The 144,179-nt window shown below is 36.4% G+C and overlaps 1 protein-coding gene and 1 pseudogene across 2 annotated transcripts; one reads left to right on the top strand and one right to left on the bottom strand.

Moving 5' to 3' along the window:
- Nucleotides 1-57,575: 57,575 nt before the first annotated feature.
- On the top strand, nt 57,576-58,792 carry LOC123237832 (annotated as a pseudogene).
- A 19,864-nt stretch (nt 58,793-78,656) lies between these two features.
- On the bottom strand, nt 78,657-133,231 carry TTC8 (tetratricopeptide repeat domain 8). Of its 2 annotated transcripts, XM_044662123.1 has the most exons (15): nt 133,115-133,231; nt 120,468-120,497; nt 116,194-116,314; nt 115,488-115,551; nt 115,223-115,382; nt 114,922-115,011; nt 106,703-106,747; nt 99,664-99,749; nt 97,402-97,489; nt 95,774-95,884; nt 88,186-88,325; nt 86,571-86,745; nt 85,800-85,922; nt 81,373-81,456; nt 78,657-79,212 (listed from the first exon to the last, which is right to left on the bottom strand). In XM_044662123.1, exons 1-15 carry the CDS (start codon nt 133,229-133,231, stop codon nt 79,096-79,098), a joined length of 1,551 nt encoding a protein of 516 aa, XP_044518058.1. In that variant the 3' UTR covers nt 78,657-79,095. The 2 variants fall into 2 exon arrangements, with proteins under 2 accessions (XP_044518058.1, XP_044518059.1); XM_044662124.1 differs by lacking the exon at nt 120,468-120,497.
- Nucleotides 133,232-144,179: the final 10,948 nt, after the last annotated feature.

The raw sequence follows: 144,179 nt of genomic DNA, 5'->3' as shown, positions 1-144,179 counted from the left end.
AAGTGTCTGAGGCCGGATTTGAACCTAGGACCTTCCGTCTCTAGGCCTGGCTCTCAATCCACTGAGCTACCCAGCTGCCCCCCAAACGACTACTCTTTATATCCTCTATTAGTCTAGTGAAGCCAGCTTTCTTAGTGTTCTTCACACATTCCATTTCCAGGACAATTTGTGTCATTTTATTGGTTGTCCCTCATGCCTGGAACGCACTCCCTCCTCAGGAAGGGCACTGAAAATCCTTTGTTTCCTTTGACACTTAGCTTGTGTCACCTTCTACAAAATAACTTTCCTGATTCCTCCCAGCTGCTCATTCCCTTTTCCCCAAATCACCTATATCAATTCATCTACATACATTTATTAAGTGCCTACTATGTGCCAGACTCTGTGCTAAGCACCAGGAATACAAGAAAGGGTACCAGACAGTCCCTGTGCTCAAAAATCTTTAAATCTAAAGGGGGATGCAACATGCAAGTATATACATACATACATATTTAGGTTTTCCTGTCCTATAAATATATGTACAATCTATATAATACACATTATATATAATAACTAAACATCAAAGGGAATTAAGAGGGATTGGAGGAGATGGAAGGCTTCCTGTAGAAGGTAGGGTTTTAGTTGGAAGGAAGCTTGGGAGGTCAGTGCCATGAATAGAGTTGACCTCAAAATTAGGGAGGCCTGAATTCCTCCTCCCTGCAGACATATTCTGACTGTGTATTTATGGGAACCTCTTGGTGCTCTGGGCAAATTTCAAAGACTCTTAATTTGCAGAGAAAATTGATGCTGTATATTGAAAGAGGGAATTTCTTCTCCAGGGACCTTCCTAAACAACCAATGAAATTATAGTTCCAGTTCCTTTCTTACCTCCATCTGTTTATTTATAAATATCTGTGTATATATATGTATATATCTCTGTGTGTGTGTATACATATATACACACCTAGGTGTATGTACCCACACATACACATATACATTCACATATATATGTGCTTATATAAATATATAAATTCATGTCGCATGGGAATCTGGGACTGAAATAATGTATTGTGTGGGCAAAAAAAGACTTGGTGGAGAAATGGTAACTTGTTTTCAAGTATTTGAAAGGCATTACATTTTTTCTGCTTGACCCTGGAAAGGTATTAACATGACACAATGGTCAGAAGTTCCAGGAAGGTAAATTTAGATGAAACAAGGGAAACATCTGACATTTGGTTATCCAAAAGTTAAATGGGGATGGCATGAAATTATTGGGTTCTCCTTCACTAGAGGTCTTCAAGCAAAGGATAATTATTTGATATAAGGAATTCCTGTCAAGTGAAAGTGAGGTGAGTTGGCTTCTGAAGTCCCTTTCAACTTCTAGTTTGTGATTTGTTCCCATAAATTTGGGGAAAATTTTGGAAATGGCATGAATGTCACATAAATTAGCCATCATAGTTGGAAGAGTAAGAGCTCCTTTTTAAAGAGTTTCACTTATTAATACACACACATTTTATTATTTCACTTTTTAAAAAAACTCTTACCTTCCATATTAGAATCAATACTGTGTATTGGTTCCAAGGTAGAAGAGTGGTAAGGGCTAGGTAATGAGAGGGTTAAGTGACTTTCCCAGGGTCACACAGCCATGAAATGTCTGAGAACAGATTTGAACCCAACACCTCCCATCTCTAGGCCTGTCTCTCAATCCACTGAGCTATCTAGCTGCCCGTATTATTTCCCTTTTCAAATGACCAAGTTTTCCCCTCCTCCTTGTTCCTTGACTTTTGAGAATTACAGAAATCCTCTTTTCATGTAGACATACAAACATTTTGAATTTAATGAGTTCCTTAAATGTTTTCTTTCTTATTTACCTTTTTGGGCTTCTCTTGGGTCTCGTGATTAGACTTCAAATTTTTTGTTTAGGTCTGGCTTGTTCCTCAGGAATGCTTGGAAATCTTCTATCTTATTGAATGACAATTTCCCCCCTAAAAGAATATAATCAGTTTTGCTGGATAGGTGACTCTGGGTTGTAAACCCAAATCTTTTGCCTTCCTGAATATCATATTCCATGCCTTTTGATTCTTTAATGTAGAAGCCTGTAGATCCTGTGTGATTCTGATTGTAGCTCAATGGTATTCAAATGGTTTCTTTCTGGCTATTTGAAGTATTTTCTCCTTGACTTGGTGGCTTTTCAATTTGGCGATTATATTCCTCAAAGTTGTCATTTGAGGATTTCTTTCTGGAGGTGATCTGTGAATTCTTTCAATCTCTGGGCAGTTATCTTTGATAATTTCTTGTAATATTATGTCCAAGGTTTTTTCTTCGTCATGGCTTTCAGGTAGTCCAATAATTCTCAAATTGTCTCTCCTAGATCTATTTTCTAGGTCAGTTGCTTTTTTCAATAAGATATTTCATGTTTTCCTCTGTTTTTTTTTGTTCCTTTGATTCTGCTTTATTGCTTTTTATTTTTCATGAAATCATTAGTTTCTAGGTGGTCAATTCTGATCTCTAAGCCTTGGTTTTCCTCTGTCAGTTTTTGGTTCTTCTTTTTCAATTGGCCAATTTCTTCTTGCATCACTTTCATTTATCTTCCCCACTTTTCCTCTGCCTCTCTTAATTGTTTTTTGAAGTCTTTTTTTACTTGTGTCTAATCCATATTTTTATTTTGGACTTTGAGTGTGTTTCTTTTGCTTTTGCTGTTTCCTTCTGTGTCTGTTCTTTACTCTTTGTTTCCATAAAAACTTTAGAGTTAGGTGCTTTTGTTGTTGTTTGCTTAATTTTTCTCTCTAATTATAGGTAGGCTCTGTTTTTCTGGGAAGTTTGGGTACCCTCTTAAACTTCAGTCCTTCCTTGATGTTATTTTCAGCTTTTTTCTAGGTTGTTACTAGTTTACCAGATGATTTACCAGATGTTACTAGTTTACTAAGGACTGAGAGCTCTGAGAGTCCCTTCCTCCTGCTGATTCAATTGACCCTTGAGATGATGATAGCTTAAAGACTTTCCTCAGACTTGGGTTTAAGCTTTAGATCTCATTCTGAACTTGATTAGGTCAAGGGCTAATCAAATTCTAGCCCCAGCTTAGGCTCAAGTTTTTGGTCTCATTGTTTTCTTGATCCAATCAGGCACACCATTGATTACCCTGTCCTGGAACTCTGCCCTAAGTTTTGGGCAAAAAGATCTGGGGGTGGTGGAGATTCTCCCTGTGAACTGTGTCCTCACCCCAAACTGTAAATTATGTCCTCATCTCAAGCCTAGACTAGGGTTCCTGGCTTTGCTCTGGGTCCACATGGATCAGCCTCCTTCAGCTCAGATTGAACTGGTCTGGGACTCTGGATTTCTCCAACAATTTATAATTTTAAGGGGTATGAGTTCACTTGGATCACTATTTGGTCAGGCAGACTTTCAGGATCTGAATGTCATCTTGGGCTTAAGTTTGGAGCCTGTGACAGCAGATGGTGGGAGAGGGTGTGTGTGTGTAGGGTGAGGGTTTACTCCTTGCTACTGCCTCTTGGGGGCTCTGTTCTCCTCTAATTCCAGTGCCTCCAGTGGTTCACTACTACATTTGGGGCTTTTCTTTTCTTGAAAGTTGTTTCATTCTATCTTCTTGTTGGTTCTTTCACTCCTGTATCCATTTTGTGATGATATTTTAATCTTGGTCATAGAGGATTCTTGTGGTGAAATGGATCTGCTGCTCTAGTTACTCCTCCATCTTGGCTCCACCCCCAGAAATGGTCCCTGCCTTTTCATTTCTCTTAATAAGACATTCCAAGATGATACAGCATCTTATCCTGGGCATGAATTCCTAGGAATTAACTCTTATCTTTCAAGAAGACAAGCATAAATTTTATGGGAATTTACTCCATTTCTCAAACATCTCTATAAGAAGGAGTAGATACACAACAGCACTACTTTCAAATTCTAAGTTCTGCTAGGAAAACAAAAAGAGAAGTGGGAGAAGAGAGGAAGTAGAAAAAGGAAGGAAAAGGGGAGAAAAGGGGGGGAGAAAATACATCTGGGCATTTGTTAGGGAATGGCATAATACCACTAGCATTATAAGATGCTGGTAGGTCAACCACAGATTTCCTTCTCCAGTTTACCACCTCATTTCCCTGGACAGTAATAATAATAACAATTTCCCTTTCTTTAGAACTCTAAGGTTTCCTCTGAGGTAGATAATGAAAATTTTATTATTCTCAATTTATGGATGAGGCTACTAAGACCCATGAAGTAATCAGCCTATGGCAAAATAATAAGTTAATAATAATAATGATAATAATAACTAGCATTTATATAGTGATTTAAAGCTTGCAAAGTCCTTTGCAAATGTTACATTATTTTATTTTCACAATTATGCTGGGAGGTTGTTATCCCTATTATATAATAAACTGACAAATTAATGTTAACATAATATTAATTAGAAAGTCAATATAATATTTATAGTTTGTTATATAATATACTATTATGATATTATTAATTATTATATAATTATGTGATCTAGAATTTTATTTTGTAATACTATTATAATCCTGACTAGAGTAATCCTAGAAAGACTGAAGGAGGCCTTGGACAAGAAACTGAGAACAGAACAAGCAGGGTTTCGCCAGCACAGATCGTGCACTGACCACATCGTTACCTTATGAATCATCATCGAACAGTCCATCGAATGGCAGTCCCCCCTCTACATGACTTTCGTGGATTTTGAGAAGGTATTTGACAGCGTGGACAGGAACATCATCTGGAGATTGATGCAGCATTACAGGATTCCCCTGAAGTTCATCAACATCATTCAGCGGTTATACGAAGACTCTACCTGCCAGGTCATCCACAATGGGAAACTGACGGCTCCCTTCACAGTGAAGACCAGAGTGAAGCAAGGCTGCATGCTTTCGCCCCTTATCTTCTTGATGGTCATAGACTGGATCATGAGAAGAACTAACATTGACAGCAATGCGGGCATCCAATGGACTCATACCAAGCAGCTTGAGGACCTTGACTTCGCAGATGACATCTGTCTCCTTTCTCACAAGCAGCAGGATGCGCAAACCAAACTTGCACGACTCTCTGGAGAAGCGGAGAAGACAGGTCTGAAGATCAACAAGAAGAAGACCAGGTGATCACAGTCAACAGCAGACAGGACCTGCCAATCCAACTACAGGGAGAAAACATCAAGGAGACGGACCACTTCACCTATTTGGGTAGCATAGTCAGTAAGGATGGCGGTGCAGACGAGGACATCAGAAACTGAATCAACAAAGCCAGACAGGCATTTAACACCCTGCGGTCTGTCTGGATCTCCAAAGCACTGTCCCTCGTCACTAAGCTCCGAATCTTCAACACCAACGTAAAGGCCGTCCTCCTATATGGATCAGAAAGCTGGAGAGTGACGAGCGCTAACACCAATAAACTCCAGGTCTTTGTTAACAGATGCCTACGTCACATCTTGAACATCAGATGGCCTGAAAAGATCTCCAGTACCAGACTCTGGGAAAGAACAATCCAGTATCCCATCAGTCAGGATGTAAAGAAATGAAAGTGGAGATGGATAGGACATACGCTACAAAAACCAGAGGACAACGTTGCCAGACAAGCATTGAGCTGGAACCCACCAGGGAGGAGGAAAGTCAGAAGGCCAAAATAGACCTGGCGAAGATCTGCTGAAAATGAAACAAAAACAGTCGGAATGACTTGGGCCCAGCTGGGGGAAGTTGCCCAGAACAGAGTCCGTTGGCGTGAGATGGTTGCGGCCCTATGCTCCTAGGGAGTCAACAGGAATAACTAACTAACTAACTAATACTATTATATAATAATGATAGCTAGCATTTTTTAGCCAGGTTTGCAAAGTACTTTGCAGGGATAGCAAGGATGATTCAGTGGATAAAGCACTGGACCTAGAGTCAGGAAGACCTGAGTTCAAACCAGACCTCAGATACTTCCTAGCAGTATGACTTTGGGCACATCATCTAACCTCAGTATGCCTAAGAGGCAGCTAAGTGGATAGAGTGCTGGGTCTGAAGTCAGGAAGACCTGAGTTCAAATATAGCCTCAAACACGTATTAGTTTTGTGACTCTGAGTAAGTCACTTAATCTTTCTTTGTCTTAATCCTCTGAGAAATAAATGACAAATTATTCCAGTATCTTTGCCTCAAAAACCATTGTCTATAGGGAATTGGACAAGACTGAACAACCATACACAAAAAAAAGCTCTTTGCAAATGTTTTTTCAATTCATTCTCAAAACAACCCTGGAAGGTTGCTGCTATTGTTATCCTTATTATATAATAAACCTTAATAATTATTATAATTTATTATATTATGAATATAATTTATTATTAAACTATAAATTATCTGTTTATTATATAATGCCACATTATATAGAATACTGTTAATTATTATAGAATTATGTTACATAATACTATTATATTATTGTAATAGCTAGCATTTATATAATATTTTAAACTTTACACAGTATTTTGCAAATATTAGGTCATGAAAATTATTTTGGCAGCAGGATATAGTATTGACTGGAGTGGACAAAGGCATAGACTGAGACTCGTGACCTCTGACAACTAGGGTTTCTTTATTCCTCTCTTAGGCCTACGTAAGATCATAGGGGAGGACTTAGAAAATACTTTCAAAGCCCCAGGAATCACTGCTCATATGATATTGACTGTCCAGCTCCTTGGTATATTCTGCGCAAAATAATGATCAGCTTACAGTTCAAACAACCATGCAGAATGTTAACTGGTGTCATATACAACCTGCATGAACACAAAAGGAAAACCATCCAAGTAAATGGACTTCCTTGAACTTCATTGCTGACTCAAAGAGGTTCCAACTAGGTTCTCTTGCTCTATCTCTCCAATGGGCCAGCCAAAACAGAAATCTTAATGTTCTTCCTGATTTTATAAAAACCAGTCTATTATAGGAACTATATGAGATACACACATATTCTCAAGTATCACCAGGGCAGGGCCCCTCCAGTATAAGAGCTTTCTGATTAATGACCTAGTTTTTTTGTTTTTCTTTTAATATAATTTTATTCAAAGATATTTTATTTTTCCAATTGCACATAATAATAATTTTCAGCATACATTTTTCAAAATTCTAAAATTCAAATTGTTTCCCTTCCTTCCTTTCCTTCCCCCTCTCAGAGATGGTAAGCAATTTGATCTGGGTTATGTATGTATTATCATACAGAACATACTTCCATATTTGTCATTGGTCTAAGAGAAAACTCACATAAAACCCAAATCCCAAAATAAAACCATAAACAAACAAATGTGAAAGTATACTTTGATCTGACTCCAACAATTCTTTCTCTGGAGGTGAATAACATTCTTTGTCCTAAGTCATTCAAAATTGTCCCAGATTGCTGAGAATAGTTAAGTCTTTCCCAGCTGATCATCATATAACATTGCTGTTACTGTGTTCAATATTATTGTGGTTCTGCTTCTTTTACTCTGTATTAGTTAATGTAGATCTTTCCAGCTTTTTCTGAAATCATCCTGGCTATCATTTCTTATAGCACAGTACTATTCCATCGCCGATGCCAGCACAATTTGTTTAGCCATTCCCCAATTGATGGACATCCTCTTGATTTCCAATTATGACCTAGTTTTGAAGCACATTGTGGACATGTGCTCAAACCAATAACTCATGAACCCCTCTCATGTGACTGATGATTTTCACTAGTCAACCAGAGGAAGCATTAGTTCAAGCATAGAATCAGAACTAGAACTCATAGGAACTAAATCCAATCTTTTCATTTTTAAGCGTAGGAAACTGAGGCCCAAGAATTAAAATACCTGAAAGGCATTATAATCTAGTATAAGGATCTGAGATAATACACAGGTGAATATGATACAAATTACTGTAGAGAAAACAGTGGCCTTGATTGCTGGTATGAAGCAAGGCAAAAGACACAAGACTTATTCAATCTTCTCCATCTAGTCCAGGCTTTAGTTGTTTGCATGGACTCCTAAGTGAGACTGAGAAAGAGTATCCTTGCCGTGTATTTACCCAATTCCTTTGTAATATGGCTAAGTAGAGACCCTTGGAATTATTTGTCTTAATAAAGGATATGGGAGAAATTGAAATAAATTCACTTGGATGAAATTTAGAATGAGAGGGACTAAAAAACTGGGAAGAAGAATTAGTCAACAAGACAGATTTAAAGGACTTGGTCAGTTGCCATTTGGGTGTGACTGGTTGAGGTTTACATCACAGGACAATTAAAAGTGGGTCATGATACTACCCAATCAAAAACTGACTATCTTCTCTTCTGTGGGGAAAGAGGCTGCACAGTTGACAAAGACCAGCGTATGGTATTAAGAAGCAGAAATAACAACAGAGGTGCCCAGGGAGAAGCAGCAGATTCAGTTTAGTAGAAGCTCCCTGCGGTGAGCAATGTGGTAGAGAACACAAGGGATCTCAGTCAAGGAGAAAGCAAGACATCACCAAAATACTTTAGTGGATCCGCAGTGATCTCAGTTTCAGAGATATGAATTGGCCTGATCCCAAGTATTTTCTGATTTTGTGCCTTGCTATGTGTGCTTCCTGATCACATTCTTCCTGCATATATATCCTCTCCAGTGCTAATTTGGGAACCTTTGGAAAAGCATACCTTTTTGTGTGGGAGGAAATCTTTCTTGTTCTTTATCATGTTATACAGTGTAATTTAAATGGCTTTTGTTGGGGAGGCATTGTGGTGTAGTAAAAAGATGTGGGTTTAAATCCTACCTCTCATTGGTATTGCCCATGTGACTTTGGATAAGAAACTTAAGCTCCTTAGACCTCAGTTTTTTCATCTTTAAAATGAGGAAATTTGATGTAGTCCTTTGTAGCTTTAAATCTGACTCTCTATTTGACCTAATGTATCTTCTGGTTGACTGGTAAAAGAACCACATTAGTGGGGGCTCATGATTGTCTTGAGTATATGCTGATCCATGCCCACAATGTGCCTCAAATCTAGGTCAGAATTCAGAGGGCCCATGTATTGGAGGGTCCCTGCTCTGGGTGCTACATTAGAATATAAGTGCATGAGAAGAATATAAAGTGTTATGAGATCAGATGAGGGAGAAATAGTTCACCAATGTAACCTTTTGCATAGTAATTGTACTCTTCCATCTAACAGTGTTTTAAGATATTCAGAGGGGGGGGGAAGCAAAACTTTAAGAAGTAGACATAATGTAGCAGGAACTGAGAGGGCTAGGTTCACTAAATGATAATTTTTTTACATTCTATATAATAGCAAGTTTTGCATAATTGACCAGATACCATGCTATGTTCCTGTTCAGTTGTTAATACCTAAGGAAAATCGTACAGACCATATCTCATAACGCCACATACACTTAGTGGCAGTTACCTTAATTATAGGTAGAATGTCTCAAAGACCTAACTATTCTCATTCTAGCCTTATCCAATCAAACTTATAGAAAGGAGACCTATACTGGGCTTAAATGATGACTTCTAGCACCCTCTTCCTCTTCCAAGTACTCTTTCTCCTCAGTACCACCATCGTCCTTTAAAAAAAAAAAACAAAAAAGGGAATCCCTAAAGATATACGATTTTTGAAACCGAAATTATCAGGTATTTTTAGTTAGAGTTTTAAACACAAAGGTTTCATACATATCAGCTTTCCAGTTCTGAGTTTATTGGGACAAAAATTTACTGAGACAAAGAAACCCTATCTTTTAGCCCTGTTTTCATAGTCTACAAGGCAAGTTTGTTCTGCCAGATGTCTCCAAGATCCAGTTGACATTTCATAAGCACTAGGAGGAAAGGGAGGGGAAAAAAGATGTCAAAATTTGTACTAAGGGTGTTTGGGAGTATGATCTTGATACGAATACTTGTAAGGGTAGAAGAATAAGTAAAGAATGTAATTAAATTGGATTACAGGAGGTTAAACTCAAACAAGAACAAAATAATTGCAACTTGCAAGGTAGTAATTAAAGCTTTTAAAATAGAAAGAATCAACATCACCTAAACTGTTTATTCCTTGAGGCCGATATCAAATATTAGAGTAAAAGCTTTTTAGGAAATAGTTCTCTCAACAATTAATGGCATATACTCTGAGATCAATACAGCTCCAGGTCTTCAGCAGTGAGCTCTGTGCATATTAACAAGAGTTGAGACAATAACAAGCAGGCTACATAAAGCAGGCCTACATGCTACATCTTTCAATTAAATTAGTGCTTATAAGATGACAAGTAAGGGCTGTGTCTACTCATTAAAGCATCATAGTAGAGTGAAAAGAGCACTGAAAGTTTGAAAGCCTTGGGGGTTTCCATCTTGGCTTTGCCACTAACTCACTAGCTTTCTGATGTTGGGCAAATTATTTAACTGTTTTGAGCCTGTTTCTTTAGTTTAGGGAATATAGATAATATAATACTTGGACTATGACTTCATAGAACATTCAGTCAATAAGCATATATTAAGTGCCTACTATGTGTCAGGCAGAGAGAGCAGTTAAGTGGCTCAGTGGATAGAGTACCGGGTCTAGGATTAAGAAGACATCTTCCTGAGTTCAAATCTGGCCTCAGATACTAGTTGTGTGACTCTGGACAAGTCACTTAGCCTTGTTTACCTCTGTTTCCTCTTCTATAAAATGAGCTGGAGAAGGAAATGGCAAACTATTCCAGTGTCTTTGCCAAGAAAACCTCAATGGGCTCATGAAGAGTACACTATAACTGAACCAAGTGAACGACAATATGTGCCAGGCACCATATAAACGCTTAAATTTTTTTTTGCATAGGGCAGGAACTCAATAAGTTGACAGTAAATACAGAGTATCCCATAAAGTCTTAGTGGAATTTTAAGCTTAAAACATTTCTAAAACTTTTGGGACATCCTGTATAGCAACACAGCTATATAAACATCAATTGGGGTAAAATCTCAAAGATACTGTAATTATAACAAAAATTTTTTTAATTCTTGTTTTATTTAATTTAAATTTTAAAATATTAAATTTCTAAAAATCTAAGGAGAAAGTAGGCTAGAACCCCTTCTTGGAATGTGACTAACACTTAGGTTAAAGTTCACACTAGGTTTTTGCTCAGTGGCAAAGAAAGAATGTAATTAAATTGAATTAGACGAGGTTAAACTCAAACAAGTGCACTCTCCACTGTACCACCTAGCCACCAAATTCAAGTACTATCTCCTAATCTATCTAACTGCTAGTTCCTCTCTCCAAATTACTTCATGTTTATGTTATATACACTTATATGTGTGAATTTTGTTTCTCCTATAAAATGTAGGTTGCTTAAGGGGATAGGCTGATTGATTTTTGTCTTGATATCCTCAGTGCATATAGTAAGCCCTTAATAAATGCTTATTGAGTGATGCTACTTACTATCCTTGTGACCTTGAACAAGTCACAATCTCTCTGAGCCTCTGTTGTTTTTGTTGTTTAGGGGCAGCTAGGTAGCACAGTGGCTTGAGTGCTAGGCTTGGAGTCAAGAAGGATCACCTTCTTGAGTTCAAATCTGGCATCAGACATCTACTAGCTGTGTGACTTTGGGCAAATCATTTAATCATGTTTACCTGCATCTCCGTATCTATAAAATGAGCTGGAGAAGAAAAAAGACAAAAATCACTCCAGCACCTTTGCCAAGAAAATTTCAAATGGGGTCACAAAGAGTCGATTACTTACTTCATCTGTAAAATGAGATTATGAGACTAGATTACTTCCCAAAGCCCCTTTCAGCTTTAACTATATGATCCCATAATTTCCCAATAATAAATCTGTTATTAAGAGATTTTAGAAGCAATAAAAAACAAAGTTTAGGGTCCATAATGAAAAATATTTAATTAGAAATCCAAACCTACTCACCAAGGCTCATCTCTGGACCTTGAAAGTAGAAGCATCTTTTTCCACCTGACAATATGCAGGGCTAGAAAGGATCCTCATCATTGGCATGATGACAGGATCTCTTGGCTACTAAGAGAGTCAGAAGTTGATTATAACTTGTGGCCCAGAGCTATTTGCATTTATAGAATCACTACTCTATAGGATTATACGATCTAGGGCTGGAAAGGACCTCATAAGCAGTCTAGTCCAACAACTACATTTTATACAAGAGGAAATTGAGGTCTGGGAAGGGTAAAAATCAGTTATGGCGAACCTATGGCACAGATGCCAAAGATGGCACACAGACTAGGCACACTCTGTAGGCACATGGCCACTCCCTCTCCCCCAGTTTGTTACTAGAAAGGCAGAGGGACTCAGGTGGAGCTGCTCCCTTCCCCCTTTCCACTGTATCTGATGACATTTTTTTCACATCACCTGCCCCTCTGCCCAGTAGCCCAATGAGAGCATACAGGGGTTAGGTAGGTGGCTCACAGGTGGCAGAGCTGGAGTGGACCACAGTGCTCAGGGCACTCACTCCCCATCAATTCTCAACACTCGCAGAGGACATTCCTCACTTCACCCACTCCTCTGCCCAGCAGCCCAATGGGAACACTTCTCCCCTGTGTGGGTAATGGATGGGGTGGGGCATGACATCCAGTCTAGGGGTGGGTGGGCATGGGAGTCAGCCTGGGGGGGATCACCCAGCACTCTGTCTCTAAAAGGTTCACCATCACTGGTAAAGTGTCTTTCCAACATCACCCAGGTTGGTAGGATTTGAACTGACAAGGGCAGCAAAATGGCACAGTGGATAGAATGCTGGGCCTGGAGTCAAGAAGATCTGAATTCAAATCTGACCTCAAACATTTACTAGTTGTATGATCCTGGGCAAGTCACTTAACTCTGATTCAGCTTCTTCATCCATAAAATGACCTGGAGAAGGAAATGGCAAGCCACTTCAGTATCTTTGCTAAAAAAAACCCCAAATGGGATCACAAAGAGTTGGAAATGATTGAAATGACTGAACAACAACCTCTGACCAGAGCCAGTGCCCTTTCTATGATGACACAATAATCTGGGAACTATGAAAAATGTCCAACCTGCAGGGTCAGGAAGGCACAAAGAGCCTGAAAGCTTGTCTTCTGAGGCTTTGGAGGAGACAAAGAACATGCCATATTATTCTAGCATTTGCTTATAAAAACAGGTCATTAAGCCTGTTTTTTAAAAACTGGTGGCAGGTTTTCTTGCCTCCAATCTGCCTACCCAAAAAGGAAAATACCCCTGAGATGTCTCAGTAAGGTTATGCCAACAAAATTTAATTAATATCCCCATTTCCCTGGGACTAGAATGAGGATTAACAAGGTAATACTTGTTCATTGCATTAGAAAGGTAGGGCTCCATGAAGGGGAAATAAATTCTCTTTCACAAATGGTAGAATAATAATAATGATAATAATAATAATAACACTTACTATGTGCCAAACATAAAGTGCTAAACACTTTATAATTATCTCATTTGATTCTGCAACTCTGTCAGATAGATGTTATTACATTCCCCATTTTACAGATGAGGAAACTGAAGCAAATGAGGGTTAAGTGACTTGCTTAGAGTTACACAGCTGATAAATGTCTGAAGTCAAATTTGAGCTCACATCTTCCTGATTCCAGGGCTAGGGTTCTAACCACTGCACTCTAGCTGTCTGCAGGGTAATGTCAGGATGCAAGATTTCTTGCTGAGAAGCAACAGAGAATATAGGATCATAGATTTGAAGCTGGAAAGGACTCTCCTTACCTCATTTAATAGATAAGGAAACTGAGTTTCAAAGGAAAAGTGACTTGGTGAAGGTCACAGAGGCAGAAAGTGTCAGGTTCAGAATTTGAACCCAGAACCCCTAACTCCAAGTCCAGCATTCCTTTCCCATACCCAGATTTGGGCAGTTTATCCAAAGGCAATCGAATCTGCTTTTCTTTTCCTATATAATTCTATTGCCCTACTACTTGTCCATTTCTACAATTCAACCTAGATATTTATACTGATGTACAGGCTCTATTTTGTCAGTCTAATTACATGTCATAATTCAGGCAATAGACATTCTTCAGGCATTTGCTTTTCCTTGCATGGATAATTAGGCTAATCTCTCTTGAATAGTTATACTTTATCTCTTCCAGGAGTCTCTGTAATGTTTAAAACTGGATGCCAGTTGTAAACAAGAATATCTGGAAGACTTCACCATCCATAGGAAATTCATCTTCAACTTGGACTCCATGTTGGATGTCCTTCATTACAACGGTGAATATCTTTGGTAAGCAGACATTTCCCAGTTATTTGCCTCACCTGATATTCATGATTGGACAGTCATTGCACAAAGTCATCTATGTTAATAGATTGTGCAAGGAATCTTTAATCATTTTGATAATTAATAAATATGGACTGGAAACCCTTTGCTGGAATAATGCCTAGAAGGCAGTATTGTGCTTTATTGGAATAAATGGTGGTGGTGTTTTTTACAACCAATAATAAAGAAGTACAATGGGATCTTGTGTTCCTCACATTGTTTAGCCAACCGTGTGGTAATAAATCTGTAATAGAATATAGTCTGTTGCTGCCACTTGCTACTAATACCTTCATTGAGGATGTTCTCAATGGATTTGTTTATTCTCATAAAAATTTTATATAGATGCGGCATATATATATACATATATTTATATATGTACACATGCAGATATATGTAATTAAATGTGTTGTTCAGTTATTTCAGTCATGTCTGACTCCTCATGACCACATTTAGGGTTTTCTTGCCATTTCCTTCTCCAACTCATTTTATAGATGAGGAACTGAGGCAAAGTTAAATGACTTGTCCAGGTTCACACAGCTAATGTCTGAGGCCAGATTTAAACTCAGGAAGATGAGTCTTATGTAGTAGTTGATTTTTTCAATGGCTCTTTTCTGTCATTTATAAGTTCGAAACTTCCCCCATCCCTTTGATGTATTATTCTCTTTTAAATGTCTTATGAATTTACCTTTAGGCTCATGATTTTGTCACCTCTAGTACAACTCTCCTTTGTGCACATTTGGTTTAATTAAGCTGTTTTTCCCTTTCTTGTACCTTTTTAGCACTATTTCTGCCCCTGCTTTTTCTCCCTTCCCTCTATCCTCATTAGCACCTACAGGACTATGATGTTAGTCTGAGAGTTGTGGCTCTGCTGTCCTTGATGATAAAAACATTTTGTTAGGAAAAACTTGATTCCTAGAGCCCTGGGAATAATTATATCCCCTAGACTACTGGCCTTGATTCAAGCCACACCTCCTAATCAAAATGAACCACCATTATGGAGATGTGATTTGGCAACACTGTGGATGCTGCAGTCACTCACTCCTCAGTACCCATAGCTACCTGAAAAAGAAAGTCCTTGTCACTAAAGTCCTTGACACTAACATGGTTCAACAATTTTATTTCTCTTGATAGGTTTTATCAGTGGAGATAATATTTAACAAGATGTACCATCATTTGTTTTGCCACTGCATCCTAGGGACCATGGGACCTTTCCACCTGATCTGCAGTTGAAACTTTCCTCTATGTATTGTCTACCCCTATTAGACCATATGCTCCTTGAAGACAGGAACTGTCTTGCTTTTCTATTTATATCCCTAACATTTAGTACATAGTAAGCACTTTGCAAATGAGTTTTCATTCATTCAGCTTATGTTTCCTTTATTTTTATCCTTAAATGCCCTTGGGATGCCTTGGAATAATTGGGTCTCCTGCCAAACGTTTCTTAAACTGTTCTTATCCTCTACTGCTTATCTCTGTTTTAAGAGATGATACTACTCAGAATCATTCATCATCCTTCATAAGCTTTAACAAGTAAGTTTATGCCCTGAATAAAGAAAGTCCCATGTTTGCAGACTAAAGGCTTTTTAAAAACTCTTTTGTCTTCTTTGTTATGGTATTGGATCTATCTCAGTTAAATGTATGTGAAATTCTTATAGTCTGTTATTGATGTCCTTTCTCCATCAATTACCCATATTTTATTATCAATAATTTGTTTGAATAGGTCACAATGCAATTGTTTGAAATGCATGTCTTATCTTTTCTTATTTTTATTCTTCTATTAATAACTGGCATTGATATATAGTTTGAGGTTTGTAAAACATGTTATAATTATTATTTCATCAATAAAACTGTTATTAAGTGCTACCATGTGCCAGGCACTGTGCTAAGCACTATTTCTTAATTACAGCCTTGAGAGGTAAATGCTATTAGTATTCCCATTTTTCAGATGAAGAAATTGAGGCATAAGAGATTAAAGAACTTGCCCAAGGTACCCAGACATTAAGAGGTGGAGGTTAGATTTGAATTTGGGTCTTCTTGACTCAAAGCCTATATTCTATCCACTGTGGTACCTGGCAGCCTCTAGTTTTGTGCTAACTTTGATTTTTGTTCTAACATGTCAGTGGTCTGATTCCTATTCAGACATTAGATCCTACACCAGCATTTTATCACTTCCTTTCATATAAGATATTATTTAAGACATTTTTGTGATATTTGGTGGTTAGTATGCTCAATAACTACCAATTCTTTTTCTCTTTTAAAGAAAATACTTATAAAGGTATAAGACTTCTATAGAGTCAAATGGTCTCATTTCTTATTTTTGATGTTCCCCCCCACATATTTCTCATGATCCTCCCTTATTCCCACCATTCAATTGAGATTACCTAATATAAAACATGTTCATTTAATTCGGAAGATCTTACCAAACCGTTGGTAGAACTTTTCCACCTTTAAGATGTTCTGCAGTAGATATTGGTACACAAGTTGCAAACATTTCCATTTATTCTAGGCAGCTGCATGGTGGTACAAGGAGAGAGAGCCTGAGACTTAAAGCCTGGAAGACCTGATTTCAAATCCTGCCTCAGAAACTTGCTGAGAGACTCCTCTGTAAAATGGGGATAAAACAAGTGGCTATTTCACAAGGTTGTTTCAAGGATCAAATGAGTTGACATGAAAAATCTTTTTCAAATTTTAATACATTCTATACATTTTAGCTATGATTATGGTACTCTTTTGGCAAAGACTTATCAAAACCATTGCAATGTCTGAGATGACCAAATACCCTATGAAACTGTGTAACTTTTAGTGCAAAATAAAACCCATTATCCTTGCTTCTTCATTTGTCTCTTACAGTTGGACCTATATGTCAATTTTCCATTTAGCTGCAACAAACTTCTCATTTCCAGTTTTGTTTATAGTGACACTGTGAAGATTGATAAGAATCGGTTCCTCCATTATTCTATTTATTGGCCCTGGACAATGTTCCCAAACTTAGAATACCAATATCCAAGTTGAACTTGATATATAGACTAAACATGATTCTTAATAGCCTCTGCCCTCCTTTTCTTCCTCTTGGCCCCTATCACTACAGATTCATTTTGTATTTTTCTTTGTTTCCTGATTTGCAGTGGCCAAATAATTCCTATCAAGTAGCCAGTCTACTAGTCATTGGCTTTTCTATCCATAGCTGCCTGGGTCTTTACAAAGCAGATTTGTTTTCAGGACTGAAACATGAAGTCTTTTTATCAGGGTAGGAACAGTCACAACTTGTACTCTACCAGCATAACCTTAGAGAGTCCAGCATCACTTTCATCCAAAGTAGGATTTGAACTTATGTCCTCAGGCAATAATGAAGTATTAGAGTCCTTTGTGAAGGGCTCACACCATCACATAAGGAGAATTGAACACTCAAGTAAGATCTTGAGCATCTTATATGTTGCCAGAAACAGAAGAATCTACAGAGACATTAAGGACCACTGAAGGAGCATCATGAGCCAGAGAAGAAACTGGGGGACCAGTCAAAGAATGGATGAATAGGTACCAGGAAATAAATGTGCAGAAAAGACTTTAGAGGAAGTCAGGCAGAGAGGAGAAGGGTAGTCCCAAGACAATTAAAGGTCAGGGATCAAGTCCATAGGAATTGAAGGGTCAGGGTAGCACTTAGACACAGCACATACAAAATCCCTGAAACAATTTCCTGCCCTTTTGGGGACATGAACCCTTTTTGGGGACATAACCCCTCAATGTTACTTAAAGCTCTACAGATAAAAACAGGCAGCTTTGTGGCAAGTGGAAGAAACAGGGGCACAGGTTCAGTAGTTGTTCCTAGGAAGCAAATGGAGTTGACTATTTCCATCCTGATCTGGAGGCCATGATGCTACCCTTCCCAGAATGCTGGATTTGAAATCAAAGGATTTTGAAATAAAAAGATGCCTCAATCTGCCACTGTTTGTGACCTTGGGTGAGTTGTTTGACCTCTCTGTGCCTCAGTTTCCTAACTTATAAAATGAGGATGTTGGATTAGATGAACTTTAAGGTCCTAGTAGGTACAGATCCTACTAAATCTACAATTCACTGAGTTTAACACTGTGTCTGGTACATAGTAGTTGCTTAATAAATATTTGTGCTAGGGCCTTCTTCTTCTCTTCTGGATCTCAAGCCACTCATTAGGGAGATTCATTTCTAATAGGATCAGGGACCAGCTTTACCAAACTATAATATTTGGTATGAAGGCATTCTTCAGTTTCTTCTCCTAGATTGAAACCTTCTTATTACTGGGCTTCAGCAAAGTACTTTCACTGCCTGCATTAATTTACATTCCCCTCATATCATTTGGATTAAGAAAAAGCAGACCAGAACATTTCCTTTTACCTTCACTAAGTAACTGTGATTTCCTAAGATTGTGTTTGTGTGTGTAGGAAAGACATTCTCCTGGAAACTTGAAGACTAAAAGACATCAAGCATAAAGAGAGGCCATGTCTCCTGCTGTAGTTAGAGAAACATATCAAGATAAGGACCTGTGTTTTGCAAGGGCAAAATGTCTGAGGAAGAAAATATAGGACTGCCCCATCAGTGGGCTCTAGCAAAGAGAATTCTTGAACATATCTGTTAACCTAGCATGGCTTGTATTTCACCTATATTGGTAAAGGTAACCTCTGTTACTCTGTAGCTCAAACATGATGAAAGAAATGTGTCCATAGGAAATTAGATCTTTTTTTTTTTACCCTTAACTTCTATCTATTGGTTCATAGGTGGAAGATTGGTAAGGGTGGGCAATGGGGGTCAAGTGACTTGCCCAGGGTCACACAGCTGGGAAGTGTCTGAGGCCGGATTTGAACCTAGGACCTTCCGTCTCTAGGCCTGGCTCTCAATCCACTTAGCTACCCAGCTGCCCCCAGGAAATTAGATCTTAAAGGAGATACCTAAACCTCTTCCTCTTCCTCCACTTCTTCCTTTTCCTCCTCTTCTTTCTCTTTTCCCCTCCCCCATTTCTCTTTCCCCTTCCCCTCCTCTTCCCTCCCCTCCTTCCTTTTATTTTCCCTTCCCCTCTTTCTCTTTCCCTCCCTCTTCTCTTTCCTCCTCCTTTCTTTTCTTTCCCTTACACTTCTTTCTCTTTTTCCTCCCTTCTTTCTTCCTTTTCTTTCTCCTCCCCTCCTCCTTTCCCCTCTCCTTTCTCTTCTTTTCCTCCCCTCTTTTCTTTTCTCCACCTCTTCTTCCTCTTTCCCTTTTTCCTCCCCTCCTCCTTTCCCACCTCTTCTTCTTTTTCTTTACCCTCCCCTTTTCTCTTATCCCTCTTCTATTTCCCTTTCCCCTTCTTCTCCTCTTTCCTCTCCATCTTCCTCCTCTTCTTCCACTTTTCACTTATCCCTTATGACCTTCCAGAAAGAAATAAGATGCAGCTGACTTTTATGATGTGGCTGCCACCTTCAAAAATCATGGTAACCTGCAGAGGTCATCTTTAGAATGCATTTATGTGAGTCACTATGGGTCACAGCTTTGTCTAGAACAAAGGGCAGCCAGAGTAACCTCAGCATAAGAAATGATTCCTCTTTGACAGCAAAGCCAGCCTGATCTGTCGAACCCCTCACCTGATCTGTGAATAAGAAAAACATCCTTATTGTGAAACAGAGACAGAAACAGAGATCAGATACTGAAGATGTGTGAGATAAGCAAGAGAAAAGGTACAAACTATATAAGACTCAGGTTGCCTAAATAATAAAAAAGCTGTCTCATGGTTCTACCTCCATTCAGTCTAATAATAATTATGACAATAGCAAGCATTTATATAGTATTTGAAAGTTTGTAATACTCTTTACAAATATTTTCTTATTTTATCTTTATGACCCTGAAAAATTAGCACTTTTATTACACCCATTTTATAAATGAGGAAATGAGACACAATGAAGCTAAGTGACTTGCTTAGAGTCACACAGGTGGCAAGTGCCTGAGTCTGGATTTGAATTCAGGTTTGACTGACTTCAGGTTTTGAGTTGTCCCTTGTGCCACCTAGCTGCCTGAAAAACAATGAAAAAACATAATTAATATCAATACCTTTGTGACCATGAGCAAATCACTTCATTTCTTTAGGCTCAGTTTTCTTATTTGTAAAATAAGAGTTGGGCTAGATTACCTCAAAGGTCACTTGAAGCTCTGCCTATGAATCTATGAGTCTAATAAATCAACAAAACAATATAAATGATTACAACTCAGAGAATTTTAAGGTGTATAAAATAAATTTTTCTCAAGGAAATAACAACTCTGTTTGAGTGTGTATATGTGTGTTCTAAGCAGCCTTGTACTTCTTATTTTGTAGGGGACACAAATCTTAGTCCTTGGGACAGAGTTGCCCCTTCTTCTTTTGAGTCAGATGCTGGTGCTTCTAGCAGCCATTGAGTTCATTCCTCTCTACCCCACCTCCAATTATGGAGCTCTTTCTAGAAACAGTCCAGGATAATTGTATGATATAGCCCAGCTGTTCCAGAGGAAAATGAGAAATAGATAAATGAAGAGAGTGGGAGTGCCCCTTCTGTACCCCAAGACTCAGTAGGAGGTGCTGATGCAATTGAAAAGCACACCACCCAGGCACTGGAAGAGGGAGGAGACAACTAGGACTGACTCATCATAGCTAATCTAGAGTGGAAAACAAAGACACAATACATTTCTTAACCTAGAATGACTTCTGTTCTTTCTGAAATGGTAAAGAGATTCTTCCTTGTTACTATCTCTTTTCAACAGCTAAATGTTAAAAAAATTGTTCAAAAGAGATCAAACTGAGCAGATGGTATTATAGGAAGGAAAATACTGTGCTGGGAGTCAGAAGATCTGAATTCAAATTTCATCTCTGTTACTTTCTATCAGGGAAATTATTTTCTCATCTAAAAAAATGAAAGTGATACACTCAATGACTTCTGTGGTTCCTTCAGACTCTAAGTCTATGATCCTAAGATTCAAGTCTCTTCTTCATTCAAGTTGTCTAAAAAGGAGGTATTGTATTTCCAGAGCCACCTGAAGAAGCATGTGTGTGTGTGTGTGTGTGTGTGTGTGTGTGTGTGTGTGTGTGTATCAAAAGGCAGGAGGTATTCTGACCTGGTGTCATGAATTATAAAACTGTCGGTTGAGGCACCTGGTTAATTTCTTAATGTCTTAATCACTCCATTACTTAAGAGCTGGTCTTCTGGTTGTTGTTGTTTGTCCTTAGTCCTGTTTTTTGAGGAGGACTAAATGACTTTATGAGATGATGTCTTGACTTGCTTATGAATTGGATTTAAGTGAGGCAAAGTTACACAAAGCCATCAGCCTCACTCTCTCTTCCAGAATCATTGAAGTCCAATGGCAAGACAAAAATCAAGATCACTGTGATGGCAATGCAGTGGTTGACCTTGGGGTTTCTGATGTCTGACCAAGCTCTAAACACTCCAGTGCCCACTTCAGCTGCCTTTGTGGCAGCTGGAACAAATTAAAGAGCTAGTCCTTTGGTATGGAGGTAACAAATACTGCTAAATTGGGAGAAGCAGAAGCATAGAGCTGAGTGAAATTAGGAAGAGAGGACCTAAAGAGACCAGAGGATCAAAGATCTAAAGATAGAAAGAATATTACAGGTTATTAAATTCACCCCCTGGAATTTTCTTGCTTTTATGTTTATATCCCCAGGAGTGTCTGGTACATAGCAGATGATTTAATGAATGGTTGTTGATTTATTGGTGGATTGATTATTGGTAGGACTTTAGAGTCTAGCTGGGAAGACAAGAAATGGATATCTAATGTACAAGCATTTAGGTGTTTACATCTTTAGGTCTAGTTTAGATGTTGTTTAGATATTTATACATATAGGGATTGTGCATGGAGGAAGTAAGATGGTAATACATTGAAGACAAGGGGCAAAGACTTAAAGCAGCAAACAGAATGTGTGTGGGGATCAGCTAAGTTCAATTATTTTTCAGTTGTGTCCAACTCTTGGTGATCCCTTCGGGGGTTTCTTGGCAAAGATACTGGAGTAGCTTGCCATTCTTTTCTCCAGCTCATTTTATAGATAAAGAAACTGAGGCAAACAGAGTGGATTGACTTGCCCAGAGACACACAGCTACTAAGTGTCTGAGGCTGGATTTAAACTCATGAAAATGAGTCTTCCTGACTGTAGGCCTGGCACCTTATCCACTCTTCAACCTAGGCAGATTAGTTTAACTGGAAGTGAGAATGTGTGAATAGGGGCAATATGAAATAAGATTGGAAAGGCAAGTGGGTTCTAGATTGTGGAAGAGCCATGGAGATTTTTTTTACTGTGTGGAGGTAGACAACATACTTAGATTTTTTTTAGGACTATCAAGTTAGCAGCTATGTGGAGGATGGATTATGGAAGGAAAAGACTGGAGGTAGGAAAGTCAATTGTGAATCTCTTGCTGAGTAGGGACTATGGGAGAGGAGAGGAGGAAACAGATCAGAGAGATGTTTTAGAGGTAGAACTGACAAGATTTGGTAACTAGGTGAGGAAGAAGGACAGCCAAGAATGACTCCAAGATTAAGAACTTTAGTGACTAGAAATTTGTTGGAGCATATCCATTTTGAATATGTTGTTGAAAATAAAATATGCAACCCTTCCAAAATTTGTATGTACTTTGCAGAAGTTATGTTAAGAAGATAAAATAGGGAAAGATGTGGTCAGTCAACAAATACTTATTGAATCTCTACTGTGTTGCTAGGCATCAAAAAGGATAACAAGGAGTAAAAAGACATGGTAAAAGGTGTTTTTTTAAAGGTAAAAGAAAGGACATGACAACCTTTTGTTTTATGGCTCTGCTCACAATTCTTATGATTGCCTACTCTCTTCTGAAGCCATAACCTCCTTTATAAATGTTGTAGCTCTCTATTAGGGCAGAGACATTTGGTACTATCTCATGACTTATCCTAACTATTATTTATTAATTCTTTTATTTAGTTTTCTATGTGTTTTGTGTTGTGTTTGTGTCTGTGTCTGTGTCTGTGTCTGTGTTTGTGTGTGTGTGTGTGTGTGTGTGTGTGTGTGTGTGTGTGTGTGATAGTAGGGAACTCCATACTCTTAGAAACACCTTGTTGAAACTTTATTGCTTATAAACAATAAGTCTCAAGGAGACACTGAGCTATAAAAAAATCCTACATGCCTTAGTCTAAGTTATTCCTAGAAAGGAATCTTCCTCTTAGTAGAAAGTTAAGGATATATCTCAGAAAAAGTGTATGTACTTTGCAGAAGTTACCCAGAGGTGGATTCTGAATTTGCATGGAGGGGAGATTGGAATCCCTGGTTATGAGAACTAGATCAGAATTATGTGATATATTCAAAGTGTACTTGACAGTGTTGTTCAGTAATGAAAGGTCTTTCTGTTTGGGAAGGATGAAGAACTGAGATGCTAAATATAAAGAGATTTTCATATAAGGAGGAAAGGATTTTAAATTAGAAGACTTTGGTTTTGAGGGCCAACTCTAACATTTATGCAGTGTGACTAAAGATAAATTGTTAAGTTCTCTGAGCCTTGGTTTCTTCATCTGTTAAATTGGATGATCATTCTTCCATTACCTACCTTACAATTTGATTGTAAGGAGAGCAATTTATAACCCATAAATTGTTATATATATATATATATATGTATATATATATATGCATAAGCTATTATTCTGAGGAAACCTTGGGTTCCATTTTGGCAGAAATTAGGGAACATTGTCCCTTATGCCAGCTGCAGGTTTTGTTTTTGAATTCTGCCAAGGTTTTACTGGCATGTGGACAACTGATTCTTTATTCCTGCATCAGGCACTCTTTACTCTATTTGGCTCACTAGCATTTATGCTACGTAGCTTTCTGGTTGTATATTCTTACCTAGGGAGTCCACTTAATAAAATTTTTACTGTACTCATCTCAGGGTTTTGGAAAAGCATATGCCAACACATATATTCTATGAGCTCAAGATGATAGAGTCATAGACACAGCTAATTTGCAAAGAGCTTACTCACATTCATTTCCCAGACAATACATTAATGGTGAAAATAAGAAAATAAGAAATTGGAACCACCAATAATAACAGAAAAGGAGAAGAGCTAAGTGCAATTTGGCACCATAATATATATATGTGTGTGTGTGTGTGTGTGTGTTTTATATACATGTAACCAGAACTATACATATAAACACACATACATATGTCCATTCCCATATCATATGCTCATATGAGTAAATAATGTAGTTAGGATTACATAAGCATAAAACATGTATACATCACACACCCTTGAGTCCAAATATTATCTTTAATGCATGTTGGTTATTTAACTCTGGCTAAGTCATTTCATTTCTAGATGCCAAAGTCATCTCCCTAAAACTCTAAATTGCACCACAGGTGCAAATCTGTTTTGGAAGAGGATGTTTCCTAACTGGGAGTTCCTTATGCTAATGAAATCATAGTGATCAACTTAACTTCTTAGAGAGCTGTCTATGGTACTGAAAATCTCGATGGTGACTTGCTAGAGATTATAGAACTGGTAGTATATGCCAAAAGTGGGACTAGTACCCTGGACTTCCTGACTCTGAGGCTAGCTTTCTTTATGTGTGTGTGTGTGTACTTATATGTACATATGTATATATGCACACATGTGTATGGGTGCTTATATACTCACATTTATATAGAGATGTGTATATTTATTTAAAAAAACCACATGTTTATCTTTATATCAGAGATAGGTAACATAGTGGATATAGCACTGAGTCCAAATAAGTCTCAGATACTTATTAGCTTTTTGACCCTGGACAAGTCATTTTACTGCTATCTGTCTGAGTTCCCTCATCTATAAAATATCTCCCACAGTATGTTTATTTTATTTTATTTTGAAATTTTTATTTAATTAATTTAGAACATTTTCCCATGGTTACAGGATTCATGTTCTTTCCCTTTCCTCCCCCCAACCCCTTCCCATAGCTGATGCACAATTCCATTGGGTTTAACATGTGTCATTGATCAAGAACTATTTTTATATTATTGATATTTGTACTAGGGTGATTTTTTAGCATCTACATCCCCAATAATATCGCCATCAACCCATATGTTTAAGCAGTTGTTTTCTTCTGTGTTTCGATTCCCCCAGTTCTTCCTCTGAATGTGGATAGCTTTCTTTTTCATAAGTCCCTCAGCATTGTTCTGGATTCTTGCATTGCTGCTAGTAGAGAAGTCCATTATGTTCGATTGTACCACAGTGTATCCATCTCTGTGTACAATGTTTTCCTGGTTCTGCTCCTTTCACTTTGCATCAGTTCCTGGAGGTTGTTCCAGTTCACATGGAATTCCTCCAGTTTGTTATTCCTTTGAGCAATTATTCCATCACCAACAGATACCACAATTTTTTCAGCCATTTCCCAATCGAAGGTGTAATAAAGGGAATAAAGTAGCTAATAATATTAAGCTGGTGATACAAGTGAGTCACCAGGGGCCTGGGAGCCTGAAACTAAAGTAGCAGGAGATTAGGAGCTTTCAGTAATGAGCAGCCTCAGCTGTGGTGTCTCAGTCAATCTCCACTGCTAGTTGTGGGCTCCTTTAAGGTGATGAGTGAAGGGCCCCTCCCTGTTTGAGTAACTGCCTTCCTATTGGGTGAAAGTAGAACTCAACAGGAAGTGGAGCTCAAACTTTCTGGATACAATGGAGGCTTAGGATACTACTTTTTTTTTAACTCAACTAATTGATATTCTCTCCTCTCCTCAGTCCCTTTAGCCTAAGGTGATGATATAATAATTACAGGAACTCTCAGATTAGGCTAAGGGATTTATTTCAACAGGAAAGGGAAAACTGAGGTAAGAGGGTTTAGGGTATTGAGAAGCTGTTGCTAGGGGCGACTGGCAAGTCTTGGCAATGGACCTAAAAGGTAAGGTCAGGCTGAGGGAACCAGCCCTCATCCAGAGATAATCTGCCACTGCCCTGATATTATTTGGTCCACCAGCTAAACAGTTATAGTTGTTAAATTGATTTAAGGGTGTCTAATCCAGGCTACTCTAAGCTAAAATCCTGCCCACGTTCCACACCCACCTCTCTTTGATCCCTCCAGGGTCCCCTAGGGGAAATCAGGGGTACCTGGGTATCTGGGTGAGGTAAAGGAAATCAGAAGCAAGGTTGGGTTTGCAGAGGTTTATATAGTCACACCCCAACTGTCAGCTCCCAGGACTGGCACCTGTCGGGCCAGAGTTCCATTCTGCTAACTGACAGGATTACCTAGGGTAATATTACAAATGCAAGAAATCTTGCATAATTCTTGCATTACAAAGGACATTCCCTCATTTTCCAATTTTTTGCCACCACAAAGAGCACAGCTATAAATATTTTTATACAAGTTTTTTTTCCTTATGATCTCTTTGGGGTATAAACCCAGCATCCCACAGCATGTTTAAAATTAGATATTTGTGAAGAGTTTTGCAAACATTAAAGTGCTCTAGAAATACTGTTATTAGGTACATATATATAAAATGTAAAATATATACTTTAATTAAATAATTCATTTTTACTAAGGGGCCATAAGAGTTTGCCAAAATGACCATAAACTGTAAAGAGCAACTCATTATATGTTGTGATTATTAATAACAGTAATAATAACTACTTCAACATTTCAAGGACTTGTGACTTCATCAGCATAAATATTCCCATCACCAACATAAATCATAACTCTATCACTTCATATATGGCCTTTGAGAATTGATGTGGCTAAAACTATATCTCTCTGGGATAAGTCTGGTGATGAACCACCCAGAAGTTAAATAGGCTGGTCTTTGGCCAATAGTCAATAGTCTGTTGCTTGGACTATTCAAGAAGCCTTTCTTGCTTGAAAAGAACTGTGGGAGCTTGCTTGTTCTTTTTTTAAAAACCCTTACCTTCTTTCTTAGAATCAATACTGGCTATTGGTTCCAAGGCAGAGGAGTGGTAAGGGCTAGGCAATTGGGATCAAGTGACTTGCCCAGGGTCACAGAGCTGGGAAGTGTCTGAGCCCCGATATGAACCTAGGGCTTCCCATCTCTAGGCCTGATTCTCAATCCACTAGCTATCCAGCTTCCCCCAGCCTGCTTGTTCTTGATGTTAGCCTGCAAGGACCCAGAACCATCTTGACATCAGTATGATTAATTGGAGTAGAACTTCTGAGTAGTAATAATTATAACAGCTCACATTTGAATAGCACTTCACAGTTTAAAAAGACCTCTTACAATAACACTTTAAGAAGGGGAAATAAAATTTATTATCTCTATTTTACAAATAAGGAAACCAAGGCACAGCAATTTTTCTCAGGATTACATGGCTAATAAATGTCAGAGCTAAGATTCAAACTTAGGATTCCTAACTTCAAATTCAGTGCTTTTTTCTAATATGCTTGACTACTTTTGAGAAAAAGAAAATGAAGAAGGAATAATGAGAGGACAGGTAAGCTTGAAGGGCACAGAATGGTAGAGGAAGAGAAGAGAATAAGGGAGAAAAATAAAATAGGTAATAGGAAAGGGGGTGTGTGTGTAAAAAAAGTATTTAGAAGAATTTGTAGACCATATAGTGGCAGATAAGTGGAATAATCGATAGAATTCTGATCATGGAGTCAGAAAGATCCAAGCTCAAATTTAGCCTTAAATACTTATGAGTTATGTGACCCTGGGTAATTCAGTTAACTGCTCTCAGCCTCAGTTTCCTCATCTGGAAATGGGGATCATAACAGCACCTACTTTTATAGGTAAGGAGGATCAGACGAAGTACTTTATTTTTTTTTCCTTTTTAAAAAATTTTTATTTGAATATTTCCCATAGTTCCATGTTTCATGTTCTTTCCTTCTCCCCCAAAACCCCGCAGGCCCCATAGCTGATGCACAATTCCACTGGGTTTTATATGTATCATTTATTAAGACCTAATTCCATATTATATATAGTTGGACTAGAGTTATTGTTTAGTGTCTACACTCCCAATAATATCTCCACCAGCCCATGTATTCAAGTAGTTGTTTTTCTTCTGTGTTTCTACTCCCATAGTTCTTCCTCTGAATGTGGCTAGTTTTCTTTCTCATAAGTCCCTCAGCCTTGCTCTGGATCCTTGCATTGCTGCTAGTAGAGAAGTCCATTATGTTCAATTGTAGCAGAGTGTATCAGTCTCTGTGTACAATGTTCTCCTAGATCTGTTCTTTTCACTCTACATCAATTCCTGGAGGTCATTCCAGTTCACATGGAATTCCTCCAGTTAATTATTCCTTTGAGCACAATAGTATTCCATCACCAAGAGATACCACAATTTGTTCAGCCATTCCCCAATTGAAGGACATTCCCCTATTTTCTAATTTTTTTCACCACAAAGAGTGCGGCTATAAATATTTTTGTACAAATCTTTTTCCGTATTATCTCTTTGGGGTATAAACCAAGCAGTGCTATGGCTGGATCAAAAGGCAGATAGTCTTTTAGTGCCCTTTGGGCATAGTTCCAAATTGCCATCCAGAATGGTTGGATCAATTCACAACTCCACCAGTCATGCATTAATGTCCCATTTTTGCCACATCCCCTCCAACATTCACCACTTTCCTTTGCTGTCATGTTAGCTAATCTGCTAGGTGTGAGATGGTACCTCAGAGTTGTTTTAATTTGCATTTCTTTAATTATAAGAGATTTAGAACACTTTTTCATGTATTTATTGATAGTTTTGAATTCTTTATCTGAAAATTACCTATTTATGTCCCTTGCCCATTTATCAATTGGAGAATGGCTTAATTTTTTGTACAGTTGATTTAGCTCCTTATATATTTGAATAATTAGACCTTTGTCAGAGTTTTTTGTTATAAATATTTTTTCCCAATTTGTTGCTTCCCTTCTAATTTTGGTAGCATTGGTTTTGTTTGTACAAAAACCTTTTAGTTTAATGTAATCAAAATTATTTATTTAACATTTTGTAATTTCTTTCTGACTCTTGTTTGGTTTTAAAATCTTTCCTTTCCCAGAGATCTGACAAGTATACTATTCTATGCTCACCTAATTTACTTATAATTTCCTTCTTTATATTCAAGTTATTCGCACATTCTGAATTTATCTTGGGTGAGATGTTGATCTACACTCAATCTCTCCCATATTGTTTTCCAATTTTCCCAGCAGTTTTTGTCAAATAGTGGGTTTTTATCCCAAAAGCTGGTTCTTTGGGTTTGTCATAGACTGTCTTGCTGAGGTCACTTACCCCAAGTCTATTCCACTGATCATCCCTTCTGTCTCTTCTCCAGCACCATATTGTTTTGATGACTGCTGCTTTATAGTACAGTTTAAGATCTGGTACTACTAGGACACCTTCTATCATATTTTTTTCCATTATTTCCCTTGATATTCTTGGTCTTTCGTTCTTCCAAATGAACTTTCTTATAGTTTTTTCTATTTCACTAAAAAAAGTGTTTTTGGTATTTTGATAGGTATAGCATTAAATAAGTAAATTAATTTGAGTAGGATGGTCATTTTTATTATGTTAGGTCATCCTACCCATGAGCATTCAATGTTTTTCTAATTGTTTAGATCTAGCTTTAATTGTGTGGAAAGGGTTTGGTAGTTGTGTTCATATAATTCCTGTGTTTGTCTTGGCAGATTCCTAAGTATTTCATATTGTCTAGGGTGATTTTAAATTGAATCTCTCTCTTTAACTCTTGCTGCTGCAATGTTTTGGAAACATATAGAAATGCTGATGATTTATGTGGGTTTATTTTGTATCCTGCAACTTTGCTAAAGTTGTTGATTATTTCCACTAGCTTTTTAGTTAATTCTCTGGGATTCTTTAAGTAGACCATCATATCATCTGCAAAGAGTGATAGCTTGGTCTCCTCATTGCCTATTTTAATACCTTCAACTTCTTTTTCTTTTCTAATTGCTACTGCTAGTGTTTCTAGTACAATGTTAAATAATAATAGAGGTGATAATGGGCATCCTTGCTTCACTACTGATCTTATTGGGAATGGTTCTAATTTATCCCCATTGCATATGATGCTTGCTGATGGTTTTAGATATATGCTGTTTATTATTTTTAGGAAAGGCCCTTCTATTCCTATACTTTTTTGTGTTTTCAGTAGGAATGGGTGTTGTATTTTGGCAAAGACTTTTTCTGCATGTATTGAGATAATCATGTGATTTTTGTTGGTTTGCTTGTTGATATGGTCAATTATGTGAATGGTTTTCCTAATATTGAACCATCCTTTCATTCCTGGTATAAATCCCACCTGATCATAATGAACAACCCTCGTGATCACTTGCTGGAGTCTTTTTGCTAGTATTCTATTTAAGATTTTTGCATCTATGTTCATTAAGGAGATTGATCTGTAGTTTTATTTCTCTGTTTTTGGTCTGCCTGGCTTTGGAATCAGTACCATACTTGTGTTGTAAAAGGAATTTGGTAGAACTCCTTCTTTGTTTATTATGTAAAATAATTTGTATAGTATTGGGATTAGTTGTTCTTTGCATGTTTGATAGAATTCACTTGTGAATCCATCTGGTACTGGGGATTTTTTCTTAGGGAGTTATTTGATGGCTTATTCAATTTCTTTTTCTGATATAGGATTATTTAAATATTCTATTTCTTCTGCTGTTAATCTAGGCAATTTATATTTTTGCAAATATTCATCCATATCACCTAGATTACTATTTTTATTGCCATATAATTGGGCAAAATAGTTTTTAATGATTGCCTTAATTTCCTCTTCATTAGAGTTGGGGTCTCCCTTTTCATCTTTGATACTGTTCATTTGGTTTTCTTCTTTTCTTTTTTTTTTAAATTAGATTTACCAGTACTTTGTCTATTTTATTTCTTTTTTTCAGAGTACCAGCTTCTAGTCTTATTTATTAATTCAATAGTTCTTTTACTTCTGATTTTATTAATTTCTCCTTTAATTTTTAGTATTTCTAATTTAGTTTTTATCTGAGGATTTTTAATTTGTTCACTTTTGTATAATTCTTAGAAGGAAATGTATGTTTTATAATCTATAATGTAAAGTTTAAATTCTTTTGAGAGTAATTTCAGGATAAGGATTTTGCCATCTCCCCAGAATCCAGACAATGAACCTGTTTGGTGGAGGCACCATGAAGATGCCTGAAGAGCCTTCAATGGACCATGAAGATCAAAATTGAACTTTGGGTGCAGTTGATTTGAACTATGGGGAGTTGAATGAGTCGAATGCATTTGTTTTGAATGTACACTCTTATGCCAATAGGGGACTGCCCCAAATTGGCTTTTTGTCAATGTGGCTAGTTTTATACTTTTTTTTATCCCCATATTCCTGCAATTTAGAAGTAGATTATGTTTACAGATCCACCGAAAAAAAAGATCAATCTTTTTTGCTGGATCTCAGGGGGAAATGTGTTGTTTAGAATTCGGGGAGGACCCATTTAAAAGTATTTGACAAACTTCCTGTGGATATGTGGGGGACTTTGAAACTACATTTTCCGTGATCCAATGGGTTTCTGGTTTCTGACGTGATAAAGTCAGACAACGGGAACCAACATATAGTGCAGCTTAAATTCGGAGGTCAGGCTTGAGATGACTTCTTTGGCTATGTAGACAAGATGGGGACTGGCGGCAATTCAAATTTTTACAGGTGTGTGGTCTAATTTATTCTATCAGCATGGCTTTAATTAAAATATTAATTTCCCTCATAATATCAGCCTTTATCATTTTTAAAAATAACAGTTTCTAGTTTTTTAATTTGAATGCCCAATTCGTTGATCTTTGCCCTTCCTAATTTGTTAGTATATGCAGTCAAAGATATAAATTTCCCCCTTATTACTGCTTTGGCTGCATCCCATAGATTTTGGTAAGACATCTCATCATTGTCTTTTTCTCAATGAAACTATTAATTGTTTCTATGATTTGTTCTTTAACTAACTGATTTTGGAGAATCATATTATTTAATTTCCAATTAATTTTTGGTTTGCCTCTCCATGTACCCTTGCTAATAACTGTTTTTATCGCATTATGGTCAGAAAAGATTGCATTTATTATTTCTGCTTTTTTGCATTTGTTTGCTATGTTTTTATGCCCTAGTACATGGTTAATCTTTGTGAATGTGCCATGTGCTGGTGAAAATAATGTGTATTCCTTTTTGTCCCTATTTATTTTTCTCCACATATCTACTAACTCGATTTTTTCTAAGATTTTGTTCACTTCTCTTACCTCTTTCCTATTTATTTTTTGATTTGATTTGTCTAGATCTCATAGAGGAATGTTCAGGTCTCCCACTAGTATGGTTTTATTATCTATTTTCTCCTTAATCTCCCCCAATTTCTCCTTTAAAAATTTGGATGATATACCATTTGGTGCATACATGTTGAGTACTGATATTTCCTCATTGTCTATACTGCATTTTATCAGGATGTAATTACCTTCTCTATCTCTTTTGTCTAGATATATTTTTACTTTGGCTTTGTCTGATATCACATTTGCAACTCCTGCCTTCTTTTTCTCATTTGATGCCCAGTAGATTTTGCACCAGTCTTTAATATTTCCTTTGTGTGTCTACCCACCTCATGTGTGTTTCTTATAGACAACATACGCTAGGATTTTGGTTTCTAATCCATTCTACTATTTGCTTCCATTTTATGAGTGAGTTCATCCCATTCACATTCAGAATTATTATTACCAGTTATTTATTCCCCGACATTTTGATTTCTTCTCATTGTCCTGCCCTTTATTCTTTCACTATTTCCTCCTATACCAGTGTTTTGTTTTTAATCAGTCCCCCTAATCTCCACCCTTATTTTACTTCCCTTTCTCCCCCCCTCACTTTTTATTTTCCTTTAGGTTCTTTTTGAGTTACCCCACTCTCCCTCCCTAGTATTGCTTCCTTCCCCACCAGTCTATTTGTTATCCTTCTACTTCTCTATAGGGCACAAATCAATCCTCTACCCCACTAGGTCTGATTGTTCTTCCCTCTTTTTGAGTCAATTTTAATGCATGTATGACTTAAGTATTTCCTGTCTCTAACCTCTTTCCACTTCTAGTGTATTGATCTTCTTCCCTGCTCCCACCATTAGCTTCTTTATAAAATACAAGTTTATCCTATTTTGTCTCTTTTCCCATTTCTCTTAATATTATCATCTTTTTTACCTCTAGTTTTATATATATTTATACATACACGTATATAGCTTGACATTTCATCCTATACAGTTTGTCACTGTTCCCTCTAAATACAGTTCCTCTAACTGTCCTGATGGTAATAACAATTTTTAAGAGTTACCAATATCATCTTTTCTTATAGAAATACAAATCATTTGAACTTATTGGGTCCCTTAAAAAAGTTTTGATTTTGGGGGGGTTTTCCCCCTCTCTTAATTATCTTTTGGTGATTCTCTTGAGTTCTGTGTTTGGACATCAAAATTTCTGTTTAAGTCCAGTCTTTTCTTTATGAAGGCTTGGAAATCATATATTTTATTAAATGATCATACTTTCCCCTGCAAGAAGATAGTCAGTTTTGCTGGGTAGTTGATTCTTGGTTGTAAGCCTAGTTCCCTTGCTTTCTGGAATATTGTATTTCATGCCTTACAGTTATTCAGTATAGATTCAACCAGATCCTATATTATTCTAACTGTGGTTCCATGATATCTGAATGACTTCTTCTTCACAGCTTGTAATATTTTTTCATTGGTCTGATAGTTCTTGAATTTAGCTATAACATTCCTGGGCATTATCAGTTGGGGATAAAATGTAGGAGGTGATCTGTGAATTCTTTCAATCTCTACTTTTCCCTCTTGTTCGAGAATGTCAGGGCAGTTTTCTTGGATAATTTCCTGTAGGATGCTGTGCAGGCTTTTCCTTTTGTCATGATCTTCCAGTAGTCCAATAATTCTCAAATTGTCTCTTCTGGATCTATTTTCAAGATCTGTGGTTGTGTCAGTGAGGTATTTCATATTTTCCTAAATTTCTTGATTCTTTTGATTTTGTGTTATATATTCTTGCTGCCTTGTGAAGTCATTTGCTTCTAGTTGTTGGATTCTGATTTGTAAAGACTGAATTTCATCCCTGACTTTTTGGTCATCCTTCTCCTGGTTTGATTTTCTTTGTAGTTCATCTTTCACTTTCTTTGCCTCATTTTCAAGCTGGCCGATTTTGGCTTTCAAGACACTATTTTCTTGTTTTAGTTCATGTATTTTCTTTTCCCAATTGTCTTCAGCCTCTGTTGATTGTTTTTTGAATTCTTGAGTTAATTGAATTTTGAGTTCTTGTAATTTAATTTTGACTTCTTCCAAAGCCTGTGTCCATTTCACTGTAGTTTCTGTGTTTTTTCTTGGTATTCCTTGATCTTCTTCTGATCCATTTGTTCTTTGTTCATTTCCTAGATAGAAGCTGTCTATTGTAGTTTCTTGTTTCTTTTTCTGTTTACTTATATTTTTTCCTTCTTTCCCTCCTGTAATTGCCTGTAATCTTCCTCCTCTGATCATTTACTTGATCTGTGGGTTTGGGCTATTCAGACTGGAAGGGCTTCTTCTCTGCTTTGTTGTCTAATTAGGTTAGGGAGACCTGATGCCAGATCTTCCCCAGCTGGTAGTAAAAGCTAAAGATGTGATTTCAGATACTTTCACTTCAGTCTATGGGGGAGGAATGTTGGAGCTTCCGGGCCCTCTGAAGATTTCTTATCTGCTGTATTGATATGATTAAACCAGGGTGGGGTTGATCTGCAGAGCTTGAAGTGCCCTGAGGTCAAAACCTCAAGGGGGGAAGCGCAAGATAGAGTGTTTGTTTTCCCTCTCTGAATTTTTCTTCTAGCTGCCTCCCTGCCATCTGTGATCAAAGCCTGGAGTCTGGCACAACTGTGCCAGCAAGGCACTCCCTCAGGACTAGTGCCCTTGCCTACCCAGAGATTCCAGGATCTGCTGGAGACTTAGTACATTAGGTGGGAGAGGGGACCTGGGATCTTCCTTTTTCCTTTCTCCTTGAGAACCAGACAGTTCAAAGAATTCAGGTTCCTCCCTCACCCCCACATACCTTTTAAATTGAATTTAGCAGGAGGATCCCCCAACTCTGTTCTGTTGTTAGATTTGGTTTTCTGTTCTCTCACAGCCCTTTGTCTTTGATTGATGTTAACGGGTTTACAGAGGTCTGGAGCCTTGCTGCTTCTAAGCCATCATCTTCCTGGAATTCCTCTGGAAAACCCAACCTGATCCCTACTTTGAACTTCTTATGAGCCCCATAAGCCAAAAGGTAGCACTTGAGAGCAAGTTCTATATTTTTTACATCTCTTTATATCCTCCACAGAATTTAGTCTAATATCTGGGACAAAGGAGGTCATTCATTCATTCCGCAAACTACTGGAGTTTTTTATGTTATTTTTTATTTGTTAATTCAACAATCATCTACAATCACAAACATCTCAAAAGTTGAAGAGTAGAGAAGGGGACTATGGAAGAAACTATAAACTTCTAGCACATACAGTAAATGTCTACCTAGTTTTGTTGTTTGTTTGTTTTTTTAATGTAGTTTCCCCAAAAGACTGGGAGCTTCTTGAGAGCAAGGAATATCTTTTACCTCTCTTTGTAGTCCCATCTCTTATCATTGTTCCTGGCACATTATTGTTATTCAGTTATGCCTGACTCTTCTTGACCCTGGGGCCCATAGTATACCAATACTATTCATGGGGTTTTATTGGCAAAGATACCTCAGTGGTTTACCAATTCTTTCTCCAGTGGACTAAGGCAAACAGAGGTTAAGTGACCTATCCAGGTTCACACAGCTAGTAAGCATCTAAAGTTGGATTTGAACCCAGGTCTCCCTGACTCCTGGGTCAGCACCCTATCTACTGACCCACCCAGCTATCTCTTCCTAGCACATAGTAGGTGTTTAATAAATGCCAATTTATGTGGTATATGATGTGATGAAATATTACTGTGCTGTAAGAAATGATGAACTGGAAGAACCTCCATGAACTGATGCAGAGTGAAATGAGCAGAACCAAGAGAAGATTATACACAGAAAGTGAAACATTGTGGAACAATCCAATGTAATGGACTTTGCTACTACAAGACAATTCCAAGGAACTTATGAGAAAGAATGCTATCCACATGAAGAGAAAGAACTGTGGGAATAGAAACACAGAAGAAAAATAAATGACTTGTCATTTGTTTATATGGATATATGATTGGAGGGTTTTAGTTTTAAAAGATTGCTCTATTGCAAAAATTAATAATATGGAAATAGGTATAAGTGATATCATTTGTATAACCCAGCGGAAGTGCTTATTGGATCTGAGAGGGGGGAGGTAGAGTGGAGGAAAAGAAAATGAATTATGTAAACATGGGAAAATATTTTTAAAATAAAATAAATTTTAAAAAAGAATTAAAAATGTTAATTTACTAATATTGGCTACAGAAGGGCCCCTTTATCCATAAGGGAATATATTCCAAGATGTACTGTAGATGGCTGAAATCATGGATGTAAGCAAACACCTGCTAAGCCCATATATAATATGATTTTTTTTAATTAAAAAATCTTTTTATTGTCATGTAAAACACACTTCCTAATTGGCCATTGTTTTAAGAGCACACTCATACAGAAATGAAACCCCAAAATAAGACCAAAAATACACTGATATGAAAGATGACTACAATAGTTCTTTCTTTGAATAGCGTTCTTCATCATCTTTCAGGATTATCTCAGATCAGTGAACTGCTAAGAGTAGCCAAGTTTTCACAGGTAATCATCATCTAATATTGTTTTTACTGTACAATGTTCTCCTGGTTCTGCTTACTTCACTCTGCATCAGTTCCTACAGCTCTTTCCAGCTTTTTCTGAAATCATCTTGCTTATTGTTTCTTTATAGCACAATAGTATTCCATCACCAATATGTACCACCATCTGTTCAGCCATTCCCCAATTGATAGACATCCCCTCAATTTCCAATTCTTTGCCACCACAAAAAGAGATGCTATAAATATTTTTGTACAAGTAGGTCCTTTCCCCTTTTTTATTATCTCTTTGGGATACAGACCTAGTAGTGGCATTACCAGATCAAAGGTTATGCACAATATAACATGATTTCTTAACACACATACATATAAGAAAGTTTGATTGACATATTAAACACATAGTAAGACATTACCAATGTTAAATATGATAATAATAATAAAATACATTTTATTTATTCTACATTATTGTATAATAGTAATAGAATTATACTCTCTCTCTCTCTGGCTATATGGGTATTCAAGGAGGACTAGGACCTCTGGTGTGAGGACTTGCTGGACCCTTTCCAAGGTTGCTCATCCACCTTTGGTGGCTACCTAGCACTCAAACTCTCATCTGTGGCTCCAAAAAACTGTAGCATGTGTAGCAGTCACACTCTGATAAAGCCATCTCAGCAGATGATTGAGAGTAGCCAATGAGCCGCAAACCCATCAGTGAGTCAGGGCAATGTCAACTCTAAGTATGTGAAGAATTTCCCTGGTAGAATGAGTGGATGGGAACAATTTGTTCCAATAGTAATGAAGGCAGTTGAGGCAAGCACTGTTGAGCCCTTAGAACTTGGTCAAACATGGAAGATGCCTTGCATCCCAGGCCATAGCTAGATATCCTGATTTTTATCTTGCCACTGGACTTTGATGACTCTGGAAGACAGAATGAGGCTGATGACTTTGTGCAACTGACTCACTTAAAGCCAATTCACACAGGAGTCAAGATATCACCCAAGGATGTTATTGTTCCTTTTCAAAATGAAGGACCAAAAAAAAACCCAGAAGAAGAAGAACCAAGAATGAACAACAAAATGTGATTCTGGGCAAGTCACCTAACCTTTGTCTGCATCAGTTTCTTCATCCAAAAAATGAGCACTTACCTGACAGAGTTGTGGTGAGGATCAAATGGAATGATGGTATTTAAGGGCTTTTAAAATCTTAAGGCAAGCCCTTTAGTAATACTAAATTATCAAATACTAATTATCAAACCTCAGACTCTACCCTGGAGAGATTAGTTAGAATCTGGGTTCATGAGAATTCTGCAGACGTCACCAAGCATTATGGAACCAGTAGAGCTCCCTATGTACCTTAAGAGGCAGTGCGATAGTAAACACCAGGTTCGAGGTATAGAAGACCTAGATCCAAATTTGTCTTCTAATATTTACTAGCTATGAGACCATGAGCAAGTCAGTTAGCTTCTCAGAATATAAGGACAATACTATCTGTAGTATCTACTTCACAGGGCTTAAATTCAGCTTAAATGAAATAACGAACGTAAAGCATTTTGCAGACTAACTTTTTAAGTACTGTGTATCTAACCTTGAGACATTCCTCAAACTCACCCTTTGGTATCCTGTTGCCCAAGCATTGGATTGGAACAAGTTCAATTCTGGGAGAGCTTGCCACCAAATAGAAAGTGTTTCCTTTTCTCACATTAATAGATTCACTAAATTCCCCACCCTGGCTCACCCAGGGACAATTTTAACTATAGGAAATTATAGTATGGCTCACAAGTCTAGAGTTTCCTCAAAAAGAGGAAGTAAAAGAAGCATTAAATGCATAATATGAAAGAGGTATGGGACAGGTAATTTATTCCTACACACAAAAAAGAAATGCTGAACAATAAAGATACATCATGTTCATTTAGAACAGCATTCAAAATAACTTATATTGACTGTTACAATCTTCATTGGGGCTAATAGTTAACCATTATCAGAATTCAAACTTCAAAGTTTCACAAGACTGCTAGCCAGTCATTTTACATTTCAATTCATTTTGGCATTGCCTTTCTCTTGGTACAGATCTATTGGTAAAATAGAAGGCTTGGGCTAGTCAATCTCTTCTTGTCAGTGACTGACCTCTCTAATTCTGAAACTTCCCCCTTCTGTCAATCAGATCCAAACTGATGAGTTCTAAGAGCTCTAGACCTTTGTAATTCACAGTTAATCCAGATTTCTTCACATTCATCTTGGGAATGCTCTTCACTAAAGACCAGGAAAAATATAAACAAAAAGGATGCAAAAATGGCTAGGAACACAGGCAAAATCTTGCCAAGGCAGGGCATATGCTCATAGCTCCTTAAGTTCTCTTAAGGGAGAATCTATAATACAAATCAGTTTATTGGTTATGAGTTTTGCCTCAATAGCTCTAGGAAATAACAAAATGAAATTGTTTAGCCATCTTATTGGAAGTTACCATGTTTTGTTTGTTTTTCAATCCAGCCTTTATTTGCCATGTAACTATGGGCACATTGCATCACCTTTTTCAGTCTGTTTTCCTCACATGTAAAATGGGAATAATATTTGTGCTTCTTAGCTTACAGACTTGTCATGAGGTAAACACTGAGTAAGGTGTTAGACATTATAAAAGTACAAGTCATTATTATGATTTTTTTCCTCTGTATAGAAGAAAGGAGCAATCTCATTTCTCTCACCTAACTCTCAGGAAATAGCACAAGAGAATCCTTACATAATTCTAATTTAGAAAGGGAAAGGTAGAGGGTAAATCAATCCCTTTTGTACATCCATTGAATGAATCATCAGCTCCTTTGGCTCAGCAACCAATTAAGAGATTCATTATCATTTCACAGCATAAGCCCCAACAAGCCAGAAGCCAGTCCTAGAATTCCCCCAAAGTTGATTGGAAACAGGAAGGGCAACTCTGAACCTGCTCTGTCAATTGGTCCATTCAACCTCTCCTATGTGTAAAATGTCAGTTATTATTATTATAAATAGGTATCAATACCTCTCATGACATGGGACTTCAAGGAAGAAATAAAAATATTTCTCTCACAGAAAAAATCTTTCTCTCAATCCCTCTTGGGTAAAGAGAGTCCTTTAAGGTCAGTATAGAATAGCACATCTTCCCCAAAATGGAGCTGCCTAGAAAGTTGTAAGTAAGGAGGGCTTTTTCCCATATTTTAGCAGTTTGTCTTACCCTGATCCCACATCTACATCCCACATCTGACCTAATACTTTGTCTCATCTCTCTACCTATTTGACTTCTTTTGCAACCTAATTCACTGACCACATCCTCTGTCTGTTCTTCCAATTGCCCAGTATTCATGTTTGATTAGGGATGTCCCTCTGCCCACTTATCCACGTTCCTGAGGAATTCTCATCCTCTTTTTCATCCTATTTCAACCTCTGATCAGTCTTGGCTCTGCTTTCATCTTGGATCCTTCTCTGCCCTCTCCATTGACTCTCAGCTGTCAGACAGATTCATTAATAATTGATCAGCCACCAAGGGAAGTCAATTTGGGCTTTAGCTTTCACAAGTTGAATTGTTTCTCTGTAAATTAGGGATTTGTGCTTGGTACTCTTTAAGGTCCCTTCTGGCTCCAGTATTCTATAATTTCCTCCTAAATACTTATACCTTAAAGTCCTATACCTCCTCTGAGTTTCCATAAATCCATTCAGTCATTTTCAGTCATAGTTGAGGTTTTCTTTCCAAAGCTATTGGAGTTCACCATTTCCTTCTTCAATTCATTTTACAGAGGAGGAAACTGAGTCCCAAAGGGTTAAATGGCTCATCTAGGATCACACAGCTAGTAAGTGTCTGAGGCTGGATTTGAACTTAGGAAGAGAAGTCTTTTGGACTCTTCACCTGGCACTCTATCCACTCTGCCTCCTTGCTGTTTCTATTACCCATTCCAGGATAGCAATGTGCTGGACCAACTCTGTCTGTCCTCTGACCCATGAGGGCAAGTCAAAGAAGCTACCTAGGAAGTTCTAGAGGGGGCCCGGTTCATTTCAGGCAGACACAGAATGGGGGAAAGCCAGTATTCTGATCTCTAGCCTGAAGTTCTACATGCTATCCATTTCAGAACGAATGCCTATTGAATGTCAAAATTTGTCTCCTCAGGAAAGATGTTTCAATACTAAGATTCATCCTGTTCTTTTTCCAATTGATCTCCTCCCCTCTGTTTCTGTCAGCATATTCCTCAGCATGGTAACTATCCTCCCACTCCGGTCTTTTCTTTGTAGTCTTGAAGACCTGGCTTCTGGCTACTGTTAAAGATGGCTTTCAAACCTCATTTTCTAGTTAGTTGCCTAATTTAGAGTCCTTGTCAATTTGCATTACAGAGAAATAGCACAGTAGACTTTAAAGCCACTGGAGTCTCTGCACAACAGCCCCATCTTTCTAAGTCGTCCAAAGCAGGCAGGATTAATTGCAGATTATATAAGGACACAGGATTTTTGTTAGGCAGTAAGTAGGGAGAGGAGATCAGATACATTTACATTTTTTTGTTGTTGATGAGGGCTAGAGGGAAAAAAGACAGAAACATATGCCCTTTGTTTTAAACAGGGACGTTCTACAATACAATTCAATTTCTTGGTTATGCGATTTACTATGATAGCCCTAATAAAATGCAAAAGAAAATTGTTTGATCATTTTGATAGGAGTTATCAGGATTTACTTGTTTCTTTCTTTCTTTTAAATGCAGCCTTTACTTGCCATGGAACCATGGACATGTGGCTTCATCTTTTAAGCCTCACTTTTCTCATGTAAAATGGGGATAATACTTCTAAGCCTAGCTTATGGAACTGTGGGGAAAATACTGATAAGGCTCTAAGGCACTCTAGAAATGTGGGCAGTCTAAAAAGTGTAGTAGAATAAGGAACAGGAAGCAGTTGGTAGGAAGGCCTAGTCTTTGAATATTACAATTTCACTTCTTTGCGATATATTATTGTGTAGTGGATAGAATCAGGAAGTTTCAAATCCTACTTTAGTCACCTACTAGTGTTCCAGTATGAGGAACAGGAAGCAGTTAGTAGTAAGGGAGTCCTAGTCATCTGCTACTTTGGGATACAGCACTGTGCAGTGGACGGAGTGCTGTACTTGGAGTCAGATAGTCTTAGGTTCCAATCCCCACTTGAATCACTTACTAGCTGTGTGACCCTGGGCAAGTCACTTAACTTCTCTGAGGCTCTGTTTTCTCATCTGAAAAATGAGGATAATGGCACCTATCTTACAATGCCAGTGTGAGGATCAAATTTTATTTAAAGCACTTTGCCAAACTTAAAGCATTATATAAATGCAAACTATTTATTATTATTGCTGAGAAGCAGAGTCACAACCAGTTTTTCCTCCACAGTCAACACCACAAATTCGTTCTCAGGCAAGCAGTTTGAAAGAAATTCACAGTTAAAGGGTGGGGATGGGATCATAAAGCTGGATGATATGGGAGAAATCCATTATTCTTGCTACTTAGGTGCTAAGCACTACTGTTTCTAAGCTGCCCAAGGACTTCAAGGGCTCTCAGGAACCTCTAAATTCAGCATCCTCAAGCTTACTTTATGAATATATGATTCTAGGATACCATGACAACCAGTATTACATATAGATACCAGTTCTATTCTCAACAAGCTCTCCTAAATCCTTAAACCTTCAATTAGCATTCCTTCTATCATCTCGATTTCACTAAATTCTAGTTCTTCCCTAAGCATACTACAAACAACATTATAACCTTTTCAAGTGAGGAGGGAAGGTCATTCTGCCATTTTCCTTGACTCAGTATCCCATACTCCTCCCTACCTATCAGTTCCCTACCACCACGACTACCACCATTGTCGCCTTCTCCCATTTTTTCTTTTGAAATCCATATTATCTATTTATATCACCTTCTTCACATCATATTCTAATTATCGTGAGAATTTATTTATTTATTTTTAAGCCCTAACCATTTATCTTAGAATCAATACTGTATATTGATTCCAAGGCAGAAGTTTTGTAAGGGCTAAACAACAGGAATTAAGTGACTCACCCAGGGTCCAAGAGCTAGGCAAGATCTGAGTCCAGATTTGAACCCAAAACTCCCCATCTCTACACCTGGCTCTTAATGCCATGAGCCATCCAATTGACTCCTAGAATTAATTTTTTAAATACTATGCTAACTTAAGGGTCAGTGAAGATTTCTGGGTATTCCTTTAGACAAGAAATACCATCCAATCAAAGCTGCTTTTTGCATGATCTTTGTTCTTAGGAATCCCCAAGAATGTCTTCTTTTTTGAACATAATTTGGTTAATAAATGACGGGGACAAGGGTTCTTTTTCTGTGTATGATTCCCCATGATGTCAGTAAAGGGTGGGGTAGTTAGTTTTAATTAGCAATTCACCAATTAGAGATGCAATGAGATGTTCAAGAAAGGGGCAGAATAATGAGCCTCTAAGATGACTAAACCAACTCCAGGGTCCCTGGTCACCTGAGAGGGCCATGGAGTTCAATGTCATTTTATCAGTTACGATGCTGGCCTCACCAGTAAACCTGATATGATCAATAAATTGGCATTCTTACCCCAAATTCTATCTCTCTACATAATTTAATCATAATATTGTCATAAACTATCACTTTCCAGGTCATTCTATCCACCATCTCAATATCTTTTGTACTTGGTTTCCTTTTGTCTTCATGCCCAGCAATAATTCTTAGGGGCTTCAATAGTTGACGGTCCCTCTAAAAACTTGAACACAATTTCTTAGCCCGCCCCAACTCCAATACTATTTCTTTATCCAACATTCCTTAATTAAATTGGTCCCACACTGGAATGAAGAATTCTCAAAAGGCAGAACTGATAATAAAACTGTTCAGAGATTAGGTATGATTTTGAGCCTCTCTGGAAATGATAAAGAAGACTACGAAATTTCTTACCTTTATGACTGGGTTTCAAATATATATAGTTACTTGTGAGAAAAGCTGAGCCTTCTTACCCATGAATGTTGGGAAATTCTCTAGCTATATTAATAATATCCTCATAGGATCGCAAGTGATTTTTTAGCCTTTTCTATCTCAGGCCAATTCTAGAATAGAATAACATCACTACATCTCACCCCTGATCTTCCTTTACTAACTACCATACGGTAAAGTTCATGGCAATCATTCTCTCTAAGTAAAAGTAAAATGTATTTCTTGTCCTTGGGAACAAAGATGACGTGTGTTGAGATGGAAGTATGCTGTGGTTCTGTGTAGTTTTCCTAGTAGTAAAGAGAATTTGAACCCATTTGTCTACCCTGACTTGCTCCCTTTCTGTCTTGAATCATGGCACGTACCTGCAAGCTGATTAGCGAGAGTTATAGTCTGCCTGTGACTAAAAATATATATATAAATTTGGCATGTTTTCTCTAGCTATTTCTCTAGATATGTTCACTGTCTTTGATCAAATCTAACAATGCTTTGCAGGACTATGTAAGGCTAATTAGCAACAGTCAATCAAGATGACTGCTTAGTGCTACGAGTCACAAATGTCTACTTCTAAACTTTCTGTTCTTAAGAAAAATAGCATTATGATGCTTTTAAAAGACATCAATGTCACTTTCTTCTCATCCATACCCACAGTATAATTCTTCCTAGTAACAGATAGGTGTTGTCAAGCAAAACAAATCGCAGTGGTTATTTCTGAAAATGTATAACTCATTTCATACCTCTAGTCCATCACCTCTTTCCCAAGAGACCAGTTGTGTCTTTTAAAACTGATCACCCTGTCTGGTTGCTGTCCAGTGTGAGGGTGAATTCATCAGTTATCTTCTTCCTTCAAGTATGAAAAATTAAGAAAGCATCAGGAAGAAGTTGGAAGGTGGGCATGAGAGAAAGAGATAAGATGCAGTTTCCTGAGTCTTCGGCCAGCCAACTGGCTGTCTTTTTTCTTTCTCTACAAAACTAACTTGATACACACACACACACACACACACACACACACACACACACACACACACACACACACACACATATATATATCAGATGTATATCTATGCTTTCAGTAGCACATTCTGAATGACTGAGCTAATAAAACTAAGCACTATCATAGCTATTTTCAAGGTCTGGTATATAACTCTCTGTATTTTTTTCCTTCGCTATATCTATACCATATTTTGTTTCATCCAGTCAAGTATTTATTGTTCTTTGCAAAGATCTCTTTCAATATGCAATTGGAATCTTTTAATAAGGTAATGAATGAGGAACCAATTATAAGGTGTGGACTCAGGGCAATTAGGGAGAAGAGTATGCTATGGGGAAAGTATTAGTGTCAGGTGATTTGGTTTTGAGCCCAGATTCCACCACTGTCAGAAGTACGATTTTACAGTGGAAAAGAGCACTGAAATTGGAGTAAGAGGCCGTCGATCCAAATCCTCTGTCTTTTTGTTACTTCCTATGTGATCAAATGAGGTAATATTTGTAAATCAAAAATTAGCACAGTGCCTATTACATTGTGGGCATTTAATAAAAGCTTGTTCCTGTCTTTCCTTTGTGTGACTTTGGGCACGACACATTTTCTTCAAGCTTTCCTCATCTTTAAAATGAAAAGATTTAACTAGATGGCTTCTAAGACCCCTTTTACATCAAGTCAACAGGCACTTATTAGACATTCACTATGTGCCAGGCAATGTACTAAGCACTAGGAATATAAATACAAGCAGAATAACAACAGTTCTTATCCTCAAAGAGCTTACATTTAAATTGAAAAAGCAACAAAGGGATGAGGAGATGATGGAATAAAAGAAAGTGTCTGTGTAGAGGCACAATAGAAAAAAAATCTATATTCAGGAACACTGATTGGAATAGAAGGAAAATTTGGTTGGCATTGGTCATCCTCTTTAAAATGGAGTTTTTAGAGGGTACCAGTCATTCAGAGGAAAAGGTTGAAGGTGTAGAATATTTCCAGAATGAGAAGTCCAGAGTAAAGAAGTTTTAGAGATGGTCTGAAGAGTCAGGAGTGCAACCTGTAGTGAAATGGTCTAAATCTTATGGTTTTAGGAACCAGTCAGGTGACCATGGTCAGATCTCATCTCTCCCATCTTCAGTTCCCTTATCTATATAATATTAATATGGCTATTAACACATTATGATACCAGGCACATTCATTCCCTATCTCAAAGGTGGTAGATGGAATATAGCATTTTACATAAATATAAGCTAGTATAATTATTCTTATAGCTCAGAAAGTTATCATTGGAAATGCCATATTTTAAAAAAATTTATCTTTATTTTATTCCAGTGACAAATTTACCCATAAGTTTTCCAAAGTCACATAATTCAGGTTGCCTTCCTCCCCTCTTCCCTTTCCTCTCCCAGAACTGACGAGCAATTCCACTGGGTTATACATATATTATCACTCAAAATCTATTTCCATATTATTCATTTTTGTATGAGAATAATCTTATAAAACCAAAATCCCAAAATATATATCCATATAACCAAGTGAAAAATCATATGCTTTCTTCTGCATTTCTACTCTAGCAATTCTTTCTCTGGAGATGGATAGCATTTTTTTCATAAATCCCTCAGAATTATCCTGGATCACTGTATTGCTGAGAGTAGCTAAGTCTATCACATTTGATTGTCCCACAATATTTCAGTTACTGTGTGTAATGTTCTCCTGGTTCTGCTTAAAATGCCATATTTTCAACTTTGATTCTTACTAGACCTTTAAAACAATTTACTGGGCCAACAAGCCTGGGACTCCATCTAGACTTTCTCTTGTTTACCTTTCATCCAGCTCTGCCCTAGGTGAAGAATGGAAGCAAATAGAGGTAACCACCTCTGATTTCCTCATCCTATTTCCTCGCCAGCATCTCTGCCCTTCAGTTTCCTTATATAGTCAGAAGGCTAGGCTAGATGATTTCTAATGCCCCTTTCTTAACCTTCTCTGAATCTATTTTGTGTTTAGAATGATGGATTAGGCAGGAATTTGTCTGAAATGTTTTAGAAGGGGCTCATTCTTCACAGAGTGCTTGGGTAAAGATCCTTTCCAGCTCTAAGAAAATGTTACTAATATTAATATTAGCATTTATATCCTGCAAAATACACTAATATATATTATCTCATTTGGTCCTCAGCAGGGTAAATGGCAAGAAAATGATCTGGATGGGTGGATATGTCTGGGGTTAGCTAGGACATGTCTGGGGGTCCATGTGAGTCTACGCTTACATACTCATCAATATGGAAAGCAGAGACCCTGGGTTAGGAGTTCAAATTAGAACAGATAAAGTCCCCAGAGCATGGCCCATGCATACATTGTGGGACTTCTCACTTTTCTGGATCATGGCCTACACAAAGATAATTTTGGTATTTCTCAGTAACTGATGCCTCACTTTAAATGTGGGGCACTTGCTTATAAGCACCTAGATTTTGAAAAACTGAAAGTATGAAGTTTTATTTATAGGTCAAGGGAAACCAATTGAACTTATATTGGAACTCATAGAAAATAATAGTATCCACTAGTGAACTACCCTTTCTTCAAAGTCTTTCAGGTCTTTTTATTTTTAACCCTATACTATATATTGGTTCCAAGGCAGAAGATGATAAGACTAGGCAATGGGGGTTAAGTGCCTTGTCCAAGGTCACACAGCTAAGAAGCATCTGAGGTCAGATTTTAACCCAAGACTTCCTGTCTCTAGCCCTGGTTCTCAAACCACTGAGCCACTTACCTTCCCTTAGCCTTTCAGTCCTTAGTCATTTACAGTGTTCCTTTGATAGGTCTCTGACTAGGGCTGAGGTTTACTTGATATTTACCCTCAACACGATGCTGTTTTCTTCCTGACTCTTCTCACTGTCTGTGCAGCAAAGCTTTCTTTTTTTTTTTTAACCAAGAGTGTGCTAGAATCAGCTCTTGTGGTGATTGGACCTTGGAAATCTACAAGCTATAAATCAGGGCTTCATTTATTGTTTTGTGGATTTTTTATAGATTTAAGAAATTGATGGAGAAAAAAGCTAATAAAAAGGTTGAACTTAAAATTGTGTCTTATACCCATTTTCCTCACTCCTACCCCTAGATGGTTGTGAAACATTTACTGGCACACCCCTGCCTATAACTCATTCCTATAGCTTATTTATAGTAGGTGTTCTCCATCACTGCTATTTGTCTTGGTTCTTTTCACCATCCTTCATTCCAGGAGCCTTCAGCCGATGTTAGCCATCATCAATCCCCGTCATAAACTTCGATTGCAATTTCTTGTGCTCCCCTGTGCCTACAGAGTTCTCCTCAGTGCCCAGTAGATGTGGTCATTCCTTTTCTCAGGAAATCAGTTTTCTTTGGTCATCTGCATTATAGTCAGGAAGACTTCTTTTGTGCTGTATTTCTAACACACACACACACACACACACACACACACACACACACACACACACACAGAGCCTTCCAGGTCTCAGAAACACATTTTCCTATTTGTCCCATAAGTGAATCTTCATATATATATATATATATACATAGACATATATATGTGAATAATGGAAAAGTTATTCAACCTATCTCATGTGTAAAATGAGGATAAGAATAACATCTACCTCCCAGGATTCTTGTGAAGATCAAATGAAATAATATGTACAAAGCATTCTGCAAATCTTGAAAAGTGCAATAGTATATTAAAATGCTGGCTACTGAGACCTGCTACTCTTCAAGTCATCCTCTTAAGTGGAACATGGGCTTAAACTCAGAATTTCTGACTTCAAATCCAGTGTTTATTCCACTATATTATTCTGGAGGCTATCATAGAACCACAGATTTAGAACCTTACTTACATATATATATGTATATATATATGAATATGTGACTCTATATATATATACACACACACACACTCATATATGTGTCTATATATGTATGTATATAGAGAATGTATCTTCTCTTAATACAGTACCAGGCACATGATAAATACGTCATAAATGCTTATTGGATGATTGTTCTCTACTACCCAGAAAGGGGTTGTTACAATAATTATGGAGAGGAAGACCCTTGCCTTTTCTCCTCCCTTGGCTGGAAAGTGACAGGGAAGGAAGGATATTTCTGTCTTTAAAAATGTTCTTGGTTGGCTGCAAGTTCTGTGAATTAGTCTTCTCTCCTTCTCTCTGCTCCACTTGCTCTCCTTTATTCCCTTTGGAATATTATTCCCTTTCCTCCCTAATTATAGTCTTTAAAAGCCAATTTTCCAAAGATGGTGTAAAAATCTAAATTAAGCTCTCCCCATTTGTATAGTAAGGTTTGAATGTTAATAACTGATTTTAATAAGATACCCTGTTCGAGTGATTCACGTTGTTAGGAAGGGGGTGGTTAAAAGATGAACCAATAAGTCATCACTTCGTAGTTTGTCAAGACTCAAGGCAAAATCTTTCTCCAAAATCTCCCTCTGGGAAGCAGCTGACCAATAGTGGAGGAACTTACCTGGCTGAATCCATCAGTAGCAGAAGCTGGTGAGAAATTAGCATATCCATCATATCACCTACTTCTCCCAACCCAGTAACACATTAGACCAGTGATGGGCAAACATTTTAAAGAGGGGCCAAAGGAAAGGAAATGCTCATCTCTCAGTCTGTTTCTAAGGCAATTCTTTCCAAGTTTCATTGTATTGTATCCTACTCATTGTATTCGTCAGATTAGGAATAATGTCGCACAGCCAGATAGAACATTTCAGGGGACCACATCTGGCCTGCAGGCTGTAGTTTGCCCATCACTGCATTAGACCATTTTTCAAAGACACTATGCCCTAGGAGAAGCAAGCCCCGCTAAGCCACTTGTCTTGGGGAAACAGCAAAAAGCTAGCCCTCCTTCCTTAAACTATGCTGTATTTAACTGCCTTCTATTTTTCTTGCATATATTACGCATATACTTTCTTAGGTACGTGTTTCTCCTGACAGATTATAAGATCCTAGAGAATGGGGATTGCTTCATTTTTTTAACTTTGCATTCCTAGCTTTTAGAACAATGTCTGACACATTGTAGGAATGCAGAGCTGGTTCACGTCACTGAACTGTGAATTGCTTGAGAAAAGAAACTGTCATTTGCCTTTTGTTCTTTCCTCAGCACTAACATGGTGCCTGGCACATAGTAGATGTTTAATAAATTCTAGTTGACCCACTGACTGATAGATTAATAAGAAAAGTGCTAGATGACATAGAATAATTATAGTTGTCATGGGAAAATGGTTGTTGTGGTTGCTGTTGTTCTTCCTTTGTTGTTTTTGTTTTTGTTGTTGTTGTTTTAAACCTTTACCTTCCATCTTGGAGTCAATAATGTGTATTGGCTCCAAGACAGAAGAGTGGTAAGGGCTAGGCAATGGGGGTCAAGTGACTTGCCCAGGGTCACACAGCTGGGAAGTGTCTGAGGCCACATTTGAACCTAGGACCTCCTGTCTCTAGGCCTGGCTCTCAATCCACTGAGTTACCCAGTTGACCCCTCATCCTTTGTTTTTGAAGAGTATCAGTGGCATCATGGAGTGATAGCTTGACTTGGACCTGAATTGGATTTAATTGAGGCAGAGTTGTACAAAGTCATCAGGCTTACTCTCTCTTCCAGAGTGACTTAGGTCCAGTGGCAATATGTAGTGGATTACCTTGGTCTCTTTGATGTCTGCCCATGCCCTAAGTCCTCCATAATGCATATTTCAGTTGCCTTCATGCCCTTTGGAACAAATTGCTCTCATCCATGCATTCTGCTTAGGGAAGTCTTCACATGCTTGGGGTATGGTATCTAGATAATGGGAAGATCTCTTGATTCTAAGTCAGAAGACTTCATTTGTAGTCATAGAATAAAAGCTCTTCAGAGCTGGAGGAGACCTAAGTGATCCTATATTCCAACCACAACCAACAAAAAATTCTTTCTATATCATCCCCAACAAATGGTGATCCAGCCTCTATTCGAAAACCTCTGATGAGGGAAATCCCAGTATCTCCTGAAGGAGGTCATCAAATATTTAGATAGCTACGGATTGTTAATCTTCCAGAAAAACACCATGATAAAGAAAAACCTAAATATCATACTTCAGGAAATCATAGAAAAGAAATTTACTGCCAATAGTTGGAAGCAGATATAAAACACAGGCTGAAAGAACCCCTAGAACTCTTGCAGAAAGAAACCCAGGGAAGTCAAGCCCTAACTAACAGAAAAAGTAAAATCAAATGTAAAAATTATAATAATAATAAACAATTTTTATAGGGAGCAAGGTGAAAACTTTTCACATTCCAGGGCCAACTGTCAGTATTCACAATAATCTAAAAAGTGAAAGGATATATTGGAATATGACCTGAAAAACAAAAATTGATTGAAATCTAAAAAATATATCTTTTACAGTTGAGCCTAAGTCAAATTGGACATTGAGCAAAAGTAAAAAAATTTCCCTATATTTATTCATTTTAAAGGAATAGCTTTGTTTTGTTAACTTACAAGCCAATCTTTAAAATAAAAATATCATACATGCTTATAACATAAAATATACACGTTAATAATATCAATATGTTGGATGGGCTTGGGGTTTTTGTTTGTTTTTGATGCAAAGTTTCTCAAAATGTAATGCCTTTAATTACACTGATAGTCAATATTTGTTTTCAATTTTTTTTCTTTTATAATCTGTTCTTATCATAACTCCTTAATTGAGTAACATACGTGCATTGTCCAGCCAAAGAAATTCTCACATTGAGCATAGCCAAAAGTGTACAACTCTTTCTGAATTTTAAATTCATTCATTCTCTAGCAGAAAGTGAGTATTATATTTCATCTTCATTCTTTTGAACTTGTAGTTTATCATTATACTAGTCAAAATAGTAGTTTTTCAAAGTTGTTTTTATGCTTTCATTGTGTGTAAATTATTCTCTTAGTTCTGCTTACTCCACTATGTATCATTTCATAAACATTTTCCAGTTTCTTCTGAAACCATTTGCTTTCTCTTATGTGACAATAATATTCATTATATCCACATAGAAAAATTTGTTTAGTCATTTCCTAATAGGACACCATCTTAGTGCCCTTTTTTTTTGGACAGGGATTGGTTACCATGAATAAAATGTCTATAAATATCCAACCTAATCCAATAAACACTTATTGAGTGCCTACTATATGACAGTCACTATGCTAAGTGCTGGGGATACAATTAATAAAAAGGAAATACTTCCTCCCCTTCAGTAGATTATATTCTAATGGGGACACTGGGGTCTAGGTGGGGGTAGAGGGACAACAAAAGTGGTAGGAAAAGGAAAACTAAAGAAGGTTGACCAGGGGCAACCTGGGAAGTATCTTGTTCCAAGGAGTTAAAACCAAAAAGGGCAGCAGATGATGTGTGGAGAGAACAAAAGTATCAAGTTTCTGCCCTCTATAAAGGAAGGCCTTGGAAGAAGTTTAATGCAGCACTCTCTAGCCCTCCCTCAATCAGAAGGGAGAGGTAGTTGGTGTCAGTCAAGGCTTAAGTGACATAAATATGTGCTATAAATGTTTCACGTCTGCTATAAATATTTTTGCATATATTTCTTTTTTTCTTTGATTTCTTTGGGGAATAAGCCTAATTGTGGTATGTTGGGTCAAAGGGTATAAACCATGTAGTAACTTTGGGGCCAGAATTCCAAATTGCTTTCCAGAATGGATAAATTCATAGCTCCACCAACAGTTCACTAATGTACTTGTTTTCCTACAGCATCCCCCAACATTTATTATTTTCTTCTATTGTCATTTTTGCTAGTCAGATGGGTGTGGGGTAGAACTTCAAAGTTGCTTTAATTTGCATTTCTGTAATTATGAGTGATTTTGAGCATTTTTTCATGTGATTGTTGTTAGCTCGGATTTTTTTCCTTTGAAAACTGCCTATTCATATCTTTTGAAAATTCATTTATTGGAGAACTGCAATTAGTCTCATAAATCTGACTCTCTTCTTTATGTGACTTGAATACGAGAACTTTATCAGATATACTCAGAAAAGAAGAATTTTAATCTTTCCTTTAAAAGAACTTGGAGGAGATACAGTATTCAACATCCAAACTTACTCAATAGAAGAAAGTATGCAAACACTTTCAGAAAGTATTGAAAGAGGGCGGGGTTAAGATGGCAGCAGAGTAAAAAGTAACTGCTGGACCTCTCCTAACCCACGCATATAGGACTCCTCATGAAGATATAAAAACAAATCCAGAGGAAAGAAGGGACCCCACAACAGGGCACAGCATCAAAGGTACGTGGAATCAGGGCATTTCCATGCTATAAAGGGGGTGAAACAGCTCTCACGAAAACACGAGTGGAGCAACCCCCTCCCCCACACCCCACACCACCTACAACTCCAAAGCCAGCGCAAGAGTCAGAGCAAGTTTGGGGCACCAATTAAGTCATTGGCAGCCCACCAGGGCTTGTTCCTGATAGCAGCAAGACTTAAGACCCCCCAAGAAGCTAAAGAACCCACGGACTCTGAACACAGACCCTGAGCCCAGGCGCAGGTGAAGGGGCTGACGCAGGCGTGGGCTAAGGCGCTGACAAAGGGGCTGATTCTGAGTGCAGGAGCAGACCTTGAATGGGGACCTAGTGCAGAGAGGTGCTTGACTGTGGAAGCCGCTCCCTGAGACTGTTAAAGGAGCTTCAGGCAGAAGACGAGCAAGGAGACCACCAGGAGGCTTGTCCCAGAACAACTAGACCAGAGATCTCAGGAGTCTAATGAGCGCAGACAGATCCTGAGCGTGAGCATAAAGCTGAGAGGGAACTCAGCTTACAATGGCAAGCCAGAATCATCAGGAAAACCAGAAGAGAAAGATGAAGAAGAAAAAACCTTTAACACTTGACATCTTTTACACAGAAAAAATCCAGACAACAGAGGAAACAGTAGAGGAGAACAAACAATCCAAACCTTCCCAAAACAATGAAAATGGGTCACAAGGACTTGAAGAGTTCAAATCTGAGATCATGAGAAAGATGGAAGAGATCTGGCAAGAAAATAACAGTTTAAAAGGCAGAATTTCATAATTGGAAAGTGAGGCAAGTAAATCAAAGACCAGAAATGACCAGATTGAAAAGGAAAACCAAATGATTATAGCCAAAAACCAGTCTCTAAAGGCTAGAATTGGGCAATTAGAAAAAGATGCCTCCAAATCAAAAGAATTAATAAGCAAATTGGAGACAAAAATCAAACAGCTTGAAAACAGGTCAGACCAAATTGAAAAGGAAAATCAAAAGCTTATAGCAGAAAACCAGTCTCTAAAGACAAGAACTGGGCAAGTAGAAGCCAATGATCTATCAAGACAGCAAGAACAAATAAAACAAAGTCAAGAGACTGATAAAATAGAAGGAAACATGAAATATCTCAATGAGAAACAGACAGATCAAGAAAACAGGTCTAGAAGAGACAATCTGAAAATCATTGGTCTTCCTGAAAAACCAGAAATTAATAGAAATTTGGACTCCATACTAAAAGAAATTATTCAGCAAAATTGCTCTGAAGTTCTACAACAAGAGGGCAATATAGACATTGAAAGGATCCATAGATCACCCTCTACACTAGACCCCGAAAAGACAACCCCCAGGAATATAATAGCCAAATTCAAGAGCTTCCAAGTAAAAGAAAAAAATTTTACAAGAAGCCAGAAAGAGACAATTCAGATATCAAAGAACACCAATCAGGATCACACAGGATCTGGCAGCCTCTACACTAAAAGACTGCAAGGCTTGGAATATGATATTCAGAAAGGCAAGAGAATTGGGTTTACAAACAAGGATCACGTACCCATCAAAACTGACTATATTCTTCCAGCGGAAAATTTGGGCATTCGACAAGATAGAAAATTTCCAAGCATTTGCACAGAAAAGAGAAGGACTAAATGGAAAGTTCAATATCCAACCACAAAAATCAAGAGAAACATGAAAAGGTAAATAAGAAACAGAAGGGAAAGTAAGAAAACTCATATTTTTTAAATTTGCCTCTTTAAGGGCTTCAATAAGATCTAATTATTGGAACTCCTATGTGGAGAAATGTTATGTATAATTCTCTGTAGTGAACTCTGTTCACCATTATAGCATTCACTATTATAATAACTAGAAGAAATATTCATAGGGAGAGGTTGGAATACTAAATGGTCTAAGATGATATGGGTGGGAGGAAAAGAGGGGAGTGAATAGTGGAGGACACCAAAAGAATCTTGAAGGAATAAGAAAAATAGGATATTCTATTACACACAAAGAGGGCACGGGAAGGGGAAGGGATGAATACTATTATAAGAAGGAGAAGAAAAGGGCATTAAGAGGTAATATTTAAACCTTACTCTAAGTGTAATTAACCCGGAGAGGGAACAGTAGCTATATCCATTGGGATATAAAACTCTATCTAACCCTACTGAGAAAGTCAGAAGGGATAAATCAAGAGGAGCAGGGGAGTGGGGAGGTCAAAAAAGGGAGGGGAGAAGAAGGGGGAGGGAATTCATTAGACCTTAAAAATAAAAAGAGGGGAATAATAAGGGAGGGGGTAAAAAGGGAAGTAAATCAAGGGAGGGGACAAGGGTTACTGGCTTAAAGCAAACCACTGGTTTAAAAGGAAATAGTGTAAGAAGAAGGGATAGAATTAGGGGAGGACACCAAAATGTCGGCAAATACACAACTGATAATTATAACTCTGAATGTGAATGGGATGAACTCACCCATTAAACAGAAGCAAATAGCAGAATGGATTAGAAACCAAAATCCTACCATATGTTGTGTACAAAAAACACATATGAGGCGGGTGGACATACACAAGTTTAAAATAAAGGGCTTCAGCAAAATCTTTTGGGCTTCAAATGAGAAAAAATAGGCAGGATTGGCAATCATGATTTCTGATAAAGCCAAAGTAAAAATAGATATGATTAAAAAAGACAGGGAGGGTAATTACATCCTGATAAAAGGCAGTATAGGCAATGAGGAAATAACACTGCTCAATATGTATGCACCAAATGGCATAGCATCCAAATTTGTAAAGGAGAAACTGGTAGAGCTCAAGAAGGAAATAGATAGTAAAACCATACTAGTGGGAGATCTAAATAATCCTCTTTCAGATCTAGATAAATCAAACCAAAAAAATAAATAAGAAAGAGGTAAGAGAGGTGAATGAAGCCCTAGAAAAATTAGAATTAATAGATATGTGGAGAAAAATGAATAGGGACAAAAAGGAACACACCTTCTTTTCAGCTGCACATGGTACGTTCACAAAGATTGACCATGTAATAGGGCATAGAAACATTGCAAATAAATTCAAAAGAGCAGAAATAATAAATGTAAATTTCTCAGATCATAATGCAATGAAAATAATAATTAGTAAGGGCACCTGGACAGGCAAATGAAAAACTAATTGGAAATTAAATAATATGATTCTCCAAAACCAGCTAGTCAAAGAAGAAATCATAGAAACAACCAACAATTTCATTGAAGAGAATGACAATGATGAGACATCCTACCAAACTCTGTGGGATGCAGCCAAGGCAGTACTCAGGGGGAAATTTATATCCTTGAGTGCATATATTAACAAATTAGGTAGGGCAGAGATTAATGAATTGGGCATGAAACTTAAAAAATTAGAAAAAGAGAGCAAATTAAAAATCCCCAGATGAAAACTAAATTAGAACTACTAAAAATCAAGGGAGAAATTAATAAAATCGAAAGTAAAAGAATTATTGAATTAATAAATAAGACTACAAGCTGGTATTTTGAAAAAACAGATAAAATAGACAAAGTACTGGTCAATCTAATTAAAAAAAGGAAAGAAGAAAACCAAATTGACAGTATCAAAGATGAAAAGGGAGACCTCACTTCTAATGAAGGAGAAATTAAGGCAATCATTAAAAACTATTTCTCCCAATTATATGGCAATAAATATAGCAATCTAAGAGATATGGATGAATATTTACAAAAATATAAATTGCCTAGATTAACAGCAGAAGAACTAGAATACCTAAATAATCCTATATCAGAAAAAGAAATTGAACAAGCCGTCAAAGACCTCCCTAAGAAAAAATCACCAGGGCCTGATGGATTCACAAGTGAATCCTATCAGACAGTCAAAGAACAACTAATCCCAATACTACACACATTATTTGATATAATAAGCAAAGAAGGAGTCCTACCAAATTCCTTCTATGACACAAATATAGCACTGATTCCAAAGCCAGGGAGATCAAAAACAGAGAAAGAAAACTACAGACCAATCTCCCTAATGAACATAGATGCAAAAATCTTAAATAGAATACTAGCAAAGAGACTCCAGCAAGTGATCAAGAGGATCATCCACCATGATCAGGTGGGATTTATACCAAGAATGCAAGGATGGTTCAGCATTAGGAAAACCATCCATATTATTGACCATATCAACAATCTAACAAACAAAAATCACATGATTATCTCAATAGATGCTGAAAAAGCCTTTGACAAAATACAGCACCCATTCCTATTGAAAACATGGGAAAGTATAGGAATAGAAGGACCTTTCCTAAAAACAATAAACAGTATATACCTAAAACCATCAACAAGCATCAGATGCAATGGGGATAAATTAGAAGCCTTTCCAATAAGATCAGGAGTGAAACAAGGATGCCCATTATCTTCTTTATTATTCAACATTGTACTAGAAACACTAGTAGTAGCAATTAGAGAAGAAAAAGAAATTGAGGGTATTAAAATAGGCAATGCGGAGACTAAGCTATCACTCTTTGCAGATGATATGATGGTCTACTTAAAAAATCCTAGAGAAGGCTCTCAGCTCTTCACCCAAGCTCTCTGCCAGAATCCTCTGCTGCAGTCGCATCCTTTAGACAAGATGGTGAAGGTCGGAGTCAACGAATTTGGCCGTATTGGACGCCTGGTGACCAGGGCAACATTCAGCTGCAAAGAAGTAGAAATTGTGGCCATCAATGACCCCTTCATTGACCTCTCCTACATGGTTTACATGTTCTAGTATGATTCCACCCATGGCAAGTTCAAGGGCACTGTAAAGGCAGAGAATGGAAAGCTGGTGATCAACGGAAAACCCATTACCATTTTCCAGGAGCGGGATCCCGCTAACATTAAATGGGGAGATGCTGGAGCTGAGTACGTTGTGGAATCCACTGGCGTCTTTACCACCATGGAAAAGGCTGGGGCTCACTTGAAGGGTGGAGCCAAGTGAGTCATTATCTCTGCCCCTTCTCCTGATTCCCCAATGTTCGTGATGGGGGTGAACCATGAGAAATACGACAATTCCCTCAAGATCGTCAGTAACGCCTCCTGCACTACCAACTGCTTGGCCCCCTTGGCCAAGGTCATTCATGACAACTTCGGCATTGTGGAAGGACTCATGACCACAGTCCATGCCATTACTGCTACCCAGAAGACAGTAGATGGCCCCTCTGGCAAGCTGTGGCGGGATGGGCATGGGGCTGCCCAGAATATCATCCCTGCTTCCACGGGTGCCGCCAAGGCTGTGGGCAAGGTCATACCTGAGCTGAACGGGAAGCTCACAGGCATGGCCTTCCGTGTTCCTACTCCCAATATGTCTGTGGTGGATCTGACCTGCCGCCTGGAGAAAGCTGCCAAATATGACGATATTAAGAAAGTGGTGAAGCAAGCTGCAGAGGGGAACTTAAAGGGCATCTTGGGCTACACAGAGGACCAGGTAGTATCCTGTGACTTTAACAGCGACACCCACTCTTCTACCTTCGATGCTGGCGCTGGCATTGCCCTCAACGACCATTTTGTCAAGCTCATTTCTTGGTATGACAACGAGTACGGTTACAGCCACCGTGTAGTAGACCTCATGAAGTACATGGCCACCAAGGAGTAAAGTGGAAAGCCATGATGGACCTTCATCCCCAGCCAAAAAAAAGAGTAGTTCCACCACTGGGGAGCCCACATCCATAATAACCTATGTCCCTGTGCTGGGGATCCCATGCCCTCTTCACATCCCTGCCCCAGGCACCCCTGTAGTGGGGGGAGGAGCATAGTCCTATCTTGTGTACCATCAATAAAGTCATCACGTTCAGTGCAAAAAAAAAATCCTAGAGAATCAACTAGGAAGCTTGTAGAAATAATCAACAACTTTAGCAAGGTTGCAGGATACAATATAAACGCACATAAATCATCAGCATTTCTATATATTTCCAACACCTCACAGCAGCAAGAGGTAGAAAGAGAAACACCATTTAAAATCACCCTAGATAACATAAAATACTTAGGAATCTACCTACCAAAACAAACACAGGAATTATACGAAAACAACTACAAAACAGTTTCCAAACAATTAAAACTAGATCTAAACAATTGGAAAAACATTGATTGCTCATGGGTAGGATGAGCTAACAAAATAAAAATGACCATTCTACCCAAATTAATTTACCTATTTAGCGCCATACCTATCAAATCACCAAAAAACTTTTTCACTGAATTAGGAAAAACTATAACAAATTTCATTTGTTATAACAAAAACATTGGAATAACAAATGATCAAGAATATCAAGGGAAATAATGAAAAAAATGTGAAGGAAGGGGGCCTAGCAGTACCAGATATTAAACTATACTATAAAGCAGCAGTCATCAAAACAGTATGGTACTGGCTAAGAGACAGAAGGGAGGATCAGTGGAATAGACTTGGGGTAAGTGACGTCAGCAAGACAGTATACGATAAACCCAAAGAGCCCAATTTTGGGGACAAAAATCCACTATTTGACAAAAACTGTTAGGAAATTTGGAAAACAATATGGGAGAGATTAGGTTTAGATCAACATCTCACACCCTACACTAAGATAAATTCAGAATGGGTGAATGACTTGAATATAAAGAGTGAAACTATAAATAAGTTAAGTGAACACAGAATACTATACTTGTCAGATCTCTGGGAAAGGAAAGATTTTAAAACCAAGCAAGAGTTAAAGAAAATTACAAAAGGTAAAATAAATTATTTTGATTATATAAAACTAAAAAGCTTTTGTACCAACAAAAACAATGTAGCCAAGATCCAAAGGGAAACAACAAATTGGGAAAAAATATTTATAATAAAAAACTCTGCAAGGGTCTAATTACTCAAATATACAAGGAGTTGAAGCAATTGTATAAAAAATCAAGCCATTCCCCAATCGATAAATGGGCAAGAGACATGAATAGGCAATTTTCAGATAAAGAAATCAAAACTATCAATAAGCATATGAGAAAGTGTTCTAAATCTCTAATAATTAGAGAAATGCAAATCAAAACAACTCTGAGGTATCACCTCACACTGAGTAGAATAGCTAAAATAAAAGAAGAGGAGAGTAATGAGTGTTGGAGGGGATGTGGCCAAATTGGAACATTAATGCATTGCTGGTGGAGTTGTGAAATGATCCAACCATTCTGGATGGCAATTTGGAACTATGCTCAAAGGGCTATAAAAGAATGCCTGCGCTTTGATCCAGCCATACCATTGTTGGGATTGTACCCCAAAGAGATCATAGATAAACAGACTTGCATGAAAATATTTATAGCCGTGCTTTTTGTGGTGGCAAAAAACTGGAAAATGAGGGCATGCCCTTCAATTGGGGAATTGCTGAACAAATTGTGGTATATGCTGGTGATGGAATACTATTGTGCTAAAAGGAATAATAAACTGGAGGAATTCCATGTGAATTGGAAAGACCTCCAGGAACTGATGCAGAGCGAAAGGAGCAGAGCCAGAAGAACATTGTACACAGAGACTGATATACTGTGGTAAAATAGAATGTAATGGACTTCTGTACTAGCAGCAATGCAATGACCCAGGACTATTCTCAGGGTCGTATGGTAAAGAATGCTATCCACACTCAGAGGAAGGACTGCAGGAGAGGAAACACAGAAGAAAATCAACTGCTTAAATACATGGGTTGATGAGGACATGATTGGGGATTGAAAGTACCACACCAATGCAACTATCAACTATTTGGAAATAGGTCTTGATTAATGACACATGTTAAAACCAGTGGAAATGCATATCAGCCAGGGGAGGGGGGGAGGTCGGGGGGTGAAGGGGAAAGTAAGAGCATAATCATGTAACCATGTTAACTTTTCTAAAATATAAATATTAATAAATGTTTTAAAAAAAGAAAGTATTGAAAGACTCTCATGTGATGAAGGCTAAATAAAGTCATGAGTGAGTGGTTTTTTTTTTGTTTTTTTTTTTAAACCCTTGTACTTTGGTGTATTATCTCATAGGTGGAAGACTGGTAAGGGTGGGCAATGAGGGTCAAGTGACTTGCCCAGGGTCACACAGCTGGGAAGTGTCTGAGGCCGGGTTTGAACCTAGGACCTCCTGTCTCTAGGCCTGACTCTCACTCCACTGAGCTACCCAGCTGCCCATTAGTGAGTGTTTTAAAATATTTTGTTTTTAAACTTTCAAATTGTCTGAGAGATATTGAAAAGACAAAGACAGGATCAATGGAGTAAAGAATCAAAGATACACAGGTACACAATATCTAGGGGTAGATTCAGAAGGAGAATAAGAAAGAATGAATTAATATTTCAGAGGCAAAAATTTTATTCCATATTAATAAATTAGTATGAGTAGTAGTTGGGTCATTTGAAAGCTTTTCTCTTGGGTAAACAGAAAAAGGGAGAAAGAGAGTGCAAGGATGTGAAAGAATTGACTAATGAGACTCTTTAAACTTCTCCCCTTGATTTTGGAGTAATGTGAGAGTACAAATAGAACTGGAAAGGTTGAGAGTTGAATCCTATCATAAAAGGAATGAATGGGCCATATTGTGATGAACAGAAGTGGGATCGGTTGCATCACTCTGTCAAGATGGTTTGGACACTTTCGAACTTGGATCTTCTTGATACTAACTCCCCCACAGGAAAGAAAGAGGTTGGGCTTAAGGAGGTGGTTATATGATTTGGAGAAAATAGAATGGGGCAGGACAGCGAAAGGGACAAACCAGGAGGGAAAAGGCAAAAAATAGGGTCAGCCTCTCTGACACTAGAATACTTTCCACTGATCCCAAGTATCTCTATCAAAAATTAACACTCATGGGAATCAATTTTAGAATATCCTAAAAAGGGAAAGGAATTAGAAAGGAGATAGAATGAAAATAATATTTCTTGACAAGGGTTCATGGTCATTATCCTGCATCTGGTATGATGGATCATTCAGACCCAATAATTAGATAGTCTTTTTACTAAAATTGTATTTCAATACCCAAAGATAAAAACAATCCTCAAGGTGGTTTACAGTTCAAAGGACAAAAATACATAAAACCCACCAGCAAGATTTTCTAAAAGCAGTTGGCAAGGAGGCCCTCTGGGGCTCAAGGGCTCCCTGCCACAGTCCTAAAGACTGTGTTAATATTCTTCTTGCTCAAAGGGTCCACAGCTGTGTCCCAAATCAATCTTCTGGGGGCAATCTTAACCTCAGCTACTCCAGGTCTGCATCACAATTTCCTTACTTGCAACAGTGCTGGTGGCTGTTTATGGAAGTTGAGGGGAGGGGTGAAGAGAAGAGGTTATCTCTCACAACTCCAGTTCCTAGTCCACAACATCTTGTTACAAATTATTGTTTTTACATCAAAGAGATCAAAGAAGGAGGAAAATGAGCCATATGTACAAACATATTTATAACAGCTCTTTTTGGGGTGGCAAATAACTGAGAATCTGAAAAGTGAAAATGGTTTTATCCACAGGAGAATGTTTGAAATGTGGAATTTGGAACCCTTTCTTCCTAACTCCAAGGCCAATGCTCTGTTCATGATACCATGCTGCCTCAGATAAGTGGCTCGCATATAGTGATAGAAAGGCCATTATGTGAAAGTATAGGTCAAACGATTACAGAAGCAAAACATAAAAATCCTGAACATAGGCATCAAGTGCTAGCATGTGAAGTTAAAAAATAGTCTCCCTAAAAGCTCCAGAATCAAATCCATTTAGATTGTCGGATTCAAATAATATGAGATCATTTGCAGAATCACCATGCTATATAGTTCATTAAAAGGAGTCTGCAGGTCTCCCTTCCACATTGTGACTTTACACATAGTGGTCTCACTATATTGTAGGTCAGCATAAGAATGAAATGGGAATTTTTTGCAGCATCTACAGGCAACACAGGAAAAGTTTAGTTTAAAGTTGTAAAAGTTGAGAAACTCAGAAATGTATAAAATATATACATAGTATTACATAATATCAACACACTATCTTTTAATGCCATAAACATACACGATTTCCTTTTAAAAATTAAAGCTTGGAAAAAGAACACAAAACTAGCAGACGGCACAGGAAGCTAGAAATGTAGAGAATATATCTTTAAAAGTTAATAAGTCATAAATGCATAAAATGTATGTATTGCTATATATATTACCTTACAGCATAAATTTTACTATTTAATAACATAAATGAACAGCTACACATAAATCTGTAGTAAAAGAATGGTGGTTCCTAAGCACAGTTTCGGGGATGCCGTGCATGTCTATGGCCATCTCTCATGTCATATCTTTCACTGGTCTTTGTATCTTGAGTTTCTCATATAACATAGACCTACACATAGCCTATGACCAAATACTTAACCCAAATTTTACAATAAGATATAATAAACATCCCACAAAAGAAAAAAAACAAATTCAAACTTCTCTGATAACAAAGGGATGGCCAAAAAATGTAATGCATTTTCCAGATTGTGGGGGGCACATGTCCCCCTAGATGTGGAAAGGATACCTGTAGTTATCAGAAAGTGCTAGGATTGTATTAAAATGACAATATTTTATTATCTGTTACCCAGAAATGTTTCTTTTGCCAGGAATAAGGGCTCCTAAAAACTCTGTCATATATTTCATTTATGGAAATATTGATTTGTAATTTATTGTTTGTAATACCTAGAGAAATCTTCATTTGCTTTTGGGAGAATAATTTGCTCCAACAGTCATGAAGGTAGCTGAAGCAGGTACTGTGAAGTGCTTAGTGCTTGGTCAGACATCAAAGACACCAAGGCCATCCACTGCATCCTGGGACATTCCCAGTTGTCCTGACTTTTGTCTTTCTACTAGACTTTGATGACTTTAGAAGAGAGAGTGGGGCTGGTGACTGTATAACTCAGCCTCACTTAAATTCAATTCATGCACGAGTCAAGACATCACCCTGTGATATCAGTGGTCCTCTTTGAATATGAAGGACAAACAACAACCGGGAGAAATGAAAAGTACTGTGTGCCACAAGAGAATAAAGATAGATAAGAGGGAGGCAGAAAAGACAGTAGTGTTTCTCAGTCTCTACTCTCTCCCTCTTCCCACTGAGATTTTTATTCAGTATGAAAATAGGGACATTTGTAGTTTATGTCTGCAAAGTTTTTTTTTTGCTTACAAGGAAGGACAAATCCCAGAAATCCATGTTGGCTTTAAAAAAAAAACTCAAAATTGTAATTTGTTAGTATCTTTTAGAATTTTTTTCATAATTTCCTGAGCAAGGGGACTATCTGGAATTTAACCAGTATTATTTCTGCAAACACCAGAGCAACATCCAGAAAAAATGCAGCTATATTCTAAAACATAATGTAAATTCTCATTTTAAAAATGTCAATACACTGAGTCAGTTTAACTATCAATACAGGCAGAAAACTTGGAAAAATTCAGGAATGACCCTTTCAAATCTTTTCTCACAATTAGTAAGTGTCATGCAAAACTCAATCAAAATCAAATTGACAAATATTTATTGACTGTATCTAGTGCCGACCATTGTTCTAGGTAAAAGGAATATTAAAAAAGGCAAATAAGAAATGACTACTGATCTCAACCATCTAAAGACCTAGTAAGATTCTCTTTCTGTTAAGCATTTTCTTTTGAGTTTATCATAAGACACTTCCTTATAAGTATGTTATTTCCAACAAATTACTCAAGTCCCTTTAGTTCATATATTTGTACTTTCATTTTCTAAGCAATATTTTTCATAGTAACAATAATAATAACTTTCACTTTTAGGATACGTTATGTTTTCGATGGCACAGTGAATAGAGCACTGGACTTTAAGTCGATAAGACCCAAGTTCAAATTCTGTCCCAGACACATCTATTTGTTTGACCCTAGACAAGTTACTTGAACTTCAGCACCTCAGTTTCCTCGTTGTAAAATGGGAGAAATGATAGAACCTATTTCACAGAGTTGTTGGGAAGATCAAATGTAATAGCATTTATAAAGTACTTTCCAAACTTAAACCATTAGGAAAATACCACTCGTTGTTAATATCTTCATAGGATTTAGACAGGGAAGGAACATTAGCAATCCTATGGTCCAACCCAGTCATTTTATAGATAAAGAAACCAAGACACAGAAATGTAAAGTATCTTCCACGTAAAGGTCATCCAAGGACTAAATAATAGAGCTGGGCTTCAAACGCACATTTTCTGAGGAGACCGTTATAAAGAGGAAGCAACATTCCATTCTCTCTTTTCCAGTCTAGAGTTTACTAACAAAAAGCCCCTCCTTTCTTCACCTCACACAACCCAAGAAAAATCATTGTCAAGGTGAACAAGGAAATGGTTTTGAATGTAAACTTTTGAGTTGATGAGAAGGTAAAGAATAGAAAGGGCTTTTCTCCAACATCTTATACCCTTTATTTTAAGCTCGTTTTAATTAAGCTAAAAAAAAAAAAACAACTAATTCACTTGAATTAGGGATAAGATAAGATTCCTAATTTGTTTCTTTTTTCCTCTTATGAATTGTCCATAAACCTCCTTAAAGTGAGCGAGCTAGAATATATGAATGTCAAGGTTGGCTTAATTTTTTTTCATAATTTTCTTTTCATTCTGCTCCTACATGGTTCTCAGTGCAGTATAAATTCCATGACATTTCCCATTTTACTCTAGGGCAAGATGCCTATTTATTTTATATCAACACACTGTACTTCAGTTAGCACAGAGCTGGAAGCTGTATTATGTCATCTTCAAATGAATTTTCCCATAATTCTCTGAATATATAAACTATATTGAGATAAATGAAATTCAGTATTTTCCTGGTGACAATATACATTTAGAAAGCTACAAGTTTATATAATTTCAAAAATATAAATATATACATAGCAGTCAAGATAGGAGAGGTAGAAATTAATAGATTCCTATAAATTAATATGTCCCTAGAACAAGAACAAATATTTTACTGGGGATTTTGGAAATTTTGTCAAATTCCAGTTTGTTAGTGCTACTGGATAAGCTAACCATTAAATGGGAATGTTTAGTAAGTAATCTGAATTTTTTTTTCAGATGATTTTCTACTAGTACAGAGGTCAGCAAACTAAAGCCCAAGGTTTTGTTTTTGTCCAACCTAGGAGCTAAGAATGGTTTTTCCATTTGCAAATACAGTTTTTTTGGGTCCACAGTCCATACTTTACAGACCCCTGTCCCAAAAAAGGAGAAGAGTAGTTTTATCAAACGCTAAATTTAGGATGTTTCTCCTCACACAAATGATTTGAGTGTTCACAGCCTATAATTATTACTATTATTTTTTATGTCATCCATAGACATACACTACACACAACTGTCTTCTAAGTCATGTTTCATGATGCAATAAAACAAATGCTAGCCTGGGAATCAGGAAACCCGGCTCTCATCATGACTCACTATATGACCAGGATCAATTATAATAATAATCGCAGTTCAAATTTCTATAAGACTTTAAGATTTACAAAGTGCTTTCACTTAAAGAATTTATAAAGTAGAAGGTACAAGTATTATTATGCCCAAACTGAGGCTATGAGTCGATACATTTATCCCATCATATCATACCCACATAACCCAACCAACAATTTAATCTCTCTGGGTTTGTTTCCTTGTCTATTAGTTGGCCTAATAATACCAACTTACCTACTTCAAAGAGTTGATTAAGAAAGTAATGTTAAATCATTGTTTATTAATAACACTCTATTCAAAGGAAAGCTATCATTACATTCAGGCAGGTGGATGGCACAGAAGATAAAGCACTGAACTTGGAGTTAGGAAGGCTCATCTTCATGAATTCAAATCCAGATACTTATTAGCCATGTTACTCTGGACAAACCATTTAATTCCATTTGCCTCAATTTCTTCATCTGTAAAAGGAGTTGGAGAAGAAAACAAAATATGGTCAGGAAGAGTTGGGCATGGGTGAAAAACAACTAATGACAAGTCAGTGTGCCACCACGAGAATCTGTTTCTATTTGTTTAACACCACTAGCCTGCACAATACAGTTCTGCCCCAAATTGGCTCCAACTTACCTTTGTAGATGTCTGGGTCCTGTTTCAATGTCACTGCCCTCATCATTGCCTGGGTAACTCACTGAAAGCCAAGAAACCACTCATAATTCCCTTCCCTCCCTATAGTTTTTTTTAACCCTTGTACTTCGGTGTATTGTCTCATAGGTGGAAGAGTGGTAAGGGTGGGCAATGGGGGTCAAGTGACTTGCCCAGGGTCACACAACTGGGAAGTGGCTGAGGCCGGGTTTGACCCTCCCTATAGTTTTTGTTGTCTTTTTCAATAAGAAAGTCATTAGACTAGATCTCAACCTCTTTTACTATTTGTTCTGTTAGTGGTTCAGAGTCAAGTACAAGAGATCACTCAGTACCTGCAGATTTCTTTGATAAAAATATATTACAAATCCCCTCAGGTAAAAGCAGTTCACAGAATGGATAAAAAGTAGATCATAAACATTAAAGCAAGTAAAAGCTGTTGGTTGAAAAAATTAAAAACCATAAGAAGGTCCCTTGGGGTCTTAGGAGCTCCCCACCAAAAGCTCTAATAACTGCTTCCATATGTTTCTTGGCAAATGGACTCACAGTTGGGTCCCAGATCATTTAGCCTGAGAGCAAAATTAATCTCAACTTCCCCCAGCTCTGCAGCATGGTTTCTTTTCTTTTCTTTTCTTTATTTAAATAAAGATATTTTATTTTCCCAGTTACATGAAATAACAAATTTCAATATGTTTTATGAAGTCTTATGATCCAGATTGTCTCCTCCCATTCCCCCTCCCAGAGCTGGCAAGCAATTCAATCTGGGTTATATATGTGTTATCATGCAAAACATATTTCCATATTATTCATTTATGTAAGCAAATGATCTTATAGAATCAAGACCCCAAAACATATGCCCAAATAACCAAGTAAAAAATCATATGTTTTCAACTGCATTTCTACTTCAACAGTTCTTTCTCTGGAGGTGGATGGCATTCTTTTCCATAAGTCCCTCAGAATTGTTCTGGATCATTGTATTGCTGAGAATAGCAAAGTCTAGAATTCTTTATTGTTCCACGATATTGCAGTTACTGTGTACAATGTTCTCCTGGTTCTGTTTACTTCACTCTGCATCAGTTCATGTAGGGCTTTCCATTTCTTTCTGAAATCATCCTGTTTGTGGTTTCTTTTCTAATGATAGTTGATAGTCTTGAGTAGTATTGTGGTAGTGTAGGAGCTCACCTCACATTTCCCAGGTTCACCAGTATTTTGGTCCACAATCATAGTACTTATCCTCATAATTCCTTTACACATTCTTGTCTTTGTGGGCCAATTCTCTCTGAGTCAATGCCATCTTAACAACTAGTTTGTAAGCTTCTTGAAGGTAACATCTGGATACAATGAAAATTCTGAACTTGAGTTCAAATCCAGACTCTATCATTTACTTACCTCTGTAACCTTCAGAGAGTCATTTAACTTCCCTAAGAGTCATTTAACTTCCCTATGACTCATTTTCCTTAGTAAAAAATGAGGGGGTTTAAATAAATTATCTCTAAGTTCCCTTCTAATTCTAGATCTGTGATACTAAGAGATGAATTTTTTTACTTCTTTGTGGGATACTCAGAGCCCCTCCTAGCATTTAACAACCAATTGGTTGTCATTATTCAAATATTATATGATACATAGGGCAATCAACTAACAGTCCAGGATGACCCGCCTAGACCTGAGCAAGAACCAGCTTGAGTACAAACATATAAAGTATGATAGCATAGTTGATGACAAGAAAAGCTGTGAAGATTATATACTTATTTTCTTTCTGAAGGTAGGAGGTAAATAGTTTTGATATAAATCAAAAGTCATTGATTAATTTTTTGATTTCAGAAAAAAGAGAAAAGGAGAGGAGAATAGAGAAAACAGCATCCAGCTATCCTTCTGACTCTCCTGGACTCAAATTCCTTCTCAGTCTTAAACTTCTCTCAACAACTGGGGCCTTCTCACCCTCCTCCTTACTAGACCCTTTTCCCATTGTGGATTTCTTTCTAGTACCTCCATTTTGACAAGCCTAGAAGAGCCATGCTTCATTCTCTATTTTTATCACTCTTGTGGACTCAACTTCCTTCTCACTCTAGAATTTTTTTCACCACCTGGGATCTTTTTACCCAGAAATATCTCCCTTCCATGCCAGCCCTCTTCTTCTACTGGTGAATTCCTTCCATTTTGAAGAAGGATCCAAGTTAGCCATGTTTCATTCTCCATCTGGCAGTGTCTCACTTTCCAAGACTTTGTCACTATTCCACTTATGAGTGGGATTACTTATTAGATTGTGAGCTCCCTGAAGGTAATGAGAATGTGTTTTAGTCTTTTTTCCTATTGCTTAGGTGACAGGTGCTTAATAAATTTTGAATGAATTCATATTGAAAAATAGAACAATTTTTAAGTTGAATTCTAACTGCTTGTTCAAAAAGAGTAGAAGTGGTTCTGAGATAGTGATATTTTCATATTTCATAAATCCAAATAAGTTAATACTTCATTACTTAGATGGGCTTATGACATCCTAAGTTATTCCCTTCACCAGTAGTGGCTACAACCCTGCCATGTATTTTCATTGTTTTCATTAGATTTTTGTTCCTGTGCCTATAGAAGTGCTCCACAGAGAATTCACTTAGTACTATGGAACCCTTTCTCTAGTTCTTTTAATAATCAGGTATCTAGGTGGTTCAATGGGTAGATAGAGCCCTGGGCCACTCAGCAGACTGTCAATATGAGCTGAGTTCAAATCTGGCCTCAAACTACATATGTGACCCTCAGCTAGTCATGTAAACTCTGCTTGCTTCAGCTTTCTCAGCAATAAAAATAGGAATAATACTAGCATTTACCTCTACGAATTGTGAGAATCAAATGAGATAATAAATGCAAAGCATTTAGCATAGTATCTGACACACAGTAGGTGCTATGTAAATTCTAGTTATCACCATCATCATTGCCATCATTATTTCATGGATGCCAGTGCAGTTCTTGAACTTCCTACCACATCAACAATCATGAGAAAGAAACTTATAGACAAGAGAAGACGGACTGAAAGGGTATACTATTTAAATTGCCTTCTCAACTTAAAAATCTACATCTATAAATCTCCAGGTACCGGGGAAAAGAGATATAAAAACTTTACCTGACTTTCCCCTGAGAGTTATTCAAATATTATATGACATTATATAGTGAGTACATAGACCTAACCCAAATGGCTATCTTTTGCAAATACCTGAGTCACACTAGAACAGCTTCCATTGGTGCCCTTTAGCTACCAGGGCAAAGGCGTGGCATTATAGCATGGTTTGGCAGCTCTAAACTCACATAAAGTAGCAAAGACACAAATGAACACCCCCTCCAATCCTGCCAAAGTAAACCTCGAAGATGGAATTTGTATGGCAGTGTGTGGGCAGAACATAGATGTGTAAGCAAAACCGACCCCAAAGTGTCTCCAAGCACTTACTCATCCTCCCACTACCATGGAAAACACTATGTCAAGTTGGAAGATATAATGAACACCTTTGCTGAGGTAAAGGATGGCTCTCTCTCCCTGAAAAAACTTAGCATTAACAGATTAGAAATGGGCTCAAATATAACTTCTGAAAGAACCAAATGAACAAATTGAGCTGATCTGCCATTTTGCTGGTATCCTAGGAAAATGGTATAATGGAAAAAATATTGGACTTAGAGTTCACAGGCTTGAATTTTAATCCTAGCTCTGGATTACCCTGGATCTGTGACCTTGGACAAAGTCATATAATCTACCTGAGCTTTAATCTCTCTGAAAAATAGGGTTAATATTTGTTCTACCTACATCAAAAAATTGTTGTATGGAAAGTGTTTTGTAAACCTTGAAGTGTTGTACAAATTGAAATGCTATTCTGTTTCCTTAGGTACTTTTCTTTCTTTCTGTCAGCATAAATTTAGCATTCTCATATCTAATGAAATACTCATCAATGTTGCAATGATAGAGGCAACATGGCATGTGAAATGCATACTTAGTTCTAGAAGATCTGCTTATGATTCTTGACCTTGCCATATACTAGCCTTGGGCAAGTCAACTTCTGAGTATCTATTATCTATTCTATTATCTATAAAATGGGTATGATAATCCTTGGGAAGATCAAATGAGACAATATATGTGGAAGTATTTTATGAATACTAGTTCTTAGAATAATAATTAATGGGTAATATATATGTATGCACACACACACACACATATAGCTCTTTAAGGTTTGCAAAGTACTTTTACACATATTCAGTGATATATAGGTAAATGTTTACCAGTCAGCTTTTGAGGAGGGGAATTTCATATTAAATTTAATTTGCACTAATAATATTTTCTCCACCTTTCTTTCTTTCTTTCTTTCTTCCTTCCTTTCTTTCTTTCTTTCTTTCTTTCTTTCTTTCTTTCTTTCTTTCTTTCTTTCTTTCTTTCTTTCTTTCTTTCTTAACCCTTAACTTCTATGTATTGGCTCATAGGTGGAAGAGTGGTAAGGGTGGGCAATGGGGGTCAAGTGATTTGCCCAGGGTCACATAGCTGGGAAGTGTCTGAGGCTGGATCTGAACCTAGGACCTCCCGTCTCTAGGCCCAACTCTCAATCCACTGAGTTACCCAGCTGCCCCTTCTCCATCTTTCTTAAGTCAAGATATTCAACAAAAACAATATGTCAAGGTCTGCTCTGTAGCATTAGCCAGTTTCCAAGCTATAAATGTTCACTCTAGAAATTTAACAATTGGCTTTCAGGAACCAATTGGAGCTGGCCTCAGGACACCATTGTATTTTATCTCTTTTGAATCTCACAACAATCCTATGAGATGAGTAGTATTATTATCTTTATTTTACAGATAAAGAAATAGGTTGATATTGATATAGTATCTGAATCAGGATTTGAACTCTGATCTTCCTGACTCTAAGTCTAGCACTATTAATGCCATTTAATTAATTTATGACAATGGAAGAAAGCACCAATTAAGAATAGATTTGTGACACCCCATATATGATAAGTGGTGAACATATTGGACAATCTCATTTAGAAACTTACTTGTTTCAGAATAATATGAAATGTGGTTGGGGAACATAAATTTTTTTTAGTATCTGAATAGGAAATTCCATCCAGAGAACCCCAAAATCTTTTTCATAAGTAAAATCATGTAGATTTGCAGTAGACAGAATCTTCTACTTAAATTCAGGAACACCTAAACTCGAGCCCCACCTCATTAGCTTTGGGACCCTAAGCAAGTCATTTCCTCTATTTAGGCCTCAGTTTCCTCATTTGTAAAGTTGAAGGGGATGGACTAGAATACCACAAAGTTCTCTTTCAGCACTAAATCTATGATTCCAGCAGCTTTAGAGTTAGAAGGGAACTTCGAGATCATCTAATTCAGATCCCTTGTCATCTTTCCCCCAACCATTTTATTACGAAACAGGATCATTCATTTGCTCATCTATTCAACAAATATTTATTGCCTTAATAAATAATTTAACACTGATTAAGACTGGTTATAGTGTGTCATAGGTAACAGTTCATGTATTACTGTTTCCATCTCCTCTGAAAAATCCTGTTGTTCATCTTTCACTAGGAGAGGGCCTAGTGACAAGTATTAAAAAAGCAAGGGAATACTGCTAACTACTATGACTATAAAAAGAAAGACAAAATGTTAAAAACCTTTTGCTGCAAATAGTAATTAATGAAGAACCATACATAGAATACTTTGTTCTTTGCAAAAGACATGCCCAATTTCTGTCAGGCAAAGAGGTATTTTTTATTCTTTGGGGCAAAGAGAGAACAGAGTGAAAGAAAATAACAGGGAAGAAAGTAGAAAATGTGTGGTTTGGAATGTCTGAATAGCTGAAAATAATATGTTTACGTTACAGGTATAAACATATTCATTTTCACACACACACATACCAGGGAAATTTATTTAAAATTAGATATAGATTTTGGACTCTATAAAAATCCTACTCAGAAATCTCCTGACAACAGAACTGGTAATTCTGAATTCTTCTGTGGCATTGCTTTGGCATTGCTAATCAAGGTGCTACCTTGCTGGTTTGGGGGTAGAATCTGCCAGTCTTTCTTCTTTTCTCAGCCCCTCCAACACCGTCTTAGTCTCCTTTCCTTGCCCCCAGTTTGTCTTAATCTGAGGAATAGCCAAAGGAAGCTGATGTGACTCATAGTCCCACCCTCAAGCCAAAGGATTGTGGACAGCCAGGCCAGTTGGGAAAGACAATAGAAGAGGAAAAGGGATGCATGTGCCTCTGCAACACATTTCAGTTGCAGACTGAGAGAACTGAATCCAACAAGGAAGCAGTACAAGCCACGAGATCCTCAGCAAATTGCACATGAAGTGTATTAGAATGAAAACAGGACTCCTGAAACTCCCTCTGGACCGCAAATACATGATAGGTACTCCCAATTTTTTCCCCTTCTTTCCACTCCTTCCCAAGGTTTGTGCCTGTTTCCTAATGGGAAGCTCATGTAACTTTCTGTTTTCTTTGTCATTTTGGTATGATAATCACGGTTAACCAACACATTACTTATCCATGTGTATCCTCATTCAAATGCTGCAGAGAAGGACCATAAAAGAGCACCCAGCAGAGGAAAAAGACATTTACAATTGCAGCATCTTAAGTAAACCATTGTTTACCTTCATTCTTTCATTGCTGCAATCATCTTACTCTATTCTCTTCGATGGCAATGCCATCCATATTACAAGACCAAGCAGAGCCTACCTACCCCTAGCCCTAGAACACAGTCCCAATCCAGAAACTGAGACTAGAGATATGAAAAAGCTGAAGAAAAAGCCTACCACAATGAAGAAATACTACAGGTTAAGAGAAGTCCAAGAGTTAAACCCAGGGGGGAAAGACTAACTCAGTTAAAATACAAGTAAAGACTAAGAAGAGAGAAAAAATGGTTTGGCTCTAAGAGCTACAATAACTGAAGAAATGAAGTAAGAGATTTTAAAAGATGAAACTAAAGCTATTATTTTTTTAAGTGGAAAGAGAATAAAAAGCTTATAACAGAAAATGGAAACTTTGCTCCAGTAGTGGACTCCATCAAAAACAGAATGAAACAATCAGAACCATGAAAAATCATACTGTGAAATAAGAATTTGCTTTTGAGTCTTTTCAGATTTGTAATTGGTCTTTCTGGAACTCTTTTTGGCTATTTATTGGGATGTCTATGGATGAAAGAGTTGGGCTTCTCTATGACTATTCATGTTACTATCTTAGCAAGCCATTGACTGTTCATAATGTTTTGGTAGAAAGAAACATGGGACCAGGAATCAAGGAGACATTCAGTTCTAATTTTGCTATGTTGTTACCTTAGGCTGCTAGATGGCCCAATAGATACGAGTGCTGGATCTACAGTAAGGAAGACTTGAATTCAAATCCAGCCTCAGACATTTACTAGTTGTGTGACCCTTGGCAAGTCGAAACTAACTTTGCCTCAGTTTTTTCCAACTATAAAATGAGCTGGAGAAGAAAATGGCAAACCCTCTAGTATCTTTATCAAGAAAAACCCCCAACAGGGTCACAAAGAGTTGGACACAACTGAAAAAATTTCTTCAGCTCTTCTAAATGGTTCATATAATTCCCTACCCCCACTCCATCACCTGGATGATATTCTAGCCCTTTGGTACCTCAAAAAATCTATAATTTCATTGATGGACATATTTTCCTCTACTAAACCAAAGTTCCTTTAGGTCTTAGGAGATATTATCATGAGTTGCTAAGGCCAAAAAAACTCCTCAGTTGATGTAGTTTTCTGGTGAAGGGCTTCTCTAAACTTGGGGTACATAGTCTATCTATGGACCCATACCCAAAGACTTTTACAGCTTGGTGGGACTGCCAGAGCTTTGGTTCCATTGACATAGCCATTGTGAATTAATGAACTAAGATACTAGAGGTATCTACTATTTTCTAGTTACTATGCCAACTGCTAGGAATACGATGACAAAAACTCCTATCTTCTCCAGGAAGCCATCAAGGCCATGATGAAAATCAAAGCATATGAGAGAAGTACTTCTGCTTGTAGACAATATTCCTACCCAAGGTGTGGTAAGCTTTCTGATATTAGGAAACCTGTAGTTTATTTATGTCTCATGAAGTTGCAGTACTTAATAACTGATAAACAAATGAACAAAGGAATGAATGAATGCACAAATGAACCTTTTCAGCTGTACTTTTCAGAAAGATTAATGGCTGTCCTTTCATTTTAAGCAAATAATTTCTCATCACAAATTGAATACATCTACAATTATAGCAATAAGTAACTAATAAACTCTGGCCTACAGAAATGCTGCCACAGCACCGAGAGGTCACACAGTCCTAGAATAACTTTGTTACAAAGATGTATACAGCTTCTGATGCAGTGTTATATTATGTCATAATAAGTCAACTGCAAAGTATTTTGCCCTTGGCATTACTGACTCATTCTCTGCAGCAGTGTTCATATTGAATTAACATAAAATCTAGATAAAACCTATTTTTATCACTACTTTAGTAAACTCATTTTTGTTGTTGTTGTCGTCGTCCTCTCATTTTTACATGCAATTTAAATAACTAATTATATAATTAAATAATTATAATAGTTATGTACAAATAAGCAATAAGTTTGAATCTGGATAATGAATACTATATGTGGCATTCCAAAAGTTTTAATGTAGTTTTAAGTTTTCATTGACTTTTGAGATATTCTGTATTAAATTTTATAGATCTTGAAAAATACACTAGCACATTGGCTGAAGGCAGGAATGAGGAACTTGGTGGCCTAACCTACAACAATCTTTTAAATACCTATCTAAACAAGCACAAATTGGGAAGCAATTTGGATAATAGTGTATTTAGGCATGCTGTTGGATAAAATATTTCTGGTTTTCCTGGGACATTAAAAACAACTTTTTTTTCTTTTTACAACTTCACACCTTAAAACAAATCTCCCAAAATATAAGAACCCTATTGTTAAATAAATTTTCCCATAATTTGAAACAAAGTATTCCCATGACCAAAATATGCCCACTTGAAAGATAAATTAATGCCAGTCGACAGTTTAAGGAACTTAAATATAAACACACATTAAAAATTAAATTGTGTATATTTTCATATATGTACATATGCATGTATACGTTTGGTTTAAGTGTGAAGGAACATGGCATATGGATAGGGTTAGTGTGTGTGTGTATACGTTACATTGAAATCACTTGTTTAAGGAGAGTATGGAATTTCAAGGGGCCACCAAATGTGCCACATGGGAACTGCTGGGAGATTTTAGACTTTTAGTGAAAAAGTTTACTTGCTTTTACTTCAGGCCTAGGTGAGTTGGAGACAATGGTGCCACTAATGAAAATAGGGAAGCTGAGAAGATATAGGTTTTTCAGGGGAAATTGAGTTCAGTTTTGGACATTCTGAATTTAAGGCATCTCTGATGTCCCGGTGCTGATATCATTCATGCAGCCAGAGATGCATAATAGAGAAATTGCATAGAGAGATGCTTTTAATCTGCAAAGAGATACTTGAAATCATGAAGATAAAGGAGATTGTGCCAAAGCAAAAAGGAAGGAGAAGAATTCAATTCAACAAGCATTAAATGCCTACCTTTGCTAGGCACTCAGAATCCATAGACAAAAATGAGATAGTTCCAACCTTCCTGGTACTTATATTCTAACTGAGGAAACCAGCATATACAGATAATTAAATACAAAATAAATACAAACTAATTTTGGGGGATGGGAGGAGGGCATTAACTCCCTTGTTTGTTTTTACATAAATATATTGTGATAATATATAATGTATACATGTAATATACCATATAACTTAATATACACATATGTTGCATAAATATATTGCATATATATTATACATATACACACACATACACACAATCAGGCACAGAGTGACTAATTAACTCGCCTAGTATCACCCAGCTAGTGTCTGAGGTCAGATTTGAACCTTGGGAAGATGAGAGGCTGGAGGCTAGGACATCCATTAGGAGGTTAGCCTCTATTAGGAAGCAATTGCAATCATCCAGGTGAGATGATTTCATTTTGCGAGGTTGTGACTAGATGTAAGAAGTGGGAGTGAAGAATGGAGGTTTAGTATTAGGTTGTAAGCCCTGGTGACCAAAAGGATGGTGGTACTCTTCAAAGAAATTGGGCAGTTAAAAGTGAAAGATTTAGAGGGAAAAGTTAATGAATTTGGTTTTGTACACGTTGATTTTGAGAACCAAGTTGAAGATGCAAGACTAGAGCTTAGGAGAGAGAAGATGGCTAGAAAATACATGCAGATTTGAAGGGGTTTTACATAGAGATGATTATTAAACACATGGGAGATAATAAGATCACTGAGAAAGTATCAAAAGAAGAAAGATTCCCCTGTGGACAGTGTCCTGGAGGACATCCACACACAGCAGGACATGGATGATGATCAAGCCTGAGAGGGATCAGACAGGTAGATGAGCAGTGTTACAAAAATCTTGATTTTTTTTTATATACTTTTTCCCTCTAAAATCGTAGGATATCACAATACAGTATCCTTCACTTCACACCTGACTTCATAGCATAATGAAAAAAAAATGAATGTTAAGAGTGTGTGAGGCAGCATGGTATAGTGTTTAGCAATCTAGCCTGACAATCAGGAAGAGCCAAAGTTCAATTTCTGCCTCCAAAGCATCCTGGCTGTGGAATGGTACACAAATGAGTTCATTGCTCAATGCTGCAGGCAACTCTCTAAGATTACAGATGGCACAACAGTTGTTGATTCAACGTTGGTGAAGGAGGTTTCCTTTACCAATTAAACAACAAGTCTGGACCAAAAGAGAATGCAGCCAAATTGTGAGGTTTCAGATAATAAATATTCAGGTAAATGAAGAGCCCCTGCAATCCACATTGACCTAATTGTCTCTATTCCCTTAAAGCTAGTTAGTTATTTATATTTATTTATTGACATCTTTTTAATGGAATAAAGGCCCCTCAAGAGGATGCTTTCCTCATATTGTCACAGGCCTCATGGACCTTAGATGGGTAGCATTATTAAAAATATAAGCAAAAAGTAGCATATAAAACTGGGAAGAAACCAAACAATTCCATTTTTGATCTTTCATTTAAAAACAATTGGTTGTAAAACCCTGAAAAGAATGAATAGCAAATATCTAATATGTCTCAAAGAAGTATAAAAATACATTTTTATGTATCCATTAACTATATTTTAATACAACCTCCTAAAATCAAAATGTAATATATGGAGATAATCCTTTCCCTATAACATATTTTCCTGAATCAAAATTTTAGTGAAAACTCAAGTATTATCCAGAAATATGTACGCAACTATTTATTTAAGTAGGAAAAAAATTACCTGGGATATAACTAAATTTAAACAATCTCATCCTGATTTTAAATTTCATCATACCACTAAATAATTATATTCATGTAGGCTGATTTACACATAGTAGTAACAATATAATAGTCTACAAACAATTTTAAGTATTGATACCATTCCATTTTAATGACAGAAACTAACAAAAAGTAATTATTTCATTAGCAGAATCAATATAATTCTTAATGCTGTATTTAAAAATTCCTATGGAAAACAAACCTACATGATAAAACAAAAGAAATGAACAAATCTGTGATAAATAGATTAAATATTTATTTTAATACATAAGAAACTAGAAAATATACAGTATTCTTAGGATATTTAATAAGAAAAGTTTCAACAGATTTTTCTTTTAAGAAATAAGATCTCCACATAGAACATATGCAAAAACTCTTAATAAAAATGCAATTTGAAAAGTAGATTTTAAACTTCTCACTCTTTAATATACTTGATGGCTTATCTACGAACATTAAATACCAATTATAATTTTAAAAATCCTTTAAAGATATTTTGTAAACACTACAGAGAAGCATCTACCATCTAACTCCTAAAAGGCTATGCCTTTCTTCAACAATTCCTGAATGTGTTTACACCCAATATTTTGTAAAAATTCTGCATTCAAAAATCTTAATGTACTTTAAGGTTACATTTCCTAATCTTCCAATTCTCTTCCCATCAGCACAAAGTATGTTATTAAGCTTCATGTAATAAAATAACTGTAATAATATTATGATCTCTGCCTCTTCCTAAGAGCATATTTGGTAGGAGGAGCAATCAAAGCATGGCAAAGTGCTGTTTTAACTGTTTAATTAAATGTTGTGTATCAATATGATCTGGAAATGCGGCTTCAGACTTCTGTGCAGCCACATAACTTCTCTGCAGATCTCCAATCTGTAAGAAAGAAATAAGACACTCAAGCATAAGTCAAAAATGCCTAGTAAACACATATTGTATGGACACAGGATCACAGGTCTTAGAACTGGAAAAGTACATCTAGTCTAACCTCTCATCTTAGAACTAAAACATGAAAATCCAGCAAAATTAAGTGACTTGCCCAATGATACCACAGAGAGACAGGATTTGAACACATTTCTCTAGACAGCTATTGTTACTATACTAGAAATTCTAGATCAACTGACTGTGTCTATTTTGATTTTAGAGTGCTAGGCCTGGAGTCAGGAAGACCTGAGTTCAAATCTGGTCTTAGACATTAGTTATGTGACTCTGGGCAAGTCATTTAACCCTGTTTGCCTCAGTTTCCTCATCTGTAAAATGAGCTAGAGAAGAAAATGGCAAACCATTCCAGTATCTTTGCCAAGAAAACCCAAATGGAGTATGAAGAGTCAGACACAATTAAAAATGACTAAAGAACAATGTTTTGATTTTAGTTCCAAACACCTTTTTTATTTTAAAAAGACTTTTCTTATCTAAAGTATTGTGTCAAATTAAATATGAGCAGCCCTGTGAGAAATGAATAAGATTTATGGGGAGTGCGGAGGGAAGGAGAGAGGCCATACAATTATGAGCTGAATCGCATATATATAATTCGAGACATCAAAAAAAAACCCTATAATATACAAATTCCAAAGACATACTTTTGATTACAGACAGAGAAATAAGTGCAAAAAAAGATTATTCAAAACAATGATGCATTTTGTACCCTATTCAACTTCTTAAAGAAAACAATATTGAGATAAATATGGTTTAAACTGTTAAAAATGAGTTGAGGGATTTTAATGTTTGCAGGGAGCAGATAATGATTTTGTTTTAAAGTCTGGTCCTAAAGAGACACACAGAGGAAAATTGAAAAGATCTGAATTTATCTATTTTTGTAACAAAGAAAATTGAATAGGCCTTCTTGAGATTCAATCAGTGATTAAAGGAAATATAATTATTTCATTTTTCTATTTTGAATACTGCTTTCTCTTACTAATATGCAGAATTTTGACATTAAAAAACCCTTTCATTTGCATGTTACTGGATTAAAATATAATAATGTTCCTAAGAAGGCACAATGAATTTATGAATAGAAATCTCTTTTTTTTTTAAGTAAATTTTTACTGGTCTTCTGTATTTGTCATCATTATAGTTTTTCCCCAGTATTCCTCCCCTTCCCAGATATATATATAGATATATATATGTGAAATATGTTTAATATTATACATATAGAATATAGCATCTCTCTATCTATCTATACACACACACAGCACCTATCTGTATGTATACACATAGCTAAACTTTACCATAAAATATTTTAAAAAACTTTTTTTTAAAATAAAGTGTTATAATCAATAGAAAGCTGGCTTCAGAATAAAAAATACCTGAGTTTGAATCCTAGCTCTGACACAGACTGACTATATGATGCTGCACATAGCATTTAACCTCTCAGTGTCCAAGGTAATCTGAGTCTGTAAGTTTCAGAGCAGCTGCACATTGATTGAGAGAGTTTTCACACTGGGAGTTCCCTATGATAATGAAATCATGGGCCCCTAGCAATCTTATTTTTTTAAATAGAATTATGATTAAAGTATAAGTCAAAAATGCCTAGGATCATATTCAGGGTTCTATTCAGAACATGCTTTGAATAAAGGGTTAAATTCATATATATACTTGGTAGATTTTCTTCTAAAGAAAGAGCCAAGGCCACAAAGCCAACAGAGTCAGAGATTGGACTTGAACTCAGACTATCCAGACTAGAAAGTGAGCTCTCTAGGTGCTATCACATATTGGCTTTCAACTAAATGATTTCTTTAACCTATTAAGAAAAGTGGATTTTGGCTGGAAAATATCTTGGGGATCTTCTCTACTCCTTATTTTACATAGGGAAATCAGGGTTCAAATAAGGTAGTGACTTGCCAAGGTCAGATGGGCAATAAATAGCAGAGACAAGATTTGAACACAAGTTTTTAAATCCACATTTGGTGTTTTATCATACCATGCTGCTTTGATATGACATTTATTGAGGAAATAAGGATTTATCTATCCAACAAATACCTTGATTTTAATCAGTGAAGAAGAAAATGACACTAATCATGGTATAGTTGGCCATACCTTATCAGAGAGTGCTGCAAAATTAAAATGGGGCTCATACATATGTGGTGCTAAAGATGAAGCAGTTTGCAACAGGGCTCTTGCCTAGGTTAAAAGAGAAACATACAAGCACAAAAGAGTTAATGAACCATAAACAAGACATTTTGATGAATGTTCTGAAAGAAAATACTTATGTTTTTTTTCTATAACTTAGTATCATAGGATTTAGAGGAAAGAACTTTTAATTTAATAATTTAGAGATAAATCCATCATAGTATAGATGAGGAAAGTTGGAGTTAAGAAAGGGTAAAGTGATTGACTTTTTCAAAGATCTCTAGCTAGTAAGTAACAGCAGCCCAAAGATTTGAACCAAAGCTAATAAACATTTCACAACACAAAACTTTACTTTTGGTAAAACTTAAATGATGCACTGTGGTTAATATTTTTCATAAGATACAGTTAATTCAAAATTTAAAAGAAGCTATTTATTCCTTAAATTATATTATTAATAAAAGTGACAGGCAAAACACATAAACATATTTATGTAAGAGCCAATGAGAAAGTTTCATTTAAAAATTAAAGATTTAAAGGCCAGGACAATAGTTTTCATTGTTTTACATTTCTAAATAATGCTCAACTCAAAATATGATCTTAATAAAATTTTCATAAAATCTCCTTCCCATATTTTTTTTGCTGTTGATTTAAATTGTTTTTTTTTTCTTTCTTTTTTTAAAATACCTGTTCTCTAAAGTAAAGAAAGAGCTCTTGTAATCTTCAAAACCCCATGTAGTAAGCTGGATGAGATAAAAATACATGCTGGGAACATATATCCATTATGGGGCTGATCTCTTACTTTACTCTGCTGGTTATTCTTCTGAGGGAGAAGGGAATGGAAGTTGACAGGCTATCTGCTCCCTGAAGTACTCAAACAGCAAAATGCTCATCCCTTTCTGTCCCCTAAAGGTCCAAAATAACATATACAGTACAGAGAGCTGAGATGTTTATACATAGACCACAAACACAGCAACTGAAATGCTGTAACTGAAAAGCTCAGGCTGCCATTAAACCTCTTGTAGCATATATTCTGTCAGGGAGGAGAGAAGGAAAATAAATGTGTAAATCAAACAATATCATTCCCTGCCCTGAAATCATATTTACATAATGGGAAAAAACCTCGCTTACACCGATATGATGCTTTAAGAAAGTCAAAGTATTTTATCAAACAATCAATATCAAGCATTTATTAATCACCTATTATATGCCAGCTACTATGCTGGGCACTGGGGAAACACAAAGGATGAAACAATCACTACTTTCAAGAAGCTTCTATTCTAATGGAGAATAGACAAGAAGCGTGTGTGTATATGTATCTACATGCATTCACATATACACTTATAAATGTATATGTACATACTCTGTATAAAGAGTAAATATATAAATATGAATATATAAATATGAATAATGGTTCAGCAGAAGGCAGTCAGAATGGCAGGGCCTTAGCATTTGGGGGGATTAGAAAAGGTCTCAGGTAGAGGTGATGCTTGAGCTGTGTCTTGAAGAAAAAACAAACGCCATAATGCTGAGATAAGGAAATGCATTCCAGGCATGAGAGACTGCCAGAACAAAGGCACAGAGATGGGAGCTGGGGTGCTGCTGTGTGAAAGAAACAGAGAGGGCAGCATGCCAAAATTCATCCTACAGGAGAGGGGAGGAATAGCCAAAGAGGAAAGACAGATTGGGGGCAGGATATAAAGGGCTTTAAAAGCTCAACAGAAGAGTATATATATATTTATATTTTTTTCTAAAGACCACAGGGAGTCACTAGAATTTATTGAGTAGGAGACTGACACTGTAAGATCTAAGACTTAGGAAAATCACTTCGGCAGTAATGGATGGATAAGGAAGACTAGAGTGCAGAGAAATTTGTGGAAGAGACCAATTAGAGGTTGCGGTGACAAGGATTTCTATATCCAGCAAATACTTTTATTTTAATCAATGAAAAAAAATGGAACTAATAACAGTACAGTTGGCTATACCTTATCAGAGTGCTGCAAAATTAAAATGGGGCTCATTCCTATATGGTGCTAAAGATGAAGCAGTTTGCAACAGGGCTCTTGCCTAGGTTAAAACATAGCAAGAGGGTTTTGTAAGTAAACAGAAGGGTTTTGATGCAAGAGATGTTGTAGAGCAATGATTCCCAAAGTGGGCGCTACCACCTCCTGGTGGGTGCTGCAGTGATCCAGGAGGGCTGTGATGGCCACAGGTACATTTATCTTTCCTATTAATTGCTATTAAAATTTTTTAAAAATTTAATTTCCAGGGGGCTAAGTAATATTTTTTCTCCAAAGGGGGCGGTAGGCCAAAAAAGTTTGGGAACCACTGTTGTAGAGGAAGAAGCAACTATATTTGGCAAATAATTGCACATACTGGGGTGAGGGCAATGAAGAGTAAAGTATACACTGAGGTTACAGACCTGGGAGAATGGGAAAATGGTACCTTCAACAGAAACAGGAAAGTTTGGGGAAAGGGTGGATTGTGAAGAGGTGGGGAACAAGATCTTTTTTTGGATATTTTTAATTTAAGGTATTTCTGGGGCATCCATTTTGAAATGTTCAATGAGCAATTGGAAATGCCCCACTGAAGCTCAGGGAAGGGACTGGGACTTGATGTATAGATCTGAGCCATCTTAATAGAGATGTCCATTAAACTCATAGGAGCCCAAGAAAGAGCTTTGAGAAGAATACCAGTTGCAGGGCATGACACAGATGATAAGCCAACAAAAGACTGAAAAGAAATGGTCAGGCAGGGGGAGGAGAGCTGAGAGAATAGTGTCTTGAAAATGCAGAGAGAAGAGAGGATGGTCAGTAATGTTACATATAGCAGCAGTCAGACGGCTGAGATGGATAAGGGCTAAGAAGAGACCATGAGATGTAGTCTTTAAGAGCTCACCGGGAACTCTGAAGTAGGCCGTTTTAGTTACATAATGAGGCCAATTTAAGTCATATTGAAAAGTTTTAGAACAAATGAAAACAGAAGTAAATGTGTTGCTTTTTCTAGAAATCTGACTGATAAAAGGAGAAGTACAGCATAATACTTCAGTAGATGGTAGAGTCAAGTGAAGGTTTTTAAGAATAGGGGACTCTAGGGCATGTCTGTAGGAAGCCAGAGAAGAAAAGGCTGTAGTTTAGAGGCAGGGCATATCTATAGTTGCAATGTCCTAGAATCAGGGGCACATAGAGGCCTTAGTCTTGGTAAGGAGACTGGGATAAATCAGCAACTACTTTGCAATTTATAGTCCTTGAGAGTTGCCTGTGACATAGACATTAAGTAATTTTTCTAAGGCACACAGCAAGTGGTTGTCAAAGGCAAGACTTGATACTGGTCTTAAGGACTCCGAAGACATTCTAATATAAACACTGTTTCATTACTCAAACATTTCTAATAACCTCATGAGAAGTTTGCCTCAACCTCAAAGAAGCAAGGGTTTAACTAGACTGGATATAAATGTAACTATAATGTAATGTCAATGTATGATGGCATAATTGGACAGAGAATCCAATCTCAGCCTAAATGTTAGCAATTTACTTAACTGGGGGGGGGGGGGTTTCAAAGAGACTATGACTGAACTCATAACCGTACATTTAAAATGAACGTCCTAAAGCCACATAGGAGGAAACAATGTGCACCGTAGGGGCCACTATATTGCCCCTAGGTTTAAAATGAGCTCATTATTATTATAATGGTTACACTACCAAATTAGTAATGATAAAAGGCACAAAAATAACTATAGAAAATTATATTTAGTTATTTTTTCATAAAATTTAGTAGATATTATAATAATTGTGCTTCACAATAAAATAAATTTTAGCAACATATGTTCCTTAACAAAATAATAATAGCTTTATTTTTCACCTTAAGAAAAAGATATTGGTACACAAAGTACAGATGAATGCCAGAATTTGGTTTAAATATTCCCACAATAAATGGTGGCAAGTTTTGCATTAACCTTGGTAAACATTTTTCTTAAGAGTTCAAGTGATTCATAGCTATTGTCAAGACACTTACCAGATTCATATTCCATTTCAAGCTATATATTAATTTGTTACTAACATACATTACTAACACTGTGATAGGTGCATATTTTAACTACACCCAATTTTAAGTACACCCCATCATTTTTTTTTTTTTTTGGTTTTTTTGTTTTTGTTTTTTTAAACCCTTGTACTTCGGTGTATTGTCTCATAGGTAGAAGATTGGTAAGGGTGGGCAACGGGGGTCAAGTGACTTGCCCAGGGTCACACAGCTGGGAAGTGGCTGAGGCCAGGTTTTTTTTTTGAACCTAGGACCTCTAGGTCTAGGCCTGACTCTCACTCTACTGAGCTACCCAGCTGCCCCCACCCAATCATTTTTAAAATGATGCAGTTTGCCTTCTTTATAAATCTACCAACCTGTTCGATATGGCCCTTTCGCATCTCCAGGACAGCCAGGTTGTTGTAAGCTTCTGCATGGTTGTTATTGTTGACCAGGGCTAACCTGAAGCACTGATAGGCCAAATTCAGATCTCCTATTCCCTACAAAATAAAATATCTTATTTTTCTTCAATAAAAATATACTTTCTTCCCACTATCTTTTTTTCTTCCTTTCTCATAAAAGACAAAAAAAAATTACATTGCAGTAATCTCACAGGAACATTTAAATTTGTATTCAATATAAAGTAGGGTGATCTGGATTCAAATCCTAGTTCTAATACTTACTATCTGTATATCCTTGGGGGTCTCAATTTACTCGTGTGTAAAAATAAAGGTATTAGACTAGATGATTTCTAAAATCTCTAAAAACTCTAAATCCTATGATCCCAGATTCATTCTCTTCCAAATGGACATGTTTGTTTCCTCTTCCAGACTCCCATGGTACACTGTTTATAACTCTTATACAATTTGTTATATTTTGTGTGTGTGCCTCTCATTGACTGTATAAGACTTAAATGTCTAAAAAAGCAGGGGCTTTGTCTTTATTAATTTTTGCATCCCCTTCGGTATCCAGCAGAGTTTTTTGCATATAGTAGGTTCTCAATAAGGATTTACTGAATTGAACTGTCATGACCATTAGAAACCTCTAATCTTTCTGCCAGAAACATAAATACCCTGGGTTTTAGAACAGCTGGGGAATATGTTCAGTTCAGCACTTTATGGTAAAATGGTCACATCTAAAATACACACCACAGCTATGTGTCCCAAGTTATACCAGACATCAGCTGCCTCCTCCTCATTTTCAGCCAAGGAAAGGGCACGTTCAAATGAGGTCAGAGTCATATCATACTGCTGGGCATAGAAGCAACAGAGGCCCAGATTGTTAAAAAGCTGGCAGTTATAAACACCCATCTGCAGTAGTCGCCTGTGTGAAGAGATAAAAATCTTAGAAAATCTTATAGTTTGCTTTTAATACAACATTTAATTTTAATACTAAAAAAAATTAGAAATGACTACTATATTGTAGGACTTTTCTTTTTTTCAAAGAATGTAAAGGAAGCATGATTATGATAAATTAAAACATATACACACAATGCAAAACAACTTATCCTTTGTAATTACATTCATGTTCATGGAAATATGTCAAAAAATCAAATCAGGAGAAAAAAAATTACACCTTTCTTTAGAAGTTTTCCTTACATTTTATTAATAAAAATATTCTTCACAGTCAAATTAAGCCAGTGAATGTTAACTTTTTCCAGTTCAGATTTGTTAAATGACAGGAAATTTCACCCTTTTACGGATTCTTCTCCACTTGGGGGGCTGTATTCATGTAAGAGGCATGCACCAGCGGGCACTAAGGCAGCTTCCTTCCTTGCCTCCAATATGGGTTAGAGGGAACCTTAAGGGTATGCACACAGGGGATGTCACCATTCAGGTAAAAGAAGCACTAAGTAAAAACTGCTGAGTTAGGAAAATAAGCTAAAGGTTGCAGTGAAGAATAGTTGACCAGATTGCTAAAGCTGTGCCTAGAGAGCTAACTAGGCTCAGACTGGAGTGAGGGAGCTGGGTCTGACTGCTAGAGCCATACCAAACCACCAAAGGCAGAGGAGGGGCACCAGATGAGATAGATGCTTCATCAGTCACAGGACCTGTGATATCTCTTAAGATTTAGAGGTCCCACTAACAGGTGCTGTGAGTTTGCAGGGACTGTCAACTGAATCTCGAAACCCAGTGCCCTTAGCACAATGCTCAGTGTGTATATATATATATATTAGGTGCTCAGTAAATGCTTGTTGATGGCTTTAGATCAGGATACAAAGGTCCCTGGGAAGGGCTCTCCAAATTGCTTTGCTAGGGGCTTATATGCAAATCATTTCTTTCTTCCTTACTGTATTAATGGCTCTGATAGCCTGAACGCTTATAAAGAGTAGAGGGCCTTCTGAGAGACTGAAATCAATTTTTATGTTCCTAGGAGACGTTCTAGGTGCTTTTATGTTCTTAGAAGAGTGTAAGCCACCAAGTGTATTATTAGACAGAAGACACCAAGATTGAACCCAGTCAGAATTTAACACATTTGTCTCTAAATTCTGATTTGTGTTATTTTTTTTTCTGTTATGTATATTTTGTTGGATGTCTGTTACCAGCTAGTTCAGGTCGTGGTGATTATAAAGAGCAAATCAGGTTTGGTTTCTGTGTCATTTGGTTAGCTTATTTGTGTTCCAGCACTAAAGACTAATGCCATCTGGCAATTGCATGCCATGAGTCTCAAGAAAAATTGGGCAACAGAGTCCAAATGGAAAGGACTTACCACCTTCATATCCTAATAGGAAACTATTTTGGTCAAATCTAATATAAAACAAACCTGTAAAATCGTAGAGCTATTTCTGGTTGATCAGAATAAAAATGGTTGCTTCCAATGCAAGCAATAGCTTCCACATGAGTATTATCCTGCTTTAAGACTTCTTTGTAGTATTCAGAGGCAGATGGGATATTATTCATTGCCTATTCTCCATCAAAACAAAAATCAATGATTTAATGCTATTTTAGTTTTTAGTTGGTTAACATCCATTCCCAACCCTCCCCCACAAATACCTGTGATGTGATATGAGAATAGAGTGCTCCTGATGAGGAAATTACTAATTTGCACAGCCAAATGTTTTTGAATTTTATAATCCTGGAGAGCTGCCTGGAGCAACTTTCTGACAGTCCAAGAGGCAGTATGTGTCAGAAGCAGAACCGGCATAGATAGGACTGTTCTTTTAAAAGTTAAAAAACTTTACTCCAAGGTGACATCTCTAAATGCTGTTGATTACCTCCTTCTACACATTCTCTTCTTCTTTCTGGGTTTTTTCTGACAGTGCTCTCTCCTGGTTCTCTCTCCATCTGTCTAGTCACTCCTCACTGTCCTTTGCTGATCGTCATCCATGCCTTATTCTCTATAAGTAGATGTACATTCTCTTTCTACAGTCTCTCTAGCTGATTTCATCAGCTCCCATGAGTTCAACTATCCCCTCTGTGCAGGTGACTCTCAAAAAGTTATAAAAATAACTATTACTAGTCCAGGTAAAATGTTATGAACAGTTTGAAGACAGAGTAAATTTTATAACTTCCTTTTTTCACATTTCTATTTAAAGCCAATACATCTTTTAAAGGGTCATCATAAGACCCAGAAGGAGAAATTCCAATTTCATAAACCGAGATTTAAACTGTTCTCCCCTCCTATAGCACCCTTTCCATAACATTGGAAATTTCTCCCAAAGCTAGGTAGGAATTCTGTACTCATAGTTTTCTGAATTTAGCTCTGACCTCCTCTATCTATCTGGATATTTACATTTTGCAGGGCAAAGCTACAATGTCACACTTTGCTAAAGGTAGACACAACCTGATATATGGTGTACTTCAGTCTGAACATTGATTTTTTTAAAAAAGCTTTCAACTTCTGGAAAATGAATTTTACCACTTCTGTAAGTGTGAGTCTAAAACATTCATTTTTATAAAATTAAGGCTACCTATGCATTTTCATAGTAATCACATAACAACCGCAATAGCTCATTTTAATGCACTCAAGGATAGTTAAGTGGTAGCTATCTATGTGAAACCTTTGGTGTGAAATTTGATCTTCCCCTAAATTCATAAACATTTGACTTAGGAAAACTAAAATTAACCACAAATTATTTTACAAAGGTTATTTTTGAGCCATTTAACAAAATAACTATAATTCTATTTTAAATTCATCAAAAATACTATTTAAATGGAAAGTAAGCTAGAAATCAAGAAGACTTCTGAATTATACCCTTTTTGATTTAAAAAAAAAAGTCAGCAGAAAAGCCAGTTTTACCAATGAAAGAATATTTGCTTCAAGAAAAACAGTAACCACAACAGAAAGTTTTTAAGTAGGTAAATCCTAAAACTAACCGGTACGCAAAAGGAACAATAAAAAATATGTAATACTGAAATTTCATTTTATTTATTTATTTTATTTTAAACCCTTAACTTCTCTGTATTGACTTATAGGTGGAAGAGCGGTAAGGGTAGGCAATGCGGGTCAAGTGACTTGCCCAGGGTCACAAAGCTGGGAAGTGTCTGAGGCTGGATTTGAACCTAGGACCTCCCATCTCTAGGCCTGGTTCTCAATCCACTGAGCTACCCAGCTGCCCCCTGAAATTTCATTTTAAAATTAAGAACAACAACAAACAATGGAAGAGATAAAAAAAATTTTTTAAAGGAATGCAAGACTGTGATAAATAAATGCTAATGTCTCCAGAGAAAAAACCATGTTGTGATACAGAACAAAAGTCCCCAGAGGTAAAATAAGTGGCAATTTCCAAGTAACAAACTTTACTAATTAACTCTAAATCTGTTATTCTAAATGAGGAAAGGACTCCATTAAAGACTTTATTTTGTGACATATAACTAAAAGTTAGGAGAAATATCACATTCAATCACTTTTTTGTCTCCAAGTGCACCAGGTGCACTACTTCCATTCCTATGTTCTCTTATCTTCTTCATGGAAGGTACTTGACTTTCTTCACTTATTGGAATTTAATTTTACATTCAGTCAATAGATAAACATTCCTTAAGTTTCTACTATGTGCCAGGAACTGTGCTAAGTGTTAAGAATAAAAAGGAAAAGACAGTCCCTGCCTTCAAGGAGGTTAGTCTAATGGGGGAGAAAATATGTAAACAAATGAATATAAAAAGCAAGGCAGGATAAGTGGGAAATAATTAAAAGATGGAAAGTACTGGAATTAAGAGAGATGGGAAGGTTAGTGGCACTTGAAGGAAGTTAGGGAGTCAATAATTAGAGTGGAGGAGGGGGAGCATTCCAGGCTTATAGAAGATAGCCAGAGAGAAGGCCCATAGCAGAGAGATGGATTTATCTAGATCTTGGAACAGCCAGGAGGCCTGCATCACTAAATCAAAGAGTATCTGTCAGAAAATGATATGATATAAGAAAAGTGGAAAGGTAGGAGAGGGCTGGTCATGAAGCCAAATAGCATTTTTTATTTGTTACTGGAAGCAAAAGGAAGTTTATTGAATTGAGGTTGGGGGTTTTCAATGAGCCCCTCTTTTTAGGAAAATGACTTCAGTAGTTGTCAAGTCCTCATTTAAGTCCAAACCTATCCAGGAAGCCTAACTTAGAGAAATCCACAATGGATTTTCCATATTCTGATCTGCTTACACTGCTCTTTTGTTACATAAACGCTGCCTTATATCATAAGTTATCTTTTAGCATGTCCTGTCTCTTCACTTGGATTGTAAACTTCTTTATTATGGTCTCATCATACTAGTTTGAGATGTAAATTCAAGTCACTAAGTATCTGGATGGAAAGACGGCAAAACGCCCTCTAAGAGAGAGTCACTCTTCAACCTCCTGGCCAGTTATCTTTGCCTTGTATCTGGCCAGGAGGTTAAAGAGTGCCTCCTTTCTGGAAATCGAAGAAAGATAAACCTCTCCCACAATAGCAGGCAGAACACAATGATGCATCAAGTGATTTCCAGGCCCAAGAGGACAATGCCATTACTGATATCACCCCAGATTTCTACCTGGGTTCCATAAAGCATAGGAGATAATCATAAATTTAACCAATCACAAAATTATAGATTTCGATTTGGAAAGGTCCTCAGAGGTCCTCTACTACAAATCCCTTATATAGAGAGGGAATTCAAATCTAGGAAAGTTAAGGGACTTGGTCCAGGATCATGCAGCTGGTAAGTGGAAGTCAAGAAGAACCATTAGGAGAACCCTAATTTTAAGATCAATCAAGAGATAGAGAATATTACAAAATGTAAAATGAATAATTTTGATTACATTAAACTAAAAAGTTTTCATACAAACAAAACCAATGCAACCAAAATTAGAAGGAAAGCAACAAATTGGAAAAAAAATCTTTATAACAAAAACCTCTGACAAAAGTCTCATTACTCAAATTTATACGGCGCTAAATCAATTGTACAAATAATCAAGCCATTCCCCAATTGATAAATGGGCAAGGGACATGAACAGGCAATTTTCAGTTAAAGAAATCAAAACTATCAATAAGCACATGAAAAAGTGTTCTAAATCTCTTATAATTAGAGAAATGCAAATCAAAACAACTCCGAGGTGACACCTCACACCTAGCAGATTGGCCAATATGACAGCAAAGGAAAGTAATAAATGTTGGAGAGGATGTGGCAAAATTGGGACACTAATGCATTGCTGGTGGAGTTGTAAATTGCTCCAACCATTAAGGAAGGCAATTTTGAACTATGCCCAAAGGGCTTTAAAAGACTGCCTGCCCTTTGATCCAGCCATACCATTGCTGCGTTTGTACCCCAAGGAGATAAGGAAAAAGACTTATACAAAAATATTTATAGCTGCGTTCTTTGTGGTGGCAAAAAACTGGAAAATGAGGGGATGCCCTTCGATTGGAGAATGGCTGAACAAATTGTGGTATCTGTTGGTGATGAAATACTATTGTGCTCAAAGGAATAATGAACTGAAGGAATTCCATGTGAACTGGAAAGATCTCCAGGAATTGATGCAGAGCAAAGGAACAGAACCAGGAGAACCTTATACACAGAGACAGATACCTTGTGGCACAATTGAATGTAATGGACTTCTCTACTGGCAGCAATGCAATGATCCAGGACAATTCTGAGGGACTTATGAGAAAGAATGCTATCCATACCCAGAGAAAAAACTGTGGGAGTAGAAACACAGAAGAAAAAAAACTGCTTGAACACATGGTTCAACGGGGATATGATTGTGGATGTAGACTCTCAACGATCACCATAGTCCAAATATTAATAATATAGAAATTGGTCTTGATCAATGACACATGTAAAACCCAGTGGAATTGCTCATTGGCTATGGGAGGGACAAAGAAGGAAGAAAGGAAAAGAACATAAATCATGTAAGCATGGAAAAATACTCTTAATTAATTAATTAATTAATAATAAAAAAGGAATACCCTAGATGGACTGAACATGCAACCTAGAAATTAAAGAGATGATTTTGTATTGTAATCATTTTGACAAAATAATCTTTCTCAATTTTTTCCCTAATGGGTGCTATTCTTTTAGTTCTCTTCTAGATCTTGAGGCTATGATATACAGAAGGCAAAGACCCCAGTTTAAGATCATGGAAAAGATTGGGATCATAGATCAGGTATATAGTTGATAAATTTTGGTTTGTTTTCTGTTTCATTACAAAAATTTTATGTCAGACTTTTAAAAAAAAACTGTCCCCAACTCTTTCAAAGGATGTAAAACAAGATTGATAATCTATCTCTTATTTCAGTTCCATTAACTTTTTTGACATAGGAGTGAAATCTAAAAATAATTGGCCATAAATATAATCATGTTGGGCACAAAATAGCTAACATGTAACAACAATGATAATAATGACAATAGCTAACATTTATATGGAGCTTTAAGGTTTGCATAGGACTTCACAATGACCCTAGGAGCTAGGTGCTATTATCTAATTTTATAGAAAAGAAAGAAAATAGAGGCAGACAGAGGTTAAGTGACTTGCCCAAGATCACATGGCTATTAAGTGTCTGAGGTGAGATTTAGATTCTGGTCCTCTTGAATCTACTGCACCATGTGGCTACCTGATAAAATCTATCATTACCAGTAAAAAAACAAAAACAAAAAACTACTAACTGAAGCTAACCAAAAATGCTGTTTTTTACCTCTAACAATTGGACTTTTATTTTTAGACCTTTTTAAAACAGAACAGCTGTTAACAAAGTCAACAATCATTTATAAAGTACTTACTAAATGAAAGGTACTGCATTAGGTACTGAGAGAAATACATAGATAATTAAGATAGTCCCTGATCTTAAGGGGCTTAAAGAAGACATGTACATGAGTAACTAAAAATAAATTAGAACATAGTAAGCATCTGAGAATGGGTTATAAGAATTCAGATGAACCACTAAGACTTGAAGGAATGGCAGAATTTCAGTAGGCAGAGATGACTGGAGAAGTCTATTTCCACAGAAGAGAACAAGCAAAGATACAGAGATGGAAGAATTCAAGGAGGAGTAATCAACTCTGTTTGGTCAGAATATAAAGTATATAAAAGGCAAGAGCATGAGATGATGCCAGAAGGTTAAAGAATTGGCCTTTATTTAGGAGGTGGCAGAAAACCACTGAAAAATGTGAAGCAAAAAAGAAAAGAAAAAATTTTGGAGCATCAGAGTTACAAGATCTGAGCTAAAAATTTGGAGGGTTAACCTGGCCGTTTTATAAAATGGTATGAATTCAAGAACAGATATGAGGAATATCATTAGGAAGCTTTGTAGTATTTTGTGTAAGAATCAATTTGGGGGGGCAGGGGAGCACACCAGTTAGGTGACTCAAAGGACAGAGAGCAAAGCCTAGAGACAGACAGGAGGTCTTGGGTTCAAATCTGGCCTCAACACTTCCTAGCTGTGTGACCCTGGGCAAGTTTCTTAATCCTCATTTCCTATCCCTTACTGCTCTTCTGTTTTGGAACTTATACTTTGTATTGATTCTAAGACAGAAGGTAAGGTTGGTTTGGTTTTTTTAATAAAGAACAAGTGATCATTTTAAGTTAGGATGGTGGCAGTGAAAATGGAAAGAAAGTAAAGAGATGTGAAAGGTATTGCAGAAGTAGAATCAATAAGAACTGGGCACTGGGTATAGAGGTTGAAAATAAGGGTTAGAGTTATTTGTCAGATCTCTGGGAAAGGAAAGATTTTAAAACCAAGCAAGAGTTAGAAAAAAGTACAAAATTTAAAATAAATAATTTTGATTATATTAAATTAAAAAGTTTTTGTACAAACAAAAACAATGCAACCAAAATCAGAAGGGAAACAACAAACTGGGTAAAAATATTTATAACAAAAAATTCTGACAGAGGTCTAATTACTCAAATATACAAGGAGCTAAATCAATTGTATAAAAAAATCAAGCCATTCCCCAATTGATAAATGGGCAAGGGACATGAATAGGCAATGTTCAGATAAAGAAATCAAAAGTATCAATAAGCACATGAGAAACTATTCTAAATCTTTAATAATTAGAGAAATGCAAATGAAAACAACTCTGAGGTACCACCTCACACCTAGCAGATTGGCTAAAATGATAGCAGGGGAGAGTAATGAATGTTGGAGGGGATGTGGCAAAATTGGGACTTTAACGCAGTGCTGGTGGAGTTGTGAATTGATCCAAACGTGGTCTCAAAGTTTTGAGCATAGGTCACTGGAAGACAGCAGGTAACAAAAACAGAAATACCACAGTCCACTTTCTAAGACCTGTCAAAACTGTCACTCTGGTGTAAGTGCCTCCAAAAACCCAGAGCTGCCATATCCATACCACAGAAAGGTAAGCTCTTCTTCAAATAGTGCTTTCACCTATAGGCTCAGTGGCTGTTTCCTATGCTGAAAATTTATTCCTTCCCTCCATTCTACCTTACATAATCCCTTGTTTTCTTCAAAATTTAGCTACAGCTTGGCTTTCTACCTGAAGCATTTACTGGTTCCCCAAACTGCTAGTGACCACCCTCCTTATATGTATATATCTGGTATATTATTAAACATGTACAAGCTGTCTCACCCAATAGAATTCAAACTCTTTGAGAGTAGGGCCTATTTCATTTTATTTCTTCCTATGATAACATAGTATGTGTCACATAGTAAGCACAATAATGATTGATGATTGACTGATTTGATTGAGAAGAGCTTTAGCAGAGAGAGAAAAATTAGCTTGACTTAATAAATACCCCAAAGCACCCCCTTACCTCAGTAGGACACAGATTTAAATTCCAGGTCTCTTGAAACTTTTTATAAAGTGTTATTCCCCTTCTCCCCTTTCCATCAAACCCTACCCCCACTTTCATGCCCCCACTCACTCCCAGGAGACATTAGAAGCTAAGTGGGCAATATTGATATAGGTACTTTCTATTATAAAACAACTTTTTGAAGGATCTTTACCTCATATATCCTAGCAATTCCACAAAGAAGGGTCACCTCTCCTGGGAATTTTTCTAAGCCTTGTTTGAAAAGATTTAAAGCTGTGACAGGCTGATCCAAGGTGATATAAACCTAAAAAAAATCAAGATACATTTCAATATATCACAAAACATATTTATTCTCCTACAGGTTGTTGCTAAAAATATGGATGAAATGCGAGTGAAAAATTCTCAGAAATGACAGTGATATGTTTCAGTATTATAGCTGCAGTCTAACCTTCACATTTCCACATAAATTCTGAGTACAAAATCTCTTTAATTCTTCCATGCTTTAACAATTAACACATGAAGTGGATAAATGAATTTCTACATACTTATAAAAGAACTTCTAAAATGAAGAATATAATTTGTAGCATACCAATTTAGAATTACAATTTTTACTTTGTAAGTTCTATGTTTAAAACATCATTTTTCTAACAACTGACTTCATTACTGTATGTCCTGCTGCCATACATCATGGTTTTTCCATATATTACAAGGAGTGCTTCAGAAAGTCATAAATTTAAAGCTAGAAGCTTTTTAAAGGTCATTCTTTTTTACATATAAGGAAACTGAGGCCCAGAAAAAGGTGAAAGAACTTTCCCAACATCACAATAGTAGAGATGAAATGTGAACCTCAGTCCTCACACTGAGAGAAAAATGATTTGCCCAGGTTCACATATGTGGGAGGTGGGATCTGAACCCAGGTCTTCCTGACTCTAATACCTGACCATCCATTATGCCATGCTATCTTTTCTGGTACATACCACATTTCTCTCTCTCTCTCTCTCTCTCTCTCTCTCTCTCTCTCTCTCTCTCTCTCTGTCTCTCTCTCTTTTAAAATTCTTACCTTCTGTATTAGAATCAACATAGATTCTAAGGCAGAAGAGCAGTAAGAGCTAGGTAATGGGGGTTAAGTGCTTTGCCCAGGGTCACACAGCTAAGGAAATGTCTGAGGCCAGATTTAAACCCAGGAACTTCCATCTTTGGCCCTGGCTCTCAATCCACTGATCCAGCTAGCTGCCCCCTAGATATTTTATTTCATTTATTTTTTTATGTGGTACCATTTAAAAGAACTGTCTATTCTTTTATATCATATCTTTTCTAGCTACCTTCTATGATGGATTCCACATTTTAAAAAAAAAAAGCTCTTTAAAGTTTAGCAAAAAGAGATGAATTTCTTTACTTTATCCAATGTTTTTATATCTCAAGAAAATCAAAAAGAAATTTACTTCAATCTTGTACACCCCCAGAAGCCCTATCTCCTTTGGTTGTAAGACACATAGTGATAATGGCTAACAGTAGCTAGACTTAGGAAGGGAACCTCTTAGGGAGCAGAGCTTTGTAGAGGTGGCTGCCATTTTCTTATTCCCCTAAGGCTATACCTTCAAATCAATATATACAGTGATTAATTATATTCATTTTTGGAACTGAATCTCTTTAAATACATATTTATCATGTTTTCTTGATAGGAAGGGGGAACAAAAGTCAGCTCTGAACCTGTAATGCCTTTCTTAAAAAGCTAGCAAATCTCTCCTTTGAAGAAGGCAGAATTCAAAGTTACTCTCAAATAATAGATTTAATTTGAATAAATTAGAGCTATTTATTCACCTTTGCCAAGTAGAGGAATGTATCCACCATCTCTTGCTGCTTCAGGGCTGATTTAAACTGCTTTTCTGCTTCACGGTACATTCCTAGTCTAACAGCAAACATAAGAAGGTCATACATTTTATTCAAACATTAAAAAATGCTGCATTTAATTCTACTAAGACAATGAGAAGAATAAGCAATTTCTATTTACTTTTATAGAATTAAACTATGGTAGTAGTTTAACAGAGAAAAACATCCCAAGCTAGAAATATTCTTAAGAGTAGTGTCTATACAAAACAAGAATGTTGGATGGAAGGTATTTGAGAAAAGCTTAATTTTTTAAGGGAGCCAATCTTGACATTCTTTTGGTGAAAGACTTTCTACATTTTGGATATAAAAAATATGCACTTCTGGGGCAGCAAGGTAGCTCAGTGGAGAGAGAACCAGGCCTAGGGATGGGAGGTCCTGGGTTCAAATATGACTTCAGACATTTCCTCATTATGTGACCCTGGGCAAGTCAGTTAATTAACTCCCGCTGCCTAGCCCTTACTGCTCTTATGCTTTGGAACTTATACTGAGCATGAATTCTATGACAGAAGGTAAAAGTTTTTAATTTTAAATGTACGACTTTTTTGGTGAACATTTCTTATTGTTTTCTAACACTAGTAGATCTGGTGGCTGAGGAGCAAACACAGGATGTATTTTCTGCCTCCCAATGTGTGAACATGACTTTCCTGGCCAATATTTGTTCTGTTTTTAGGTCTGCCTTAAACTCTGCACAGCTTTTGTTAAGCCTGTCCCTTATGACATGGTCTTTTGATGTTTAGCTATTGTTATTTCCTCATTATTTAAAAGGCTATCTAATCATGTAAACATTATACTTTTTTTTTTCTAAATTTATACTTTCCATCATGTTTCTTCATTCACACTGAAATCAAACAATGAATTATTCTACCCTATTTCTTCCTTAAGATTTTTGGGAAAGCTTATTTGATTTGGAGTTCATAAAGCCTTCAGCTGATCTAACCCTTATTTATTCATGAGACCGTTCCTTTTAAAGGACTCTGAGGAGTTTCAGAGGCTAAAGGGCCAGCTCCAGAGACCAGCTAAAAAGTTACAAAAATAAGGATCATCGATTTAGAGCTACAAGAGCTGTTAGGGGTCACCTAGGCCAAATTTTTCATTTTACAACTGAGGAAATGAGGTCTAGAGAGACTATGACTTTCCCAAGTCACAGATAAATAGAAAAACCAAGATTTAAACTCAGCCCCTCTGTTTTCATATCCAGCATTCTTTCTATCTCACTATGCTTTTCATTAACTCAAAGCTTTCTCACATGCTATAGGGATTTGTAAATAGATCTAAGTTTTTGCAAAACTATACAAACACACGTTTTCTCTCTTTTTCTGTCTCTCTGTCTCTCTGTCTCTCTGTCTCTCTCTCTCTCTCTCTCTCTCAGAATTCAGACCTTTAAATACTTGTTTTATGATTCTTTGAATTCCCTCTACCATTCTCCTTGGTCAATTACATTAACACCTAAGATTTACAAATAAGGGAGAAATAATCATAATCCAGTGGATTCATCACATTCCTAAGTAACAAAAAATATTAACCTTTTTTCTCATTAATTCAAATGATCTCTAATCATGTCATACCCATTACATAAACTATACTGCTTCTCTATATATACTCCAATATTAGAACCCATTAAAAAAATCTTATTTAGTATTTTTAGAAAATAATTACAAATAATAATTGCTAAACTTGTTTAAATATTCAATCAAAAAATGATTAAGTGCCTACCATGTGCCAGGTATGGTGCTAAGCACTGGGGCACTGTGGTCCTATAAATACTAAGTGAAAGGGGCAGCTGGGTAGCTCAGTGGAGTGAGAGCCAGACCTAGAGACGGGAGGTCCTAGGTTCAAATCTGGCCTCAGACACTTCCCGGCTGTGTGACCCTGGGCAAGTCACTTGACCCCCATTGCCCACCCTTACCACTCTTCCACCAAGGAGCCAATACACACAGAAATTAAGGGTTTAAAAAAATAAAAAAATAAAAAAAAATACTAAGTGAAATTTATGCCAGAAATCTCTAAGTACTGAAGAAAAGTGACTAATGGCTTAAAAAGTACTAAATTCTTCTGCCTTCATATGGGTGTTAATAAATATTTTCCTAAACCATCCAAAAGTGTATTTCCCATTTCCTTGTGCTCACATTTATTATGATACCCTGAGAAAATCTGTCCTATTTAAGCTTAAAAAATAATTATAAAGAATTTTACCTGTAATAACATTTCCCGATCTGTACTTTCCACCACCAGTCCTTATACTGAGAGTGTTCTGTGGAAAGGGCGGCCAAATCCAAAGCCTTTAAAAACAATTCTTTTAGTTTGATATATTTTTTGCCTTCAGGAACAAAAATTGATAAAATACTACAATAGATATCAACCAAAACATTAATCTAACAATCAAACATGAAATTAAGTTTCTCATTACTTCCAGATGGCCTTACCGGTTTTCTTGACAGAATTATTTCCAGACTGTAGGACACATAGTAGATGAGAAACAGTTGATCATAATGAAAGCAAACATGCTTTATATCTGAACATAATTTCAGTACACATGGCAAAAAAATGAATATTTAACAAATATAAAAAAGTGATATTGAATAAAGTAGAAGTAGGAAATGAGGCACAAACAAGTATTGGTTTACATACTAAATCCTAATTTATGGCATTAAAATTCAAAGTTATAGGAAAACATAATGATAGGTTTGCATAATGAAAATATAAGAATGAGGATATAACAAAAATATGTAGTAAGGCTAATATATATATTTCTATGTTATATTCCATACAGATAAAGACATATTAATTTTCCTGAATCAAAGGTGAAACTTAAAAAAATATTATCTTTTCTAGGTTTTGTGGATGTTCTATAGACACTTCAAATTCAGCATTCCAAAAAACAATTCATTATTCCCTACCTCACTGAACACACTCGTTTTGTGAATTTCCCTGTTTCTATAGGGACACCACACAGGACATCAGCCTTAAGCTGTCTCAAGCAGATTAAAGAGTATCCTAAAGTATAGTTCTGACTCTCTTGAAGAAGTTCCAGGAATCCCCATTACCTCTAGCATTGAATAAAAGTGTCGTTTGTCATTAAAGCCTTTGACAAATCTACAATTTATGAATAGATTAGAGTCACAAATTGATTCCCATAAAACCCCCAAAATATCTTCCTGACATCAGTATTTTATTTAATTTTAATTGTGGGAGGGAAGATCCAAACCTATAATTTTATCAGTGTGAGGATCTTCCCAGAATGGAAACTCCCTCCACAGATACAGATTAGCCATTCATAGTTTCAGAGTCACCTGAGGCACTGAGAAGTCAAGTGATTTATCCAGGGTTACACAGTATATAATTGAAGCAGAACTTGAATCTGGCTCTTCCCGATTCTAAGCCCATGCTCTCTTTCTTGTTTTATTTAAAATTTTTTTATTATTAAAATTATAAAAAATCATTTTTAAAAATTTTAATGAGCATTTTTAAAAAATGGATACAGCTATTCCAAAACATCAGTGATAACAATGCTAAATATTTTACAGGGAAGGTATATAGGAGTTTTTTTGGATCCAACACATTTTTTTTTTAAACCTTTACCTTCCGTCTTAGAATCAATACTGTGTATTAGTTCTTAGGCAGAAGAGTGGTAAGGGCTTGGCAAAGGGGGTTAAATGACTTGCCCAGGGTCACACAGCTAGGAAGTGTCAGAGGCTAGATTTGAACCTAGAACCTCCCATCTCTAGGCCTGGTTCTCAATCTACTGAGCTACCCACCTGCCCCCCACAAATTTATTTTTTTAAAAACCTTTTTGTTAGATGAAACCTTTAACTTTCCTATCTTTTAGTAAACCATTTGAAATAAGTTAGATGAACAAACCTTGCCATAATACTAATATCATAAAAAGAGACCATTTGTATTCCTTAGCTTCAGGTTTAGTGTAGTTGTTATTTCAGTGATTTAAAAAAAAGAAGTTTAGCTAAAGCATGTTAAATTGTCAGGCCTGTTGTTCTTAATTTCCTCATGTTAGAAAGTTGACTTCCTAAATTTGCCCTCTTCTGAAGTGCCAGGGCTGCTCCCGGAGTCTTCTGACAATAATACACCATAGTGGAGAACTTGGCTACAAAATGACTTGCCTTCCTGTTCTCAGTCTTCTCTTGCCCTAATGAGTGAAATCTCTGAATATGTTAACAAATGATGACTCACTATAAAGGGCTTGAAAAACCTACATTTCAACTTGAAAACTGGAAATGTAGAGAGAGTCTAACTTTTTAGGTTCTTGTTTTTTCTACCTCCCCTAAATAAAAAGAAAAATGGCAGTAAAAATAGTAGAGGGTAAATTTCCATCACTAAGATCACTAAAACAGTATAAAAACATTTCTTATTTATTTTTAATCAACTTTATTGACCAAGACTATGAAAATATCTGTTGTTAAATTAATCTTTATATAAGTCTTGCATTCATGTACTGTATGCATTTTACACAAAGGCAATGCAAAAAATATATGCCATTTCTTATATATTATTGGGTGAGAAGTATAATTTTTAATTAATCTATGATATATAAATATCTCCGTGTTAGTGTCTAATTTTTAAATATATTTACAGCTATAGTACATTTTAATATTCTCTCTTGATCTTATTATATTTTAGATTCTAGATCATTGAAATAATTTAAACACAATAATACCATTATGTATGATTCAGCAAAATATTATATATTGTGTATTTTATATAGGTATATTTATAGATATGTCCATATATTTAAAATCCATGTTTTATACAATTAGTGATACCACAGATTGCTTAATTTGCTTTTCTAATGTATCTCAAAAATGGTATAATAGTGTATTCTGTATTTTTGCTAAACTATACTTCTATTTTTATCTTTAGATTATTTTAATTATTTCATTCTCTTTCTAATTATTTCCTCCAGAACTTTTATTTCACTTATAATTTCATTTTGCAACCCTTGGCTTTATTTCTTCCAGATAGTTTTATAACCCTTCAGGCCAAGTCATTTTTCTGTCTGAGGCTCTGCTTATAGCTGTTGTTGAATTATTATTCAATTTTCCTGAGTGTACCTCTTAGGTATCTTGATTCATAATATTTTTCATAGTATTCAGTGTCTTCTTCTCTTTATTCACATTGCCAGTCACTGTTCCTGATTTGTGAGTTTAATACAGAGCCAGGTCTCTTACACTCTTGGCTGGGATGATCAAGTCATATTTGGTCTTGACCTCAGTTACCTAAGGTCCTGTCACTGCCTTCCCCTCCTAGTATGGCTGACAAGTTTCTGGTCCTCTTGGATTATTGCTCAGGGCACTAAGATCTTCAGGGCCTCTGAAACACCTCAGGTTGCTGCAGTCACCTTTCCTTACCCTCTCTCCCCTTATGGGCAATCTCTCAAGTCAGAGAGGTCAGAGAGCTGCCATATTTCTGAGGCCCTGAGGCTCCCCATACAAGCACACTAGGCTTCTTGTCTCCATAGAAAGTACTGTAAGGCTTCATGTCCCTCTGGATCATCTAAGGTCAGAGTGCTGCAGGACTCTTTCCCAGCTGGGGTATCAAGGTCAAAATGCTGTGTATTCTCATCCCATCCCTGTGTCTATAGTAAAAGCTGTTAGAGCTTCAAGTCTTCCCCTCTCCACAGTCAGATGATGCTGAAGCATCTCTGATTCATGCATTAGAAGGCTTCTAACTTGTGGATACGAAGGTTTCTGCCCATCTCCTTTGTGCAGATTTGCTATGGATGAAGACACTAAATTTCCTCTTTGGATTTCTGCATCATAATTTGATCAGATGCAATTTGTAGATTTTACTGTGGTACAGATAAGAGAGTTGTGACCTTTGACTCTATTGCCTTACTAGAAATCTAAGATATATATATTTTTTGTTTTTTTCATTTTTCATTTGAATATTTCCCCTAGTTACATGTTTCATGTTCTCTAAGATATATTTTTTTTTGTTTTTTTATTTTAAACCCTTAACTTCTGTATATTTACTTATAGGTGGAAGAGTGGTAAGGGTAGGCAATGGGGGTCAAGTGACTTGCCCAGGGTCACACAGCTGGGAAGTGTCTGAGGCCGGATTTGAACCTAGGACCTCCCGTCTCTAGGCCTGGCTCTCAATCCACTGAGCTACCCAGCTGCCCCTCTAAGATATATTTTTAACAAAGTGTATTGTTTAAAAAAATGATTAGGTAGTATTTTTCAGATGTAATGTCTAAAATTTACTTTCGATGTTAATCATCTCTAGAATATTCAAGCAATGCATTTTTGTTGCCCACATTTTTACAATTTAAAAAACGATATTTCACATTTATCAGCTTAATACTTAAAAAGTATTTTTAAACACAATTCTATGAGCAGGAAGTACATATTATCACCATCATTTTACAGATAAGAAAATTGAGTTCCAGGGAGGATCAAAGAAACAAAGGATTTAGAACTGGAAGGAACCTTAGGGATTGTAGACTAAATAAGGTTAAGTGGCCTGTGCAAAGTCATATAGCTAGGATATGCAGAGAATGGATTCCAACTCAAGTTTTAAAATACTTGCCCTTCCCAACTATTAAAAATATATTCTTTTTGTTAAAAGGATAGGGCATAGACCTGTGATTTCTCTCCTACCACTAGTGTTGATCATAGCCCTTCTGAGATTTACAGTCCTAGAAAACTTCCTGAGGACACTGAATGGAAGTATCTTACTTGCCCATGGTCATATGAACAGTATATGACAAAGGCAGGGCTTGAATGCAAGACTTTTTGGCTCCAAGGCCAGATCTTTATATATTACATCATGCCACCTCTCATAATAATAATACCTGGCATTTCTATAATGCTTTAAGCTTTGACGGCTATTTAAAAGTATGATTTCGTTTGGTCCTCATAGCCTTATAAGATCTTCACAGATATATAGGTATCCTATAGGTATTATTTCACAGGGGCTATTAAAAGAATTGTTATCTCTGTTTTACAAAAGAAGAAACTGAGGTGTCAAGAAGATAAATGATTTACTCAGTCACGCAATTATTCATTGTCAATGGGATTCGGACTCAAGTCTCTCCTGATTCCATGTTCAACACTCCTTTATTCACCCCATACAATCCTATTTCTATCCGTGAGAGTATCTTCCAGGCTGGAAAGAAGGGATTCATCTTTACTTTTCTGTGTTTGAATCTCCTCTAATTGTTACCAAGTTGTTCTCTCTTTTTTCCAAATGTCTCACAATGAGGGTGGGAGGTCTTCTCTCTCTCATCTACTTGCCCATGACTTTGTTCTTGGCCTTTCTTACTTCATTATGGTTAATGCAAAGCCTTATTAATGGTTTTCCCACCTCTATTCTCTTCACTTACAATCCACAAGGCATATATCTACCAAAAGGGTGGTCCTTAGATAATGTTGGACAATCATCTAGAGCTCTACTAGACATGATGCCACTGTGGTTATCAGTTACATTCAAGTCCCTCCTCTAACACGTACATCCTCACATGTAACCCTGGGTAAACTGTTTAAGCTTCCAACACTCCAGGATTCTCTGTAAGAGCAGAAGTTGCCATGTTGGTACTGATCTGTATTAGAAAAGGAAGTTTTCTCCTCCAGAGTTTGATACATCAATGAAAGCATAAGTTTGGTTAAACAATCAAAACAAATCAAATGAATAACAACTGTGCAATGATGCTGATCAACAGTAAGAGGAGGACAGGAAGATAAAACTGTTTATGTTATATTAAAGAAAAAAAATCTGATACTTTCTGTTTTTTTAAAACAGTACATACACAGACTGCCACTAGGAAAATGAAAGTGGCACTGTTGCTGGCTGCCTAGCAACAAGGTCCTTCCTCTACTCCCTACTGCATCCAGCAGCAAATGGCTCATTAAAATCATCGCTTCTCTGTCTACCTTGTTTCCCCTACAACACTTCTATTTATGGTTGTTTCTAATATTTATACTCTCACTACTCTTGATCAGATTTTAGGAGTACAAAAATGTGTGTCAGAGGCAGGGAAAGGCATATACAGAGTATATTATTTGCCCCAGTTCTCATAAGCCCCAGGGATGGTCCTAGGTGCCAAATGAGATTTCCTAAAACATTTTCTCTCTCTTCAGATAAAAAAACTACAATAGCTTTCTACTAGCCCATTATAACAAGTCTAAATGCTTCTCCCTGATTTTCAAAGTCTTCCACAATATGAGCCTACTCCATTTATCCTCACTTTCCATTATTCCCCAGTACAATATCTTTGCCTAGCTTAAATCAATCTCTTCACTGTCCACTAAACTCTGCCCTCTCTCCAACTCTCCACCTCATAGCTGACTGATCTAATTCCCAGCAATGGCCTCTGAAGTTCTCCTGTGGTGACTATACATGTGGTTTAGCAATTAATGTTTTCTAATCATTTCGTGTATGCCAGCTCTGATTTCATAGCTAACCTATAAGGTCCATAAAGACAGAGACTAATCTCTATACCTGACTTTATATTCTCCATGGTAGGTGTTCAATTACTAAGTATTAATTAATTCAGAAATTCATTTATATGTATGTACACATATACATACTCATATATTACATACATATATATACAAAATGATTTTTTCTAATGATAAAATCTAAATGAAAACTACCATCATGAGTCACTATGCAAAATCGTTATTAACAACTTATTCTCTACTTCTAAACTTTAAATATTATCTTGTGCAAATTTAAAATACATTTTAAATAATAGAATAAGTGATCCAATGAGTCATATCTATACAACTATAAAACTTGCAAGGGAAATATTAAGAAATGAAGAAGATATGTTATATAAAATACAAACCAAATAAAATATGAAATAACATTTTCCCATTGCCTCACTAAAAAATATCCTCATCTTTTACCTTTTCCTCTCACATGGTTTAAAGGGTCCATCCATTATTAGTTAAAATGAGTTTTCTAAATAACCAATGCATCAACACACAATCTATGTATATTCTTAAGTAAATACATTTTGCCCTGTGATGAAGTTTTAGGGATTTTTATATGTATACTATTTAACTGCAAATGTTATATACCAGGAACTTAAAATACTAACACTTCCATATTTGGGCTACATTTCTTATCTAAAGATGGCAATAGATTTTGAAAGTAATTGTACCTGTTGAACCTTTAACAACTTCCATCAACTGAGAAATGCAATATTTTAGAAATTTAAAAACAACTTAACAATTGAAAAACTATAATAAAAAAGATAGAAATTGAAAAAACTTACATTCTTAACATCATTTTCATGATGAAAGATGTATTCAAATAAAGCCTATAAGGAGAAAATATTAAATTCACTGATGAATCTTATTTTATAATAAAAGCACTTTGCTGCTCTACAAAAGCTCAAAAACTATTCTCACAACACATGGACTGAACCAAAGTAACAACATAGTCCTAACAGTCTGGTATTTATAGAAATTTCTCCTCTTTCATAGATACACATGGCTAAATATTTATATTATATGGTTAACTTTAATTTACCCCAAATCCAAACAATAAAGTCCAGTTGACTGAATTTCCCCCAATGTTTTTTTAAAAACATTTTTTTAAACTTACCTTCCATCTTGGAATCAATACTTTGTATTGGTGCCAAGGCAGAAGCATGGTAAGGGCTAGGGATTGGGGGTTAAGTGATTTGCCCGGGGTCACACAGCTAGGAAGTGTCTGAGGTTTGTTTTGAGCCCAGGACCTCTGGTGTTTGGACCTGACTCTCAATCCACTGAGCCCCCCAGCTGCCTCCTCACACTTTCATAAGCAAAAGACAAATGAGTAAGAGACACGCACTATAGTAATGTCAAACTCGAATAAAAATGGAGCTTTTATAAAGATCCCTGCCACCTGTATAGTTGGAAAATCTTAAACCCCTAAAGACTGCATTGCCCAGAATTTCTTTCTGTATTACCTATGCTTTTCCTTTTGTTTACATTTGCATGGTCATGTTTGTATAAGTCAGTAGTTCCCAAACTTTTTTGGCCTACCACCTCCTTTTCAGAAAAAATATTACTTAGCCCTCTGGAAATTAATTTTTTAAACATTTTAATAGCAATTAATAGGAAAGATAAATGCACCTGTGGCCATCACAGCCCCCCCTGGATCGCTGCAGCACCCACCAGGGGCAATGGCACCCACTTTGAGAATCGCTGGTATAAATTCTAAGGTTCTACCTTGTTCTTTCTCTTTTGCTCCTGGAAGCGTGCTGGTTAGTAACCTTCTAGTTAGGTCTCCTTTGTTAGTTTATTATTAATAAAAACTTTATTAAGTATAATATTTAGTTATTAGATATTAATTTTAAAATACACACACCACATGACTCAAAAACTACATATGAACATTATTTTATATTTATTATATCTTTACTTATTTTGTTAAATATTTCCCAATTACATTTTTTTAAACCTTCACTTTCTGTCTTAGAATGGATACTAAGTATTGGTTTCAAGGCATTAGAGTGGTAGGGCTAGGCAATGGGGGTCAAGTGACTTATCCAGGATCACATAGATAGGAAGTATCTGAGGTCAAATTTGAATCAGTCTCCAGGCCTGGCACTCCCTCCACTAAGCCATCTAGTTGACCCTCTCAATTACATTTTAATCTGGTTAGGCCAGAGTGACCTATTTGACATATCTACTCATGTTAATCATGATGACTTTGAGTCATTGCAAGGTACTTAAGTTCCTTCTGTTTGTCATGTTTCTATGCCCTAGTACTGATCAATCTTTGTGAATGTACCATGTGCAGCTGAAAAGATGGTGTATTCCTTTTTGTCCCTATTTATTTTTCTCCACATATCTATTAAATCTAATTTTTCTAGGATTTCATTCACCTTTCTTATCTCTTTCTTATTTATTTTTTTGGTTTGATTTATCTAGATCTTATAAAGGAAGATTTTGGTCTCCCACTAGTATAGTTTTACTATCTATTTCCTCCTTGAGCTCAGCCAGTTTCTCCTTTAGAAATTTGGATGCTATACCATTTGGTGCGTACATGTTGAGTACTGTTATTTCCTAATTATCTATACTGCCTTTTATCAGAATGCAATTACCTTCCCTATCTCTTTTAATCAGATCTATTTTTACTTTGGCTTTATCAGAAATCATGATTGCCACTCCTGCCTTCTTTTTCTCAGTTGAAGCCCAAAAGATTTTGCTCCAGCCATTGACCTTAACCCTGTGTATGTCCACCTGACTCATGTGTGTTTCTTGTAGACAACATATGGTAGGATTTTGGTTTCTAATCCACTCTGCTATTTGCTTCTGTTTTATGAGTGAGTTCATCCCATTCAAATTCAGGGTTATAATTATCAGTTCTCTATTCCCTAACATTTTGGTATCCTCTCCTAGTTCTACCCCTTCTTCTTACGCTATTTCCTTTTAAACCAGTGGTTTGTTTTAAATCAGTCCCCCTTGTCCCCTCCCTTGGTTTACTACCCTTTCCACTCCCTCCCTTCCCCTTTTATTATTTTTTAAGACCTAATGAATTCCCTCCCTCCTCTATTCCCCTCCCTTTATGAACTCCCCACCCTAATGCCCCCCTTGGTTTATCCCTTCTGACTTTATCCTTAGGGTTAGATAGAATTTGATATCCCAATGGATCCAGCTACTCTTCCCTCTCAGGATTAATTCCGCTGAGAGTAAGGTTTAAGTATTTCCTATTATCGCTCTCTTCTTCTCCTTCTTATAATAGTATTTATCCCCTCCCTTTCCCATGCTCTCTTTGTGTGGTATAGATTATCCTATTTTTCTTATTCCTTCAAGTTACTCTTGGTGCCATCTTCTATTCCCCACCACCACTTCCCCCCCACCCCCCATATCATCTTAGACCATTTGGTACTCCAACTTCTCCTTATGACTAATTCTCCTAATTACTATAATAGTGAGCACAATTTTTTAGAATTATACATAATATTTCTCCATATAGGAATACAAATAATTTGATCTTATTGAAGCCCTTGAAGAAGGCAATTTAAAGATAAGAGTTTTTCTTTCTTTCCCCTCTCTTTCTTATTTACCATTTCATGTTTCTCTTGGTTTTTGTGGCTGGATATCAAACTTTCCATTTAGTCCTGGTCTTTTCTGTGCAAATACTTGGAAATCTTCTATCTTGTTGAATGCCCATACTTTCCCCTGGAAGTATATAGTCAGTTTTGATGAGTAGGAGATCCTTGGTTGTAGACCCAATTCTCTTGCCTTTCTGAATATCATGTTCCAAGACTTGCAGTCTTGTAGTGTTGAGGATGCCAGATCCTGTGTAATCCTGATTGGTGTTCTTTGATATCTGAACTGTCTCTTTCTGGCTTCTTGTAATATTTTTTCCTTAACTTGGAAGCTTTTCAATTTGGCTATTACATTCCTGGGGGTTGTCTTCTGAGGATTTAGTGTAGAAGGTGTCATATGGGCTCTTTCAATGTCTATTTTGCCCTCTTGTTCAAGGACATCGGGACAGTTTTCTTAGATGATTTCTTGTAGTATGATATCTAGATTTCTATTTGTCTGATTTTTCCGGAAGACCAATAATTCTCAAGTTGTCTCTTCTAGACCTGTTTTCTTGATCTATTATCTTCAAATTGAGATATTTCATGTTTCCTTCTATTTTTATCAGTCTTTTGACTTTGCTTTATTAATTCTTGCTGGCTTGTGAGATCATCGGCTTCTACTTGCCCAATTCTAGCCTTTAAAAACTGGTTTTTGGCTATAATCTTTTGGTTTTCCTTTTCAATCTGGTCTAGCTGGCTTTTCATGGCTTCCAATTGGTCATTTCTGGTCTTCAATTTGCTTATCATTTCATTTGATTTCTGAACCTCAATTTCCAATTGTGAAATTCTGCCTTTTAAACTGTTATTTTCTTGCCAGATCTCTTCCATCTTTCTCATGATCTGAGATTTGAACTCTTCAAGAGCTTGTGATCAATTTTCATTTTTTGGGGAAGGTTTGGATGTTTTCAATTGTTTATCCTCCTCTGTTTTCTGGGGGTTTTTTTCTATGCAGAAGTTATCAAGTGTTAGAGCTTTTTTTCTTGGTCTTTTTGGTTGTTATTTCTTTGGCCTTGCTTGGCATCATTATGCTTTCTCAGCCACAAGTCTGAGACAGGCAGGCAAACTCTCTTTGTATGGAGCTAAGGAACAGTTTTTGCCTGAGGCTACTTTGCGAGTCTCCTGGCTTCCACTGTCTGCTAGGCCTCTGCTGTCTGCAGCCCCTCTCCGCCTCACTCTTGCACCCAAGGTCTGAGCTCCCCAGCCTCCTGGGGTCTCTGGCATAGCTGTTTTCAGGGTCAAACCCCCTTGGTCCTAGTCGGCTGCCTAGAGCCTGGAAATTGGCCCACTCTTGCTCCACCACCTGAGTCTCACCTCACTGAGCTGCTTCCACTGTCCGCGGCCTCTCTCAGCCCCATCCCCACACCCAAGGTCTGCGCTCTCCAGCCTCCTGAGGTCTCAAGTCTTGCTGCTCTCAAGGGTAAGCTCCTGATGGTCCCAGTTAGCTACAAAGGAGCAAGATTTTACACCCCTGCTCACTCTAACTCTGGTGTGTAGCCTCTGACTCTGGTACTGTGGGTGGGGTGGGGAAGGGTTGATTAGCTCATGTTTTGATGGAAGCTATTTCCCCCCCTTATAGTTTGGAAGTGCCCAAATCCCACATACCTTCTATACTGCACCCTATTGTGGGATCCCTTCTTTCATCTGGATTTAGTTTTTTTTGTCCTTTGGAGGTATGCTATATGGGTTAGTGAGGAGAGTAAAGCTCCCTGCTTCTACTCTGAAGCCATCTTAACCCGGAATTCCCCTTATGTTCCTTCTGAATCAAAGAAAGATGCTACTTTGTTCAAAGTATAATCTATATTTGTATTTGTATCCTGAGAATTTTGCATACTGCCTGGCACAAAATAAGCATTTGATAAATGCTTGCTGGTTTATTGATACATTTTGTTGCATTCTTTGACACTTGGTACGCCATGTATGTATGATATTTCATAACTCCTGCTTCCTATAAACTATCCATTCCAAAGAAATATTTAACTTGGTTCCACAAGCATTTAATAAATATTTTCTATGTGAAACCAAGAGAAGTCAGGAAAAGCTTTGCAGAGGACATAGGGCATAAGCAGTCTTAAAGGAAGCTAAGGATTCTGAGAAGGAGAGGTAAAAAGAGAATGTATGCCAAGTATATCCTACAATTCTGTACAAAGGCACAAAAACAAGAAAGGAAATGGGAGTTTGACAAAGTAAGCTACTACGGCTAGAATGTAGTAGTGTTTGTGCCAGAAGAGGAGTAATGTAAAATGTGTAGGGAGAGAAGCCGGAACTAGAATGTGCAAGGCAAAATTAAGGAATTTTATTTTATCCTAGTCAGACTTTTTTGTATCATGGACCCTTTCTGGTATTCCTTCAAAGTCTATGAACTCCTTCTCGGAATCCTGTTTTTAAAATGCATAAAACACATAGTATTACAAAGAAAACCTTTTTATACTGAATCATCAAAAATAAAAGCCCACCCTCTTTTTTTTTAAGTTCACAGACCCAAGGTATTTGCTCATCATTGTCCTATAGATAACAGGGAACAAGTGAAGATTATAGGATAGAGGAGCAATTTGGGAGTGCTATGTAACATGGACTTCAGAAGAAAGGGAACAATTAATTTGTTATTTCAATAGTTCGGGCAAGAGATTAGTATCTGAACTAGGGTAGTGTCCAAGTAGCAGCCAGTGGGTAGCAAATGGGTCAGAGATATTGCAGAAAATAGATTGGCAAGACTAGGCAACTGATTGGATGTGATGAAGAGAGAGAAGTGAAAAATCAATCATTCCTCCCTCCATCTGAAAATTGGTTGACTGGTCAATATGATCAGTAGCATTATGACCATAGTATTAATTTTTAATATTTTGAATAAATTTAGTGTCTCTGAAAAGTTCTTATACTAATAACCCAAAAAGCTCAAAAAGAAAAAAAAAGCCTGGTACTGATTTTTACTTATTAGGAATATATCTAAATTAGTCAAGATTTGCTAACATATCAGGAATGGGAATCAATAATAGTTGCCATGAACTAGATGCAATATGTTAAGTAGTCATTAGAAGTAATTCTTCATGGAAAATAGAACACTAGAAGAAGATTTTAGAGTTTAGCTGTGGACCTGTCTGTCCGTGGAAGTCTTTGTGGAACTTTACTTTCTGAGAATGCTATTAAGAAATTGTTCAAAAATCTTACTCTCACTTCATTGGCAAAGAGAAGAGTTACCATAGACCTGACCTGAAGCAAATAGTTTCACTGAAAACTTGTCTTCAATAAATTGCAGCTACTGAGTAAACACAGTAGCAGCTCTTTAACTAAATGCCTCCAAGAAATGGGCAACTAATTCCTCCATAAGATGGTTTTCTGTAATCTTCTTCCATAAAGATACAAAAGTAGGCAAAGTCTTACTGATGCCACCTGGGCAAAGCTAATATATTTAAATGAAGAATTTAAGAAAAATTATTCCAATTCAATGTTTAAAGCAACTGAAATAAACTCAGTTCCTCTCTGTTAGCCTCTGATACTGCTCTTCCTGATTTAAATTTGCAGCCTTCTGAGAGGGTACTGCCTCGGTTTTGCTCCATGTAGTATCTCACTGGCTATTATACTTCACTCAGGCTAAATTCTATCAGAACTGAGCTCACTTCCACAGAATTCAGCCAATTGAAACCAGCTAAGAAGTGGAACAAGGTTCTATTAGATAAATGCTCTAGTCTGCATTATTTCTTAAAAAAAAAAACCACCTTACCTTCTGTCTTGAAATCAATATTATATATTGGTTCTAAGGCTGAAAAGTAGTAAGAACTAGGGAATGGATATTAAGTGACTTGCCTAGGGTCACACTGGTCTGAGGCCAGATTTGAAATAAGGCATTTTGTAATCTTTGAGTATACAATAAAATCTTATGTGTTAAAAAAAAAAAGAAGTCTGACACTAAATTCATTATGGCACACTGCCTCTCATTACACAGTATATAAGGAAAATAGTTCTCTATAAATAAGTTTTAATAGATATTAATGATATAAAATACATTCCAGATAGTTGAACGTGTTGGTTACTTTCAGTAAGGTAACAACATACAATAGGAAAAAATTGATCATATTACTTTTAACCTAATAACTGATATAACTGCTCATGTACTTTCATAAGAGTTTGCCAACTTATAGATTCATCTGACTACTAATAGAAATGAAAATTATGACTTCAAGAAAAATACTTTCTAACTTAGGGAAGTTTCATGATAACAGTATATGACACAAATATCATTATCTTGAAAGAAAGGGGCTTTAATTTGAAGAAAAGCACCTCTTATAAACCATACCAGAAGGTAAATTCCTATGAGGAAAAAGAACTATTTTATTCCTATGCCTTCTGAATTTCAGTAATCTCCACATATAGGCAAGACCATTTTGGATTCCTTTATTCCTCTTCCCCAGTTTTAACCTTGATTTAATTTGCCTAGACTTATCTTAAAAAAAAAAAACAGGAACCTTGATTATCTTGTACTAGATCATTCTAATTAAAGAAAATATCTAGTCAGAGCAGGTTGATTCTTTATACTTTTGTTCCCTAATCAGAGATTTTAATTATTATTCTTTAAGGCTAGAGGTTTCTGAATTCGTGTAATATTTGGGAAAAATTTCCCAACCCTGAGAATTTGAATAATAGGGTTTAACATGTACAATTGTATGCAAGTACTTTTTTAGGTACTTCAAATGTGTTTAGTTTAGAATAATATCATTATACATGTACCAATTTGCATGGGTTTTCTATATTTTGTTTATTTAATTCAATCCAAAGTAAATTAGAAAACTGATTCCAAATGCATTTACATATAAACAGATATGATGCATGCCCAGTTTTCATATCTAAGGTATACCTTCATGCCATTGGTTCTTTAGTTCTTTAGTAATAAAATCAATTTATGATACTGAGAATAATTTGTCTTACACATCAAAAAGACTCTTAAAGTCTAAGGTGTTTTGAGAGGCTGGGTTAGTTTGAGGTTTTTTTAAACATAAGGCTATATATTCTGAGTTGGGGTTGTACTCCTCAGAAAGAATGGAACAATAAACTCTTGTGGAAGGTTAAGTCATAAAGCTATCATGCAATCCAAAAGTCAAAGTTTACATTTCAGAATATACTGTGTACATGTTTCTTTAGAGAATCAGTAAAGAAATTCTGAGAAAAGAAAGGGAAAAACAATTGTACTTTCTTTTCAGAAACTGAGATTCTTTGCTTAAAAGGAACTGAGTAATAAATAAATTAATAAGACCCAGAGCTTTACATCTATAAGTGTACATCAGTTTACATCTGTTTGAAATCATCCTAGATCATCTGTAGTCAAAATAATTATCTTTAAAATACAATGCAATGACTTTTAGTTTTATACTAAAATCATAACAATGAGATTTAGAAAGGATAATAGAAAACAAACATACCTTTGCAAATTTTGGTTTTTGGGCATATTTGGTCAAATTCAGTCTAGATAAATTTATAAAAGGCCCATCAGGATTTGTAAGCATTGATGCCTATAGAGAAAAGCAATTAGGAGATAGAGTAATCTGAAGTCTTTACTCTGTAAAATACAACTGAATACAATTTAGATAAAAATTTTAAAAGCAGACTAAATAAGCAAGAATCACCTTCAAAAATCCAATAGATTCACATAGACAAAAATCATTCACATTACAAAGAGATAATTTTATTATATAGTACTGTGGTAAAAGCAGGGTTATTTACCGTTCCTAGCCTGACATATCTTCCAGAAGAGCTGGTAATTGGGTGAGCAGTAAATGCTGTTCTGGGTGTTTTAATAGCTTGTTCCATAGTGCCAGGCCTTCCACTTTGTGTGCTGGGCCGGACAAAACCTGTAATGGGTCTTCCAGCTTGAGTTATCGGCCTGTAAATATAGCAAAGTAAGTTAATATAGCAAAGTCAAAGTAAGGAAAATAAAGAGAACACCATTTTTGAGAAAGATAACTGAGGGTGATGAAAAAAAAAATACCTGACAGCTGGACTAGGCCCTCCTATTTGACTGCTTGCAGTGAGCTTCAGAGATGTCCCAGGTCCTAACATTAAGAGAAGAATTTTAGAACTTGAAAATTTAACATTTCCTACTACATTCATTTTTGAGATAAAAGCATCTGGCAGAAGGGTTATGACATGACTAAAGTATATTGGTGTTTGATAACTGAGAAATTATAATATAGTTATTACATAACAATTCAATTTGTTTGAATAATTCAAATTCCCCGCCTTGAAAAGTACAATTAGGTAATATTAAATTTAATGTGACTAACAAAATGTTAAATTACACTTTAGTGGGGAATAAAATCAATTGGTGAGTACTTATTAGTTGCTTACTATCTGCTAGACTAAAAAAATAAATAAATAACAGTCCTCACCCTTGGGAAGCCTGAGCTATCACCCAGTTCATATTTAAAATACAGAATTATCGTCTTGAATTATATGGAAAGTACACTTGTCCAAACTCAAGCAAAATAAAGATTTACTAATAATTACATTGTGTTTCATGATACAAAAGAGTCAAAACTTTAGCCTGAAAGCCTGAGGAGATGGGTACAGAACCTGATTCTGTCTCATTGTGGCCTGTGATACTGGGTAACTTAATTTCCTTCTCTGAACCTTGGCTTCATTATGTGTAAAATGAGGGTGTCAGACTAAGTCCTAAGAGCGTTCTGGGTACTTACGAGCAACTTGAGCAATTGCATTTTCATCCAGGATCATTTCTGCAATTCCCTCTTGGTCTACATCAATTTCATCTACGTACACCATTTCAGTTAGTGCTCTTGTTTTTAAAATCCAAGCTGCCTAAAAATCATGAATAAAATAAAATTTGTACATTAAGGAGCACCAGCAAACTAGAAGAGCTTATGAAACCTAGCCCTTCATGACTAATGGCTCCTTATGTTTTGATTTCTTATTAGGAAGATTTATACACATATGTATAAGGCCTGATTACTATTATATATCAAAATACAAAATATAAGTATACAATATAAAAAGATCAAGGTCATTCTTAGTCACATACACAATCAATTGAGTAATGTCCCACTAAATAAGAGATCAGTAACTACTTTGATGGCACAGAGCAAATTTTCTTATGTAGTTTAAATAGGAAATATTTAAAGAAGGAAAATCTGAAAGCATAGCATAGATTATGTACAAACTTCAAGACAGCCTCATGAGCTTTCTTTTCTGTAGGGCACTGTTTTTCCCAATTTACTGACTCAGCTCACAATCAAAACAATGTTAATTGCTTTGGAGTAGAATTTTTAAATGGGAACAACAACAAAGATTATAACCTGGAGAATATCTTGTATGTTGGGTCCTACTGATTATAAGGTTTAATGTTTTTTAGATTAAAGGACCAGCTAAATTTTTTTTACAGTTGAACAATCTCTAAAGCTGCTTTTTTCCAGGGGCTTTGTGTCTCTGAGTTTTGTGATGTCTCATAATAAGGTAAAGATGACCCTAGTTCTTGAAGATTCCAATTATGGAGGGCAGGTTCTGGAAAATACTAAGACAAAAAACCTTCTCATAGGGGCCTGATGACCAAAGCCCAGTTTTGCTAAATTCAGAGAGGCCAAATGACAAAGTATTGGTCAACAAGTGATGGCTTTTGCTTCTGTTTTATTTTGTTTTTTAAAAACAACAATAACTTTGAGCCAACTAAGAGTTATCAAAGGATACAGGTTATGATCTATGCTGGTTAAGGGAGTGCTTGTGCCAAAGCCTTCTAGTCTGTACAGGGCTACATTCGATTTACAAAGGAGCTAGTGATACCTCTGCTCATCCTAAGTTGTTATTTCATGGGATCCTTATAACAACCCTATGAAGTACTTAGTGTAAATAATAGTACCCTCATTTTACAGATGAGGAAATGGAAGCTTGAACAATTGACTTCCCAAGGTCACAGTGCTAATAAGTGGCAAAAGCCATCTAATTCTCTTTCCATTAAACAGCAGATGCCCCACCCCCTTCTCTGTCCCTACCCTCTGGTATAGATCAAGGTTTTAGACAGAATAACTCTTGGCAAATGCCCCTGATCATGCTTTCAAGTAACCTCTCACCACTAATTTTGGCATTTTGCTCATAAGAGAAAAACATTTCATTTTTGTCCTAATCCAGATATATGTAAGCAGGTAAATCTACAAGCCAGTTTCTTCTGCCCCCAAAGTTGAATATACACAGAACAACAAAATTATTTTTGAATTATTCACACCACCAATTTTCTCCAGTTGCATAATCAAGAATTCACTGTAGGCTTTTTTGTAATGTGCATAGATCTATATTAGTTTTAATTTCATTATTATTTTCCTGCTGCAAAGTCTTATTCCTGAAAAGTGAAAAGTATATTTTCCATTTCAAAAGTTTATAGAATTGTAATGAAATCGATTAAAACAACAATATTTAATCCCTAAATTTTTACTGGTTTTGGAAAATGAAAATACTTGTTTTTCTCTATCCTAAGCAAAAATGACCTTGAAAATAACATGTCATTGCTTGATTAAACATCAGCTTGCATTCAAAGAATTGCTTGTGGCAATGGCAACAATTCTTGGGATTTTAATCAAAATAGCAGATGGAAGATTGATTCTTGGCTTTAAAAAAAATTACAGCATTTTATGCTGGCAATAAACCAAATATTGTTTCATAGCTTCTAATATCCTTGTATGCCAGTTTTAATGTTGAAGACAAGCCAAATATTATTTCATAGCTCCTAATACCCTTGTATTCCAGTCTTTAAGAAAACACAAAGAGGTTCAACTGTGTTCATGATCAAAAACAGATGCATCCATTGCAAATAAGCTTGAACATACGTGATAGAATTTAATAAAATTTAATTTAATACCAAGTGATAACATGATCTCTAACCTCTGAAATGATAGGCAAATGCAGTAATTAGTACTGGTTCTATAAAATATTGTATTTGTAGTTACACAGCTATATAGTTAAATCATTTATGTTGTACATCCCAACATTTTCCATAATGACAATAATAATTTTTTGAGGTGGTGAGGAAAAATGTAATATTTTTCCCATTTATGTGAATAATCAACAGACAAATTACTTAGATATCTATGAAACATGAGCCTATCACATTCACCTACTGATTGGTTCTATAGCATACTACAATAATTAGCAATGCTATCATAAAAATCTACTAATGAAATGCCAGAAAAAATATTGACTCATTTGTTTTACCTTCTGTGGTAATAAGATTCTGACTCACTATAATAAATATACTTTTTAAACAAAGCATCTGCTTAAAATAAAAATGGATCAAAGTCATAATTGCTGTCTCTCTGAAATAGAAACCTCATGGAAAAGGGGGTCACTCACATATTTGTTATGTGGCATACACAGGGTGAATATTTTCTTACATAACATCTTACATATAAGCCAATGAAAAGAGATTTTAAATAGGATATGGGCATGAGAATTCATGGCAATTTTAGGCTAAATTTTTTAAATTCCCCTGGCAGATTCTTTTTCATATGAAGGTTACACCAGAAGAACTTTTGCATAAACACTCATGTTTCCTCAGCACTGACAGGTTTGGGAAGGATCACAGTGAATTTGAAAAGAAAAAGCATTTTTTTAAAGCCTCTCTTGCACTCCTTTCTAGGGCACTCACTATGAGCATTTCATGAATAAGTAAAATAATTTTGTTTGACCAACTGTTTGACAGAATATAGGGTTCTGATTTAGCTAAAATACAGACAGCTAAATCTGTCTCAAAATTTAAACTTCAAACTCTTTGAACAGTTCTAAAGATACTTCAAGATTTGTTCAGGATAGAAAAATTGGATAGCAAATCATTTCCTTTGAAATTTTTTTGTTTTGTTTTGTTTTTAAATGCGAAGAGGGACAGCCAGGTGGCTCCGTGGATAGAGAGCCACTCTGGGGATGGGAAGTCCTGGATTCAAATCTAGCCTCATATACTTTTTTCCTTTGTGACCCTGGACAAGTCTCTTAAGCTCAATTGCCTAGCTCTTACTGCTTTTCTGCCTTGGAATTGATATTTAGTATCAATTCTAAAACAAAAAATAAGAGTTTGAAAAAAATTAAAATTAAAAATAAAAAGTTCAAAGAGAAGAAACTCTAAAAGTATAAATAGCATGATCAAATTTATCAAATTCACTAGCAAAATGAAGAGAATAGCTTGAATTTTTTTCCATTTATTTTCTCCTATCACTACCCAGTGGCTAATAGGTTTAGATTTATAGTAACAGAACACAAAGAATATTACCATGTTTAGTGTCTTCATAGATGAGTCTGAGCTTTTAAACTTCAAATGTTACTTACTAGTTGTTTTTATCATAATTATAACTTGTTGGCAAAGTTTTTCTTAGGTATAAAAAAGATTTTTGCAAAGACTATACTCAATCTCAGGCTTTTTCTTAAATATGACTATAAAATAAGCATTACTTATGCCATTTATAATGTAGAGTCTTCTCAAAAATAACTTGTATATCTAAGGCCCCAGAATACTAACATACATTGATTTTGCTTCATTCATTATAAACACCAGTCAGAGTTATGGGTAATCAGAAAGTACATCTATTATCTAAGATAAAATGCTTCATTTTTCTGTTTCATAGCCCTTTGAAAGATCATTATGGATAGGACCCTCTTTCATAGATACCTTAAAGATGATATATATTCCATATGCCCCCTTTTCTTCTTTTGAATGGCCTTTAAGTGATTTCTGTCCATCCCCACCCCAAGGTTCAGATCTTAAAACCTAGATTATAGCAAATATTCAATGGTACCCATATGCACAGTTTTTTGACTTGGTTCTTTACTTAAAAGTGTCAAGAATGTTTCATAAATTTAGCTAATATCAAAACACTACATGTATACAAGCAGCACATGATCTAAAGCTACAACTACATCTAGAAAATAGCAATAAGAGGGTCTCCAACTAAGAAGGCTTGCAACTATCAAAAACCTTTACCTGAGATACTGGTTCATCAGAATCAGGTTCCTGGAAAGCATTAAGAAGTTGGTAAATAGTTTTAAGAAATAAACTTCCTTTTCCCCTCAAAAAAGAAAAAAGAATGCCAAAGTATTAATGGTAAACCAAGCAAATGTGAAAGCAATTTAAACTGACAAGTGAAAAATCCAAATATTGATTTTTAACCTTTTCTCTATATTCAACAGATCCCAATAAAAGTAATATCTCTTAACTTCAAGCTCAGTTTCCTAAAGTTAGCAAATACTATCACATTGATAAGTCTAGGATATTCATAGCATTTACAAATTGGCAGAAGACATTAAATTAAATTAAATTAAAGAAGATATTTTCGAATTAAAGAAGAAAAACTGCAAATAATTTTTTGCTTATAGTATCTTTTTAATATTTTATTTTTCCCAGTTACGTTTAAAAACAATTCTGATCATATTTTAAAATTTTAAGTTCCAAATTCTCTTCCTGCCTACCCTCCCCCTTTCTGAGACAGCAAGTAATTTTATATAGGTTATACATATTAAGTAATACAAAATATATTTTCATATTAGTCATTTTGTAAAAGAAAATACAGATAAAAACACACAAGAAAACATTTTTTAAAAGTATGCTCTGATCTGCACTCAGACTCAATCAATTATTTCTCTGGAGGTAGATGGCATTTATCATTATAAGTGTTTTGGAATTGTCTTGGATCTTTGCATTGCTGTGAATGGCTAAGCCATTTACAATTGATCACTGTGTAGCATTACTGTTAACTATATACAATGTTCTCCTGGTTCTGCTAATTTCACTTTGCATCAATTCATGTAAGTTTTTCCATATTTTTCTGAGAATATCCTATTCATCATGCAAATAATTTTGAATATTTAAGAGACAACTATCTATCTTAAGAAATGTTATTTATAAGGATTAAAACATTTAGACTCTAGCTATTTAAAAAATCAAACTAAAATGATTAATCATGTTATTAAAAATTATATTAATCATTGATAGAAAGTGAATATATCTTTACATTAAAAGGGCAATGTATAATGTTTTATAACTGTTTTAAAACAAAATTTGTCCACAAAATTGTGCAATTATAACACTATACAATAAAACATATAAAAAGCATAAGTCATGACTAGCTCTTCTAAATGTTGGTACTCTCAGATCTTTATGAGCTTAACTGTTTAAACTCATCAGTAATGTTTACTGAACACCCAATACAAAGGGTAGCATATTTTGTTAGATACTTGTGGGGAATTACAAGAAAAGTAGAAGTAATTATTTCTGCCTCCTTATAACCTTATAAGCTAAAAATGAAGTCATATGCGTACCAATTCCAATATGCTGAAATTATATATAAAGGAAATGTGCAATAACGTTTTGTGTCTCTTTGCCAAAGCTGCCATTAACTGAATAAAAATAAGTAGAAGGAAATGGAACTGTGGAAGGAAAAAATAAGATAGAACTTAAAGACTAGAATGCATGATGGGAGTTAGAGGACAGAATATATGTTAATCAGCTGAATGAAGTTGGATGGACTTAATAGTAACCAAGTACTTAAGCTCTGATACTTTCTTCAATATCTCTACCTCTTTTCTAGGGAACAGATCAGATGAAATATATGAGAAATTAGGTAGAGCAGGAAACAGGAACAAAGTAAGCAAACCAATAACAATAATAATAACTAACATTTATATGGTATTTACACTATATGCCAGGCATTGGGTTAAGTACTTTACAAATATCTCATTTGATTCTCACAGGAAGGTAGATCCTATTATTCTCCATATTTTATAGATCAGAACACTGAGGGAGAAGTTAAGTGACTTGCCCAGGGCCACAAAGTAAGTTTATAAGTCAGGTCTTCCTGACTCCAAGTCCAGTCCTCTATCCACCGAGCCACCTAACTGCCCAAATGAGAGGAGACTTAAAGTAAATAGGAAAACAAATTGAGAGATGAAAAGTGAACAAAGGAGACACCATCTGCTTACACAAAGAATAACTATGATAGTTGAAATACAGAAGACATTGAAAGCAGAGTAGAGAGGAGGCAGAAGCAAGCACGAGTCTGGACGTTGTTTGCCATCGAGTTCCTGAGTCAATCTCCATTGTCCCTCTGCATGATGTTTGTTTTTTTCTGATTATTCCTGGTACCAAGGACTGCTTGTGCATTTCACTGGGCCTTTATTCTGTTGGGGGTGGGGGGGTGTACTGTAGTTCAGGAGAGCTTTTTCCTTGCAGTGAGAAAAGAACTCTCAGGGCTTTGATAGCAAGCAGAGAATCCTCCTTAGTCATGGCAGTGCCTCATCATTGTCAGAGCCCAGCAACAGACAGGAGTGTACAAGTCAGTATGGACACAGGACTCCAGAAGGCACACACACACACACACACACACACATACACACACACACACACGCACACACACAAAAACAAAAAAAAAAACATTAGATTCTTAGAGAGATGAAGGTGTACTATGTGAGGAGCAAATCCAGAACCAATCAGTAGGGCAAACTGGGGATAAGGGAAGGTAGGTGGAAGCAAGAAGGCAAAGTCAAGCAGTGGTTCCCTACAGCATGACGTACCACAATTTTCCCCCTAAGAATGCAAGGGCCTTTGGGAGCAGCTGGGTGGCTGATTGGATTGAGAGCCAGGCCTAGAGATGGGAGGTCCTGGGTTCAAATCTGGCCTCAGATACGTCCTAGCTGTGTGACCCTGGGCAAGTCACTTTACCCCCATTGCCTAAACCTTACTGCTCTTCTGCCTTCAAACCAATACACAGTCTTAATTCTAAGACAGAAGGTAAGAGTTAAAAAAAAAAAAAAAAGAATGCAAGGGCCTTAGAGGCCATCCAGTACAATTCCCTCATTTTAAAGAGAAGGAAACTCAGGCCCTAAGAGGCCAAGCAAATTCTCTCAAGGCCACACCATTAAGTGCCAGGTGGGATTTGTTCAGATCCTCTGATTACACACTTATGCCAGTCTGTGATCTTTCCACCAAACCTTGCTACTCTGCTTGTACTACAATATAAAGAGCAGTGGATTTGGATTCAGGAGACCTGGATTCAAATTATGCCTTTGTAACATCTATATGACCTTAGGTTAATCTCTTGGACAACCTCCTGACCCTTAAGTTTCTCCTCTTTAAAATGAGGGAGTTGGACAATTTGGCCTCATAGGAACCTTTCTGCCCCAGGATCCTTATAATTCTCTGAATTAGAACAGGAAGATGTCTTTTGGGTGACAGAGTGAGACTTTAGGAAACTCGCTCACTGCTCACTGAGCAGTTCAGGTATCCAGGTCCTTGACAAAAGACTTCTTTCTCTTTACTGATGGTCAGCCAAAAGTCCACTGAGAAAACAAAGGAATCAAAAGGCCTCTGGCAGTTCATAATTCACTTCAACCATAAATGCTTTGCAGGTAACTTACTAGCACATATTGAAAAATACAAGTGGCAGAAACAAATACAATTTAAGGGGGAGGGGGGAGGGAAAGGGAAAGGGAGAGAGAGAATTAGATTGAAATGGGAATCCTAAAACAAAGGTCTAAAGGAAAACAGCCACACTATTTTTACTATGAAGATCTGTCAAGGAAAAAAAAACCCACTGAGGATTTAATATTTCAATGTGTCAAATCTCTATTCTTTTCTAATTTTGTTCTTTGAGAAAATGTTAACCAGTCTCCACTGAGAGGTTTCGGGATAAGCTGTTTTAAAGGGAGGTAATATGGGTACAGTTGAAAAAATACATTGAATTAGGGATCAGAAAACCTAATCAGTTATAATCCTAGCCCTAGCTTTACTAATGGTGTGACCTTGGGGAAATGACTTTATTACTCCCCCACCAGCTTTGATAAATGGGGATAATAGTTTCTAATCTTCCAGGTTTGTTATAAGGATTAAATGAGATAATGCATGTGAAAGTACTCTGAAAAACAATAAATCCAGTGCAAAGTTAAAGTAATAGTTACATTTGAGGAGTAATAGTAGTGGCTTCTACAAAAAATTCTTAAAATTTTGTCATTCAGTCATTTTTCAGGCATGTCCAATTCTTAAATGGCTCCATTTAGAATTTTCTTGGTAAAAATAGAGGAGTGGTTTGCTATTTTTTTCTTCATATCATTTTACAGATGAGGAACTAAGGCAAACAGTTAGGTGCCTTGCCCAGGGTCACACAGCTAGTAAGTATCTGATGTTAGATCTGAAATCAGGAGGATGAATCTTGACTCCAGGCCAGCACTCTATCCACTGTGCCACCTTAGCTGCCTCTTAAAAAATAATATGTGTTAATATGGAATATCACCTTAATATACTGCATCCTTTTCAAAGAACTAAATTAGCTTTCATTTGTGTCACATAAAATTAAAATTCACCCATGAATCTCCTTTAAAATAAATAAACTAATAGTGAAAGAGGTATAGCATCATTTCCTCAGAGCTAATAATTAGTCAACATCATTTTCCATCCAGACCAGGTAGCTTCCTCTCTCCTTAGGATATACCTCTCTCTTAAAGTTGTTACTACTACCACTGAAAATTATCTCCTGAAAATTCTTAACTGGGAACTTACTCTTTCTTGTTCTAATAAGTTTACCAAACGATCTGCTTATGCCACTGATCGGTTATTTCCAAATTTAGTAGTAAAGGGAAAAAAAACAACACAAAGGAATGTAGAAATGGGTAAAGTACTGTTAGAGGTTAGGAAAATCTTAAGTCAGTACAAAGAGAAGCCAATTCAACAAATATTTGAGAGTTCATGCTATCATATATTCGGCCCTAAGTGCTTTTGGATAACTCCCTACTGATATACTAGTAGTAGCAGCAACAGCAGCTAGCATTTACATAGCAATTTAAGGTTTACAAAGTACATTTTATACACTGTCTCACTGGATTCTCACAACTCTGTGAGGTAGGTGCTATTGTTATCCTTATTCCAGTTCCTGTTTGGCTTTGAAATACAGTGTAAGCCCTTCCAATGACAATGCTAGCATGAGATAATTGTAGTATATTGAAATTATACTGTAATTGTAATAGTAGAGTAAAAAAAGTTATTTTTATTATTGCTCTATAAGCAAATTAGCACAGATCCATAGAGCTCTATGTTGCCCCCAGATCTATATTGCCCCAAAGAGTAAATTTTGATAATTCAACAAGAACAAAGTTTTTGCCTCTCCCAATCTCCAAACTGCTTTGTTTATATTTTGTATTTATTTAGCAGTGAAAGTGTCCTTTGCCCCCAACAGAAAGTAAGCTCCCTGAAGGCAAGAATTGTTTTGTTTTTCTCTTTGTGCCCCTGGGATCTAGCACCATGTCAGCATGGCATGGTAGAATTATATTATATGCTATATACCAACTATACCATAATTCTAGGTGACTCAATGGATTTTACCAAGATAATTCTCCCTTCCACTGTAGAAACATAGCTTTTGATAGATTTTCACATAATTCATCTAAAAAAGTCAAAAAATTATTAATTTGGTAAATATCAGTGTTTACTGAGGATCTACTGTAAGATTCTGTGCTTTCAGAAGAAAGATGACTGACCTCTGGCCAGCATCCTTTCCACTCCTACCCCAGTTGCTAGTGCCCTCTTCCTCTTCATTTTTCCAATTAAGATTATCTGCAGTGGTGTGTGCTAGTAAATATTAAACAACCTGTTGGGGTGGGAGGGGATGGGAATGCAAATATAGTACACTTTCCTTGACAGTAAATAAAATAAAAAATTAGTCTCTGATTTATAGCACTTCTGAGGTGTAAAATGCTTGAGAATGAGCTGGCTCCAGGATACTACTGCCAGCTATAAATGTAGTCTGCCCTCTGGTTCTAGTATACTTGAATTTTGTCTATACATCTTATAATAGGTGCTAAATAAATGTTTTTTGAGTTGAATTATGACATGGGAGTGGGAGAAAAATAAAAAATAAAAAAAAATAAAACAACACAGAATATTTTAAGTTCAGAACAAAGCTAAGAGAGTCTGGGAGATAAAGGAGCACATCCAGGTGAGCATCTGTAGAATTATGGATATAGATAGAACTGAAAGGAGAAATAGTCTGAACCCATCATTTCATATATGAGGAAACCAAGGCTTGGGAGATATAAACTGATTTACCTAAGGTATAAGTGATAGAGTTGGGAAAGGGAATTCAGGTCTTCTAACTTGAAAACATTCTAATTTTTAATTAAAACTCAAGTGGCCCCTAAATGGGTAGTTCAGTGGATTGCGAGGCAGGCCTAGAGACAGGAGGTCCTAGGTTCAAATCTGACCTCAGACACTTCCCAGCTGTGTGACCCTGGGCAAGTCACTAACCCCTATTGCCTAGCCCTTACCAATCTTCTGCCTTGGAACCAATACATGATATTGATTCTAATGCAGAATGTAAGAGTTTAAAAAAATAAAAATAAAAAAAAACCCAATGCAGCAAAATGTGTGTACTAAGATAAATTATACCTTAGACTAGCTTAATTACAATAGAACTAGAAAATCAGCACTGGTTGTAAAGCCTTCAATCTGACATATGGAACACAAAGAAGAGTAATCAGATTAGGCAACTAATCAGGATGATCAACATAAGCCTCAGCAGAGCGGGTTCCCTTGAGGTCATCTTCCTATTTGTAAGATCCTTTAAGATTTCTTCCCTTTATGTATTTACAGTGAACTACTTTTTAGGTTACAATTAAAGTCATGGGAAATGAACATTTTCAAAAATGCCAATCTACAACACAAATATTTTTGCTCTATCATAACAGAAAGAAAAGATATTTTAAATTAACTAGGTCTCTTCTTGCTGGGATCTCAAAGGAAGGATCAGAACGCTGAATTATCCACCCTTACTACATAGTGTGTTCCCATTTCATGCCTCTGCTCCCATTTCACTGAAAGCCCCTGTGAGTTTCCAAGAGTACTCTACTAGCTAAAATAAAATAATGAATAATGTGTGTTGACTTAATAATTAACATAAACCTACTCAATATTGAGAAAAATAAAATTTTAGCCTTGATACATGATAGGCTTTACCCTAAGGCTGTCGTTCTCCTCTCCCTGTCCCCAAATACCCAACTCAAACTGACACCACAAGGATATTCTATTTAGGCCTCCTCTCCTTAGTTTTGGTCCTCATTTATCACATGACTGCTTTTTCCTCCCCACCCACAACTCTACTTACTGCCTCCCCACCTCCCAACCCAAACACATACACAGTATACTTCTTTATGGCAGATAAGTGGTTCAGGGGATAAAGCCTGAGGTCTGGAGTCAGGAAGAGCCAAGTTCAAATCCAGTCTCAGATATTTACTAGTTGTGAAACTCTGGGCAAGTTAATTTGCCTCAATTTTTTCATATGTCAAACGAGAAGGAAATGGCAAACCACTCCACTGTCTTTGCCAAGAAAACCCCAAATGGGGACTAGCAGAGTGGGACATAACTCAACAACAAAGACTTCATATTTTTCATGTCCTTTGCTCCATTTTACACTATACTTCATTCCTCTGGTTCAGACTCTCTCTGCTTTCCAAGGTAATAATTCGGAAATCTGGTAATTAGTGGTGCTGAGGAGGACAGACTAGAAGCTTTCTAGATTGAAAATTGAGCTTGAGCTTCCTAGGTCTACTTCATAAGGTCACAGATTTAAAGCTGGGAAGAAACTTTAGAGGCTACCTCTTCACATGACTTGACCAAGGTGACACAGTCAGTCTACATGCAGGAAATGTGCAAGTATACTATAGATGCAAAGAAAAGCAAACATAGTCTTCTCCCTTGAAGGAGCTCACATTCTAGTGGGGGCAACAACATGAAAATAAATAGGTACATACAAGATATATAAACAGCAGGTAAAAGGTAATAGGAGAGAAGGAACTAACAACTGGAGGGACCCAGTAAGGTTTCTGGTAGATGGTAGTGGGCCTTGAGCTGAGTCATGAAGGAAGCCAGGGAAATAAGAGGAGAAGGTGATAGTGAAAAGCATTCTGGGCCTCAAGGACAGCCAGTGGCAAGGTACAAAGACAGGAGATAGAATATGGAATTAGAGAAACTTCAAAAATGGCCTTATGATGTGGAAAGGAGAGGAAAGCATAAGAAACCTAGAGAGGCAAGAACACCATGGCATAAAGAAGACATAATATCTGATCTTGGAAGTCAAAGGAAGCCACTGGAACTTATTGAAAAGGGGGATGACAAGTTAGGGCCTATGCTTTGGAAAAATTAATGTGGTAGCTGAGCAGAAGATGAATTTGGAGGGAGAAGAAGCCTATCACAATAATCTAGAGCCTGGATTCAATCTCAGGTTCTCTGAGAGCAAATCCAAAAATCTTTTCACTACATCATGCAGCAAAAAAATATTTATCAAATATGGATTCTACCAAAACAGATTTCAACCCTCTGTATATCATTGGATGGTCTTTATGAATTCCAGTGATTGAAAAATTTAGTGCCCTTTTACTAGTCTGACAATGAAATGTCTCTGACCTAAACTAGGCTGGTTCTTGGATAACAGCCATATAGTCCATCACTTGGCCTATAATCACAATTGATAAGTTTGTGTTCTAATATATATATTTCAAAGATATATGTTAATAAAATCTAGAAAATTCAAAGATATATACTCATATATAATATGATTCAGGGACTCAATAATATATTTACATACAAACATATAGACACATACAGATACACACGTACATTCATCTACACATATTTAATTCTTTAATTGACATATTCTAAAAATATTAAAAAGTAGTTCTTCTCCCTTGAGAGTTGCACATTATTATGGAATTTATCTAAAAATTCTTCTCCTTTAAGAATCTTTCCATATTTCATATTCAACCTAGCTTTCTATGAATGTATTTTATTCAATCTATTTAATTATAGTATTTAAATCTATGTTCATCTTGCCCACCCACTAGGTTTTACAACACTTGCTTATCAGAACTGTACCTACCCAAAAATGATCTAAACCCTTTATGACCTAATACAGAAAGGTATACCACATAAATATTTGTGAGGATGAAGATGATTGTTTATGAAGATGATACTACCCACTTTCACCTCCTGTTGGGCTATTGATAGAGTGACTAATGTAGTCATAGCTCCCTACTCAATTAAAAGTGTAAATGTAAAAATATACATTATATAAATACAAAGTTAAAAAATAAAAATATATGCAAAATAACTAAAGGCAAGGTAGTTAGGCAGAAAGGTACTAGCAGTTAGGGTTGGGGTCAGGAAAGGCTTCATGAAAAGATATTTGAACTTCATCTTGAAAGAGGAGAGGAGCTGGAGGATATTTATTCCAAACATGTGAAGCAGCCAGGGCCAGACTGGAGATGGTGAAGAACAGAGGAAAGGCCAGTTTGGCTGGATCTCAGAATGAGAAAAATGGATCAATGTCCATTTGAAGCTGGACAGAGGCCGCAGTATATAGGGCTTTAAGACCTGAAGAGAAGATTTGCTCCTAGGGGCAAGAGAAAACTTGAAGAGATGGAGTAGGGGAGTCACATGGTCAGATCATTACTTTGATAACAGTATGTAGGCTGGACTGAATTAATGGGAGACTTGAGACAGGAAGATCTATTAGGAAGTTAAATCAATCATTTAGGAGAGAGGTATGAAAGCCTAAACTAAGGTGGTAATTGGATGAATAAAGAGGAGTCAGATGAAAGGGTGTAAAAGTTGGAGTTTCTCAGCCTGGGTTCCTTGAGAAGTCAGGGAAAATCTCACCCAAGAGCAAGTCTGCATGACTGGAAGTCAAATAAAGTGAGCAGCCAAAGTGAAAAAATATTTATTAATGTAATATGGAAAACTGTTTGCTAGGAGCAGTTATCTTAGGGTAACAACTAGATTTTTATAGCTTCTTAGACTAATTTTAAGCATAGAGCTAACATGCAGCATTCCAAAGCAGGAAAAAAAAAAAAGGTTTTTTTGAACCCTTTGAACTTTGAACCCTGAGATTCAAAGGATTTGCTAAGTCATATTTGTTCCTGTAGAAAGCTATTTTTCCCCCTGTGTTTAGTCTTTTCATATTTCCCTGTACTGGCAGAAAATATCTAAGATGGTGCAGTCTTCTTTAAACATAAAATCATTCTTCTTCATCTTGTTGTTGCTAGTAAATATAAGCAAAATAGTTCTCTTTCCTTGGCCTGAGTGGTTACTTTATGGGGTAGGGGGGGGCGGGGGAAATGTATCCCCCAAACTCAAGAGTACTCATATTCATCCCCCCCATTCCAACTTAAAAAAAAAGTTTTAACAACTGATTGGATATATTGTTGTTTGTGCTTTGTTTTTCAAAGAGGATCAATGATATCATCAGGTGATATCTTGACCTGATTGTGAATTAGATTTAAATGTGATATAGGTGGGCAAAGTCAACAGTTCTCTCTTCCTGGGTCATCAAAAACCAATGGCAAGACAAAAGTCAGGATGACTGATGATGTTCTGAGATGCAGTGGATGACTTTGGTGTCTTCCACATCTGACCAAGCACTAAGTACTCCATAACACCTGCTTCTACCCCATTCATGGTGGTTGGAATGAAGTGTTCTCATCTGTCCATTCCCCCAAGTGAAATCTTCACATGCTTAGGGTAGACAACTTCCTAACTCACTGATGCTGTGAAGCCTGTCAGAGGATTTTACTAGTATGTGGCCTCTGACCATGCTACATCTTCTTAGAGACACAGGTGAGAATCGAGAGAAATGTGGACACTAAAGATGGATGAGTAGCTCTGAAAAAGGCTTGACAAGCCCTCACATGAGAAGTACTAGTCCTCCCGAAATATCCTATACACCCCAACAGATTATATATGTAGAGTGAAGGAGGGGGAAGAATCCAAGATGATGCCAAGATTAGGAACGAGAGAGACTGATAATGCCTTTGACAGAAATAGAGAAGGCTGGAAGAGGGAAGAAAGTTGTCACTATGTGCCAGGCAAGTCAAACCTTGACTCCAAATCTCCCCTCACACTCCAAAGGAGACAATCCAGGACACTGAACGCAAGAGCTTTGAGAATAGCAGTGTTCTCCAAATAATCAGCCCTACTTCCAGCCTAACTCCTTATAACCTTCATTCAGGGAAGAAACCATTAGGGAGAAGGGGCCCACTTTTCTCACTACCCTGGGAGCATCAACACCCCTAAAACTACCTATCCTTCTTTTAGTCTAGCTCTCAGAGCTATCATCCTTACAATCCGGAAAATATAAATTCTATGTGGAAGGGGTTAACCATCCTCCACCAGTCAACAGTCAAACTGCTACCACAAGGTAGGCAAGCCAATATAACTAAAGTAGCTAGGCACTCTGAGGCAAGTAAAACCACCATCACCACCATCTTCTTGACCATTATTTCTCCTCAGACCAAAATGGAGATAGTCCACAAACCTGAACCCAAAAGTCTTTGAAAGAGCAAAATTTCCAACACAGTACCCATGGTCATCATGCTGGGAAGCAACACCTAGAAAGATGCACCCTGGTAATTGCTACAGATCTATCTATTAAAGACCATGGGAAGAAAAGTTCTTGCCACCAAAGTCTCTGGCACTGCCAAATAGCTCAACATCAGAATATGATTTAATTTTGTTAATGGAAATCACATAAAAAAGAGGCATAATCATCTGCTTTATTATTGCACCCTGAAGACCAGGGGCTTTTTCCATCTGACTTGCAGTCAAAACCTTCTATATTTTGTCTTCCCCATTATAATTCGGCTCTTTGAGAGCAGTATTTTCTATTTTTACCACTCTCCCAGCTTAGCACCATGCTTTACACATAGTAAGCATTTAATAAATGTGTAATTCATTCATTCAACTGCATATACCTTCTTTTTTAAACTCTTATCTTCTGTCTTAGAATCAGCACTCTGTATTGGTTCCAAGGCAGAAAAACTATAGTTAAAAGTTATAGGGTTAGGCAATGGCAGTTGTGACTTGCCCAAGGTCACACAGCTAGGAAGTGGCTGATGCCACACTTGAAGTGAAGTCCTCCCGTTTCTAAGCCTGGCTCTAAATCCACTAAACAGCCTAGCTACTCTCCCCTTCCCCTCCCCTGCATATACCTTTCACTGTGCCACAGGTAACTCTTAACAGAATCAAAGGAATTTCCACCCCTGGAGTTCCCCATACTAGTGAAGTCACAGGTCTAGATAGAAATAAGAATCCTTTATGAATAATTCATTTGTAGGTAAATATTACATAATGTTTATATAGATATATACAGAGATACGTGTGTAAATATGCATATGTCTATACAGAAAGTGCATACATATATAGATAGGTGGATATATATAGATATATGTGTGTTCATATAAATGTGTATATATGTACATACAGGGCTTCCCAAAGGCTTAGTGAAGTTTTAAACTTTACTTTAAACTCCTAAAAGCTTTACTTAAAACTTCACTAAACTTTTGGGAAACCCTATATATATTTACGTATGAACGCATGTATATTTATGTATACGTGTGTATAGTCCAATATTTCTCAAGACACAAAATGCCTGGAGTCACTCTGCCTCTGGCATACACAGAGAAGGAGGCAGCCGAGGCTTCCCTGGACCCCACCCCTGCCACAAGTGGGTAAGATCACACAGGGGATGACACCCCCAAATCCCTCTCTCCCATCCCGCTCATCCCCAAGCCCAGTATCCATGTCGGGCAGGTGGGTACCTGATCATAAGGGGCTTTCTCCAGCACCTGCGTGCAGAGATCAGCGCAGGGTTGGAATTTTCTACGCCTGAAGTAGCTCCAGGCCAAAAGGAGGGGTTCCATCTCTATACTCCCCATGGCGGCCCCGGAGAGCGTCCACTCCTGCCCAGCAACTCCAGGCAGCGGGGGCCTCGGAGTGAGTGGCGATCCAAACTGCGCCTGAATGAAAAGAAAATGAAACAAGTCTCGCCTGCCTGATTTCGACCTAAAGTTGGGTGAATTCGGGCAGTAATGGATGACATGGGCATTTATAAGATCGCGCTTTAAAATGGTTGAGAAGCTAAAACAGGAGTAAATCAAAGCGGCAGTATCTTAGACACCTCTCTCTCCCCCCAACCCCCCGCCCACCCCGGCCAACCCAGTAGCGGAGTTGCCTAGCAACCTCAGGAACGCATCTCTGCTCTCGCGGGAGAAAAGGAACCCATCTGGGCTTGCGGGGATCCATCCCTGAGCGTATGCGTGGTGTGCTGTATCTCCTCTGAATGTCCTTCCTTCCCCTCTTTTTAAATAGCCTGTTAGCTGCTCTTTCTAACGGACTAAACCTCTTTCCTTCTTCCGAGCCCTTTGCTTCATCTGGTACCTTTTCACCAATAAAACCATAGAAAATATACTGATAAATTATTGTGGAGTTCGCACTGCGTTACAATACAACTAGTGTAAATTAGAGGCAGGCCTTGAAGTCCAGGTATTCCTGACTTCGAGGCTGTCCACTACCCCACATTGCCTCTCCTTTTACAGTCAAATTTTACCCATATCTATCGCTTCCACTTTCTTAACTCCTGAGTTTCAGTTTCTTGGAATCTGGCTTCTGTGCCTGCCACTGAACTGGAAATGGCCCATCTAAGTTCAGTTCTATTACTAAATCCAGAAACCACTTGCCAATCTCATCTTTCTTGACCTTTTTTGCAGCATGTAAACCTGGAGATTTTCTCCTCCAGGTGTTTTCATGATACTGTACTCTCTCTGTTTCTCTTTGAGAAACTTGTTCCTAATGCTGTATCATTTTTATTTCTAAATAATGCTTTGACTAATAGGACTCAGAAAGGTATTTTTCAAGCCTCTCCTCATTGCTTTGCCTTGACAATCCAAGAAATGCTCTCATATTCCCTACCCCAGAATGGCCTCTAAAATTGGGATCATTAAGATTGAGAATGTAAGACTCATCTTGTCCAGCAAACAAGAACTAATTTAGAACAAGTATATGGTAGGGAGAGGGCAACACGGCAGCATCCTTGAGTCCCCTTTAGGATAGACAGAAAAAAAAAATCAATCCTGATCAGGCATAACCTGATTCTTCATTTAGATCGGCAAAAATTGTACTTGATGACTCAAGATGTTGAATAAATTTGTCTTTGATCACAGAGGGATTACTGACCAATTAATTTATTGATTATTGCTAGACCAATTAATAAATTTATTTTTCTTACCTGGAACCCAGTCTCTCATAATTTTTAATCTCACATCTTCCTAACTATCTGATCAGTCTTTGGTATTTTTTTCAGGACCCATCACCATGTTTCACTATCAATGTGTGGTTGTTTTCCAGAGTTTTACTTGTCCTCTTCTCTCTTTATATACTTTCTTGGTATACAGCCTTCAACTTTCTTTTGGGCACTAGACTTAAATCTACAAATTCCTGAACATCTCCACTAAATTTTCGCACTAGTACTTCAAATTTACTCTGTCCAAAAGAAAACATTTCCTCTAAATCTATGCCATTAGAAAATGTCATCATTGTCAGTGGTATCATCATCCTTCCAATTACCTGGATTCAAAACTTTGGAATCATCCTAATTTCTCATTCTTTTTCACTCTACATATCTAATGAACTGCCAATTCTTATTAATTTTACATTCACAATACTTCTCACATCCATTCCCTTGTCTCCATTCACCCTGCAGTTATCCCTAGTTCAATCCTTCATCACCTCTCCTTTGGACTATCAGAATAAGATTCTGATTGTTCTCCCTGTCTCAAGTCTCTCCCCTCTCTAATCCATTCTCCACATAGCTGTCAATTTTATATTTGTAAAGCAAAGGTAAGGAAGGAAAATAGACCAGGCATAGAGACAAAAGATGGTATTTTTTGGACAGAGATTAGCAAATAGGACAATTTGGCTATAAATTTTATAGAATGCAAAGGAGAGGCTTCAGAAGCTCCCCATTTCCCCAAGGATAAAATAAAAACTCTTTTGTTTGCTATTGTAATCCCTTTGTAAGATAACTACAGCCTATCTTTCCAGGACACTGGTTGAAATAATATCTACAAAACTTCATGTATAGTCTCCCTTTAAAGCCTTTAACTAACCGGTTTTAAGGGACAAGGGCTCAAACTATTTACATGGTTCCCTGATCACATAAGGCATAAAAAACATCCACCACATAAGAAGTCAGGTTTTCTCAGACTTGATGGATATTCCATTATATGAATCAACATAACCCTCTGATGCAGTACATTTTTTGAATCAAACTATTTCCATATAAAGTTGATTATAACTGTAGCTATGCGAACACTGCTCTGTCTTTGCTGAATCAGTTGTTCAGTAAATATTATCACTTACCATATACTAGCCAATGGGCTATGTGCTGAGGATACAGAAAAAGGTAAAAAGATGGTACCTTATAGCTTAGTAAGAGGAGCAACCTTCAAACAACTACATACAAATATACTCTATATAGAATAAATTGGAGATGATCAACAGAGAAAATGCACTAGGATTAGGGGAAAAGGGAAAGGCTTTTTATAAAAGGTAGAATTTTAGCTGTTACCTGAAATTCCATTCTACTGTCAAGGAAATTGCCTTTAATTAAATATCAGATGGTCAAATTGTTTCTTTTCCTTCTGATCCTGTACCTGAATCCAATCTTGACCCAAAGTAGCTAATTATACATTTTATCCTTTGCATTCTATAAAATTTATAGCCAAATTGTCCTATTTGCTAATCTCTGTCCAAAAAATACCATCTCTTGTCTACTCTCATTGTCTCCCCTACCTAATTTTACTCTTAAAGATCCTAAGTTGAGGAAGTTGGATGAGATCTATTCCAATTTTTAACCAATAATACTATGATTTAAGTGGTATAGTGAACAGTGTGCTGTGTTTGCATTCAGGAAGACATGAGTTCACATCTCATCTCAGTGACTTTCAACTTCAATTTTCTCACCTGTAAAATGAAACAATAATAGCACCTACTTCACAGTGTGGTCATGGGGATCAAAAGAAAATATGTAAAGCATATATTTCTTAATACTTTGAGTATATAAATCACTTTGCAAATCATTTTAATGCTCTATGTACTTATAAATTATTATTAAGTCACATGAACGGCATACATTTTGGACTGTTAATTGGATCTTTGAAAAGGGATTGACTTTAAGATTTTTGTGAGTTAAATCAATACAATAAAATGACAATACTATCAAAACTGATTTACAGATTTATTTTTAAAAGGGACACTTTACAAATGAGATAAAATAAAAGTACTCATTTGGAGGAACAAAAGTCCAAGAATAGCAAGGAAAGTAATTTTAATAAAGTATTAGACTAAATGGAGAATAATATACTTCCATACCTTAAGCCATAATATAATGTAGCAACCACTGAAACCATTGGTATTTTTGTTGCTGCTTTTGTTTTTAGTAGAAAAGTGCCTCAATGGAGTAAATAAGATAAAAGAGAATCAGAAATAATATAATTCAATAATCTAGTTTTGATAAACCTGAAAAATATAAATTGCTTTAGGAAAGAACTCTGTATTTGATAAGAACTACAGGGAAAAAAAAGGAATAGCAGTCTAGTAGAAATCAAGCTTAGACCAAGATCTTACACCATATTCCACAACAAATTCAAAATGAATACCTGAACATTATCTCAAAAAAGTTTGGTATACTACATAGAAAACCAATCAAAATATATCAGAATCACTACCTACAAAAAAATTAAATAAAATAAAGGATATGAACAAAATTCCAAAAAGAAATGTAAATTATTAACTTCTAATGTCCTACTCTACTTCCCTCCTCTATTGTAGTGGACACAGGAAGTGCCTCCACCTTTGCAGTTTCTTTCTTCAACTGGGTAAATTCTTCCCTGCAATCTCAATTAGAGAAATTACCCATAACAGCCATGCCCACTTCTAACCTAGATCAGCAACACTCTGGATAACTTTTCTTCCTTATTCCTATGTTGTGGAACCTCCTCTTCCCCACCTTTTCAGTTCCCTTTCAATGTGTTGTCTTCTTTCATTAGAAGTAAGCTCCTTGAAGACTAGGACTGTCTTTCTGCTTGTGCTTTTGTTCCCAGTGCCTAGTGTAATACCTGGAATATAGTAGGCATTTAATACATTTTTATCTATCTGATCATATGAAAGATCCAAATCACTGATAATTCGAGAAATACATATCAAAATCTTGCCTCACAGTCAGAAAATTAGCAGAGGTGGTAAGGAATAAGTAACATCTGAGCTATACTAGAAAGACAGGCACACAAATACATTGTAGTAAAGCTGTGCAGAGGTAGTAAGAAATAAGTAACATTTGAGCTATACTAGAAAGACAGGCACACAAATACATTGTAGTAAAGCTGTGAGTTAGAGAAACCATTCTAGAATCCAATTTGGAATTATACAAATGAAGAGGCTAAAATTTTCATATGCTTTGTCACCCAGATTACACTATTGTGTTTATATTCCAAGAAGGAAATTGTCAGGGTGGTACCATAAATAAGTTAGGGTAACACAAAACAATTTATCTGTGAGCCCTTGGATGAAGGAAGAATTTATGCCCCCAAAAAGACACAGAAAGCATTATGAGATGTAAAATCACTAACTTCGACTACATTAAATTAAAAGTTTTTTGCACAAACAAAATCAATGCAACCAAGATTAAGAGGCAAACAACACCTGGGAAAAATCATTATAGGAAGTGTTTCTGGCAAAGGTCTCATTTCTCAAATATATAGGAATATAAGGGATTCTCCAACTGACAAATGGTCAAAGGATATGAACAGGTAATTCATAGATGAAGAAATTAAAACTATCTTTAATCATATAAAAAAGCTCCCAAACTATTAATTAGAGAAAATAAAATTAAAATGATTCTGAGGTACCACCTCATACTTATCAGATGGGCTAACATGACAAAAAAAGAAAATGATAAATATTGGAGGGGATGTGGAAAAATTGGGACACTAATACAATGTTCGTAGAGCTATGAATTGATACAATCACTCTGGAGAGCAATCTAGAACCATGCCCAAAGAGCCATAAAACTGCTCATACCCTTTGACCCAGCAATACTACTACAATGTCAGTATCCCAAAGAGATTAAATGTAAGGGGAATGGACCTATTTATACCAACATATTTCTAGCAGTTCTTTTTGTGGTGGCAAAGAACTGGAAACTAAAGCAAGTCCATGAATTAGGGAAGGGCTAAATAAATTGTGGCATATGATTGTAATGGAATACTATTGTGTTATAAGAAAATACAAGATAATCACAAAAAAACATAGAAAGACTTATATGAAGTGAAGTAAGGAGAACCAGGAGTCTATGAATGACTTAACTATTACAAAGGAGGAAAAAAAGATTCAGGACATATCCAAAGTACTCTTGATGAAAAAAAGGCAATTCATTGACATAGAAGGCACTGATGGAGTCTGAATGTTGATTGAAACATACTTCACTTTATTTCTTCCATGAATTTTTCTCTAGCATATGCAATATGTCTTATTTCACAACATGATGAACACGGTAATATGTATTATATGCTAACATATGTACAACCTATATCATATTACCTTGCTTTCTTAGGGATGGGTAGGAGACAGAGAGAGAACGTGGATTGCAAAATGTCAGAAAATATTATTAAAAATTGATTTGATGTAATCTAGAAAAAATTAAAATGAGAAAAAAATGACATTGACAGTAAGAAAAATTCTACATATACCAATATATAAATAATAGCACCTTTTTGGTAACAAAGAACTGGAAACAAAGCAGATGCCTATCAATTGGAGAACAGTAAAACAAATTGGAGTATGTAGATATAATGGAATATTAATGTGCTATAATAAACAATGAACAAAATGAATCTATATTCAGACTTTGCATATATGGCAAACTTGTATGAACTGATGCAAAGCAAATTGAGCAGAACCAGGAGAACAATAACCTCAAAACAATAAAAAATTAATATTTCAAAATTACAAAGAAAAAGGTTGGCATCAACACCTTTACAAAAGTGGGGAGGGTCTGTGGGTATGGCTGTTGTGTTTGGTTGATTTGTATAAAGTAAGGCATATATATTAAGCAGAGAAAGGGTCTCAAAAATTTCTCCAGATTTCATTGGCTAGCTCTAGATTTAGGCCTTATTTAATTAAATGGAAAGTATATGAACTTTAGAAGACTGATATAAATAACAGGATGAAACTGAACATCAAAAAAGAAGCAAGGATGCAAAAAATATGTCATGGGAAATGATACATTAATGGAATTTGTTGGTTTCGAAGTTTTTGAACCAAGAATTTTGATGACATACTAGGATAAGTTAAAGCTAATTTTTCATTCTGGATTTTTATCTTTAGCAGATTTCTTCTTTTAATAGAGACAAGAGGAAGTTAATATAAGTTCCTTCCCTCTGAGATTATCTCCAATTTATCCAGTATATATTTTGTTTGCATATAGTTCTTTCAATGTTGTCTGCCCACTAGAATGCAAGTTTCTTAAAGGTACATTTTGTTTCTTTTTACCTTTCTCAGAATCTCTAGTATTTAACACAGTGCCTGGCACATAATAGGTACTTAATAAATATTTGGTGAATTGACTGAGAATATAACTAATAATGTCAAGTATTTCCAATGTTTTCATCAACTTTACTGTTTTTTTAATCTTCCTCTTTCTTTTTTCCTTTTCCTTTTTTTGAGATGGCTCTCTTTGAGAGGAAGGGAAAACTAAAAGAAGGAAACTATGATGTAAGAAGAAAATATCAATTAAAAAATCTATTAAAAATAGATGGTTGAGGAGGGGCAGGAAAAGCCAATAGATGCTAATTTTCCTGTCTTATATGGTATTCTTCTATACCGCTTTAAGTGGAATATGGTGAGAAAGGAAAAAAATCCAAATACTTTTAGAATATTTTTTATCTCTCTTTCAAAAGAAAGACGCCTATCCCTAAGTATTATTCCAACCAATGTTGATCATTCATTCATATGATATTTATTAAGTACCTCTGATGCCCATTGCATTGTGTTAGATGCTAGGAGAGGTAAACAGGACGTGGTGCCCATCCTCAAAGTATATGTAATCTAGTAAAGAGGATAAGACATGCATTCTATACTACTTTAATAAATTCTGTTATGTGGGTACTCAGTTCAATGGAGCAAATCACAACCAATCCATGGCTTCTCCATAACCATCCATAAATCTGACCCTGGGAAATATCCACCCAACATACTGATGGGCTTCCTCATGTCTCCTGGAGGAAACCTCTGAAGACTCTCTTTGCTGGAGTGCACAATTGTTCCATCATTATCCTTCATTCTTCTTAATGGGACCATCTCCTTTTCCTATTACACATTATTTTGATGATACTTTTTATACCACATTTACTGTACAAGTCTTTGTCAACAATATGCTATAGCCTATTTTCATCTAATATACTTCTCTCCTCGTTGCTTTTAGGGTGACCTATAATTAATTCTTCAGAATCTGATATTCTGTGATTCCCAATCACCAGAAAAATATTTTCATCATAAAAACAGGTTTCCGTTCATTGAGGAATGCTTAAGAAAATCATGGCACATGAATATTACAGAGTTGTAAGAAATGAGTATAAAGAATTCAAAGAAGCATGAGAAGACATAAAATGATGTGGAGTTAAGCATATAGAACTGAGAAAATTATGCCAAATTACAATGTAACTGGAAAGGCCTTTTGTCCCTTCAAAAGAAACTGAATGATATATAATTTTAATGACTAACTTTGACCCTAAAGAAGAGATCAGACAATGACAAGTGTAAAACCCAGTGGAATTACTCGTTGGCTCCAGGGGAGGGGGGGAAAGAGAGAGGAGGGAAAGAATATGAATCATGGAACAACGGAAAAATATTCTAAAGCAATTAATTAATTAAAAATTTCAATTTAATTAAAAAAGAGAGAGATCAGAAAATGTACCTCTCCAGGGCTGGGTTGATACATAGCCAAAATGGCATGACATGTAAATACACTGGAAAATTTAATAATTGGCTCAAAAGAACTGGCTAGATGTGACTTTAGCACATCTCTCCCCTCTTCCTACTTTACAGATGGGGAATATCCTAGCTAGAAGTGACCTTAGAGACAACCTAGTCCAAACTCCCTCATTTTACAAATTAAGAAACTGAGACCCAGAAAGCTAAGTGATTTGTTTTAAAATTACATAGGTAGTAAGTGGCAAGGATAGGATTTAAACCTCTGCCTCCAGCTGGAGCCATGTGCTATTTCCACTATATCATATTATCTCTCATGAGACTTTGAGTTTGGAATATTACCCTTATTGTCAAACAGTTAATGTCTTGGTTAGTTTTCTGAATTCCTTTTCTTTTAATTTTTTTTCATTGTAACAAAGGATAGGGTAAGAGAAGAAGGACAGGGGCAATTTTGGAAAGTAAAGTGATATAAAATCCAAAGATACAAATTAAAATTTTAAATGAACTAAAATCACCAAAGGAAATAAAAATATAAGCCTCTGTTTCAGGGAGTATCAGTAGATAATTAAGAACATTATATAATTTTCCAAATGCAATCCAGTCTGCTCTCTTTCTCCTACTTAATTATGGGTATAATTCACTCTCCAACAGCAATATTGTTTCAATATGAACCAAGCATATTTTTTTTAATACTACTGCATGCCATACTATGAGAAATAGATATTTTTTATCTACTTTGTTTTTCTTGCTTAGTTACTTAGACTGAACTCTTTTGAGAGATTATGGATTTAATATAAGAGCTTCTGAAGTGTTCCAGAGCCTGATGCAGTTAGCACAATATAATGCAAAGAGAAGCATATATCTGTCATTACAACCTTTAAGGACCCCCTCTTCCTTTTAGACTGTGCTAATGATCCTCCATTATATAGCAAATACCTTTGGGGAGCATATAGCTCTCTTTTTATGATGATGATGATGATGATGATGATGATGATAATAATAATAATAATAATAATGACAGTGATGTGGCAAAGAAAATAGTGTCAGACCTGCAGTCAGGAAGATTCATCTCCCTGAGTGCAGGTGTGACCTCAGACACTTACTAGCTGTGTGGCCCTGGGTAAGTCACTTAATCCTGTTTGCCTTAGTTTCATCATCTGTCAAATGAGCTAGAACCTCAAATGGGGTCACAAAGAGTCAGACATAACTGAAAATGATTAAACAACAACAATAACAATAGAATGATTGAAAAATTAATCTACTATTTCATTTTTCAATGAATCTAGAATGACTTTGACATGTTCGTGTGAAAAAATTTGCCAAAGAAATTTTTAAAAAATATACTGTTTTATTAATTTTTCTTATAATTTCTCATAATCAACAAGCAGGGAGGATAGAGGGGAATCTTGTAATTCTCCATACATTTCAGCTGTAAAATGTCATTTGTAAAAGCCTGATTGTTTCAATCTACTTTTCATCACAGATGCCCTTGATTTGTTTATAGACGACTTTCATAAAGATTTCTAGAGATAGAAAAGTAGGTGTATAGTTCAGTAGTTATTGACATTTTCTCCATACTCTTTCTCCATAATAATATTTGCTATTTTTTATGTGTTTGGTATTTTCTACATTTCAAATATATTTTTAGTTCATCCCTCAATTCCTTCAAAATTTTGCTACCTCTGGCAGAGACTTCTACTTAGTATACTTGTTCTAGTTCAGCTCTTTTTATCTTTTCTTTCATTTAAGTAGCATTTATACTTCATACAGCATATCTCAGATTGTGACATGAGTCCAAACGTGATGATTCCATTGTCACTAACAGAAAAAAGAGATTGTTATAAAAACCATGCAAAAATTTCTTTTTCATTTTCCATTTGTTCCTTGTTCTTCTAGATTGATTCATAAATTCTATTGCAATTATTTGGGTTCATTTGGTTTTTTGCCAAATTTTCTGTAAACTCCCCTTCTCTGCTTCCTATTTTTCCATGAAGCAATATTGCCCATCATCTTCCACCATCTATTGCTTATAAAGGGTTTGAGTTCAAATAGTTTGAGCACCCCAACAAGAACCAATAAATTATGAGACTGAGTATAGTAGTAAAAAAGAACTGTTATTGACTGTGTCAAGTTCATGTTACAAGCAGCTGGGAGAGGCTCTGTTAAAGACCTTGCAAAACATCTCTTTCCTATATCTATTTCCTAGCTTAATCAAAATAAAGACTGTAGAGCAGTACCTTTTACTTGTATTCAGTCGGTCAATGAATATACTCCTTAGAGAATCATGAAAGTCTGTAATCAGTTTTTGCAGGTAAGAGAGTTTCACTGGTCACTACTTGGTTGAGCAAATATTACAGGTAGGAATTCTGTTTGTTGAGTTCAGAGTTCATTTTTGCAGCTAAAACCTAGAGTGCCCTTTGTTCAATCTGTCTTTTATATAAAGTTTTTTATATAAATGTCATTTACTCCATTCTCCTCCATAAGATCTTACAGACAAATTTATTATTAAATTCAATGTTGCCTTTGCCTGCCAAGCATCTCCAATTGTCAAAGAGATCAAATAATTACTGTCTAAGGTAGCTTCTAGACTCTTTCAGCACCATTATTATAGTAACTGAATTATATCAATCAAATATCCTTAGGAAATGTTGGCAATTCTGCAACTGTAAATTCTTGTATCTATTTCCAATTTTTCCAATTTGGCTTATATAAAAATTATATTTGAATTATTTAAATTGTATGTCATATCTTTTCAGAGTTATTCCTCTAATTAGGTACTAACTTTGACCATTTCTCTACTATGTTGATAATCACACTATACACAGAAAAGTAATTCAGACC

Source organism: Gracilinanus agilis, chromosome 2, assembly GCF_016433145.1.
Source record: "Gracilinanus agilis isolate LMUSP501 chromosome 2, AgileGrace, whole genome shotgun sequence".
NCBI lineage: Eukaryota > Metazoa > Chordata > Mammalia > Didelphimorphia > Didelphidae > Gracilinanus > Gracilinanus agilis.
The sequence above is the reverse complement of the archived record's forward strand: the minus strand, read 5'-3'. Positions and strand labels throughout refer to the sequence as shown.

Excerpts from the sequence above, each read along its gene's own strand:
- TTC8 (XM_044662123.1), bottom strand. The coding sequence starts at position 133,231 with ATGGGGAGTATAGAGATGGAACCCCTCCTTTTGGCCTGGAGCTACTTC. Across the intron at positions 120,498-133,114 it reads AGAAAGCCCCTTATGATCAG|GAACCTGATTCTGATGAACC; the intron begins GTACCCACCTGC and ends AATGCTTTCCAG. Across the intron at positions 115,383-115,487 it reads GGGCCTAGTCCAGCTGTCAG|GCCGATAACTCAAGCTGGAA; the intron begins GTATTTTTTTTT and ends CTATATTTACAG.